The sequence below is a fragment of the Nipponia nippon genome, unplaced genomic scaffold, assembly GCF_047370975.1.
Source record: "Nipponia nippon isolate SJK-2023a ecotype South Korea unplaced genomic scaffold, ASM4737097v1 scaffold_30, whole genome shotgun sequence".
Lineage (NCBI taxonomy): Eukaryota > Metazoa > Chordata > Aves > Pelecaniformes > Threskiornithidae > Nipponia > Nipponia nippon.
In genome coordinates, this window is record NW_028262348.1 from 6,245,778 (window position 1) to 6,384,157 (window position 138,380).

The 138,380-nt window shown below is 54.0% G+C and overlaps 6 protein-coding genes across 11 annotated transcripts in view; 3 read left to right on the forward strand and 3 right to left on the reverse strand.

Moving 5' to 3' along the window:
* The first annotated feature begins 20,167 nt into the window (after positions 1-20,167).
* LOC148054418 (apelin receptor A-like) lies at positions 20,168-21,235 on the forward strand. The gene has a single exon (XM_087768548.1). The coding sequence runs from the start codon at positions 20,168-20,170 to the stop codon at positions 21,233-21,235; it is 1,068 nt and encodes a 355-aa protein (XP_087624674.1).
* Positions 21,236-27,653: 6,418 nt separating this feature from the next.
* Positions 27,654-78,801, reverse strand: MORC2 (MORC family CW-type zinc finger 2). 2 transcript variants are annotated; one of them, XM_087768701.1, is made up of 26 exons: positions 78,558-78,801; positions 73,134-73,187; positions 71,586-71,620; positions 70,531-70,599; positions 64,415-64,505; positions 62,749-62,857; positions 61,277-61,436; positions 61,084-61,195; positions 59,529-59,654; positions 54,153-54,232; positions 49,044-49,126; positions 48,085-48,170; positions 44,816-44,956; positions 44,115-44,269; positions 43,842-43,970; positions 42,380-42,485; positions 36,102-36,234; positions 35,679-35,753; positions 35,178-35,558; positions 34,636-34,779; positions 34,488-34,542; positions 32,964-33,105; positions 32,466-32,657; positions 32,277-32,370; positions 30,798-30,986; positions 27,654-29,870 (listed from the first exon to the last, which is right to left on the reverse strand). In XM_087768701.1, the coding sequence occupies exons 1-26, from the start codon at positions 78,623-78,625 to the stop codon at positions 29,802-29,804; spliced, it is 3,078 nt and encodes a 1,025-aa protein (XP_087624827.1). In that variant the 5' UTR covers positions 78,626-78,801; the 3' UTR covers positions 27,654-29,801. The 2 variants fall into 2 exon arrangements, with proteins under 2 accessions (XP_087624827.1, XP_087624828.1); XM_087768702.1 differs by lacking the exons at positions 71,586-71,620; positions 73,134-73,187; positions 78,558-78,801 and having other exon boundaries at positions 27,655-29,870; positions 64,411-64,505; positions 70,531-70,546.
* An 18,830-nt stretch (positions 78,802-97,631) lies between these two features.
* Positions 97,632-121,406, forward strand: SMTN (smoothelin). Of its 5 annotated transcripts, none has more exons than XM_087768501.1 (21): positions 97,633-97,851; positions 103,203-103,363; positions 103,610-103,703; positions 103,779-103,857; positions 103,951-104,288; positions 106,090-106,192; positions 106,397-106,659; positions 106,810-106,873; positions 108,221-108,319; positions 108,863-109,243; positions 110,383-110,477; positions 113,838-113,996; positions 114,089-114,164; positions 114,410-114,574; positions 115,177-115,239; positions 115,403-115,466; positions 115,800-115,970; positions 116,046-116,169; positions 116,242-116,393; positions 117,732-117,903; positions 120,439-120,577. In XM_087768501.1, the coding sequence occupies exons 1-20, from the start codon at positions 97,801-97,803 to the stop codon at positions 117,874-117,876; spliced, it is 2,847 nt and encodes a 948-aa protein (XP_087624627.1). In that variant the 5' UTR covers positions 97,633-97,800; the 3' UTR covers positions 117,877-117,903; positions 120,439-120,577. The 5 variants fall into 5 exon arrangements, with proteins under 5 accessions (XP_087624625.1, XP_087624626.1, XP_087624627.1 ...); XM_087768503.1 differs by lacking the exon at positions 117,732-117,903 and adding an exon at positions 112,624-112,740 and having other exon boundaries at positions 97,651-97,851; positions 120,439-121,406; XM_087768499.1 differs by lacking the exon at positions 117,732-117,903 and having other exon boundaries at positions 97,632-97,851; positions 120,439-121,406.
* Positions 121,374-124,006, reverse strand: SELENOM (selenoprotein M). The gene is made up of 5 exons (XM_087768505.1): positions 123,842-124,006; positions 123,731-123,766; positions 123,608-123,642; positions 122,902-122,980; positions 121,374-122,809 (listed from the first exon to the last, which is right to left on the reverse strand). The coding sequence occupies exons 1-5, from the start codon at positions 123,956-123,958 to the stop codon at positions 122,597-122,599; spliced, it is 480 nt and encodes a 159-aa protein (XP_087624631.1). The 5' UTR covers positions 123,959-124,006; the 3' UTR covers positions 121,374-122,596.
* Positions 124,007-127,428: 3,422 nt separating this feature from the next.
* Positions 127,429-136,145, forward strand: INPP5J (inositol polyphosphate-5-phosphatase J). Its single transcript, XM_009469183.2, has 12 exons — positions 127,429-128,249; positions 129,225-129,335; positions 130,874-130,982; positions 131,594-131,710; positions 131,781-131,956; positions 132,564-132,675; positions 133,072-133,181; positions 133,543-133,732; positions 133,975-134,112; positions 134,491-134,583; positions 134,821-134,925; positions 135,065-136,145. The coding sequence occupies exons 1-12, from the start codon at positions 127,444-127,446 to the stop codon at positions 135,683-135,685; spliced, it is 2,688 nt and encodes an 895-aa protein (XP_009467458.2). The 5' UTR covers positions 127,429-127,443; the 3' UTR covers positions 135,686-136,145.
* Positions 136,146-136,278: 133 nt separating this feature from the next.
* Positions 136,279-138,380, reverse strand: part of PLA2G3 (phospholipase A2 group III) — a 2,764-nt gene continuing 662 nt past the window's right edge. The window contains exons 3-7 of the mRNA XM_087768609.1: positions 138,185-138,319; positions 137,502-138,007; positions 137,264-137,393; positions 137,048-137,182; positions 136,279-136,861 (exon numbers count right to left, since the gene is read on the reverse strand). Of these exons, the coding sequence (XP_087624735.1) occupies positions 136,654-136,861; positions 137,048-137,182; positions 137,264-137,393; positions 137,502-138,007; positions 138,185-138,319 (1,114 nt within the window). The 3' untranslated portion in view covers positions 136,279-136,653. The remainder of the gene's footprint in view (positions 136,862-137,047; positions 137,183-137,263; positions 137,394-137,501; positions 138,008-138,184; positions 138,320-138,380) is intronic.

Here is a 138,380-nt window from a genome sequence, read left to right on the forward strand (position 1 = left end):
ACCTCTCCTTTAGGGACCTGAGACCCCAGGTAGCAGCCCCAGACTCCTCCAAGGAAGCTACCCGAGAGGATTTTCCGTTGCTGGAGGAAGCTGTCTCCTCCGGGATCCACCCGAGACTCCTCCCAGGCATCTCCCGGAGTGTTTTCACCTCTCCTTTAGGGACCTGAGACCCCAGGTAGCAGCCCCAGACTCCTCCAAGGAAGCTACCCGAGAGGATTTTCCGTTGCTGGAGGAAGCTGTCTCCTCCGGGATCCACCCGAGACTCCTCCCAGGCATCTCCCAGAGTGTTTTCACCTCGGCTTTAGGGACCTGAGACCCCAGGTAGCAGCCCCAGACTCCTCCAAGGAAGCTACCCGAGAGGATTTTCCGTTGCTGGAGGAAGCTGTCTCCTCCGGGATCCACCCGAGACTCCTCCCAGGCATCTCCCGGAGTGTTTTCACCTCTCCTTTAGGGACCTGAGACCCCAGGTAGCAGCCCCAGACTCCTCCAAGGAAGCTACCCGAGAGGATTTTCCGTTGCTGGAGGAAGCTGTCTCCTCCGGGATCCACCCGAGACTCCTCCCAGGCATCTCCCGGAGTGTTTTCACCTCTCCTTTAGGGACCTGAGACCCCAGGTAGCAGCCCCAGACTCCTCCAAGGAAGCTACCCGAGAGGATTTTCCGTTGCTGGAGGAAGCTGTCTCCTCCGGGATCCACCCGAGACTCCTCCCAGGCATCTCCCGGAGTGTTTTCACCTCACCTTTAGGGACCTGAGACCCCAGGTAGCAGCCCCAGACTCCTCCAAGGAAGCTACCCGAGAGGATTTTCCGTTGCTGGAGGAAGCTGTCTCCTCCGGGATCCACCCGAGACTCCTCCCAGGCATCTCCCGGAGTGTTTTCACCTCGGCTTTAGGCACCTGAGACCCCAGGTAGCAGCCCCAGACTCCTCCAAGGAAGCTACCCGAGAGGATTTTCCGTTGCTGGAGGAAGCTGTCTCCTCCGGGATCCACCCGAGACTCCTCCCAGGCATCTCCCGGAGTGTTTTCACCTCTCCTTTAGGGACCTGAGACCCCAGGTAGCAGCCCCAGACTCCTCCAAGGAAGCTACCCGAGAGGATTTTCCGTTGCTGGAGGAAGCTGTCTCCTCCGGGATCCACCCGAGACTCCTCCCAGGCATCTCCCGGAGTGTTTTCACCTCTCCTTTAGGGACCTGAGACCCCAGGTAGCAGCCCCAGACTCCTCCAAGGAAGCTACCCGAGAGGATTTTCCGTTGCTGGAGGAAGCTGTCTCCTCCGGGATCCACCCGAGACTCCTCCCAGGCATCTCCCGGAGTGTTTTCACCTCGGCTTTAGGGACCTGAGACCCCAGGTAGCAGCCCCAGACTCCTCCAAGGAAGCTACCCGAGAGGATTTTCCGTTGCTGGAGGAAGCTGTCTCCTCCGGGATCCACCCGAGACTCCTCCCAGGCATCTCCCGGAGTGTTTTCACCTCAGCTTTAGGGACCTGAGACCCCAGGTAGCAGCCCCAGACTCCTCCAAGGAAGCTACCCGAGAGGATTTTCCGTTGCTGGAGGAAGCTGTCTCCTCCGGGATCCACCCGAGACTCCTCCCAGGCATCTCCCGGAGTGTTTTCACCTCTCCTTTAGGGACCTGAGACCCCAGGTAGCAGCCCCAGACTCCTCCAAGGAAGCTACCCGAGAGGATTTTCCGTTGCTGGAGGAAGCTGTCTCCTCCGGGATCCACCCGAGACTCCTCCCAGGCATCTCCCGGAGTGTTTTCACCTCGGCTTTAGAGACCTGAGACCCCAGGTAGCAGCCCCAGACTCCTCCAAGGAAGCTACCCGAGAGGATTTTCCGTTGCTGGAGGAAGCTGTCTCCTCCGGGATCCACCCGAGACTCCTCCCAGGCATCTCCCGGAGTGTTTTCACCTCGGCTTTAGGCACCTGAGACCCCAGGTAGCAGCCCCAGACTCCTCCAAGGAAGCTACCCGAGAGGATTTTCCGTTGCTGGAGGAAGCTGTCTCCTCCGGGATCCACCCGAGACTCCTCCCAGGCATCTCCCAGAGTGTTTTCACCTCAGCTTTAGGGACCTGAGACCCCAGGTAGCAGCCCCAGACTCCTCCAAGGAAGCTACCCGAGAGGATTTTCCGTTGCTGGAGGAAGCTGTCTCCTCCGGGATCCACCCGAGACTCCTCCCAGGCATCTCCCGGAGTGTTTTCACCTCGGCTTTAGGGACCTGAGACCCCAGGTAGCAGCCCCAGACTCCTCCAAGGAAGCTACCCGAGAGGATTTTCCGTTGCTGGAGGAAGCTGTCTCCTCCGGGATCCACCCGAGACTCCTCCCAGGCATCTCCCGGAGTGTTTTCACCTCGGCTTTAGGGACCTGAGACCCCAGGTAGCAGCCCCAGACTCCTCCAAGGAAGCTACCCGAGAGGATTTTCCGTTGCTGGAGGAAGCTGTCTCCTCCGGGATCCACCCGAGACTCCTCCCAGGCATCTCCCGGAGTGTTTTCACCTCTCCTTTAGGGACCTGAGACCCCAGGTAGCAGCCCCAGACTCCTCCAAGGAAGCTACCCGAGAGGATTTTCCGTTGCTGGAGGAAGCTGTCTCCTCCGGGATCCACCCGAGACTCCTCCCAGGCATCTCCCGGAGTGTTTTCACCTCGGCTTTAGGCACCTGAGACCCCAGGTAGCAGCCCCAGACTCCTCCAAGGAAGCTACCCGAGAGGATTTTCCGTTGCTGGAGGAAGCTGTCTCCTCCGGGATCCACCCGAGACTCCTCCCAGGCATCTCCCGGAGTGTTTTCACCTCAGCTTTAGGGACCTGAGACCCCAGGTAGCAGCCCCAGACTCCTCCAAGGAAGCTACCCGAGAGGATTTTCCGTTGCTGGAGGAAGCTGTCTCCTCCGGGATCCACCCGAGACTCCTCCCAGGCATCTCCCGGAGTGTTTTCACCTCGGCTTTAGGCACCTGAGACCCCAGGTAGCAGCCCCAGACTCCTCCAAGGAAGCTACCCGAGAGGATTTTCCGTTGCTGGAGGAAGCTGTCTCCTCCGGGATCCACCCGAGACTCCTCCCAGGCATCTCCCGGAGTGTTTTCACCTCTCCTTTAGGGACCTGAGACCCCAGGTAGCAGCCCCAGACTCCTCCAAGGAAGCTACCCGAGAGGATTTTCCGTTGCTGGAGGAAGCTGTCTCCTCCGGGATCCACCCGAGACTCCTCCCAGGCATCTCCCAGAGTGTTTTCACCTCAGCTTTAGGGACCTGAGACCCCAGGTAGCAGCCCCAGACTCCTCCAAGGAAGCTACCCGAGAGGATTTTCCGTTGCTGGAGGAAGCTGTCTCCTCCGGGATCCACCCGAGACTCCTCCCAGGCATCTCCCGGAGTGTTTTCACCTCTCCTTTAGGCACCTGAGACCCCAGGTAGCAGCCCCAGACTCCTCCAAGGAAGCTACCCGAGAGGATTTTCCGTTGCTGGAGGAAGCTGTCTCCTCCGGGATCCACCCGAGACTCCTCCCAGGCATCTCCCGGAGTGTTTTCACCTCAGCTTTAGGGACCTGAGACCCCAGGTAGCAGCCCCAGACTCCTCCAAGGAAGCTACCCGAGAGGATTTTCCGTTGCTGGAGGAAGCTGTCTCCTCCGGGATCCACCCGAGACTCCTCCCAGGCATCTCCCAGAGTGTTTTCACCTCAGCTTTAGGGACCTGAGACCCCAGGTAGCAGCCCCAGACTCCTCCAAGGAAGCTACCCGAGAGGATTTTCCGTTGCTGGAGGAAGCTGTCTCCTCCGGGATCCACCCGAGACTCCTCCCAGGCATCTCCCGGAGTGTTTTCACCTCAGCTTTAGGGACCTGAGACCCCAGGTAGCAGCCCCAGACTCCTCCAAGGAAGCTACCCGAGAGGATTTTCCGTTGCTGGAGGAAGCTGTCTCCTCCGGGATCCACCCGAGACTCCTCCCAGGCATCTCCCGGAGTGTTTTCACCTCAGCTTTAGGGACCTGAGACCCCAGGTAGCAGCCCCAGACTCCTCCAAGGAAGCTACCCGAGAGGATTTTCCGTTGCTGGAGGAAGCTGTCTCCTCCGGGATCCACCCGAGACTCCTCCCAGGCATCTCCCGGAGTGTTTTCACCTCTCCTTTAGGGACCTGAGACCCCAGGTAGCAGCCCCAGACTCCTCCAAGGAAGCTACCCGAGAGGATTTTCCGTTGCTGGAGGAAGCTGTCTCCTCCGGGATCCACCCGAGACTCCTCCCAGGCATCTCCCGGAGTGTTTTCACCTCAGCTTTAGGGACCTGAGACCCCAGGTAGCAGCCCCAGACTCCTCCAAGGAAGCTACCCGAGAGGATTTTCCGTTGCTGGAGGAAGCTGTCTCCTCCGGGATCCACCCGAGACTCCTCCCAGGCATCTCCCAGAGTGTTTTCACCTCAGCTTTAGGGACCTGAGACCCCAGGTAGCAGCCCCAGACTCCTCCAAGGAAGCTACCCGAGAGGATTTTCCGTTGCTGGAGGAAGCTGTCTCCTCCGGGATCCACCCGAGACTCCTCCCAGGCATCTCCCAGAGTGTTTTCACCTCAGCTTTAGGGACCTGAGACCCCAGGTAGCAGCCCCAGACTCCTCCAAGGAAGCTACCCGAGAGGATTTTCCGTTGCTGGAGGAAGCTGTCTCCTCCGGGATCCACCCGAGACTCCTCCCAGGCATCTCCCGGAGTGTTTTCACCTCGGCTGAAGGCACCTGAGACCCCAGGTAGCAGCCCCAGACTCCTCCAAGGAAGCTACCCGAGAGGATTTTCCGTTGCTGGAGGAAGCTGTCTCCTCCGGGATCCACCCGAGACTCCTCCCAGGCATCTCCCGGAGTGTTTTCACCTCTCCTTTAGGGACCTGAGACCCCAGGTAGCAGCCCCAGACTCCTCCAAGGAAGCTACCCGAGAGGATTTTCCGTTGCTGGAGGAAGCTGTCTCCTCCGGGATCCACCCGAGACTCCTCCCAGGCATCTCCCGGAGTGTTTTCACCTCGGCTTTAGGGACCTGAGACCCCAGGTAGCAGCCCCAGACTCCTCCAAGGAAGCTACCCGAGAGGATTTTCCGTTGCTGGAGGAAGCTGTCTCCTCCGGGATCCACCCGAGACTCCTCCCAGGCATCTCCCAGAGTGTTTTCACCTCAGCTTTAGGGACCTGAGACCCCAGGTAGCAGCCCCAGACTCCTCCAAGGAAGCTACCCGAGAGGATTTTCCGTTGCTGGAGGAAGCTGTCTCCTCCGGGATCCACCCGAGACTCCTCCCAGGCATCTCCCGGAGTGTTTTCACCTCGGCTGAAGGCACCTGAGACCCCAGGTAGCAGCCCCAGACTCCTCCAAGGAAGCTACCCGAGAGGATTTTCCGTTGCTGGAGGAAGCTGTCTCCTCCGGGATCCACCCGAGACTCCTCCCAGGCATCTCCCGGAGTGTTTTCACCTCAGCTTTAGGGACCTGAGACCCCAGGTAGCAGCCCCAGACTCCTCCAAGGAAGCTACCCGAGAGGATTTTCCGTTGCTGGAGGAAGCTGTCTCCTCCGGGATCCACCCGAGACTCCTCCCAGGCATGTCGCGTAGTCTTACAACTTATGGTTATGTAACAGAGATCACAGGTAGCAGCCCCAGATTCTTCCTAATAAACTTCCTTGGATTTTTTTTGTCCTTTAAAGCAGTCTCTCTCCTCTGGGATCCACGTGAGACTCCTTCCGTGCAGTTACCGGAGTCTTCTGACCTGTGTTTTAGGGACCTCAGATCCTGGGTTGCAGTCCCAGACTTCTCCAAGGAAGCCTCCAGTCATGAGGTTTTTCACCAGGGTTGCAATAGCCGCAGCACGTTTCCCTGGGGCTGGACTAGCCGCAGCTATTTGCCGTGTATTTTCCCTACCTCGTGTTTTGTATATTCTAACTAGGGCCCAGCACAGTGCCATGAGTGGTGTCTCTTTGGAAAAACCACCACATTTCTCTTTCAAGCATTCTATTACTCCTTCAGCATCCTCTAGGTGTTGGGGAGGGAACTTCCAGATCACCCGAGGTGAGAATTTCTCTAAGTACCTGCCCGTACTCTCCCACAGGCCCTGCCACCCATGACTGTCCAGCCTCGGGGCGGGTCTCCGGACAATGGTTTGAAACAGTTGTTTGAACCCACACAAGACCTGAAACACATTCAAGGAGACACAGCAATAGCAGCACGCTGGCTGGAACATCCCAAGGAGATCCAAAATTCTCCAGAGATGGTGTAACTAGCCGGAAGGAGAAAGGGAAGATGAAAGAAGGGGGGAAAGCATCCCCCCTGTCTTCCCCATCGATTGGTTCTCCGAGGAGAGAAGGGGAACAGTGTCATTATTCATAATTTCCGAGAGATGGCGGCCAAGGTACGGAGATGGCAGCAACACCAACTACCCATCCAAAGGAGGGTTTTGACCGGCAATATCATCGTATCGGAAGTCGATGTTACACAGTGCAGTGAAATGATAATCCTGATCCATCTCCCAGAGGTGATAAACAGCACCGCAGGGAATGCATACGGCAAGTGAAGAATTGCGTAATGCAACCATGCAGACAAATACAACAGCATTGTGGGCAGCGACTATTGAACTAATACAAAGAATGCATAGAACAAATGTATTTTAACATGCTCTGGTCAGCTCTGTCGTTATCTCAACCCTTCGTGCCCCACCTTGGGCACCAAAAAGGACTGTCGTGGTTTAACCCCAGCCAGCAACTAAGCACCACCCAGCCGCTCGCTCACCCTCCCCTCCCGGTGGGATGGGGGAGAGAATCGGAAGGGCAAAAGGCAGAAAACCCGTGGGTTGAGAGAAGAACAGTTAAACAATTGAAATAACAATAACAAAAAAGAAAAATGTAGTGAAAAGGAAAACGACAACAACGAAGAGAGGAACAAAACCCAGGAAAAACAAGCCATGCAGCCTCTTGCCACCCACCAACCGACACCAAGCCAGTCCCCGAGCAGCGATCGATGCCCCCTGGCCAACTCCGCCAGTGCATATACTGGCCATGGCGTCACATGGTATGGAATAGCCCTTTGGCCAGTTTGGGTCACCTGTCCCGGCTGTGCTCCCTCCCAGCTTCTTGGGCACCTGGCAGAGCAGGGGAAGCTGAAAAGTCCTTGACCAGTGTAAACACTACTTAGCAACAACTACAACATCAGTGTGTTATCAGCATTAGCATTGCTAGCATTATCAGCATTATCAGCATTATTATCCCATACCAAACCCAAACCACAGCACAATACCAGCTGCTAGGAAGACAAGCAGCTCTACACCAGCGAAGCCAGGACAGCGGCCCAGAGGGGTGGTAGATGCCCCATCCCTGGAAACACTCAAGGTCAGGCTGGACGGGGCTGTCAGCAACCTCCTCCCGTTGAAGATGTCCCTGCGCGTTGCAGGGGCTGGACTAGAGGACCTGTAGCGGTCCCTTCCAACCCAAACGATGATTCGGTGATGTCACTGGTGTTTCCCTCTTGGCCCCTATGACCTCAGGAGCCCTGGCCCATCTCCCCAAGGCTTCCAGCGTGCTGCAGGGTGCCCAGCACGTCTCAGAGCAACAGGCCGAGGGCCCTCGCTAGCACCCTGTCCCTCTGACCTCGGCACGTCAGCCCACAGCTTGCCACGGGCAAGCCCGATATGGTCCCCCTCCCCGGCCAGGTCTCTTCAAAGCTCTGCCAAGGAGCCCCGCCAGCTCCTGAGCACAGACCCCCTTCCCCCTGTGGCAAGGGCCAGTCCCACCCGACGCCAGCAGGCCTGCTGCCGGGGAGGCCAGCCCAGGATCGAAACGCCCCACGCTGCCGCGCTGACACCAGCCACGGAGCCGGGGCTGAACGGGCCGGACGCAGAGGCTCCTTCGCAGAGGGCGACGGCCGCCAACGGAGCTCACCTCTGGAGCCGGGCGGGGGGCGACGCCCTCCCACGCCCGCTGCCGCGCCGCGCTCCCCTTGCCCGCCCTGCTCGCAGCGCTCCCGCTCGCCAGCGCTGCCCAGGCTGCTGGGGAGAGCCGCGGGGGTGGCCGCGGCCCCGGGCGCCGAGACCTGCCGCTCCGCTGCGGCTCGGCCCGGCTCCGGAGCGGCTCCCCTCGGCCACGGACCGCTCCGCGCCGTTACCGCGCCTTTGAACCTCCCGCCGTTGCCCCGGCAACGCCCAGGCCTCCTCGGCGTCTCTCGCCAGAGCTGCCGCCTGCCGGCGGGTCTCTCCGCTGCCCGGGCCTTCCCCGCCTGAGGAGACCCCGCTGCCGCTGAGGCCGCACCTCGCGGCCAGCGGAGGGTCAAGACCAACTGCTCTCTCACGGAAAAGGCAAGGCAGCAGCGGTGGAACACCGGATTGGCCGGGGACAGGTTCATTCTTTGCTTGCATGTGGTGCCCAGGGCGTGAGGTGGAGCCCAGAAGGGGCCCCAAAGCGTCCCAGAGCCAGGGGGGACAAACCGAACCACCCCCAGCAGTGGGCTCAGAGGGGGATCAAGAAAGGAAGGGACAGGGTCTCACCTCTTCCTCCGCTGTGGGTGAGAATGGCGTCATTTGGATACCAGAGAGACCTCGGAGGCCGTAGGACACCACCACTTCCAGCGGCCAGGAGATGCTGGTCATTTCTGGGTTCCACCCGGGACGGATGATGATGTTTTCTCTTCTGTCACACCAGTTTTTATTTTCCAGACTCTTCCTGTTCTTGCAGTGAGCACGGCCAATGACAGTTACTAACCCTTACTTTCTCAGGGTGCCTTCCTCTTTTTCCACACTCTTTTTCACCTTTTCAGGTGATAAGCGGCTGTTACAGTCCCTGGGTTTGCGCTTATCAGTGGTACCTTGGGATGTCTCCTCTTTCTCAGTGCTGTTACTGAAATGGATTTGCAGCATTTTCTGCTCTTCCAGTTCATGCACGAGTACCGGAGAGAGGGCAGCAGAAGTGCACACTAGTTAAAACCCCTTTTTAGTGCCAGCAATAAAGGTGCCTCTTGGTAGGGAGCACAAGAAGGGCACTGTATTGCAACTCTTCATTCATTGTATACAATCTTAAGACTACTCACACATTCCTTTTCACCATTTACACAACCTATTGACTTTGGCTGCAATATTGTCTCTTGCCATTCACTTCTGAGTACCTGTACATGCGACACCCCCCGTCCCCCGCAAGCATGCTTAATGCATATTTCTTAGCTCAGCTTGCAAGATTTTCTTGGAACTTTGCTGCTTTCAGCCCATTTGGTTTGGTTTCTTTAACAGCAGACCCACTTGGAGAGGTGAGGTCGCTGTCAGTCAGGTTCAATTGTACAGGTCTTGGAAGCCATCTTTCCATTGGAGCTTTCTCTTAGGTAACCTTCCCTCCTTTTGTTCTGTGCATACCTGCACACCTTAAATTGGAGCAGAATAGTATTTGTATCCACTAATTTGAGCAAGGCACGTTGGGCATACTTGAGTAAACCAGCAGACCGTAATCCCCCAAATAAATAAAATTCCTGATATCATTAATAGCAAACTGATAAGTTGTTTCAATATTGGGGTAGTAGAAGGAAATAGATTTGACAACCAGTTCCACCTTTCTCTTCCTTTTGGGTCCCGTCTTACATTTTGTACTAAAGCTTTAAATTTTTTCAGTTGGGCTTCTATAGGTTTAGTGTTACCTGTGAGACTGAAACAACCAAGTCCTTCAAAATCTTCACACCCATGGCTGGCCCTAAGTAACAAGTAATCTAGGGCTGTGCTATTTTGTAAGGTTGCTTCCCTGTTCGAGTCTTGTTCCTCCTGTAATAATGCAATCAAAGTGGAGGTGGCATTCAGAGCTTTTGCTAGCGTACAGGCCACCTTTGTCAGTGGGAGGCTGGCACCGAATGCTAGTGCAGGGACTCCCACTAATGAGATGCTTAAGGCTACTGCTTCCGTTTTGCTGAACAGACTACATTTGAGTCACAGCCCGATGGCAGAGCCTGAGGTGGGCTCCTTCTGCTTCTTGTGTTATATTTGACTGAGGTATTTCCTGTTAGTAGGGAGCCTGTGAGTCTTCCAAGTGTGCACGGACCTCTGGTTGCATTTTTGGATACATAATTATAGGCCTGGAGTCAACATAACAGAAACCAACCTTTTGGGAGATAGATATCAGCAGAATAATAGGAAACCTTTGTTGTTGTGTTACAGATTAAATCACTGTTGTTCAAGTGTACTAATGGTGCAGTAGCATTAACCATATACATGCAAGATTCGGCTGGAGTAGCACTGAGAAGCTGGAATTGCATGGCATGTTGATTTGTCCGTGCAGCCAGTGTTGAGACTTTCCCTATACTGGGAAGCTGACTATACATTAGGTTCACCTCAAATCTGGACAAGTTTGACTTTATGTATTAGTGACAGGGATGTGCTCACACCTACAAACATGTAGTTACAACTTTCGCGATATCCGACCCATTCTATACACAGAATTCATCTGAATTATTTAAGGCAGTCTTTGCTAATAATAGCCACTAGTTCGAACTCGGAGTTAATGTGCTGTAATGGAGTTTCTCCGATTGTGTTCAACAGCAGCAAAAGAGGATCACGGCTGGGAGTTCGGTGTGGCTTTCACCTGAGAGTGGTAGATACATGTGTCTTTACCTGCGACTCTGAGAGCAGGATAAGTACATAACAATACTTGCACAGGACCCTCCCACTTGGGTTATAATGCATCTTTAGTCTTATAGACCTTTATCATGACATAATCATGGGGTCGATATGGTTGCAAATAGTCTCCTAAAGGTAAAGTTTGTGTAATTACAGCTTTGTACCATTTCTTTTTAAAACTATCTTGTAGCTATAAGACATATTGGGTCGCTGCTTCATTCCCTGGCAGAAGGCTTGTGTGTGCTGGAAAAAAGGTTCCTGGAATTCTAGCTGGTCTTCCAAACAGAGTCTCAAAAGGAGTTACTTTATTACCTGAGTTTGGGCATTGCCTTAATTCCCATAGTGCTAATGGTAAAGCTTCTGTCCATTTTATCTAAGTTTCTCTACATATTTTTGCCAGTTGACTCTTTAAAATACAGTTCATTCTCTCTACCTGTCCCAAGGATTGGGGGTGGTAAAGTGTATGCAGTCTTTGTCAAATTCCTAAAGCTTTATACAGGTTTTCTAATATTTCAGCTGTAAAATGTGGGATCACATTATTGGAGTCTCCTTCTTCAGGCATTCCAAAACATGGTATGACATCTTGCAGTAAAGCTTTAACCTCCACTTGAGCAGTTGCTTTTTGGGTAGGGAATGCCTCTACCCAACGGGATAATTGATCCATTATAAGCAGTAGGTGTTTTTGTCCATCTTTGGGAGGCATATGAGGGAAGTCAATCTGTAGTTTCTGTAATGGCATCCAGGCCCAAGGCGCGCCCTCCTTTTGGTTTTGCCTTACATTCTGCACATATCAAACATCCTTTTGTGACTTCTAATATTGCTTGGATCAGTCCAGGTGCCACCCATGACTGAGAGCCCTGATTTTCTAGACAAGGTGCTCCTCCATGTGTCCAATGGTGGAGTTATCTGACCAAAGGTATCAACCTAATCCTAGGGAGAAGAGGTTTTCCTTCTAATGTGCAGATTCCATTTACTCGTTTTGCTCCTCAATGTTTCCATTTTCCAGTTTCTTCTGCGGGTAAGGTTGAGATAAGCCTGCTTAGATGCCCCTGGATGACAGTCCTGACCTTGAGTGTATTGACTGCCTCTCCTAACCCCCTACTGGAGGGTCATCTGCAAATTTCGTGAGCACTCAGTCAACTCCCCCATTGATAAAGATGCTAAACAGGATTGGTCCGTTAACCATTGGGTTAAACCCCTATGGTGCTTCAATTGCTCCTGGCCTCTAGGTAGAGTACAACCCTTTAACTGCTCCCTTCTGACCTCCATCATCCAACTGTTTTTTGCCCATCTGGTTGTCCGTGCATCCAGACCTCAATGTCCTAACATGGGCACAAGAATGTTGTAGGAGACAGTGTTGAAAGTTTTGCTAGAGTCAAGATAAGTGACAACCACTGCTCTCTCCCCATATCCAGATTCAGCCATTCCATCAGAGAATACAATCAGGTTGGTCAGGTATGATTCACCCTTGATCACTCCTTCTACTCCATGCACCCAGAAATTTGATCCAAGGGGACTGGCTCCATGATCTTATCATAGAATCATAGAATCATAGAATATCTCAAGTTGGAAAGGACCCATAAGGATCATCGAGTCCAACTCCCTGCTCCTCCCAGGACTACCTAAAACTAAACCATATGACTAAGGACATCGTCCAGATGCTCCTTGAACTCTGACAGGCTTGGTGCCCTGACCACTTCCCTGGGGAGCCTGTTCCAGTGACCAACCATCCTCTCAGTGAAGAACCTTTTCCTGATGTCCAATTTGAACTCCCCCTGATGCAGCTTCGTTCCGTTCCCTCATGTCCTATCACTGGTCACCAGAGAGAGATCAGCACCTCCCCCTCTACTGCCTCCCTTGAGGAAGTTGTAGACTGCGATGAGGTCACCCCTCAGCAATGAGGTCACTCCTCAGCCTTCTCTTCTCCAAGCTGAACAAACCAAGTGACCTCAGCCGCTCCTCATAAATCTTGCCCTCGAGACCTTTCATCATCTTGGTCGCCCTCCTCTAGACACACTCTAATAGTTTGGTGTCCTTATTGTATTGAGGCACCCAAAACTGCACACAATACTCGAGGTGGGGCTGCACCAGTGCAATGCAGAGTGGGACAATCACCTCCCTCAACTGGCTAGTGTCGCTGTGCTTGATGCACCCCAGGACACGATTGGCCCTTTTGGCTGCCAGGGCACACTGTTGACTCATATTCAATTTGACATCAACCCAAACTCCCAGATCTCTTTCCGCAGGGCTACTCTGAACCCTCTTGTCCCCCAATTTGCATGTATAACCAGGATTGCCCCATCCCAGATGGAGAATCTGGCACTTGCTCTTATTAAATTTCATATGGTTGGTGATTGCCCAGCTCTCTAGTTTATCCAGATTTCTCTGTAAGGCCTCTCTACTCTCTACTCTCTACTCTCTACTCTCTACTCTCAAGCGAGTCCACAGCTCCTCCTAGTTTAGTATTGTTGGCAAATAAATAATGTACATTCGATTCCTGCATCCAGATCATTTATAAAAACATTAAAGAGTACTGGCACTAAAATTGAGCCCTGGGGAACCCCACTATGACTGGCCGCCAGCCTGCTGTAACCCCATTTACTATAACCCTTTGAGCCTGACCCATCAGTTAATTGCTCACCCAACGTTATTACGGACTTGTCTAGCTGTGTGCTGGACATTTTGTCCAGAAGGATACTGTGAGAGATCGTATCAAAAGCTTTGCTAAAATCCCAAACCACTACATCTACTGACTTCCCTTGGTCAGCAAGATGGGTGACCTTATCATAACAGGAAATTAAATTGGTTAAACAGGACTTTCCCCTCATGAACCCGTGCTGGCTATGACCAATGACTCCCAAGTGTTTCTCAGTAACTCTCAGAATAACCTTCTCTGTAATTTTACCAGGCACTGAAGTCAGACTGACAGGCCTGTAATTACCAGGGTCTTCCTTCTTTCCCTTCTTGAAAATTGGGACAACATTTGCTAGCTGACAGTTGACTGGGACCTCCCAAAGTGAGGTTGACTGACTGTAGTCCTTTTGGCCTTTCTTGAAGATGGGGCAGTGTTTGATTTCCTCCTGTCATCGAAGATCTCCCTGACCTTCACAACTTTTCAAAAATGGTTTCTTCATGCTGCCCACGCTTCTCCATGCAATGCCCCAAGTATGCCCCATCTGCCACAGCAGAAGCAACCTCAAGCTGGAGCCTCTCTCACTCTGGTCTGGCAGCACCTCACTGTACGGATCACAGCTGATTCAGAAAGCAGCTACTATGCAAATACTGAGAGCATGAAAATCTTTGAATCGGGAATCAGAGAACAACCAAGCACTCGGGGCTACAGTCTTCTCTTGCCACTGATGTTTCAGGCTGTTCTAGACTCTGTATGGTTTGCCTAGCACATAAAGGAAAACTCTCCTTTTCCTAACATTACAACAGCTTTCAGCTTGAAGCTGTGATCAGATGAGATGAATGCGAAGAAGGGGCACTGTGGTCATCTAACCTGAAAGTTGCCTGCTTAATTCTTGTTTGAACTTGAGCTTTCTTTTCAGAAGAATATCCAGTTTTGCTTGAAACTTGTCGCTCCATTCCTTAGCCTAATAGACTTTATTCTAATACTTCATCTGTTTTGCTCTTCGTCAATGACTTGCCTCCAACTTTCTTCACTTATTCTACTCAGTTCTCCACTGCAATAAGAACCTCCCTCATCTAGCTTCTGTTCCTCACATAGCTAAAAATGATAACTATTACATCTCTTCAATTCTCCTTCACTAGGCTGATATCTCTGCATTTCATCATAAGCCAAAGTGGTTTTAAAATCCTTAAAATGCTGAATTCTCTTTCAGTTCTCATCAGTTTTCCAAAACCCATCAGGTTGCTGCCTTAAAACCGCAAACAGTATTCCAGCCATAGCGTCAGGGAGGTCACAACGGTGCCAATGGTAAAGCCAGGGAGAACTGCAGGGTGGAAGAACATCTTTTGGTGGATAAATACCTCTTAGACAGAAAATGGGATCTTACTGTCAGCCCACAGCACAGGCAGCGGGTCCCACGTCTGGACTTGCTGCCCTGTGGGGATTCCTTGAATAACTTGTCATGTACATCCCTCTGCTTTGCTCCTGTGTCACAGGCATATTTGCTTTCCTAGGGGAAATTCGTAGTGACTTGTGGTATATAAATTATTTATTTATATATAGTTTATATATATATATGTATGTATGTATGTATTTGTTTTTACTAGTGGCTGTTTTGCAGCAGTTGGTCATAAAGGGGCAGCAGTCAGAGGCTGGGGCTGCGGGCAGGGGCTGGCTGGGCACAGCCATCAGGTCCTCTGCCCTTGGAGACGGGGCAGGGATGGATGGGGCTGATCTGCTGCCAAGGACAGAGCTGGTGCCCTGAGAGCAGAGGCGGGACGGCTGGGACCCCCCTGCATCTGGCAGGGAGGAGGAAGGGGGAGCCAGGGCGCAGGACCATGCGGGTGGTGGGCAAGCTGGGGGCAGAGCTGGTGTTGGCCAAGCAAGTCCCACAGCGAGAACTGGGCTCCCGTGGGGCAGCGGGAGGAGAGTGGGCCACAGCTCCTGGCTGCCTGGGTGCAGGGACCATGTGGGACTTGCTTCGTGGGAGGCTGTGGAGGCAGCAGCAGGGCCCAAGGGGGAGAAACGCCTGGCCAACAGGGCTGTGAGCAGATCCGCATGGGAGCAGGCAGAGGCGCAGCCCTCGGGCATCCCCAGGCCGAGGCGGCGGGTGCCCCTGGGACTGGGTGCAGGGGGCCAGGCTCGAGCACTCTCCCAGAGAGCAGCAACTCCTGCTGCTGTCAGCACTGAGCAACCCTCCGGGCTGGAGGTCAGCATGGCCGTGGCAGAGCCTGCGGCTCCCTGCGGGCAAGGGCTGGATGCTGGCCAGGCTGGGGGGGACAGAGGTGCTCCCCTCCCTCCCCGCAGCCCCTCCGCAGCCGCTGGGCACGGCCCTGCCCCTGCCCGCTGCTGCTGGGGACAGGGGTCTGGCAGGGCGGCAGGCACTGGGCTGCCCGCTGGGAAGTGGGGATGCGGAGAGGGGCCGGGCTCTGGCAGCAGGCTCCTGACCCATCCCTGCCCGCGGGGACAGGCCCTGGGAAACCCAGGCTGCCGGCAGGGCAGAGGCTGCCAGACTCCCCCGGAGTGGGCAGGGCGTGCAAGTGCAGCCCTGGACCTAGGGACCGGGATCAGGCCCGCGCCTGTGGGGAAGCTCTTGGCTTGCAACCAGGACAAATGAGACAAAACCAGCAACTGTGGCAGAGGAGACCAACGCTCCGCTTTTATTCTGTGCACGACTGCGTGGCAAATGGTGGCTCCTTTCTGACGGAGCATCGCGCCTGCAGCCTTTCCAAGCAGGCCAAGATTTGCACATGCACACCCAGGCGACCTAATGCATGAGAGTCCTTGAGGTGCCCCCACCAACTTGGCACAGGGAAGAGAGGCGGCGCGATGGAGGGCACAGCTGGACTCCTGGTCCTGCAACAGCAGGGAATCGCTGGCCAGAAATGGCCCCGAGGAGCCCTGGCAAGGGGCTGTGCTCAGTGCTGCAGAGGAAGGCCAATCCCCCTGCCATGGGCGGGGACACCTTTCACTAGATCAGGTTGCTCAAAGCCCCATTCAACCTGACCTTGAATGTTTCCAGGCATGGGGCATCCACAACATCTCTGTGCAACCTGTTCCAGTGTCTCACCACCCTCGTCATAAAACATTTTTTCCTTATGTCCAGTCTACATCTACCCTCTTTCAGTTTAAAGCCGTTGCCCCTTGTCTTGTCGCTACCAACCATCATAAAAAGTCTCTCTGCATCTTTCTTATATGTCCCCTTTAAGTATTGAAAGGCCACAATAAGGTCTCCCTGGAGCCTTCTCTTCTCCAGGCTGAACAACCCCAACTCTCTCAGCCTTTCTTCATAGGAGAGGTGTTCCAGCCCATGGATCATTTTTGTGTCCCTCCACTGGACCTGCTCCAACAGGTCCATGTCCGTCTTGTGCTGGGGACCCCAGAGCTGGATGCAGTACTGCAGGTGGGGTCTCACCAAAGCAGAGCAGAGGGGTAGAATCACCTCCCCCGCCTTGCTGGCTGTGCTGCTTTTGATGCAGCCCGAGGTATGGTTGGCCTTCTGGGCTGCAAGCACACATTGCCGGCTCATTTCCGATTTTTTACCCACCAATATCCCCAGGTCCTCCTCCTCAGGGTTGCTCTCAATTCATCCATCCCCCAGCCTGTATTGATACTGGCGAGTGCCCAACCCAGGTGCAGGACCTTGCACTTGGCCTTGTTGAACTTCACGAGGTTCACATGTGCTCACTTCTCCAGCCTGTCCAGGTCATAGTATTGCCCATAACTAGGAAAAGATTAGTAACAAATATCCGAGAAAGAATTAGCTACATACTTGTATTGAAATGCCATCAGTGCGCAGAGTGAACAGCCTCAAGGCTGCAGCAGGGACTGCTGGCAGTATAAAATTTCCCTGCCTCGTCCTAGACCCCTCTGGAGAGGCTGTGCTCCCAGAAAGCGCATGAGCAGGATGGCAAGAGGAATCTCCCACCCCTGCACAGCATAGGCATGGGGAGATTTGCTGCGATCTCCATTCACTCATCCTGAGTCTGAAAGAGGAAGTTGTTCTAGTTTCTTTCCTAGTAAAACCTGGCACTAGACATACAAAACTTCTTCAACCACCGTCTGAACTAGCAAGACTAGACCCTGCCCCCCAAGTCCCCGGCCATTCTGGGGTGCCATCACAGAGGGGTGGTGTTGGTGTGAGGAGGGGGACCAGCCCATGCGACAGGTTCGGGGACAATCTGATTTCTTGTGTTAGAGGAACTCGGAGTCTCTTCCAGCTTGGAGTTTGCACTGAAACCCACTGAACTGCCACCTGTGCAGCAACCCTGCTGAACAGGCACCAGCTGGGTGCTCACCTAGGGGAAGGGTGCAAGGGTACTCTGCCTGGTGGAGCCCACTGGGGCCAGCACCACAGCCTGAATCCTCCCCTGAAGTCTTGTAGCCTCCATCCTGCAGGGACTCACACAGCCACAGCATGGGGCAGCCCCATGGCACGACTCTGGTTACCCCAAGTGCAATCTCAGGCCTCCAGAGAGGATGACACATGGCCACAGGAGTAAGTAGGTGATGCCACCCACCCACTGCATGGATCACCCAGGTTGGCTCTTGGGAACTGCCTGTCATTCTTTGAGCAGGAAAAAGCCACCCCCAGTCAAGGTGGCGCTTTCAGTTCAGCAACAACTAGTGCAAGGGGACACAGAGGGCTCAGCCAAGAGCCTCGGTAGCTCATCAGGGCAGAGTGCTTGCCTGCAACAGAGCTAATGGTAAAACAGCTCCCACCTGCAGTGGGAGAGCTGCCCCCCCCCGCCTCCAGGTGAGACAAGCCCCCCTGCCCAAGCCTGGCCCTATGGGATGCCTCAAGCCCCATATGGGGACCTCACCTGCACCTGGGCTGGGTCGGGGACAGCGGCTAGGGCCTGGAAACAACACAAGCCTGCCCTGGGCCCTGGGGCTGGGGCGGTGCGAAACTCCTTACCTCCTTGGAGCACCACCTCCCCTGCACCCGTCACAGCTCCAGGTGGAGACAAAGACATCTCCATCTTCTCCTAGGGTCCACCTCATCACCCCGCAGCCGCGAGGGCTCAGGGAGCCCTCCCACGTGCATGGGCAGCACAGCTCCAGGATGTCCTCAGTGGCACTGACACGTCCTCACCACCTGCAGCACCCCAGCACTGACACCACTGCCCGCTCACAAGCTGCAGCAGGTGTGGGGCACCCTTCCTGCTCGCCCCACAGCCCCCGTGACCCCGAGCTTCGCACAGCGTGGCAGCTGAGGCTGATGAAAGGCTCTGGGGCGTTGGGCACATAGTACAGAGGATGAGGAAGACCCAGAAATGTCCCTCCTGCCCAGGGAGGTCCTCTTGCCTGGCTCCCAGGTACTTACTGACCATGGTCCAGGGTTCAGTTTGCCCACTTCCCACTGTGGGAGAGGAACCACTCCCCTCCCAGTGAGGCAAAAACCTCTGCTGGGAGCAAGCAGCCCACCACAGCCCAGCACTCCCTCCCTGCTCCTGGCAGTGCTGCAGCTGGCCACCCGCCACCTCGGGACCAACACAGGGGAAGCCTCTTCTGCAAGGCCCTCCTTGAACAAGGATGTTTTTATGGTGTGTCTGAGAGGAGGAAAAGAAAGAAAAGAAAATTTCTCTGAAATACAGAGACTACGATCTGTAGGAAACCAGCCCAATAGAGAGAGAACTTGCTTCCGGAGACCTTGCAGATGCTGCTGGCTCCGGGGCTGCCGACAATCCTGCCTGCTCCCCACCCTCGGCAGGGCTGGGGAAGGGGAGAGTGAGGATGCTTAGTGAGTGCAGTGGGTGCAGTCTCACTGGGGAATGTGTAAACACTTGACAAGGGGCCCTGCTGCTGCTGAATGCTGCGAACCAGGCTGTGGCCCAGCATGTCCAGCTAACCCAGTTGCGATTCCAAAAGGAAGTCCATGCTCTCAGCCGTAGCGTCAGCCTCTCGTTCCCCCTTGTCTGACCTGAGCGGTGCTAAGAGCTCCTTCCCCTGCTCCAGCGCAGGCTCACTCTCCTCCTATGCTCGGCACAGAGAGATTGCTTTGCAGGAGGCGGCCACCTTCTTCTTATCACCAGGTCCAGTGGGAACGAAGACCTGACGGCTCTTACAAAACACTGGCCAGGACAGAACAAATTTGCTTCTGCCTTTGAGAAAACAGTAAATGTGCAGGTCTCTGCAGAAAGCAGTGGGAGGGACACCCTGCCACCTCTCCTCCATTCCTCTGCGTTTGAACAGAGAGGTGAACAGGTTTGGTGCTGGAGGGAGCCGCTGGAGGAAGGCATTAGGTGCTGGTGGGGAGGGGAGGGATGGCGCTTCAGGAGGCCAGGATGCTCTGGGGCTTGCTTCATCTGCTTCCAGCAGACCTCCAAGTCCCACTTGGCCGAGGCTGTGCTCCAGCACGGCAACACCAAGGAGCGCCTGGTGCAAGGACAGAGCGCCAACGTGCCCGGAGCAGGGACCGCACAGGCTCCCCGTGCCGAGTGCTGCTCTGCCTCCCTGCTGCGCTCACCGGGAGGCTTCTGCACCCTTTGCTTTCTGCATCCTCGCCTGCTCATCCTGCACGATGCCTGGCATCCCGCTCCAATCTTCAGCTCCGGCACCGCGCCCAGCGTGCGCTCCCCTTTAAAGGCGGCAGGGATGTGGATTTGGGGTGCGTGGGCACCGCACCCCGTCGGGGGGCACCGCAGGAGGCATCGTGAATTTTACACCAAGATCCCCCCGCGCCCGCCTGCCGTCGCTCCTCGCCCTCGGTGCCCCGCGGGCAGCGAACCGCTCCTGCCGCCGCTCCGCTCCCCGCGCACCCCGGCGGGGATGCCGGCAGCGAGCCGAGCCGCCTGCGGGGGGGCGGCTGGGGCGGGGGCCGAGCGGGGCGGGGGGCTGCCGGGCAGCACCCGACGGGGGGGGGGGGGGGGGGGGCGGAGCGACGGTCCCGGGGCCGCCCCGGGGCGGGGGTGGCGGCGGGGCCCACGGCCGCCTTATAGCGGCGCGGCGGGGCGCGGGGGGCGGCGGTCGCGATGGAGTACGCGGAGGCGGAGGAGTACTACTACGGGGAGGAGACGGCGGGTAACGCGACGGGGGAGGAGTGCGAGTGGCAGCCGGACTGGGAGGCGTCCTTCTCGCTGCTGCCGCTGCTCTACCTGCTGGTCTTCGCCCTGGGGCTGTCGGGCAACGGGCTGGTGCTGCTGACGGTGTGGCGCGGCCCGCGGGCGCGGCGCCGCTCCGCCGACGCCTACATCGGCAACCTGGCGCTGGCCGACCTGGCCTTCGTGGCCACGCTGCCGCTCTGGGCCGCCTACACGGCGCTGCGCTTCCACTGGCCCTTCGGCGCGGCGCTCTGCAAGCTCAGCAGCTTCCTGGTGCTGCTCAGCATGTTCGCCTCCGCCTTCTGCCTGGGCGGCCTCAGCGCCGAGCGCTGCCGCGCCGCCGCCCGCGCCGCCCCGCCGCCCCGCGCCGCCCCCCGCCGCCGCCCCGCCGGGCTGGGCCCGCTGGCCGCGCTCTGGGCGGCGGCGGCGGCCGCGGCGCTGCCGGCGCTGCTGCTGCGGGAGGCGCGGCGGGGGCCGCGGAACCGGACGCTGTGCGAGCTGGCGGCGGGGGGCGCGGGGCGGGCGGCGGCGCTCAGCCTGGGCGCCACGGCGCTGGGCTTCGCCGCCCCGCTGCTGCTGATGGCCGTCTGCTACTGCTGCGTGGGCGCCGCCGTCCGCCGCCACCTGCGCCCGCGGCGCGCCGAGGCGGCGGCGCGGCGGCGGCTGCTGCGGCTGATCGCGGCGCTGGTCGCCGTCTTCGCCGGCTGCTGGCTGCCCTTCCACCTGCTCAAGAGCCTCTTCGCGCTGGCGGCCGCCGGGCTGCTGGAGCTGCCCTGCGCGCTGCTGGGGCTCATCGCCCGCCTGCACCCCTACGCCACCTGCCTGGCCTACCTCAACAGCTGCCTCAACCCGCTGCTCTACGCCTTCCTCGACGGCCGCTTCCGCGCCCGCTGCCGCCTGCTGCTGGGGCCGCGCCGCCCGCCCGCCGCCGCCGCCTCCTCCACGCTCAGCGGCCCCACGCAGCGCTCCGAGCTGCCCTCGGCCGGCACCAAGCTGTAGCGCCCGCGGCCCCGCCGCGCCCCAATAAACGCCCTTTCCGCCGCCGGAGCCCGCTGCCTTCTTCCTCTGGCTGCGCTCGGCGCGGCAGCCCCCGACCCCGGACGGCAGGGAAGGGCAGAGACCGAGGCGGGGGTCGGGGCCGGGCACCCGCGGCCGGGGGGCGCCGCCAGCCCCCGGCCCCTAGCCAAAGCGCCCGCGGGGCTCCGGCCGGCACCACCGGTTTGCCAGCCCGGGGGCAGCCCCTGCGCCACCGGGCCCATGCCCGTCCCTCCCTCACCGCGGCCTGGGGACGTGCCTCCGCTCCACTGGCGGCTCCCTGTGGCGAGGGGGCTCTGGCACGGCCGCTGTCACCTTTCTAAGTCACCGCTCTCATGGTCGTCCAGGCAGTGTCCCCTCTGCCCTGCTTAACTTCAGGGCCCATCCAACCTGTGTACAGCCATGTCTGGAGGATGCTCAGCTTCTTTCCTCGCAGACAGAAGCTCCTTGAGGGTTGTCCAAGACAGCTGGGTGAGGACACAGGTGTGCTGCCATCCTCCGGGCATGGTTGTCCCAGAGGGGCCCAGTAGTCCACTGAATCCAGCATGGTGGAAGCTGGGTGCATTTTCCTTGAGCTCAGGTGAGCCAGCCTTTCTCCAGGCACAATCTGGTGCTGGAGGTGTGCTCTAGGAAAACCCTTACCATGTCCAAGGGGTGAGACCTGCACCCCTGAGTGTCTGCCTGCTGAGCTGACACCAGGCAGGCAGTCCAGGGTCTTTGGAGTGTCGTGCTGGGTAGAAGAGTTAGCCGTCCTGTACTGCTGTCAGCATGAGCCTGTCCTACTTTGGGCTGTGATGGGATCTCATTTCTGGAACGCCACGGACGCATCACCCCTTTCTGGATGGCAATGGGTAGCCTTTTTGTGGAATTTAATGGCCACCTCCGAGGGCTGAGCTTCTCAGAGGGCGCAGCTGCTGATGGTGCCGCTGCAGGAGCTGAGACAGGGCCAGCCAAGCCTTGTGGTGGAGATGCTGCCCCACCAGAGAAGTTGCACTAGAGAAAGCTGGGTCTGAGCTGAGTGGAGGATGCCCCACTTGGCAGCGCTATGCTTGTGGGTGGATGTGCTTTCCTCCTCCCCTGGCTCTGCAAATCCTGCTGGGTTTTTGCTGTCTTGTCTAGGCACCCACACACCTCTGCAGGTGCAGCCTGCCGAGCCGAGACCAAAGTGAGACCTGCACAGTTGCGTAGAGTGACAGGCTGTCCCCTCAGGGCCGTGTATGCGGAGGGACAGAGGAGCGTCATGCAGCACAGACATAGGTAGGAGGTCCTCAGGCCCACTGGTCATGGGACATCTGGACAGGACATCAGGGCAGCATAACACAGGCTGTAAGCACTGTCTCCCCCCTGGCACCTGATAAAGAGTCCCTCCATGTAGCAGTCCCTGCTGCTGCTCTCCCGGGACACCCCTGGGGAAAGCTGCCTTCTCCCTACGCCAGCCCAGGGCACCAGCACCAGACTGGGGCAGGCTCACACTCCGTAGCCTCCTGTTGCTCCTCCTTTCCCCTTCAGCTCAACTAGGCAGCTCTACCTAACCAACAGCATATTAAAAAACCCCAAATCCTGTCCATCCCTCCTTCTGGGCGGTGCCTGCCCCTGCCCAAGTCTTGCTTCCGCAGGGCTGTGGGCTTTTCTTTCCCTGTGAAAAGTTTGTATCAGAACATTGGGGATACCTGGCAGGGCAGCCACGGACATGGCTCCACGTGGCGCGAGGGGAATATGAATTGTGGTAAGAAGAGCCCTTGAGGAAGGGCGGAGGGTGCAGGGGGGGTCTCCCAGGAGGGGCAGGCACCCACCACAGCCCCCTTCCTCCACAGAAGCACAGCAGAGAGGAGATGGTGACAATGGGGCTGGCAGGTGGGAGCCATCCCATCGCAGGCATCACTTTCCCTGGAGGGAAGGCTGGGAAAAAGGGAAGGGTTCACGGCCCCACTGCCCTCGGAGTGGCCTCGCATGCTTGTGTCCATGCCAGTCACCTGCTCTTTCCCCAGACCCTCTGTGGAAGCCCCACTGTCTGTGTCCCACCCCAGCACAAGACGCGCCCGCTGTCCTCCAGCCCTGGCCCTGAGGCACCTGCCCCACACCAGCCCTGTGGGCTGCAGGGCCTTGTCCTGTGCTCCAGGGACAGAGTGGGCTCTGCCATCACCCTCACCACCCTCCAGGGCTGCCCCCGGGGAAAGGTGGCGTGATGCTCAGGGCCAGAGCCTGTGCGGAGGCGACCAGGGCCAGCCCTGCTGCGCTCCTGCAGCCATCGCAGCCCGTGTCCTAGGTGAAGCCATGTGAGACCCATCTGTCCTCCAGCCTGGTGGCCACACAGACCCTGAGCATCGGCTGGCCAGGGGTGAGCTGACCATGGGGACAGGCTGGGGCCATGCAAGGAGTAACCACGCCAGCCAGGGCATATGCCTTCCCTGCTCTGGGATGCAAGCCCCTGCGCAGAGGAGGAGCGGAGACAGCTCTGCGTCCTTTCAGGGTTTCTGCTCCATGTGCATCCACTACTTTGCACTTGGAAGATGCATCCAGAGTATCCATACTCCTGTTGCCCAGGGGCACTGCATCCAGCTTCAAAACCAGCTCAGGCTCTCTGGGCAATGGCTGGTTTGTACCTACAGCACACCGCAGGATGGGTTTGGGGGGAGATGAGAGGTGGGAGGCTGGTCCTGCCCATGCCATGGGGCAGAGCAGCTCTCCACTCCAGCTACTACCGTGCCTGAAGGCAGGCAAGCAGCTCTGAGGAGTGGAGGGCTGCCAGGAGAAGACAGCACTGAGCCCATGGACCCACCTAAGCCAAAGGGCAGCAAGGCAAGAGCAGGATTTGGGAGGAGCAGTTCGGAGCTGGACCCCAAGGCAGCTGGGGGGCCCCAGGGGGGCTGCACGAGTAGGAACAGGCCCCCCCCAGCACAGCTTCATAGGCTGAATGCTCAGTCACATCCTCTCCGTCATCCCACTGCAGCCACCTCCCCCAGCACCCCAGAGGGACATGCCTATGCCATGGCACTCCAGGAGTGAGCTGGGCTGATGGTGGGGACACAGGGGATGTGAGAAACCTCTTGTGGTCACACTGGGGTGCTGCAGGGTGGAAGAGGATTTTTTAAAAAAAACACCAACCCAGCCTGCTCCAACCTTCCCCTGGCTCGTTACCTCAGGGCAGTGGCTTGTGCCAGGCAGGCAGAGCTGTGGGGGCTCTGGAGGGGCAGAGGCAAGAGAGGGGAAACAACGGCATGTGGAAAGCTCAGTGGCCCAGAGCCAGCACCTGCACCCCGGCACCCACAGTGCTGCACCCAGGGCAAAGCAGCACCAGCACCACTGCTGTGCCCCGGTGGCTCCTCCTTCCCAGGCTGGAGCAGCTAGGCTGGGCAGAGTACGCCCAGCTGCCTACAGGGCCCAGGACAAGGAGCTGCCAGCGGCTCCCAGCGCTCTGACAAGGGCCCCACTGTGTGCTGAGCTGCCGGCAGCCCCAGGCGCTGCTGCACCTTGGCCCAGGGCTGGCTCCTGTGCTGAGTGCCTGCCTTCACTCCTCTGGGGAGACGCCAGCTGACCCTTTCAGGGCAAGTGGAGCCACTTCCAGGCAGCTGCAGCAGAAGCTGGCGGCTGGCAGGAAAAGGAAGACTTTATCCCCTTGTCTCCCAACAAAACATGGCAGAGCCAACAAAGGCAGAGTTGGGGTGCCCTGGCAGGGGCCGGGGATGCCTCTCCCGCCGGGGGATGTTTCCCTGGAGACATGACAGCATGAGGGGCTGATGCCTCCACACGTGTCCTGTGTTCCCAGGCGCTGGTGGCTCCTGCACAGACAAAGAGGCACTTGATGAGTTGGTGGCAGTGCCCTTGCTTGTGGGGTCCCGCCATGCAGCCCACCCCTGGCAGCTGAGCCAGCAGCTTCACCTCAGCCTGGCCGAGTGTGGCCCAGGGGAGGCAGAAGGGGAATGGCCCTGGAGCCAGAGCCATGCTGGGCGAGGAAGGCACAAGGCCACCAGACCTGTAGCACCACAGCTGCCTGTGCCTTCCTTGGCGAGCAAAACCAAAGCCACGTACTCTGAGATCAGACAGGGATGCAGGCAGCAGGAGCCAGTGTGGTGGCACTGGCGCCAGCCTGGCCTTCGCTGCAGCTTCTCAGCAGCTGTTTGCAGAGCCCAGCCAGACCAGAGCCCACCCCATCACCTGCGCACACAGCACAGGCTCATATCTGGGCACCCAGCCCCAGGCACGGCAGCCCCACACACAGCAGCGCAGCACCATCGCTGCTTGCTGCGGGCAGCCACAGCTTCTTAGAAAGAAGGGAGAAGGAAAACAAGGGCTGAGGGCTCGGTGCACCATGCAAACACCCTGGACTGCTACCCACCCTCCCTTCTTCCAGGCTAGCCAAGGCTTCTGGGGTTTTTACTGCCAGTCCCAGCTACCTATGACACTAGGAGTCGGGCTCCTCCTTCCCAATGTGAGCGATGTGCTCTGCAGCACCATGCTCCTGCTGTACTTACACGACTCAACACGTCCCTCCCTCCTCAGATGCTTTGCTCAGTATGTTCAAGTAATAACAGAAGCCTTAGGAGGGCCTTAGCATCCCCAGCCCTGTCCCCTGCCCTCTTCTGGGGCAGCCAGAGTGGTGGTACCCCGCAGTGGGGGACTCCCGGCAGGATGAGGACACAGTCGATTTAAGATTTTTTCTGCTCAATGGGCTGCAGCCCAGGGAGAAGAGGGAGCGTTTGAGGGCTGGAGTGGCCCAAAGCACGTAGTTTCTGCACACACTGGAACCACGGGCAGGGACCCCTGGACATGCAGCCTGGGCTCCCAGAGGTCCCCATGAACCTGGTCTCTCATTCCACTAATGTGGCAGGTGCCCAGAGTCCTCCAGGCCTCCCAAGGGGTGCTGAAGAGCTTTCTTGGAGCTTTCCCTCCAGTGCAGGCTTAGAGGAGGGTCTCCTCTGCTCCTGCTAAGCAGCTGCAGCTTTGCTGATGAGAAAGAGTACAGGAAGACCATCCAAGAGTTGCCTGTCTGGTCTCATGCCACACAGCAGGCACTGGTCAAGTTAGGTCATGCATGACCAGGACTCTGAGACCATGAACAAATTCAGATGCTGTTAAGAGGGATTTCAAGATAACTGGTACTCTCCTGAGCAGGTCAAGATACCCTGGGGCCTGGAGACCAAAAAGACTTTCTTGGCAGAGAAGGTGCTGTGCCCTTCAGGTAAGGCAGTGGCAGAAGAGGAGACTGAGTGTGCCCCACTGCATGTGGAAGAATAGCCCTGTAAGGTAGCTGAAAGCGAGCGGCACCCCAAAGCCCAGCCAGTCTTTGCTACAGGCTGCAGGAATGACTTGCAAAAAAAAAAAAAAGGAAATGTTGATCCTGTTGCCATAACATCAAACCCTGGATCCAATGCTGGTGACATGATGTTTCAAACCTCCACTTAAGGAAGAGGAGCAATACACGACCCTTCGAAGACATGCAGGCAGGACCGTGTCCCTCACACTGGGAGAGGAACTGATTGCCACAAGCTCAGGTGTTCTTGTTCCACTCTGCAAGAGAAACTGTGTGAATCCATACGAGGTGGAGGATGACCAACAGAGACCTCAGGTTCCACGGTAAGGCTGGCACTTCAGCGAGGGAAGCAGCAAGGACAACCATGGTCCTGTTGACAGGAGCCCCCCCAAGGCCGTGCACTACAGCAGGCGAGAGGCTGAGGGAAAGCTGGCCTGAAACAATAATCATCACGAGACCCAAAATTTCACATTAAAGAAGTTATTTTCCTGTCTTATTATTAAATACATCAATTAGCAACCTTACCAATAGAAATATGTATGCTACAAAGTATGTAGGTGACAGCAGTGAGAGGAATTCCAAAATGGATAACTGTAACGATGGTCATAAAGGAGGGACTTAAGGTGGTCTTATAAAGAGAGGGGATATTGTACAAAATGCAGCTCCTGTACTTCTTAGTATTTCTGCTGTAAGAAACAGCTGGAAACAGAGAGGAAAACTGAGGGAACTGAGCACAGCCGTGGCATCAACAGGTTTAACTGTAGCATGAAGGTCTAACTGCCAAGGCTGCAGCAGGTGAGGTATTTTCAATAGGCAGCCATAACAGCCTCCAAAGCTGCAACAGGGACACCGTTGTTAGATGCAAGGGAAGAACACACTCACTGGAGAGGTGTGCGATGCAGAAAAGTGGTGCAGTGTCCACCCTTGAAGATTTTCAGAGCTCAACTGGGAAAGGCCCTGAACAATGTGATATAGCTTTTGAGTACACCTTGCTTGGAGCAGCTTATTTAGATGACCTCCAGAGGTCATTTTGTTCCTATATTTTTTAAAGGCATCACTAAACCTAATGTTACACATAGGTCTACTTAACAAAGTTAGGGGGGGAAAAAAAAATCAAATCGAAGCAGCTGCAGAGAAGGACTACCAGGAAGGTTTTGAGAATGAAAAACTTGTTTTATTGGCGCTTAGAAGTTCTTGGCTTGCTTTTCCTAGCAGAATGGAAGTTTAGAGAGGATACATCAATTGTACTGATGAAAATAACTCCAGGGAAGAAACATAACTCAAACAAAAATACTTGGTACAAGATCAAAAAAATATGAAATGCCATAAAAAAAAAAGTTAAAACTGGAAATGAAAAGTTTCCAGAGAACAGAGGAAAAGAACTGAGTAACACCTTTCTAACGGGAGAGCAGGGGATCAAACTGTGTCAGGAAGATCAAGAAACCTGTAAGAGCCATTTGTCCCACATTGGTATACTCTGGGTGTTATGAATTAAAGTTTGCAAGCAGCAGCATCTCTGAACTGTATTTTAATGAAAACTGGTTCTTTCGAATTTCTGCTGGCCACCTGGAAAGGAGAAAGATTTCTTCTTTCACCTTAATATAAAACTCAGCTTCTACAGATGGATCATTTTCATCTGAAGCACCAGTGTGCCCTCACAACTAACAAAACCTCCAATACGCGTATTGAAATTGAGAAGACTGGTGGAGCTTGCTCCTACATTTAAGGAATGCTGCCCCTCCATCCAGGAAGGTGTACGGGGGTGGGGGGAATCCTTCTTACCTTCATTTCTACTAGAATGTCTGTGCCCAGATCCTGAATGAAAGCAGTCAGTCTCACTGTGTGCTGTCACAAGGACCTGGAATTCAGGTAATAAGCAAAAGTCTTCCCTCTCTCCTGCGGTATGTAGAACTTGGGAGTTCTCCAGGACTACAAACCATTAGTGCTTAAGATTTTCTGTGCAACAGATGTTTAATTTGGAATTTTTTTTTTGAGAAACATCTATTACACATTCAGCTGTCAAAAGAACCCCAATGGTCCATTTCATTTGATGTTCCTGAAGGTGGGCACTTCTTGGTCACGCTGTGTTTCTTCAAACCGCCAGGGTGCAGGGGATTTCAGTTTTCTGAGCACCAAGTTCATGGACATCTTGTCCTAGCAGACCTGAGAAGCTGGCTAGCCAGCAAACTCAAACCAATTCACCTTGGCCACAAGTGGTCTGCTAGGAGCTATAGTGCAGCCTCCAGCTGGGAGGACGAGGGAAAGGCATTGTCCTTGCTGCTGACCCAGGGCCAGATGTGACTCAGCGATGCAGGGCTCCAGAGGCTCCAAATTCCAGCACTCTAATAAAATTACCTGGAAGAGCAAGTTGACCAAAGCAATGCAAACCTGAGGGAGTGACAACAGAACAGAGGGTCACTTTATTTTCAGCTGGTCGAGGAGTTCTTCTGCCGTTGCAGTTATGTCTCAAAGAAACAGCAGCAAAAGTGCGCAGTAAGGCGACTGCTAGAAAAGAATCTGAACTCCAGCTTTCTCTCTTTGATGACCACAACCCACTGAGAGCAGCCTAGGAGGCCATCCTCTTCTAAAAGGATCCTCAGGCTCTGACTGTTAGCATGGTGACAACTCCACCTGCTTATGGAGACCTCGTATTTGGAAACCTCACTGCACTGGCAAGTGCCAATCCCCTACCCACAGCCCCCTCAGAACCATGAAGATTTCATCCCCTCCACTCATGCTTACACAGGGACTGTGTTTTGATCTCCTCTGTGTAGCTCATATTCCTGACTTGGTTTTCTTTAGCCCAAGTTCAGTATCTTTGAAGTCTAAGTTCTGACCTCCTCTTCCATAACTCAAGGCTTATTTTTAAGTTGCTGCCAGGTTCTTACTTGAGACAACCTGCCAGGCAGGATGTTCTGGTCTTCCAGGTTTAGCATATGAATATACCCCAGATGCAAAAAGGGTACTCACACTTTTACCTCACTAAAACCACACAGCAACCCTCTCATCAGATCAGGCACAGTTCCTATTTCTTTTAAAAATAAATATTTATAAACAAAAGGAAGAGATTCGGAGAACTACAATGTTAAAATTTTTCCTGCCAACAGCACAAATGTCTTTTTCATGTAAAGTCACAAGAACAAGTTGTACACCAACACAAGTACTGTCTAAAAACCCTCTCTCCTCATCAGCTGCCATAGTCCTCCACTGCAGGAATCCACATCTCCCATCGCAGCAACCAGCTCCTCTGCACTTCTCTAGGACTTGTACTGGGGCTGCTCAATCTCCTTTCGTGATCAAGTCCTCGATATATGCATCCAGTTCATCATCTGTATTAATATCAATGTCCTGAAACCAAAGGCACAAGAAATACCAGTGAAAAGTGAATCTTGAAGAACAGTGCAAGAATGGACAAGACAGCAGCACAGCATCCTCTGCAACATCTGTCCTGGTCAGCCTTTACACCCTGACTTCCAGCACTCTCCAGCTGCTGACATCTGCTGTGAAAGCACCACCAGCTTTCCTTGTCAGAGCCTAATGGACAATGCCTGGAAACCAGTCAGCACTTGATGCTCAAACAGTGCACTCAAGCAATAGATTTACTGTGCTGATCGGGATCAAGTTAGTATTTTTTTTATTTTTTTTTTAGCTTTAATACATATTTTCCTAATAGGGAGCAACTGCTTCTGTCTGCTTTCAGTAGCTTTTCCATTGGGTGGTCTTAATTTTATTTAAAGTAGTTTTTTATTTGAAGTTTATTTATTTAAAGTTTTATGTAAATATATATTTGCTATTTAAATTTAATATTTAATAGTATAATTAATAAATAGATTTCACCATAAAATTTTTTATATTAAGTATTATTTGTTTAAAGGTTTGCATTTCTATAAATGAGGTTCAGAATCTAGCACTGCCTTTCTGCCCAAGAATGGGGCAGAAATTCCCGGCAGAACACTGCCTATGCCCAGGGAAATTGTCCTGCAGCCCCATGTTTCCTAGCAGAAAGCAGAAAACAAATAGAAGCTGTGTACTATGTACAGGCCATGAAAAATTTGTCTGTGAAAATTAACACTCATCAGGACCCCCAAGGCCTGGATCCCAAAAGGTGGGCAGCAACAGCAGCACTCAGCTGCTTCTGATGGTCTAAGCCCAAGTTGCACCCAATTGAGAAAGAGCCAAAGCCCAGTTAAATGCTGGACTAACACATCTCAAGTGCCTGGAGGGGCCTGGGTCTGGGGAAGGTTGCTACTTGTGGGGTACCCCTTCCTCACCCACCTCCTGCACTTTCTGCAGAAGGGCCACAATGTTAGTCCTCAGCTTCTGCAGTTTCTCCTCCGTTTCCTTCAGCTTCCTCTCCGAGTTGCGGAGGTTTTCTTCACAGGCTTTGGCCCGGGCGTCAGCACGTGTCTGATATGAATTGCACAGGTTCTGCAGACCTACCTCATACTGTTTGAAATATTCTTTCTGTAGAAGACAAAACACAACAGATGACACGTTAAGAAGCATCACCGAGCATCAAGAAAACCCCAGAACTCACAGCTTGTAGAAGAGTTCCAGCTACTGGCACCCTGTGACCGAACAGCACCAGCCTAACACCACGCCCCTGCACGCCCTGTCCACGGTCGTTACCATGCTCACATTTACATTTCTGATTTGCCTACTGCAGGCAGCACAGAATTCACATGGGTTTTCACATTCCTCAAAGACCAGAACTGCAACAAAGGCTGCCTGAATTCAGATTAAGGATGCAGCATGTTTTAAAAAGCCTAAAACCACAGTTATGCTGTAGAAAGATCTGACAGCCTCTGTATGCTGTGAGTTTCCTTAGTACAGACCACCCAGACAACACAGCTTATAACTGTGAGGCAGGAACACCTACACTTGCAGAAAACTCCAGACAAGACCAACATGTCCTGTGGAAGCAGCAGGACCGATAACTGAAGTAGATGCATGAATTAATAGAGAGAAAAGAGGAAGAGACAAGAGAGACCACTAATATATACATTGCAAGTGAGGGAGCAAGGCCCTTTGAAGACTACCCAGTAATCAGTGGCTTTTGTCATTTAGTCATCTGTAGGTGGCTTTTGTCACCTACAGATGCCCCCTGAAAACATCTCCTTTTGCAGTATGTCAGAGAAGAGAGGTCAGAGAAGTCAGAGAAGCCAGTACCATTTCTCCGCATTTCAGCCTGCATTGGACCTTCCAATACCAGCACGCAGATACTGGTGCAGGCTCAGCCCCATCTGTTCCTTGCTCAAATAAACGGAGGCCACATCAAAAGCCTTAAGTTGTACAGCTGACTCACACGCCATCAGCCTGCTCATCTGGAGAAGTGTATGGGGGGTGGCGTCTATGTTCTCTCCCATTTTAAGACTGCCTCCACATAAGTTAGATTTATAAGGCTGGGGGCAAAATGAACAGGTATGCCTACATCCTATTTCTACAAACCTCTAACCTGGCCCCTCTTTTTTAAAAGCTTAACAGCAATGGACAAGAAGTTAGGATAGTAGCAGCCAACAGCTTTCCCACACAGATGTATGGTAATTAAAAAAATCCTCAGACAACAACTGTCTAAAGACCTAAGGCACGTTTCAGAGGCTCTCATTCTTTGTCTCAGCTATGTTAGTCTGCTAAGGATCCAAATAACCTTTTGAAGAGTGCAATCTTGCATCAAGAGGATGCTCACTTGCCATAAGAATGGAATGTGTGTGGGAAAAAACCCCAAACTTACTTTTCTAGAAATACTGAACTCACCAAGGGAAATGCCAACAGCCCTTCTGAGCTCATGGAACTCAGCTCCTTCTTGGAGACAGGAAAATTTGGAGGTAAGAAGTACCGCAAACAATTTCTATGCAGGAAAGAAAAACACAAAGCCAGAATTGGGAGTTTAAAAGACTAAAGCAATCAGACTGCAGCAGCTCACAAAAATTGCAGTGAACCTACCGAAGGATCTGGACTAGTAAGTCTACTGTTTCTTGGCTGCTGCTGGGACCAGTCGTGTCTGGCTCAATTCTAACACAGTCTGAGGTAGAAGGTTCAGCCACAACAACCTCCTCTTCTTGCTGCATATCTGGAGCCTGGTATTCGGGAGAGGGAGGCTTCATCAACCTCACATCCTCACTGCCCTTCTCTACCCTGAAAAAAAGTAGTAAGGGGAAGTCAGATACCTTTTTTCTACATTGGCCATACCTGAAACACTGTTAACAGCTTCATCAGAACCTGTACCCAGCTGTCACTCTGAGACCTCTAGATTACACAACAGCTGCCTCCACAGGAACATGTCATGCTCGTTCCTTATGAAGCAGCTGCACAGTCCTGAGCACACACATGCTCCCTGACATGACAGCAACATATTTGTCTTCAGCATCTATGGAAGTAAAATGGAGTCTTCCTCCTGAAAGCAAAACAAGCCTCCAAAATCCAGTAGTTAGAGATAGTTACCAGCGATCCCTTGGTGTGGTGTCTGTAGGAACATAATCAAACTTCACCTTCCAGCGTACTGCATGCTTGCCCATTTCCACAGCTGTGACGCGGCCTGTGAACCACTCCTTGTTCACACGCACTTCGACATGCAACCCTTTATCTGCAAGGAGGACAACAGTAAAGATGTTTGCAGACATTCAGATGCTGGAGAACACATTCTGCATGAGCTCTAGAGAAGACAGCCACCCTCATCAGGGAGTAAACCTAAACCTGTGACAATTCCTTCAAATGGTATGTAAACCATAAAAACACTACTGTCACACAATTCAACTCCTACTTAGAAACATTAAGATGCAAGGAAATTATATGGCATTTTCAGACAGAAGGTTTCTCCTGTACTCCAGGCTGTTTGATATGGGCTTTGTAGGCTTGTGTTGGTGTCCTGGTTTCAGCTGGGATAGAGTTAATTTTCTTCTTAGTAGCCAGTATGGGGCTGTGTTTTGGGTTTAGGGTGAGAACAATGTCGATGATACACTGATGTTTTGTTCTTGCTAACTAGTTGCTAAGCGGCGCTCACAGTGGTCAAGGACTTCTCAGCTGCCCATGCTCTGCCGGGTGCACAAGAAGCTGGGAGGGGGCACAGCCAGGACAGCTGACCCAGGCTGGCCAAGGGGCTATTCCATACCATGTGACGTCATGCTCAGTATATAAACTGGGGGAGTTGGCCGGGGGAGGGGCAACGATCGCTGCTTGGGGGACGGGCTGGACATCGGTCGGCAGGTGGTGAGCCATTGTAGAGTATTATCGCTTGCTTTGTATTACTATTGTACTATTATTACTTCTTCTTCTTCCTGTTCTATTTTTATTTTTTTTTATTTTACTTTAGTTATTAAACTGTTCTTATCTCAACCCACAAGCTTTCCCCTTTTGCTCTTCCGATCCTCTCCCCCGTCCCACTGGTGGGGGAGTGAGCGAGCAGGTATGTGGTGCTTAGTTGCTGGCTGGGGTTAAACCATGACAGTTGGCCACTAGGACAATCTGCCACGTGTCCCTAGTGGGTCACTTTCCAGACAGCTCCTTGGGAACAAGCTGAAGAAATGCTCTGCTCTGGCAGAAGGTGCAATACCATCCTGGCTATCATCTTTCCCAGGGGTCTCTCAGCCCCCCCTTCTCTCACACAGGTCTAGATACAGTCCTCAGCATTTCCTAGCTAACGTAGCACCAGTACCCACTCAGTTAGGAAGGGTGAACACAACATGAGTCTACACCATGCAGCCAAGCATCACACCCATTAACGTGATGCAGCCCTCAGATTACAGAACTTCCCACACCACAATTGCTTCTTTTCTAATCAAGGGATTCCTGGCCAAAATGTTTCACGCGAGTTAGAGGCATCTTGGGGTTTGGGACCCAAATTTACATTAATTCTTATTTTAAAAAGCTCATTAATGAAATTACAAGTTTAACCAGTGAGTCTAGTTCTGCAACAGTTCTTTTCCACTGTGTTAGATACCGGAGGCAGTTTAAGGGTTCATTTCTCACCTTTCTGAGCTTTCTTCAGTTCTGCCAGCTCTTCTTCCCCAGCACTGTCTGTGAGCTGTGAGCAGAGAGAAAGCAGATTAGCTGCCTCCCAACAAGACTCTGAACACTTGACAAATACTTTCTGCTGGGGAAACCAGTGCATTCTCACCTCTACCACCACCTCACTGGAATCCTTCTTCTCTTCTTTCACTGCCACAAATTTGCCCCGTTTTGTCTTCTCCTTCTTGTGCTCCCCCTCCTCCTCAGACCCGTCCTCTGTGGTATTCAAGGTCCTCTTCCGAGTGGTGGAGGCCTGTAGGAAGCAAACAAGCTCTAGCTGTAATTCCAGCGTGCTGCCAACCAAAATCTCCTTTCAGCCAAGCTAAAAAAAAAAACACAAAACGCTTAGCATTCAGTATTTCATTTGATAGCTAATTAGCTTTTCCAGAAGGTTTTAGTAGGTGCTATGTGATCATGCAAATGCTCACACCACCACTCCACATTCTTTTTTTTTTCTGGGGAAACAGTCTGGCCTAACAGGAAAGAGATGAAATGAATCTTCATGAGGGGTGTAGAATGGCACCCTAACCCAAAAGTAAAGTTATCTTGTCCTGCACAGGGACTACAGTGCAAATCCCATGCGACAGAGCAAGACAGGCTATGCAGAACAGTAAGTAAGGAGCTGACAGTTTTCATCCCATTGAGTCTCACCTGTGAGCATTTGACAGTGGCAGATTTCTTTAGTGATGGCACCTTGGCAGCTTTCGAACTGGGTGTCTCATGTGAGCTTTTGGGGTTCTGCAGGACAGCAGAGGGTGCTTTCGTTGCTGTACCTGGTTTGGCGAGAGTTTTTAAAGTGCTGTTAGACTTCCCAGCTGTCACAGTGTGCTGGTGTGTCCTGGAAGTGCTGGCCTCCTCCTTGGAGAGCATGCTTGCCAGTTTGGGAGTGCTGATATTTGTCCAAGCTGAAGTGCTCTTTTTCAGCTGACTGATGGACTTGGGAAGAGATGTAGGTGGTGGTGGTCTGCTGGGAGCATTCTTGATTACATCAGGTAAAGGAGGAGATCGCGGGCGCTGAGGTCGGGTCTGTGACTGGGTATTCCAAAACAGATGAGGGTACAAAGAGAAAGGATGGAAGAGTCAGGCACTGCTTTTCAGAGCAACTAAAGATAGCACAAAAGAGTACAAAGCCTACAGCAGTATCCCATTTACCTCCCCTGCAGGCCGTGTGGTCACTTCCAGAGGCAGTTTCTTTAAGTCAGCTTGAGATCGAATTGGAGTGGTTTTCTATCGCAAAAAAAAAAAAAAAAAATCAGAAAGGCCATCTTTAAAAGCTGTCAGGGCCTGCCTGTACCCAGGCCAGCAGTTTTCCAGTTTAAAATCAACAATTATAAGAAGGCGTGTTCTCTGTCCTTCAAGAGACATCCCTTCATCCGAACACCAGCAGTCACTCCCATTTTGCTAGCAGAAAATGAAATGCAAGCTGAGACGCTTGTTTTGTTATTAAAACAACCCCTACCCCATGAAGGAGCACAGGTGGCATTAGAGGCTGAGACAGACATGACTCAGCATCAGCCATTTGCACTAGGAGGTCCCTCAAACCTGCCGTGCTTAGCTGGAGACCTCCAGATTCACCTGCAGAGCTTCCAGCTTTTCCTGCTGCTGGCGGATTTTCTCTGACAGTTGTTTCTGTTTTTCCTCCTGTGATTTCAAGTCTTTCTTCAGAGTTCCTAGTGGTACCTTCTGCTTCTGCTCTGCAGCTTCACATCTAGCATGAAGGGAATGCAAGACAACCTCAACAACAAAGCAGAACCTGCACTGTCTCACTTACACAGCACTGTCCCCATATCCCATCCCAAATGCAGCAGTAAAACCACTTTCCTTTCCGCAGTAGCCACAATCTCAAAAACAGTGGTTTTCTCTTGGGAAACACATATACAATTTAAGGATCAAAAGTACAGTTGTTAAAAAACAAGCCATTTATGCTGGGAATTACCAATTCAGAGCCCAGGAGCCAAACAAAGCTTAGGAACAGCTGCGACTGGTTTTCTATACTGTTTCTGTACTCCGGACTTTTACAGCAATTTTCCTTCCTATCAACTTAAGTGTTCATATCAATTCCTCTTTTTACAGACTTCTTTCCATTTAGAAAGGAAAGCTTATTACCAGTAACCTGTGATTAAGACGTTGTTTACACGAGCCTTCCAACAGAAGATGCACTTTGCCTTGCCACCCAAGGCCACAAAGCTTTCCTTTGCAATATCCCTTAACTATTTGCTTTTCCCATCCTGTTCGGCTTATGGCCTACAAAACAGAGGTGAGCATCCGGCTCCCTCAGGTCCTCTCAGGTGCAGAATCCAGGAAGAGTCCTTGAGAGAGGAGGAAAATGCAGGTAGGCAATATATGAAAGTGGACTGGCATCACCTTCAAACTTTTGTCCGAGGAGCTGGCTATCAGGAGCATTGCCAGAAGAAGAGAGGACTAAGGGGTTCCCAGGCTCATCTCCTGTCACAGAACTGAGTCATGGACAGCCATACCAGGATCAACCCCTTCAGGGCAAAATCATGCAGGGATGATGTGAGATAGGAACACAGCAGTACCAAGGCAACTCTTGCACAGCGCAAGAGATCCAGGTGACTCCTACACTGCCTTGGAGCCAAGCCATTAAAAACTTCCTGCAAGTGTGAGTCTTACAGATAAAGGGAGGACCCCGCTCTCATTGTGGATCAACAGAGCTCTAAGAGGCTGATGAGAGATGATTTTATTAAGATCTATGATCCTGAACCTGCAAACTGATGGGATATCCCCCAGTCTGCAAGATACATACCGTGATCAGCTTTGTCAGTGGAAAGGAGCACAAGCAGCAGTTTCTCCATCAGCCTGTTCTCAGCTGATGCACTGCAGACGAGTTTTTCATAGAGCAATTACTTCCTCAGCTAAGAAAGTATCTATCATCACTGCAAAATGACTGCCTGACACCAAAGCTGCAATTCCCAAAGATAAAGCTGAACAAGTGGCACCACACACAAGTTTCCCAGCAGAGAAATGCCATCTCCTATGCCACTGCATGGATTGAGGCCAAAAACATTGTTAAGCTGTATCTTCCAGCACAAGAAAGTATAAAAGCGCCTGTTAGTTCTGCTGACAGGAAAAAATTAAGACTGCTCATGACATTCAAAACAACAGATTGCATCACTAGAGGTAGCAAGTCAGAAAAAAGGAATTATCTTTGTAGTCAGAATAGTCTGCAAGTCATCACCAAGTGTCTGGTGATGCTCAAGGAGCTTTGAGCCACAGAGTCATCTTCAGCTGGTGTTTCAGCCACGAGTCCAAACGCCATTTAGGACCCAACTGGATTTTAGGTAGGAAAAGGGAGGAGAGCGAGCCTGACACTGAAGTGTGACACAGATGCACTTCCTTCTCTGTGACAAAGTGAGTGATGGTGCCACTTAATGCTGACCCCAACACAGACCATGGCATTGGAAGGGGTGACGGCTTTACATGACAGTGATGGAACAGGGCATTCAGCTCCTATGATCCACGACAACGTGCCACCAACAGAAACTGAGGGGTAGGTGGACAAATCAGAAGGGTGGGGAACAGCTCAGTGCCAATAGCAGACACAATGCAGGCAGACAATGCTGAGGCAGCCAAAACCACCACCTGGTCTTCTGATGCCAGGAGAGAGTCTGAACATCAACTATGACAGTGCTTCGTCTTCAGCTTGGCTGGATGAGATTCTGCACAGACCCTCACGGCACACAAGCTTGAGGCTCCCCACCCATGGTGGCAACAGCAATGCTTCCCAAATCCTCAGTCCTCCCTCAGACAGTACAAATACCTGGAATGGAACAGCTGGGGCACGTGGTCAAGACACAGAGGTGAAAGTGTCCAAACCCATGGCACAATGACACAGCAAGAAACATCGGGCAGTAGAGCACTTGGAAGGGACATTCAGAAGTGCAGTGACTACAAAGAAGCCCTGCTTTCTACCAGCACCAACCAAGCCAGAGGAGTGCTAGTGCAACTTCTGTAGAAAACGTTCTGCCCCATGTAAAAGGACACAACTGCATTCACTGTTGGAGAGTGCACGTGAGCCTACTCAATCAAAAAATATTCTAGAGTTATTTACCCTCCCAGACTAAGACTCCCAAGATCCCTTTCAAAGAAGGTGAAATGACCAGAAGTTTGGATCACCTGTCCAAAACACCTCACCTGCCCTTTCCCACCTCCCTGCAAGGGGGATGTGGGACGACACCATGCGTGCGCACACTGCAGAGGCACTCTAACTCACTCCAACCAACATCCCAACATGTTCTCACATGAAATGCAGCCAAACCCCTCCAAATTTCAAGGTATTGCAAATACAAAATTTAAATTCTTTCATTAGTAAATCAAGTTCCTGTTAGGTTACATGATAAAAAAGCTCGTCTGCACATACACAGCACAAAGACAACGGCGGGTGGGGGAACCTGAGCAACACCCTTCCCTGGCTACTCCCAGGCCATTCCAGGAGTCACCAGCCCATCCAAGGCTCATTTCCACAAGCCCAGAGGCTCAAAGGCAGCTCAGAGAATCCAAATTGGGTATTTAGAGGAACAGATACCCTGTTTGGGCTCCTGTCAGGGCTGTACCAGGGCAGCCTGAGCCCCAGTGTCCAGTCAATGGGAGCAGCTCTCCAAAACATCTTCTGGACTGATGGGAGGAACCAAAAGCAGGTAAAGGAAGGGACTGAGATGACTTGTGGAGGAACAAACATGGGAAAACAGAAATAAAAAGCTAAAAAGGGCCAGCTGTAGGCCTCAGGGCTCATCTATCCCAGTGCAAGTAACCAGAGGGACGGGATCCAGGGGCCAGATATGGACATGAGTATTTCCACTAGTGGTCCTTCATCCTGATCAGATGAGAGAGAAAAGGATGAGGCTGCTGGTGCAGTTTGTGTGACTGCTGTGCATGTCTGCCTGTGTTGATCTGCGTGGCCAGACGTGCATACATACATGGTCTATCCGTGTTTGTGTGTGTGTCTGCCAGCAACACATTCCCATCATCGTCCTCATTCAAATAAATGCTTAGATTCTACTTAAATTTTATAACTGTGAAACACACTGCTGGTAAATGAATCGATGTGTTGCTCCCTCAAGTGTGCAAAATGTCATTCCCAGGCTCACTGCAACTCAGAGGTGTTGCTGCAGTTTGCGTGTCTAATGGGCTGGAGCTATAGTAGCAATAAGACACCTCCAAAGACCCCACTGAACACATATCGCTCCCAGCCTGTGCCTATGACTATTCTTATAGAATCATAGAATCATTTAGGTTGGAAAAGACCTTTAAGATCATCAAGTCCAACCATTAACCTAGCACTGCCAAGTCCACCCCTAAACCATGTCCCTAAGCACCACATCTACACTCTTTTAAATACCTCCAGGGATGGGGACTCAACCACTTCTCTGGGCAGCCTGTTCCAGTGCCTGACTACCCTTTCGGTGAAGAAGGTTTTGCTAATATCCAACCTAAACCTCCCCTGGTGCAACTTGAGGCCATTTCCCCTTGTCCTATCACTTGTAACTGGGGAGAAGAGATCGACCCCCACCTCGCTGCAACGTCCTTTCAGGGAGCTGTAGAGAGCGATAAGGTCTCCCCTCAGCCTCCTCTTCTCCAGGCTAAACAACCCCAGCTCCCTCAGCCGCTCCTCATAAGACTTGTGCTCCAGACCCTTCACCAGCTTCACTGTCCTTCTCTGGACACACTCCAGCATCTCAATGTCCTTCTTGGAGTGAGGGGCCCAAAACTGAACACAGTACTCAAGGTGTGGCCTCACCAGTGCTGAGTCCAAGAGGACAATCGCTTCCCTAGTCCTGCTGGCCACACTATTTCTGATGCAAGCCAGAATGCTATTGGCTTTCTTGGCCACCTGGGCACACTGCTGGGTCATATTCAGCCAGCTGTCAACCAACACCCCCAGGTCCTTTTCCGCCGGGCAGCTCTCCAGTCACTCTTCCCCAAGCCTGTAGCGTTGCATGGGGTTGTTGTGACCCGAGTGCATGACCTGGCACTTAGCCTTGTTGAACCTGATACAGTTGGGCTCGGCCCATCGATCCAGCCTGTCCAGATCCCTCTGCAGAGCCTTTCTACCCTCCAGCAGATCAACACTCCCGGCCAACTTGGTGTCATCTGCAAACTTACTGAGGGTGCACTCGATCCCCTCATCCAGATTGCTGATAAAGCTATTAAACAGAACTGGCTCCAACACTGAGCCCTGAGGAACACCACTTGCGACTGGCCGCCAACTGGATTTAACTCCATTCACAATTCTTTGGGCCCGGCCATCCAGCCAGTTTTTTGCCCAGCAAAGAGTACACTCATCTGAGCCATGAGCACCCAGTTTCTCCAGGCGAATGCTGAGGGAAACCATGTCAAAGGCCTTACTAAAGTCCAGGTAGACAACATCCACAGCCTTTCCCTCATCCACTAAGCAGGTCACCTTGTCGTAGAAGGAGATCAGGTTAGTCAAGCAGGACCTGCCTTTCATAAACCCATGCTGGCTGGGCCTGATCCCCCGGTTGTCCCGTATGTGCTGCGGGATGGCACTCAGGATTATCAGCTCCATGACCTTCCCCAGCACCAAGGTCAGACTGACAGGCCTGTAGTTCCCCAGATCCTCCTTCCAGCCCTTCTTGTAGATGGGTGTCACATTTGCTAACTTCCAGTCAACTGGGACCTCCCCGGTTAGCCAGGACTGCTGACAGATGATTGAAAATGGCTTGGTGAGCCCTTCCGGCAGCTCCCTCCGTACCCTTGGGTGGATCCCATCTGGCCCCATAGACTTGTGTGTGTTTAAGTGGTGTAACAGGTCACTAACCATTTCCCCTTGGATTATGGGGGCTTCCTTCTGCTCCCTGTCCCTGTCTTCCAGCTCAGGGGGCTGGGTACCCTGAGAACAACTGGTCTGACTACTAAAGACTGAGACAAAGGCGGCATTAAGTACCTCAGCCTTTTCCTTGTCCTCTGTCACTATGCTTCCCCCCACATCCAATAAAGGATGGATATTCTCCTTAGCTCTCCCTTCTTCAACTGCTGTCTATGCTACCTATGTTAAAATTAACACGCATAAACTAAGGCTACACTCATATTTCCAATGCCAGTGCAGAAAAAACATAAAGGAACTTAATTTCACCAAATCACTGGTTGAGGTTGGAGGAGCCTCTGGAGGTCATCTAGTCCAACCCACTGCTCAGGCAGGGCCACTCAGAACTGGTTGCCCAGGACCATGTCCTGGAATATCTCCAAGGATGGAGATTGCACAACCTCCCTGGGCAACCTGTGCCAGTGCTCAGTCACCCTCACAGGGAAGAAGTGTTTCCTGAGGTTCAGGGGGAACCTCCTGTGTTTCGGTTTGTGTCCACGGCCTCTGGTCCTGCCACTGGGCACCACTGAGAAGAGCTGGGCTCCGTCCTCTTTGTAGCCTGCCTTCAGGTATTTATATACACTGATGAGATCCCCTTGAGCCTTCTCTGCTCCAGGCTGGTGCCTGGGGTTGTTCCTCCTCAGGGACAGGACTTTGTGCTTCTCCTGGTTAAACATCATAAGGTTCCTGTTGGCCCATTTCTCCAGCCTGTCCAGGTCCCTCTGAATGGATGCATAACCCTCTGGCATATCAGCCACTCCTCCCCGTTTGGTATCATCTACAAACTTGATGAGGGTGCACTCTGCAATTTGTATATTGCACAAATTCCCACCAACGTGTCAGCTCCCAATACATACTTGACTACTTTTTCGCAGACTGTGAGCACAGCTTAAAGGTATAGAATTACTGCCTATCCCTCCAATTGTTCTCAAAGAACAGATGACCAGAAAAAACAAAACGTGCAGATAAGGCACGCTGCAGAAAAGTCTTTATATTAACTGATTCTTACCTGTCTTGTTCAGGATCAGGGTTCATAGAGCACACCCAGCTATCAGGGTAATTCTTCTCCACTGAACTCAGCTGGAATGGGAGAGTCCGCCATTTCAGACATACATCTGTTAGACAAACACTTTGCAAGTTAGAAATATACAGCCTGAGCCACAAAATCATTTTTTTCCATAGCACGTCTGAAGCCCATTTAACGCCCAAGGACCACACCAATTTCCAAAGTATATCCAACAACAAGAAGACTAGTGACCAAAAAAAAAAAAAAAAAAAAAGTGAGACGGCCACAGGATATACTGAGTCAATTCTTGCTTCATGCTCACAAAATGCTTGGAGGAAGACCTCAAATCTTGTACAAGGCATCCATAACAAGAATCTGATGAAGCCTGTCATCAACCGATACCAGAGGACCTCACACTCACTGCGGCAATGACAGCACGTACAGACCAAACTGAACAGCCAGTCCTGAAATCACTGCTCATCCCAGAAGTCAGGCTGTCTCTTACTGATATCAACACAAAATAAGTCAGAGATTTATCCACTAAAAAAAAAAAATTATAATAATCTAATAAATTTTAGATGAACCAGGAAGACAGATTTGGCTTCCAGAGCATTGCTGGCCTACCAGGAAATCAACAGCTTAAAAAAATCAAGTTTTGCCAAGAACATGCAAACGTTCTTAAATCAGGCTCTGGAAGGATGTCAACAGCAGAGGACAAGAATGACAGGAAAGCCCCTCCTCTTTAGGAGGAACTTGGAAAGGACTGAGAAAACTGTCAAGGCAGGAGAGCCTAACAAAATAATTCCACAAGACTGGCCTCACATTCCTTGCTGCATCCTCATCCCCAAGTCCTGTAGGGAAAATGAGGTCGAGGGAGTTTGGTGTCCCTCTACTAAGAGATAAAGTGGTTGTGTTGAGATCAACCTTGCCCCAGTAAGGGCTCAGCCAGAGCTGTTTAGAGGTGCACAAAAGAGAACTTGCATTAAATTTGAAAGTCAACTGTAAATGGTTCCCTTCTGTGCTCACACCTAGTATCAATTAGCAGGCCAGTGCATCAGAATACAAATTACTGAGCCACTTTCCATTGCCTATGGGGAAGTTTCAGATCTTATTCTAGTGTTGCAATCGGTGCCTTTGGCCAATTCCAGTTCATATGACATTTCTAAGCCCATTCTCAACACTGCTACTGGCCACACCTGCCCCGTTCTGTAAGGGCACCTGAAGAACATCATGGTTAATAAACTGTGCAGGAAAGGAACCTTATGCCAACATATCTAAGTGTACCATCAAGTGCAGACAAAGGCAACTCACAGAAGGAGACACGCCCTAGAAGAGGATAACGATAGCGAAGCTCATCTCGAATCTCCTCCCCATTTAGCTGCTCCCCAGCTGCAACCAGGAGTCTGCCCCCCCGCCACCTTCCCAGGGAGGATCAGCCTCCTAATCACAGCCTGGTCAGACGCACCACACTGAATCGTGGTAGGGATCTCCATGGCTCTCCGGCGTTTGTAGCGCAGTTCACTAGATGGAGGCTGGTTCCAGTTTGCTGACAAATAACCAAATTCATCCCAGAACTTGATGATACCTCTCTGGGCTGGAAAATAAACAAGCTCCTGCTCAGTATGGAGCCATTACCACAAAAATCACCACCTGCACTCTTGGCTGCCCTCCCCCTTAGCTGCCTTCCAGCCATCAAAGTTTCCCCTTCCAGCCCCTGGTAATTGTGAAGCTTCATTACCTATAGCAACATCCTTCCAATACTGAGCCAAATGCTCTCCCATGGCCTTCAGCAAGTGTCGATACTCTTTGGCATCAGCGAAATCTTGTTTATTATGGGTTGGCTCGAGAACCAAATAGGGCACATCCACCACGCCTACCACTCCACCACATGCCCTGGAAGAGGGACACACAGTCACAAACATCACTGAACTACCAGGTCATTGTTCAGACAAACAATATTGAAAATAGCAGGTTAAACACACACACACACTCACTCACTCACCTACCCATTCCTGCAGCAGTACCTGTTTTAATTGATCAGCTTTCTAAATCACACTCGAGCCGGCATGCAGAAAGTGAGGTGGGCTCAAATATTTGTATTTGCTTTCAAGACCTATTCTCACTGTCCCTAGAATAAGGCAGTATTGCTACCAGTATTCATCAGCCCCAAATGCCAGCATTGAGCACAAAAGCCTCATACTGCTGTAGGCATGACCAAAATCTGTGTAGAGAACTCTCTATCAAGAAACCAGGGAAATATTGGGCAATATTAAATATAATTTATTTGTCAGAATCCAAACTAAAGGCTGACAAAATGAGTAAGCCTCATGCTCGTGAAGAATGATTAATGCAGAACAAGGTTATTGCACAGCCTAAGTTATATGTAGGAATATGCCAGGCTTAAGCAAAAAGATTGCTGAAAAATCTCCAAGAACTCACATGCCACCCTCCAGCTGCGGGCCCACCTTCTCATACATCTTTATCAGTCGACTGCAGTTATAAATGAACATGCCATCCAATTCGCGCTGCTCAATATTCACACCAAAGATAAAATTCAGTTCTTTGGGTTCCTTCAGCGCCCTGTAAGAGAATGAAACAGAGCCTCAGATATGTTGAAAATAAAACCTTCTGTCATCAGACAGAGGGTATGGAAATCCAGCACCTTTGAGCGTTATGGGTTTACTAACACCAGTCCTGTAGTCTGCTATTTCTAAAAAACACGAAGCATTTGTTGAATGTGCATTACAAATAAACATAAACAAAATACAAAAACTTTAAAATACAGACAACCGATTTAGGCTGGACAGTATCTGTTCAGATAATCTAATTATTCATTTGGATAGGTTTTCTCATTCAGGAATGGATTGTGTTTTTTATTTCCGATCTGCTTATTCAAAAAAATTACAGTTAACTAGTTTTATGAAAGTACTGTTAGGTACAGACTGGTCCTCTCCAATGCTATTTTGGTTTGTATTTTCCAGATGTAGACCTCTATGCTAGATAAAGCATGGAAATTAAGATTTTGATGCAAAACTACAGTCTTGATATTCAGATTCTGGGAAACTTCTTGTAATTACAAGTTTTACAATGCTATTACTCTAAGTTTGAAAGCTGGAAGATACAACACAGTCCAAGCAGAGCTTTTTTTCTGGAAATGACAGGATAGCAATTTGCATGATTTCTACTTTATCTATGTAGCAGATGACTTCAACAAAAGTTGGCCTGAAGTATGTTTGTGAGCACATATGGATTCTTGAATCTGAATCTTTGATTATCAGAAATTGTATCTCCTGTGATGCAGAAAGCCTCAAGAGATTTAGATCTCTGTGTTATAAATCAAACAAAATCCCCGTGTCTCACAAACAGAACTATTGCTCTTTAACAGACGAAATTAAGTAGGTTCCACAGCTTCCACGAAATCCATGCTGAGGATGTTTCATAGTGAGGATCCTCAGTTTCAAGCTGAAGGTATCACCAAACGTGAGGTCCCAACTTTTAACTCTTGCAAGGCGTAGTCTCTACCACTGTCCTATCCCCTCATTTTTGACATCCCTTATTTTTCCCCCCACATCAATTTTTTAGCACTTATGTGCTTTATCCCAATTAGGAATTTGTCTCAAAATAAATCCCTGAAATAGATTAATTTCATGTTCATTTTCTGTTTAAAGCCATCCTCTTCCCCAGACGGATGTATAGGTACCCTGTAACACACCTTCCTTTAAAACAAATTACTAGGAAAACACCTGGAATAGCAGCTTTCAGTAATTTTAAACCTAAACCTTTGCCAAGAGGTGTTTTGAACACTGCCAACATAGAAGCTGGGCTAGAACACTACCCTTTGGTGTCAGCTCAGCTAGGTGGACAACTGTGATTTGAGAGCATGCATAGGTGTGGCAAAACACCCATCTCAAGGATTAATTTTCTTTTTCTAACTTCTGGAAGAGGATGTGGAGCCTTAAATGTCAAGTAACAACATGCACTCACCTACAAAATAGGAAGGGCATCTCCTCATTTTTTTCAGAGGACAGGAAGTCAAATTATCATCCAAACCATGGAAAATTAAGTGGTGGGCCAAAAGCCCAGGATTTTATTACTACAACTTCAGTATCTGTCCTATCTGCTGGATTTTTAACCTGACCTTACACAGGCTTTGGAAAACAGAAAGTGTTACTTTCACTGATCCACCTAGCACCAGAGAGACAGCAGAAAACTGTCCTAGGACATTCTTTATAACTCAAGAGTTTGCTGAGAGCTACAGAAATTGTTTTGTACAGAAGGTTTCCTATTATACATATTTTTCAGGAATTTCTTCTGTTTTCTGGATAAAGTGCATGATTATGGAAAAGCCTGACCTTCTGAACTGTCTCTGAACACCAGTGATGAATGCAGGGACATAGGGAAAGTCATATGCCTGCCCAGAGCTGGCTGAGCACCCAGCAGCTCTCGCCTGGGAGCACACGCAGCCGAGTCTGTACAGAAACCCAGACAAAAGGCCTTTCCCTCTGCTGTTGGTTAGCTGTCACATACATCTACATTCCTCATCATCACATATTTGAAACCTGACTAGAGATAACCTTTTGATGTTATCTACAATTAGGGTATTCTTCCAAACCAGCTGGTTTACATTTTGTGGATTACAAACCTGCTTAGATTTAAACAGAAAGAACTGCTGAAGCAATTTTGGAATCTCTCATTTCCAACTAGTCAATAAGGGCATAGAGAAGCTATTTTCAAACAAACTTGTATTGTCCAAGTTCTTTGTTTGTTGTTCAGCTTTTTAAAAGGAAAAAGTATTTTGCCCATTGGCAGGAAGGTCAGAAGACCATTCACAAAATTTTACTTTGTCCACTAATGTCATCAAAACTAAGAATTAAAAGACAAGCTGTACATGGAAAAATACATGGAAGCTGAAGAAAACGGCCTTCTCCCATGAGTTTCTGCATTCTTCAGACCACAGCTCTAGCACTTTTAAATTAAAACTGTATTTATTTATTTATTTTTAGCATCTTAAGATGCATTAGATCTATCTCTGGCAACAAGTCTGGGATAGTTCAGACCTAAGCAGCCATGTAAACTAGCATGCAAAACAACTAGGTGGGAATGGAGACTTGGTATGTACAAATCCCTAACTTTCTCAGACTCAGCATTTGTTTTAAGAGCATTTGTTTCTGGTTACAACTTCATTTGTGAAATGCATATGACAAATTTGCAAAAATCTGTATACAAAGAGTGAAGTATTCCTGTGAGTACATCGATAGCGAAGTTAATTGCAACCAGAGCTAAGTTAGAACAATGTCTTGGGATTTCACAGCACTGACTACAACAGAACTCAGAAAGTTTTCTAAAAACTTCTCTACAACTCTAAAAGCTATTTCACTGTAACTTGCTAACATTTGTTTGCCTCCCTGAATCTTACCTGCAGGTGAAAAAGCAAAAGAGTGAAAAAAGCTGACATGAAAACCAGGTAAACATCTGCAGAAAACAAGCCAAATTCAAAGATGTCTTTCAGCAAGTAAGAAGGGAACAGCAGAAGCAACCAAATAGCAAACTCAGGCCCCTTGGTTTAACAGCCAGGGCATACAGGATGCCCACAGATATTTAACCTTTGAGCTGAACTGGTCCCTCTACCACACAAGCAAAGTAGGAGAGACATCCAAGCACGTGGAGTGAACAGCCTGGGAAAATCAGAGCTTTGAACCACCGCTCACCGCTGCTTTGCATCCTTGATCCTTTTCTTGACATCAGCCTCCCGACGCATGGTTATTGCAGAGTTTTGGACTTGACGTAGCGTCACCTGCAAACAGGCATTGCATAGTAAAACTGCTGCTGTGAAATTCATGAAATTAACTCACTTCTATGATTTTTCCCCCTTCAAGAAGATCTCAGAAATGGTGGAGAGTGACCATCAGCATGCCTTTAGATTTAGGGCAGCACTTGTTGCTGGGTTGTTTAAACAGCTACACAGTTGCTTGGAAGAAAATGTATAAATGTAATTAAACGTCTAAGGTACTGAAACCAGAGGGTAATGGAGGCACAGGGAAACAGCCAGGGTACTTGGATACTGTTGTTTCCATTAGATGCTAAGAGGAAGTACAGTGATTTTAAGCTGGTGTCACTTGCTGACCCACCTGGCATCCCCACAAGCCCACCTCCCACCCAGCAGCGGGCTGGGTCTCAGCCTTGCCCGTCAAGAGCCACAGACCCACTAGGAGGAAGCAAACAGCCCCTCTCCAAAAGCCCCTGCACAAATGCTTTGGAGCCAGCTCCGCAGGCAGGGAGGGGTAAGAGCTGAAAAGCACCCAATTTTACTTCTATTCAAATACCTCACGTCGCCCTGGCCTCTTCTGCAGAGGCTGACAGAAAACAAAGTGCCTGGGGGCTAGGGGTCGCCTTCCCGCTCCGTATATACTGGAGGTTGTGGGCAGGGGAACGTCAGCACACTTTCCACTTGGGTGGAAACCACATGTAGATGTTGAAGCACATCCAGTGGTGATGAGACCACAGAGCTGCCTGAACGCTGCTGGCAACCGACTGAAGTCGCGACCTGCTTAACCTACACACCAGGTGCTACCGCTGGGTGCTGACCAGCCAACACTGCTCCAAAGCTGCCACTCTGAACGTCCCTCAATGCCTAAAATGTGATGTGCTGCCAAAGCACAAGGCTCACCCTGGACTCCCGCGCAAGATCCCCTCCTAGGCGCAGCTCAAGGGCACGGGCTTTACTCTCCGCCTCACGAGCCTTCTCCTCCGCTGAAACACACAGGGAAAAGGACGATGTCAACCATTCAGTACAGACAGCGTACCATAAGGCATTCACCTGAGGAGACTGATTTCCAGAAAGCCTTTGCTGGACTGACATGTACAAGGATACAAAGGTAACACAAAAAGGTACAAAATAAAACATTACATATGAGAGGGCTCCACCAACATGCCTTCTTAAACTTGCTTAGAGGTTCCAGTCAACATCGGCATAATAGCAGGGCTAAACTCTGCAAAAGCATGTTTAAAGGAAGGATCCATGAGGAACTTAGCGAGGAACTGGAAAGAGTAAGGACCCAAGTGGCCCTGCCTGCTCTGCCCAGAAGCATGAGGCAGAGAAAGGCTCTCACAAAACAAAGACTGAGTTCAGGCTTGAAACGAAGTTACAAAGAGATAATTTTTTTGCAGAGATGAAGGGAAAGGACTACTCTCAGAAATGCTTTTATCTTGGATAATTGCTAAATTTTACCTGGAAAAAGACATATCTGTGCTACACACAAAATAGGACACACTGTTCTGAAAACCTACCACTACACCTGATCTTTGCGTGCACAAAGTTTACCACTTAGAAGAAACTCCCCATTTCGCTTCTCTCCCAGACTACCAACAAGACCGCCTGGCAACAGGTACACATCACCCTTGTATTGCTTAAGATTCATTCAATAAACTTCGTTTTCAGTGAGGAGATCCCTTCCTAAAATTGAGACACAATGTGCTTTGGTAAATTAGCACCATGTACCTTGCATCTGCATGCTCTCCATCCAAAAGCACATTGGCTACAACCCTCTCACATTCCCTTTCAGGTCAGAAGCCTGTTTTGCTCACAGCTGTACAAGAATCAGTTGAGTGAATAATCTTCCTCCATCCTACAGGCTATGAGGTCCATGGGGGTAAATGTGGACTGGCAAGTAATGCCCTGCTTGGGCAGGGAAAGCCAGAGCTGCAGCTGCCACCTGCAAGCACCCGACTTGGGCACGTGTGCTGTGAATGCAGCACTGGCCTTGCTGCAATGCCCCCTGTGCTCGCTTCTGAGCATGGAAATTTCTGAAAGAGAATGCAGCGACACCACAGCCTTTATGAACTGTAGAGATTTCTCACAGAAATAGACTGGTATAAATAAAGTATGAACGGAAATGTTTACGTGCAAGATGACTAGAAGAAATGATAAAGCACGGGTTAAAAGACTGGCATGTGCTGACAGGCACAGACACGATTTGGAAATACAACTGGTACGTGCTGAGGGATGGTGTGGCTCACATCAAGGTGAGCAGCAGGCCTGCGCACCCATAGTGGGAGGGCAGCAGCGCCGTTGCAGCACACCCTATGAGCCATCTCCCTCCCTGCTCTCCCAACAGGGAGACAAACTGTGGCTGTGAGACACCCAAAACAAGGAAATACAACAGTGGAGGAGAGACCTTGCCTAAGATTTATGGAAGATGAGGTAAGCTAGAAGATGACAGGACAGCAATTGGCTCCTAGAGATTACCAAGCACCTCTCCAAAAAGCAGCACTTGGTCGCCAGCCAGAAGGAATCCAGATGCTGTAACCAGTGTTTGATAACCGGCATCCACTGTCCTCCATGCTATGGTCAGCATTACTTGTGGAAACGCATGTTTTTGGTGTGTGCAGGTATGGGAATGCAAATGGGCACAGTCAACTTACTTAGACCATTACAATAAAAATCACCTTTCCTTTCTATGCAGTGTTACATTTGAGTTTTGTTCCACTAATTCCCACAGAAGCACGCTCTGAGGTTCACAGCAGCTTACCAAGCAAGCCACAGCAGAACTGCACTGTGCGACCGACTTCATTATCAAGAAGCTAAATGTGGCTTGGCTAAATGTGAAAACACAGGAGTTTGGACACTGGTTAAAACACTTGGTCCATTTAAATTAACGCTTGTAAAGTAGAAGCTGGTGGGCTAAATGCAACCGTGTCCAGAGGGAAGAACACAGCAGTGACCTGCAAGGGTACAGGTCAAACCCTCTTCCACTAACACAATGACAACTGAGAAGGCATGGCTGACAGGGAACGATTCAGTTACGAGTTTGAGGGTTGAGGCCCTAGTGGGCAAAAAGGCATGCCCTAAGCAGGATGATGAGCATACAACAGCTAGAATCCGCATTCACGTCCTCCCAGGGGACAACAAGCACGGCATACCCATGGTACTGCCAAGCAAGTCACTGGACACACTAAAATACTCCGGACTAACACCCAGTGCAGAACATAGCTGTTAATGACTTTCATATTGGTCACCCACATAACTCCTCACCTTTTCTGTTTGTTTGCTTTTCAAACTTCGTAAGAGGATTTCTTGAAACTAGGCAATGGCAATACCGAGATGCCTCAGTGCAGTATTCGGTCTTGGTTCAGAAATACACAGAAAGCAGCTGACGGTCTTTCACAGCTACCTTGCCCAGGAATGGTACTTTTTTCCCAGGTTCATCCACTCACTTAGGGATCTGGATGCTACATCTTATCGCATGAGGCAGGAAGTCAGTTCCCAGGGAATGAACAGTGGCTTTTCCTCATCTTAAATATATATATATGTCTTCACTCCTGAACCACGGCTCTTTTTGGATATGCCAAAGCCATGTCACCAATAGTCATAGCTGCCCATACGTCTTTTTTTGGGTTTTTTTTCCCTCCCCCTGCCCCCAGCTGTTTCCTGGTTATCATAAGTTTTGGTTCAACAAGCTCATAAGCTACTTCCAGAGACTCATCCATCAATGATGAATTCCAACACATCCCTGGCAGGCAGCCACAGCATACTGGAACTGCAGTTAGCTCAGCTGAGATCCACCATTTCTTGCAACGCACCCCTAGTTTTAAAAGAGAAAACTGCACATCATTGCCTGGTGAAGATCTCTCCTAAGATCGGTGCGCATCCTCAAGAGAAAACATATGCTGGAGATGACGAGAAATTAATCTTTTCTATCAACAGCAGAACAAGAGAACTTGGTTGTTACAGATTAAATTCATTTTCCTAGAAGCAAAGAAATGAGAGCTGTGCCATTGAAGCTGAGGTTAATGCTACAAGAATGTTTTAGTCCTGGAGGCTTCACGTGGTCAAATCTTGCAGAGAATAGTCTGTCTGTCATGAGTTTTTCCACCACATTCAAAGCCCTTTGCTTAGCACCCACTTCACCACCAGAGGCAGTGGGCTAGCTTTGGTGATGAGTTTACGTTTCGTGCCAATGATACCTGTTCTTAGCACTGGGACACCAAATGGCAGCATTCTTCACGGTCAAGACACTAAAGCTCACCTTTTAAACATCATGAAGGCCTCATGGACTGCTGCAAGAAAGAAGCCTCTCTAAATCATGCTATTTGCACATTCTTGAAGGCAATGCAAGTGTGTGCTGAACATCTGCCTTGGCTATAGGACTGTGCTGGTTTTGGTTGGGATAGAGTTAATTTTCTTCATAGTAGCTACTATGGGGTTATGTTTTGGATTTGTGCTGACAGTGTTGATAACACAGGGATGTTTTCATTACTGCTGAGCAGCGCTTACACAGAGTCAAGGCCTTCTCTGCTCCTCATCCCACCCTATACAGCGAGCAGGCTGGGGGCGCACAAGAAGTTAGGAGGGGACACAGCTGGGACAGCTGACCCCAGCTGACCAAAGGGATATTCCATATCATATGACGTCATGCTCAGCATATACAGCTGGGGGAAGAAGAAGGAGGGGGGGATGTTCGGAGTGATGGCGTTTGTTAAGTAACCGTTACACCTGATGCAGCCCTGCTTTCCTGGAGATGGTTGAACACCTGCCCGCTGATGGGAAGGAGTGAATGAATTCTTTATTTTGCTTTGCTTGCACACACAGCTTTTGCTTTACTTATTAAACTGTCTTTATCTCAACCCACGAGTTTTCTCACTTTTACTCTTCCGTACTCTCCCTCATCGCACAGGGCGAGAGTGAGTGAGCGGCTACGTGGGGCTTAGTTGCCGGCTGAGGTTAAACCATGACAAGGACTCAATCTAAAAAATAAATTAATCTATGAGGACTGAGGCACAGCATAAAATCTACTTAAACTTCATAGTTTCAAGTCTATCTTGTTAGGTAGTACTTTATAAAGGAGGAATAGGGAACATAGCAATTTACACAATTTCATTTTGCTGCTTTGCTTTGGGCAGGGTCAAAATCACGCTGCCCTTAATGACTCTGCACAGGCCAAACGTGGCACCATCACTTGCATATCTGACCTGCACACACACACACGCGCATGTGCCTAGAGCAGCTCTTACACAGGGAGAGAGGACACATGCCTCTGATTTATAAAGTTGATTTATGAAACCTACCAGAAGATATAGGTCAACATGTCTTACAACTTCCAAGACTCCTCCTTCACTATGGCATTTCCCCATCAGGGATTAGGGAGACTGCTTTATATGTTAAATTTGTGCAAAATTTAATGAAGTTATATGCTATATTTATATGCTTACGTAATTTCTATATGCTGAACATCCAATAATGTCAAATTGGGTTTGCCCTGAGGACTCCAGGACTTAATAGGAAGGGAAGACTAGATGGAGAAAAGGTATGTCTCGAAGGGAAAAAAAACCCAAGAAACAAACTAGGACTCCCTTGTACACCCAGATCAATCACTTTACATCAAGTGACAGAATAAAAATATTTTTTGAGCAACTGCCTCAACAGGGAAGGAGTAGGAGAACAGAACCAAAAGCTAATGATATGCAAAAGGTGAGAGCAGAACTGCAGGGTAACAGGGCAGCAGCTTAGCCAGGCTTCAGATGGATCAAGGGCAGGTAGCTGCGACTCCAAGGGTTAATCAGTACATGTATTCCCTAGAGGAAGTAGTCTTAGGGAACAATGTATGTTCCTTCCATTGCATGGAAGTAAGTCTGGGTCATCTGTAGTAACTCATTTCCTGAGCAACCATAATGATCACAGAAGCAAGCAATTTCAGGTCATATCCAGGCAAGGCAGCCTCTTTCAGTCCTTTCCCTCACTACAGCAAAACCAGGATGCATGCATAGCCCGAAGACTCACCTATCCTTGCCATGTGCTCTGCTTTCTTCACCTCTTGCTCTGCACGGGTCTTGAAACGGTTTGAAGTATATTTGTACATCCTGTGATGATCAAAACTTATTAATCAGCAAACTCAGCAGCAACATCAAACCAAGATTTCATCACTGTATGAGAGAATAAGGTCTCCACATGCTACTCTACTTTTCTCAATAAATTCAATAAATGGAGGAGGAGGTTTACATATCAGGAACTGGGCATTTTTGGATGCAGTTAGACAAAAAACTTTTAAAGTCTGAGATACTTTAGTAGTAACTGCAACCACAATACCCCCTTTCTGCATTAGCCGGTGGGGGCGAAATTTATCCGTATTCTTGGATGAAATCCCAAGGTTTAGAGGAATAACTTCTTCAGAAGCAGAAAGGAGGAGTGAATATATACATGGAAAGCTTCTCAAAACCCTATCACTACAGATAAATAACCCTTCCTTTCTCCTGCAAACAGCTGTCCACAGGTACAGTCTGACAGTGCCCATCTCCATGCAGGGCTAGCTCAAAGCCTCTAAGAGCAACTCTCTGAATAGAGCTTCAAGTTGCAGCTCTGAAGTTTCAGGACACTTCTGTATGCTACACATCTGACTCACAACCTTGTAAATTGTGCTTGAGTTGCAGTGGCTTGTTTCACCTTTCCTAAATCATAACATGCCAAATGCAGATCACAATCTGACTACTGCAGAGTGAAAGAGGCAGGCGTGTATAAGAGGCAGAAGCTCATGAGTGTGCGTCACCTCTGTGCAGAGGCACGTAATTGGGGAAGAGGAGATGACACCAAGGATGATCAGAGCCTGCAGGAACTCAAACCACCTTAAGACAGAAGGTTTTGGATGTATCGAGAAGAAAATCCCATCCCAAATAACTTTTTATGAAAAAATAAACCTCTCCAGCATCTAGCCAAAGCAAAAGCCACTAAAAATGCTGTTTTTACAGAGAGGCGAGCACACATAAGGACATAAGGCTTGATTGCCCAACTTATTAATGTAGGAGGACCCACATTTAGATCCCAGTGAGACACAAGATTCCCCCAAATGGCAGATAATCTATCAGGATCCATAAGGAATCACCTTGCACAGATGAAAACTTTCATTTAGATATGTTTCTGTGGATAAGCACACATGGATGTTGATACTGATGTCAGAAATAGTCTCGCCAACAGAAATCCTTTGTTCCCAAATCCTGGAAATTCACACCACAAGCACTGTCCACTTAAACACATTTCTGCATTTACTAAACTCATTTTCTGCTGTTCATAAGGATCTCCTCACTGAGGAAAAAGCAGGCAGGTAGGTGTTAACTCTTCCAGAAATCACCCAATAACCACGTTAGGAGATGCAGCGTCAGGTTTTTGGTGGCGCCATCTCCTCAAATCTACTTAAGGGCAATTAAAGCTACCTGGGGCCGAGAGAAAGACATTCTGAAAACCAGACTGCTTTCAACATGTTGGCATAATTAAATTACCTCATCTACATCCTGCCAGATTTTCCTGAGGCAAAAAAGAGAAGCAGGGTGAAGCTGAATTATCTCAACACACCCAGCTCATCAGGCACGGCAGTACCTGACGGGGACCTTACGGACATCACCCCCTTTGCAACAGGGTGCAGTGCGAGCAATTGCAGGGTGTCCCAGATAGGCACCGTGAGCCACCACTGTGCCCACCCTCCTGTTTCACTTTCTTCTCCAACACCAAATGACTTCAGTCACAGCCAGGAAAGCCCCTATTCAAGTAGTCTGGAACAGCATATCTAGCAAAGACATACGGAAACAGTCAGGCAAGAATTCTGCAGGATGCGATAGTAAAACACACTCTGCCAGCTTCAAGACATTCATTACGACTGCCCTGGAGTGCCCTCATGAAGGGACATCCTTGCACATGGCCTGGCTACTTCTATCTGCACGGTCCGTGCTGCTAAACAAACTCAGTTACTGCAGGAGAGAACAGATGGAAGCAATCCTTCAGGAGACACAAGCCATCCCCAGGGAGGCTGGTTCTGTGGTTTCATACCTGCAAACACTGGCGAAGGATCTGCACAAAACCAGCCTGCCCCTGCCACCAGGACGTTACAGGCTCCAGAAAGGTATGGAGAAGCCTCTACCCACAGAAACACATGGCTTCCAGAAAGGGCAGATGACAAAAGCAAAACAAGTGCCCTGATCAGAAGACAAGCTGTTATTCCTGATGAACAGTGGAACAGCTGTAAAACCTCAGTTTTCAGTAAAGGCACTTAAACACCCTAAAGCCCACAATGGATTTTCATTCTTTGTTCTCTAACACCAACACTGCAGACAAGCCACTGCACAAGCTTTTCCTTCAGAGATGAAGGCAATCTGACTTACAGCCCTACAGTAGGAGGGGAGCCACCACCTCCTGAAGGCAATCCTCCTGAGCAGATCTTGAAAGCAGACCAGAAGGCAGAGGCACAAGCTGATGGCTGTACCTACCATGTCCAACATAAGGCATAAAAGTGTCACTTCAAACAAAAAGACACCTGGCCCAAAGTTCGCCAAGAAGTATGAAAAAGACTGCAATCAGGAGTCATTTGTCAGCTCACCACCAGGTAATGACCTGCCCTTTGCATGCCACACTGGTTTGTAACAGACTTTCTTATAAAACTAACGATATGGATGCACAGAGGTGTCTCCATACTGACAGATGAATGGCATTCCCTTACAGTAGTTCACTGGCCTTTATCAGGAGGATATGAGTAAAATTAACACCTGTTTAGGCTCAGGCATCATGACACTTCCCCAAAGACTAGCAAAAAGCCCTTAAGTATGTACCACACACAGCACACCATCTACTTGGGCTGTAAAACAGGAGAACCGTCACTGCCTGTTACCCATCCCTTTGCTGGACCAGGAAAGTTCAACAGTAGCCTAGGCTACTGAGGCTCTGCAAAAAACAGCTATCCTAAAGAGCTAAGCATCACTGCTGCATCAACTGTCCTTGAAAGGAACACCTTAACGGTGGTACACTTCCCCTGTGCACACCCATACAAACTGGATTCCCTGTACAAGTGCAGGGGAGTAGTATTAACCGTCAGAGCACTCAAAGTCCAGTAGCTAAATGGGGATGCATGAGCTCTGGCTCCAACTCTAAAAGGAGAATCCAGGGCATAAGCAACCCTTTCCAGCAGGTTCAGGGAGAAAAAAATAAAAAAAATCATCTATAGCTGTAAAAGCAGAGTAACTCCACTCTCAGAATGGACTGATTTAGTCATCTTCCCTCGGGAAAGAGACACCTAGGGCAGACTAAGCTCTGCTCAGGTGTCTGCAGGTAAAAGATTGAGTCTTCACATGCTGTCCAGGGCACAGTGTGGGCACCTATCCCAAGGGCTGTGCTGGCTCCCAGAATCCATGGTGAAAGCTTTGATGGCTCGTCCTGATAGCCACACAGCTTCTAGAGCCCAAAGGAGTCTGAGACCAGAAGGAAGCAGTCTAGACACTCTCCAGAAAGACCTGGTAAGGCTAAAATAATTGCCCAAGTCCAATAAGATCTACACTGTGCTCTACAGAAGGGCCTTGTTTGCACAGTCCTTACTACTCTGCTGCAGGAGCGGGGATTTTAAATGTAAGTGTCTTTACAGTGTTGGGGAATTTTTATTGGCCTGCCACCATAAGCAGATCTACAAGGAGTCTGCAAAGATGCGGCACAGGCAGATTTGTCAGATACACCTGCATCAGCACTGATCCCGTGAGCGTCAGAATGGGGCACCCTAGCCCAGCACTGGATTCATCCCCCAGCACCAGCTCCGTTTACCACAATTGGCCCCTGAGCACTTGGCATTACATGATTGTTATGAGACAATACTGCAGCATTTCTTATCTCGTCAGGCCTTCTTGCCCTCCATGCCAGATCATTCCTTGGTCATGAATTACCGTTGCTGAGCTGTTACAATTTCCTTCTCCTTCTACAGCTGCAACTATTCCCCAAAACCAATGAAAAGCAGATACAGAATTGGTGATAGGGACCCAGAAGAGCTGCCCCCTAAATTGTCTAAAAACACAGTCTCTTTTCAACAGAAAACAGTCCTATGGTATAGGACAAAATTCTCATATCCCTCCCCAGGCATCGACTACTGACCACTTGAAAAAGAAGATACTGAGGCAGATGAACATCTGGGGTGACCTGGTCCATGGTATATTATCATGACAATGCTAGCACCATCCCATAGCGATAGCATCCTGTCTTTGAGTCTCGCAGTAAGCTGGTCTCTGATGAGATAAAAACCTGTGCCCTCCTCCTCTGCTTTCTCTCCACAGTACTTTGTGTTCGACTGTGGCACAAGAGGAAGCAGCACATGGCACTCACATGTAGGTAAAACGCAGTCAGAAAATCAGGATTTACAGCAGCAAGTCAAGCTGCACCTACCGACTGGCTTGGTCAACAAGGGGAGAGCAGTGCATGACTCCCTTGACTTCGGTCAAGTTTCTGATACCGTTTCACACGTTTTCATTTAAGAAGCTGAGGAAGTACGAGCTTGACAGACAGACCATGCTCTAAGTTGAAAACTGGCCAGGCTCTTAAGCAGCAATCAGTGGCATGACATCGGATTGCAGTTAGTAAAAGTACCTGATGGGTTGATAGCAGGCCCATGCTATTGAAACACTACTGCAATCCAAAATGCTATATTGAAAAAATCCACAAATAGTGTATAAAATTGCTCCTATTTTATAAGACAAATCATGTTAAGGTATCTAGAATGCAGCCTCTGTGCTCCCAGGGACAGAAGAACACTATTGCCTCAAGCAGACTTAAATACGTGTTTTCCTTTCCCCTCCCATCCTTATAACCTTTTCCAGTCCCTGTTAAGCCAACTGGCAGCACACACCTCAGCTCTCTTTCAAATTTTTTGTTTAAGGGAATTTAAAAGGAAGATAGGGAGAGGTATTTCCCAATCTCTATTCAAACCAGATCAGCTACATATAGAAGTTTATTTTCAAAGCAACCGTTTCAGAGTGTTCAGTCTAGTTTCTTTTCAGTAATAATTCTAACACCCACTATATGTATTTCCTTGTCCTATTTAAAAAAAACCCAAAACACAGTTACCCAACAGTTTTGTAGGGATATGGCATTTTGAACAACTAGTATCTTCATTTCTTTGTTTGCTCTGAAAGGGAGCCAAATTGCACAAATTACTCATGCGATTTTCAAAGGCATTAGATTTTCCACTCTCTCCCTCTTTTTCCATGATGTCAATACCACATCCCATTCTCTTACAATCTGTTTCTGTGGCTTTAACATGGAATTATGCAGCATACACCTGGAGACCAAAATGCTAAACCTCTTCTGTAAGGAAACTCCAAAAGGTCCCACATGTCTGCAGTCTTTGGGTCCACCACTTACCTTGGCTTGTACAGGCAGCATGAAAGTCGTTTGGTTTGTACTTTGTGTCCATTTATGAAGATCCTCATTCTGGGATCAATATAAAGCACAGCAGCATAGGCACGGAAGGAGCGACGCTCAGGCTTTCTGCAAGAGAGGGATGCTTACAGAGACCGAGCAGTTTCTTCAGCATTTCCTTGTATTTTAAGCACCTACGGCAGGATTCACACCTCCTGCAACTTCAACTGTTATCATCTCAGATCATAGCCATCTACTTCAAAACATGACAAACAGACAACCTTCAACAAGAAAGCTAGGTAAAAGAAAAGGCCTTTCTATTTTAATAGAATATTAATATGCAGCTACATTAAGTGAGGCTTTTAATTTTTTTCTACCTATGTCTTCTACAGAGATTTTCTATTGAGCTGTACATTTTAAATACTGTTATGAAACACTGATGCCTATATTACTGTAGCTTGAAAAGGATGTTTTGAATACAGCTGGATAATAAAGGTCAAACCTATAAACTGGACCATTTAACACCAAGTGTGTGCTTCACTTGCTAGTGCTTTCTCTTACCCTTCGGTTAGTCAGGAGTATACTCTGACAGAAATTGCACTGATCACACAGAAGTGGTACCATAAGGTCAGGAGGAAGAAGCAGCTCCTTCCAATGATCAGTGGTAATCATGAAAGCTCACCAGCAGGTATTAAAGAAACTGAGAAGCAGATTATATCCCTGGAGGTCCCCAGGGAGTTTGCTGCACCTGTGTAGTCAATAACATCAAGCTAACACATATAGAAATAGCTAGGTTTACAGTGTTTGAAACTGTTTCTACAGGAAATTCAAGCACTTCAGGGAAGAAGCGGGTAATCTCATAAAAAGGGTAAAGCTAGCTAGGTGTGCCCATAGAAGCTCTGGGATTTAATCAAGCATTTGGCTCAGTTCAGCTCAGTTTTCCCTTTTCAGGCTACAAGTGAACAACTCAGCAAACACTCAGCTCTCCCTGAATAGGGCCCTCTGCTCCTCCAGCTGCCCTCTGAGCATATACTTCTTCCTCTGCAGGGAAGTCCAGGAGCTGTCCCTGCTCCCAGAAAGACGTGGTCATACGCCCCACCTGCACCCACATGTACCATTCGCTTGTGGAGGCTGATCTGTGCAGTGTATCATGTTTTGCCAGAGTTCATTTAATCACAAAACTGAATATCAGTTTGAAAGCAGCACAGACTCACGACCAGCTGTCATTCTGACGCAAACATCTTTGATGAGTGTAGAAAATTAAACCTATAGCTTAGGGCTCCTTGGTTTTAAAGTGCCTAAAGAAGGGCATCGAGTTTGCTGCTTTGACTAAGCTGAGACAAGCAAATGCAGGCATTCACACCAAACACACAACCATAACACCTGCGGGCCATTTACACACGAACTCCAAACTGCTGAAGAACAAACTAAAGATCTTCTAAATTCTCCAATTCACCATAGAAAGAGAAGCTTTTAAACATCACATGCACATAGTATATAGCCACACCCTACACATAATTTGATCAGAGCCCAAGGGCCTGTAACACCCAGAACTTACGTTCCCTCTGGGGGTGTTTCTGCCATCTGAATGTCTCGGGGGTCAGAAGTCACATCCAGCTCTGGCTCTCCGTTATCCATTAGTTTGAGGTTAAAGATGATCACCAGGGTGCCTGAGCAAGTAACAAGTTGACCAGGTGAATCCCAGCCAAACCCCAAATACTTTGCCCATGATCGGCACTGTCCATACGTACCTTTCTCACCACGGATCTTATTAAACTGCTCCATCACTTCCTGTTCTGATTTGAAAGGGGAATACTTGTAAATTAGCTCTGTCTCAATAGCAAACTTCTCCATGTTGTCAGTCACAGGCTCCCGGCTTCGTGCATTCCAGGTGGGCAGGGGAACAATGACCTGCAAATTGTATCATACCAAGAGTGACTCAGGCTCACCCACTCCAGTCAGCCCCTTCTGCGGATCACAGCCGAGTGACTTACCCCTTCCAACAGCCCCCTAAGTCACTGCAAGAGTCCTTCCTAGCTTTTCAGTCATTTGCACATCTGTCAAATGCTCGAGGACCCCTCTTTGCCAGCTCCTGAGTTGCCTTTGTACAGTATCTAGTCTTAGACCAAACCATTCCCAAGTAACCTGTATGGTACTGGCTACTCACACACTCAATGCCTTTTTTCCCCTCCTCTTGTAACAACTTTCATAACACTAAAAAACCACCCAAACTTTGCTTCTTTAAAAATGTCAACTTCTGTGCTTAACCTCTCTCTTGAACTCAAACATCCTTCACTCATATTTATCCCGATCTCACTCTTGATTATTTTTATAGGATTCTAGCAAGGTTATTGGTGTCATCTGTCATTTAGAACAAAAACACAGGTAGAATTGTAGACTGCAGCTGCCTACTAAGGACAGCGAATCCCATCCTCACTTTAGAATTTAGGTCAAGCCAAAATTTCTGGCTCCAGCGCTGCTGTGGGAACTACATCACTGTTCCCAACTTGCTTCAGCCATCAGCTGGCCACTAGCAAGCATTGCTCCCTTAACAGCTTCTTTGTAGAGCCCCCTCCACTCTCACAATGGAAAATGTTTTCTTAGATATTATCCCAGTGCAAATTTAAAACTTACATTATCGGCCTTGCCTGGAAAGTAATTGTGCTTGAGCACAAAAATACTCCCATGTTAAGAGTCTGGATACAGAACAACAATGCCTGAATTGAATAAGATATACAAGTTTTCAATAGGTAGAACCACACTGATTTTTTATTTAAAAAAAAAAAAAAAGATCCAAAAGAAGAGACATATCTGGAGTTTATGACCTGCAGGTAGCAACTTCAATCACACCTTTAATTCTCTACAGAAAATCAAATCAGAGCAATAAATTTAAATACATCTCAAACTCAAATTTTGCGGGAAAAGGAAAATGCAAGAAGTCTGGGCGTGTCTTGTACTCAGCATAAGCAACTTTAAGTGATTGAAACAACCCCTTCAAACTTGCTGTAGTTTAGAGAGACCTCTCAAATGGGATTAAAACCAAAAGGAAAAAATCTTTGATGACTTTGCAGAACCCCTACAAGTGTATCACCAAGAAAAAACCATACACTGATCCAACCAGAGTGGCAACCAACACTGACACAGACTCTTCTGTGAGAGGTGGGGAAGTTCAGATGAGACAGCATTCACCGTATTAGTTCATTACAACAAAGTACATGCAAACCTCATCGATGCCTTCTTCCTCATGGAACGTTCGTGACAAGAGGAGGCAAGTCATGGTGTTGTCTTTCTTTGTGAACAGGATAAAATCCTTCCCAATCCGCATGGAACCCCTGGAGACAAATTTCAGGCTGCATATTACACCTGATGCACAACACTTTCTAGACTGAGTTTTCTTCCCATTATGTTCAATTATGAGATGCCAAAACCAGGTAAGGCAGACGAAGGGCTTAAACAGCAACTACCATTTCTCTCTAAACATCTCATTCCTTTCAAAAGGCATCTCAATGCAGACATTTTCATAACGTTTCAAAACATTTAAAACTAGTCACAATTGAAAGCTGCAGAAGTATAATGTGGCTTTCCAGGCTCTTACTATGTAGAAAGTTTAAAAAAAAAAAAATTTTTTTTTAAATCTAAAAAGGATGACTAAGGTGAGCTGTGACAATAACCTTCAAATATATGAGCAGAAAGGTAAGTGAGAAAGTGAATGCACACTTCATTTCATTGTACACAGAATGAATAGCAACAGACAATTTTCTGGGAGACAATTTATTTCCTAATGTCTAACTCAAAAGATCCACTGACACTTCAGCTAATGCAACTTAGCAGCTAGTTGTCATGAAAAGGGACAGTCCCATCTTCCTCCCCACTCTCCTATCCCCAATAGTGCCTTCCCCATCTTCTCTTTTACCCTATTACCCAACTCGTCCAAAAAACCTTAACAGAGAAAAATTAACATTGCATCAAAAGAAGGATTAGCGTTCTGTCAGTTCAGTTCTCTTTAGATTGGCTTAATGAGATACCAAAGCTCACCTTTCCCATGTTTAGGCTTCAGTCAACATTTCTCAGCTGTAATATAGTATGCCTCTTGCTCAAGGTTAAGAACAGGACAGAGATCTGTCCTGGAAGTGCACAGGCAGGATCTGGGATCTGTCCTGCACTGCAGCTGGATCAACAGTATCTCAAGATCCCTTATATCCCCTTTCTTTCTTTCCCCCCAGATTATAGAGTCCCACAGATTTCCCCAGTAGGATGCACGTAAATAATCAAGCCACAGGGAACAGCGTAAAGCAGAAGAGTCAATCAGGGTAAGCCATAAAAGCCCTCTAACTTCTCCAAAGACATCACAAACACCTTTCTAGCAAAATCCCCTCCAACCAGTAAGATTTCCTTCCCGCCTCTGTTCCTCTGCCACTTAATCCCACTCCTCCCCTTATTCCTTCCATCATTCCCCTTCTTCTCCATGCATTTGTTTGATTTAAGAAAAAAAGAAAAGGTTTAAGTCCATCTGACTTGCAACAGACAACTTTCCTAGTGAGAGGTGCAGCACTATTTTGCTCCAATTTTACTATCTGTCTGCCACAGGCATATTAAGGTTTTGTTTCCTGCTCTTTCATTTTTTTTCCCAGCTCTGATCTGTATCCCCTGCATCATGCAAACATAATGGCAAAACACTGTTATCAGCTTTGGACAGACTTCTTTGCCACTGAAGAGCTACAACAGATGTTCATAGAGCTGTCTACCAAACCATGGTGTCTTTATTTAGATTTTGTCTGCTTTTTTTTTTTTTCCTGGGAAAAAAGATATAGACCTCCAAGCAAAAAATACATTTACTATCTCAACTCTAACCTCCATAATCTCAGGAGGATGGCTTTTGTTATACCTACGATTTCAAGCCGTTCCCATACTGCCCAATTTGAGTTGACTCAGGTGATCGCTTGGCTGATTTACCAAATTGAATAACACTGGCAGCTTCATCTGGAACAGGAGACAGGGAACAAAAAAAGTTTATTTTAATACACACACCCACCCCTTTTAGATAAACTTATTCACCACTGTAAGTAGCACAGAAAAACTATAGCATGGAAGAGTCCAGAAGCCCAAGCCAAAGTCTCATCCTGAAGATCTACCATACAGCCCTGTAAGATACACATGGCTCAATGGCATTTACATTATCAAAAGCTTTGTACAGATGCCATTATGGTGACAAAAAGAGTTTCAGAATGGCCCAGTGCCCCATCTGAACTGCACAAAGACGTTTCTTTTTACAAAAAAATGTCCACAAGATGATCTGTTCTGTCCACCACAATTATCAATATGCTCATAAACCAAAACATACCCTGGGACACCGTAGCTCTGCTGTACTGCGCGTACTGCTGACATCACAGACTTTAAAACACTGGCATTAGAGCATAAGTTAGTACTATAAAGAAAGGTCTTGAATTCAGGATGAATATTTTTTCTTCATGGTGTTGAACTGAATACTATGATTAATTAATGCACTAGTAAGACAAAAGCTAATTTTCACAACAGATTGCTGGACTACTGACAGCAGGACAGCTATGGGTGAAAAGGCAGTACTAGCAAGTACCACAGCAATTAATGGAGTATTTTATTAGCATGGGACAAAATGAAAGGATGTGATGGCTTTACAGCTGAGAGGGTCTGTCATTTTTTAGTTCAAGCCCTTCTATTGTTCAAGGGATAAAGCCTTTTAACATCATCTGTAGGACAGAACAATTCCTCTCCCTTCCCCCAAGAGATAGCAATCATTTCACCATAGAGTTCACGGGGAGAAATGAAACGCAATTCCAGAGACAAGGAACACGAAGTGCCTTAACAGGAAGGCTAACAACAATTACAGACCTCAAATGCATACACAAGCTGTGAGGGAGCACGGGACATCGCTCACCCCGCCACCCAGCTATGTGGAGGCTGAGCCTGTGGAGAAGCTGGATTTAAGCATACAGGAGACCTACCCAGGTCCACTAGTACTGACAGTGAGTATTTACAATAAGATGTTTAGTACTAACACCATTGGTCTAACACGAAATCACTGAGCTGGGTGTCAGAATGCCATTTTCCATTGAAACGACATTCAGATTTAAAGCCAGAAATTACCAGGTGAAAATACAGGGGAACAACTGTGCAAGCACCTTGCTGCCTCAATTCAGTATGTTTATAATGGAGGTCCACAACTATTTCAAAACTAACTTTTGACTGGATGAAAGTACCTCTTCTTTTCCTTCAGCTTACTATAGTACTCTCTAGCCAAACAAAGAAAACGTTAGATTATCTTGTATTTGAGATCTGGGTAAGGATATTGATGATGATGATGACATGATTATTATTACTATTACTGTGTCAGTATTAAAGCCTGGTCAGAAAAGGGGATAGGGGATATTCTAGAGAAGAGAAGGCTACTGGAACCTTTTTGCTATACAAAGAGTTGTATCAAGAACTATTTTTAAGAAAACTTTGCAAAGCCTGAAAAGGGTTAAAGAGTAATTGTCTGAAGCATTTCCTCTCTCAGAAAAGGTGACCATATGGTTTATCACTCAATATCAGATGTCCAAAACCACCCTATAAAGACTCTTCTTTCTGGGCAGAGGAACGAAGATGATGCCAAAGCAGAGGGGACTACTCAGGAGCAAGGGAGCATCTCTCTCTACTTCAGGCTTGCTGTCATTGGGAGAGATTTAATCTTTACCTTCTCCCAAGAATCAAGGTACAGATGGTTTTTTTCCCAGCTTTTTTGAGTTAAGGCTCCAGAGGGAGTTTCGCTTAAGGCTATTTTAGTCATACTGTTTTTGTTTTGTCGTGTCTCAGAGTTACTGGATTTAAAAAAAAACAAACTCCTTGGCAACAAAAAGGAGAGTGATGTGATCTATGCCAAACAGACAAGAGAAAAAACGATCCGAAGGAATTTGCTCAAGATGGCAGACTGATCTTCAGAGCCCAAGAAAAGGAATCAAGGGCAGAGATAAAATTTCCTAATAAGAAACATTAGATGCCTGGGATGAAGAATTGGGGGCCAGAGCTGTTTAGTTCTTGACTGTTGGTCCTCCAGAACAGCAACGGAGCATCCTCCTGAACAACATACAGGCAGTCACAGCACACATGCTGGCTGACACACAACACACCGCTGACATCCCTGCAGGCAGCTGCCTGCTCCCCTGCTATGGATCACAAGGCAGCCACTGAAGTTAGACCTGGCTTCACCCTTTGAGGAGAGTCCTCTCTTATTTCCAAGTTCTCCTGTTGAGAATACACTAAACAAGGTTCCAATCTGAGCACAGAAAATTATCCTTCCTCCCTTCTCCATAAATTCATCTGCTATATTCGCATTAGGTAGAGTACTTGCAGTGGACTCGACAGCATCCTCAAAAAATATCCCAGAGCCAAAGTATCTAATTTACTACTTGGGGGCAATCAGCCTAAACCAAGATTACCTCCACTCAAGCCTTCCCTGGGACAGACAACAGGGGAGGTCTTTCATCACCATAACAAACACAAGACACTCAGCCACCTGGGGGAAATGGCTGAACACAGCTAGTGACTGACAAATCAGTTTGATATACGTTCCTGTGATTTATTTCAAAAATGTGTTAACTTAAGAGGAAACATCAATGTGCTACAAGGTTAAAGAGACATTTTCCCCTGAGAAATATGTAGACCCCTCCCCCTGAGAGTGGTCCCGTGAGTGTCACTGCCTACACACAAAAGCATCTACCCACACTTAAAAATAAGTGCTAGAATCTCAGTTACATTTAAACATCATTCCTCACCGTTGTGAGCCTTGGATAAACAGTATTTTAAAAATACAAAGTCTAATAAAGTAACCAAGACATTAGTACTTAATTAATTGCATCCAGTAAAACAAAAGCTCTTTTGAGCTTCCAAACTTCAAAAATACAGTTTAAAGGAGCAAGAACTGATATATTTACTTCAATCCCTGGGGAAGCAATGGAACAAGTCCTCTTAAAAAGTATTACAAGCCAAATGAAGCAGGTGATTGGGATAAGCCAGCGTAGATTTACCAAAGGTAAGTCACACCTGACCTGGTCACCTACAAGGCAGCACTATTCTGCCCACATGGGGAGAGCAGTGGATGTTGTTTAGCTGGGCTTCAGCAAAGAGTTGGACAGTTTCCCACAACCTTCTCCTGGACAAACTGGCAAGACATAGACTGGATGGGTGGTATGCAAGACGGGTAGGGAACTGGCTCACAGGTTGCGCTCAGAAGGTGATCATCGAAATGGTTTTTACTCTGGCTCGCAGCCAGAGTGACAAGTGGGGTCCCCTAGGGATTGATGCTGTGCCCCATGCTGTTCAACATCTTAAGGGATCTGGATGATGGGATTGAAAGCACCCTCCCCAGGTTTGCTGATGGTGGTGAGCTGGATACATCAGAAGGGAAAACCATTTTAGAGAGAGACCCGGACAGGCTGGAAGAGTGGGCAAGCAAGAACTGTATGAAGTTCAAGGGAAGGGCAAGGTCCTGCACCTGGGATGAAATAACCAAAGAGCCCAGTACAGGCTGGGATCTGTGTGGCTGGGGAGCAGCCTTGCTGAAAGGGACCTGGGGGTCCTGGTGGACAACAAGCTGAACATAAGCCAGCAGTGCGCTGCTGCAGCAGCAAAGGCAAATGGGATCCTGGGCTGCATCCACAGGGGCATTACTACAGAAACAGAGATGTGATCATCCCACTCCACTCAGTGCTTCTCAGGCCACACCTGGAGTACTGTGTCCAGTTCTGGTCTCCTCAATTCAAGAAAGACACGGACAGACTGGACAGGGTCCAAAGGAGATGATGATCAAAGGGCTGGAGAACCTGCCCTATGAGAAAAGACTGAAGGAGCTAGGTCTCTTCTTCCTGGAGAAGAGAGGCCTCAGGAGGAATCTCATCACAGTATTCCAGTAATTAAAGGATGGCGGCTCTCTCTTCACGAGGAGCCACATGGAAAAGACGAGGGGCAACAGGTACAAGTTGCACTAGGAGAGGTTTCATCTCAATATAAGAAAGAATTTTTTTAGAGTGAGAACAATCAATCACTGGAACAACCTCCCCAGGGATGCAGCGGAGTCCCCATCGCTGCAGGTTTTCAAGACGTGATGGGACAGGGTGCTAAATCATCTCATCTAGGCTTCCTTTCCCACGGAAGGTTGGACTAGCTGATCTTTGAGGTCCCTTCCAACCTGGGCTGTTCTATGGCTCTATGATTCTAAAATGCAAGTTAAAGACTTATTTTCTTCAATCCTTTAAGAATACAATTACAGATCACTTCCTAACTTAGTTATACTTTTTCAACCTACAAGTTGATTCACTGAATCATTCAACCTACATTTTGATTCATTAAATTCATGTAGCACCTTCAGAGTCCAAGCAGTAGGTAAAATTCTCAAGCCTAAGTATCCTCAGTAGCGATGCCATTGACGATATGGGAAAACCCAACCTAAGATGTGCTGCATGAGATCTACTGCTGGTTTTCTAATTGACTCCTATTTAGTCCCTTATGAAAAAGCCAAACTTCTCGACCAGTACTATTATACTAATATCTCTCTGTAGGGCACAATGCTTTTTTAGAAAATATCTGTGCTGTGGCATGACTGAATCCTCAGATCTTTTGATAACTTATGACTCTACAGCATAAGATGTTTGCAGCTTGAGTACAAATCTATTTTGATCTTCAGACCACACAATCCAGTGTGATCTTTAAGAGAGCCAATGCAGCAAGTTCTGAATGCAATTGTAGTAGGAGTCATTTGACAAACACACCTTAGCCAATACTTAAATCCCACTTTGTCACAAAATCAGCAATACGGGAGCAAAAACAGTGTAAAAGCTGCTATTAGACTCTGCAGCATTAAAACAGATATTTGTCACCTTCTACTCTCAATCCAGAGACAAATGTAACTTTCAAGACATGCAGAAAAGGTTGTATTTCTTCTCCCTGATCCAAAGGCTTGTGAGAAGGCTACAGTTAAGTCTCTGAACTTGTTTTATGGATGGGGCTTAATTGCTTCCTTCAGTTCCATTGGTGACAGAAAAGTACTCTCAGAAGACCTGTTTAGCATCCTTAACTGTATTCCAGAGAATGCACAGAAGGTATCTAGACTTCAAACTAAATTCCTTCATGCAGGTCACAAATCTGCGTATCAAAGATGTTAATGTATTTTTATAAGCAGTAATAAATAGAACTAAACGCTTCATATCACAAGAGAATCTTAAAGTACTAAGGGATCAGAACAAAAATGTTAGTCGATGCTTATTTACCCATCTCCCCCGCCTTCTCCAAAACCTTCCAATTTAGCCCAACTTTTCTGCCAGTAGAGAGCTCCTCACAGGAGGATTTACCTGTCTTCAAAACACAAAGAAGATGGTATGGGTTGACAGCACTGTTCACTGATGCTAAAGCAAAGCAAGAAGGCTTTGCTCCCGCTAGATACAACACTGATTCACATCAATTCTTACGATGAGGCAGAAGTACCTTTGTTACATTTTTCTCATACTCCTAATTGTCAAGTATTGATCTCAATCACAATGCCAATGATGAAACAATGGCAAAATGCTTTCAAAGCTAAGCTTTCAATTTCTGCCATGGCACACTTTCTTATTAGAGCTGAGATCCACTAACGGCTTGGCAGCCTCTACTGGGGAAAAGGCTTATGCCCATCAAAGCTTGTGCTTGTTCTTTTTTCTGGCTACACTATTCTCCCTCCAGCCCCAAGGTCAACTTTGGTGTGCTGGAAAACCACAGGCCAGGCTGACTCAACTCTATAATGCAGCAAAACAATTTTCTTTTGGCCAGATTAGTTTTCTGCAACTGAAGAGGTGAATAGTTTGACATATGATACAGTGCGAAAGAGACAGTGCAGAGGCAGGAACATGTATCCAGGCATGGAACATGCCCCTTTCAACATAACCAAGCTGTTAATTCAGCTTAAGCCGTAACATGAAACCTCAGCTTGAAAATGCAAGTGTAACTTCCTGTCACTTACTTGAATCCATTCCCGTTCCATCATCCAAAAAACACAGTATGAATCCGCCTCGTAGGTCTTCCCGTCGCTCTACAAGAGAACAGTTATTCACTACTCCCACAAGCAAAAGTTCAAAGTTCCATAAAATAGCATCAGTGTTCACGACAGAAGTAACACAAGAAACAGGACTTTCACAACCCCAATATGGCTAAGCTGTAAGAAAGGGCACCAGATTTTTGTTACAGAATTCCTAAGAACTTCTTCTGCACTTTAAACTGTATGTAAATATATGCTACAAGGGTATATTGTAAAAGCAGGTTTCTTAAGCATCCGGTATAAACAGTTACTCACTTTACCTGACCTCAGCTGAGGGCTGATCTAAGTTCTTGCCCAAGTTACCTGTAAAGGTATTACTTTTTGAAAGACAACAGGCACTGGGGCACAGGACAAACAGTAGAATCATAGAATTATTTAGGTTGGAAGAGACCCTTAAGATCATTAAGTCCAACCATAAACCTAACACTGCCAAGTCCACCCCTAAACCATGTCCCTAAGCACCACATCTACATGTCTTTTAAATACGTATAGATGGTGACTCAACCACTTCCCTGGGCAGCCTGTTGCAATGCTTGATAACCCCTTCACTGAAGACATTTTTCCTAATATCTAATCTAAACCTCCCCTGTTGCAACTTGAGGCCATTTCCTCCTATCCTATCACTTGTTACTTGGGAAAAGAGACTGATACCCACCTCGTTACAACCTCCTTTCAGGTAGTTGGAGAGAGCAAAGGTCTCCCCTGAGCCTCCTCTTCTCCAGGCTAAACAACCTCAGTTCCCTCAGCTGCTCCTCATAAGACTTGTTCTCCAGATCCTTCACCAGCTTTGTTGCTCTTCCTTGGACATGCTCTAGCACCTCAATGTCTTTCTTGTAGTGAGGGGCCCTAAACTCTACACAGTATTGGGCATAAACACCCTCACTCTTATTCTACCAGGTACAACACACATTTGCAGCCTAAATCCAAGTTAACTACTGACTTAACTGGTGACGTGTAAGGAAGCAGCAGGAGTGACTTACCAGTATAAATGTCTATTCTCGTGGCATCTGCATCTCTACAAAGCAATAAAAACACAATCAGTATTCAAATGTCAGACAGAAATGAAAATAAAATCCAGGCACATGCAATAATTTCCAAAATGAACTGGCTGCACAGAGTCCACAAAGGCCCCACAGTCAACACTAACAGATGAGTTAAAAGACACATTGTTCTACTTTTTGCCTACTTGAACCCAAACTCCAGCACAAGACATTGCTGCCACACAGCTAAACCTAGTTACAGTGAGTATCACTGGCTTTTTAACAAAAGTCATGGGGGGGGGGGCATCAAATAAGCACACGCTTGGGAGCTCCCTCCTGTATGAAACAAACAATACCTACATTTTTTCTGTCGAGCTGTATATAAAAAGTGTAGTAATTCCACATAAAACTCCATCCAAATACATTCAAGGTTGTCATAGGAAACTGTGTCATTACAAGATCATTTAAGTAAAGCCCTTCATACACTGTGCGTCCTCCTCTGTATTTGAAAAAGCAGCATATGCAGTACTACTGCCCTCTTCTCAAAACCGATTTTAATTTTTTTTTTCCATGTAGACCATCAGGTACCCTTGGTTTGCTGATCAGAAGAGTGAAGTTGTAGTGCTATAATAAAACCCTGCTTTCCAAATGCCAAAGTCACTTTGTCTTGTCTTTGTATATCCAGCCAAGTACAGCTACCTCCTTCCCAGAAGGCCAACCTGTCTTTTGCCAGAGGAACCAAGAGATTGAAGAGAAAACCACCCATTAATCCCAAAGACACTACATTTAACTATGTTGTAGCAAAAGTGAAAACAGCAACAGTGCGTGCACACGGCTGATTCCCTACACAGAATTTTTCCTACACAGAAATCTTCCAGTTTCAGCTCCTTACATTACGAACTGCATAGTGTGACAATTCATGCTTGACAGAAAATGATCTCAAAATATTTCCATAATGCCATATCAGAATATTTTGTGAAGCTCTAGAGATAAGTATGCAAGGCTTGGGATGCAGCTACAGCCTGGATTCCCAAATGCAAACATGAGAAACGTGGCCTCAAACCTGCAATTTCCAAATACCACCTCTCCTCTGAAGTGTCACAATTGCTCTAACGGTTCTTGCCCTATTTTTCAGCATCCCACTTCTCATTTCAGTTTCATCCTGGCACCATGCTCGATACTAAAAGTCAAGGATTATCTAAGTATCTTAGAAGTCCCAGCTCCAGTAATTATTATTTTACCAATTTCTTTAAACAAAAAGCCAGACTTATTTTTTCCTTAAATCTACTTCCCTTCCAATCTGACTTCTTCTATGATTCATTCAAACTTACCTTTTCAGGAGTAATACTTTTTTTTTTCTTAAGGGCGTAGATGTGGCAGTATAAGAGGACCAAGGGAAATATTCATACTAAACTACAGTAAAGTCTTCTATTTTGTATTTTTTGTGAAGTCTACTAGAAGTGAAAATTGCTCAAGATCAACAAATAGACAGGCTAATTAAATCTTAACTGAATTTACCTTGGGAATTAGGCACTCTCAGGTACATACCTGGCATTATCTACAAGTTCAGCAAGGGCACCAAACAAGAACTCATGGGTAGTTCTGCAACGAAACACAGAATCAGCAGGGTTACACTGACACTTAAAAAGAGAGACCTTTAAATAAACACGAATCTCAACCACATTTTAAACAAATTCAATTGTATGTCTACAATACTAACATCTGCCACTGACCGGAGACTAGAAACGAGTGTTTTACTGTCTACCAGAGGCAGACACACAGCAGACAGGCTGCCCCGGGGAGAGTCTGATTCAACAAACTGCTGCTCACTATGGTCTAAAAAACATCGCATGGTAAACAGACACAACAGAGAAAATTATTGACCTAATGAACCAGCCTATGAACCAGTCAATAATTCATACAAATCCTGAATTATTCACCACGTTGACAGATCTCTTCATGGCAACCAAATGCTGCCTATATGTAAAACATGGACAGACGAGGATTATGCATAAGTCCATCTCCCCCATGCACATATTCACTTTGCAGAAGTTATTTCTGACAGGAAGAAGCTTCCAGATCCTGGGAGACTTCCAATACCTGCAACTGCTCCTAATTCAGAGAAAGACAGTCTTCTGCCACCACTGTACCACATCACCTTCCAAACTCAACACTCAAATTATCTAGCCAGGTGCCACTTCAGTACAATCTCAAAAGCCATGTTTAGTTTCCAGTCTCTTAACTGCCACCTTTTAGAAGCAGCACCCATTTGAAAGCCATTAGTTATGTGCCTCAACCCTGAAAGAAGACACATGGTGAGAAAACCTTGAAGAGCTAATAAAATCATTACAATACATTGTCTGCCAACATTTTGGCAGTGCTAGGTTAACGGTTGGACTTGATGATCTTAAAGGTCTTTTCCAACCTTAACAATTCTATGATTCTATAATTAACGTACTATCTCCACTGAACGCCCAACTTGGTGACCTATCTTCAAAATCTAACAATTATTTCAAATGTAGATGAGCCACATTAATATTAACAGCAGCTACAAGACCTGGAGAAACAGTTGCTGGAATTTGTTCCTCCTCTAGGATATTCGATGAAGAGACTGAGTCCTCAGAAACTGTTTTTATCAAAATGTTTCAGTTCGCATGAAACCTCTTCACATACAACCTGCTTTCACTATTACACAAAAAGGCCAACGAGTGACCAAACAGAAAATGATACTTATTCGTATTTTCAGCTTTTGAAGAACAGATACATAGGTACTTCCCACACAAAAATATATAGCTGTCCATAACGCTAATAATCACAAAATGAACTTTCATATCTATCTTCAATGTCATGACACCTAACTCATCAACGCATCTCCAATCAGAGGTAAAACACATCAGCTTTCAAAGTTATCACTAGAACCATGAGAATGGAGACTTCCATCTCTGCAAGCTCCCACTTGCCCACGCAGAGACAAGAGACAGAAGAGAACAGTGTTTTGAAGACCATCTTCCCAATGAGAAAGCTTCCACAGAAGCTCAAACCTGGTGCTCTTTCCTTTGAGCAGGATTTCCTGTGCACAGATTTCAAGTGCTCCCTCGAGTTTATGATCACCTATTTGGCTCCACAAATCAACATCCCAGAAGTTTATTCAGGAAGTAACCTATGTCAGGAAAAACCCATAAGCAAATGGATGCTTTAGCACTCGTAACTATGCTTCGTTAGCAGTTTTTACTCTACAATTTAAAGAATGCCTCAAACTAAGGTAAAGGTGCAAATAACATATAAATAGGGATTCCCAAAGAAAGACATTGGAACAAAATAGTTGAAAATGTAGTTGTAGGTGATAAGAAGCAAGAGAAAACATGATTTCCACCTAGCCTGACACCATACTCAATTTGAACATCTACCAAAACTGGAACCTCTTGTGCTGACACAGGCAAAGTAAAAACTTGCTACAAGCAAGTGAAATCCACTCCAGCTATTTATCACTAACAAAAATTCATACACACTATAAATACCTTCTATTCGGTATATTAATCTCAACACTTACACTTATCTTGTCAATATCTAATTAAAGTCACATGAAGTGCTTTGGCCTTATTCAATCAAGTCAGCTTTAACAAAAACCATGGTCTTGCCTTACGGTCAAAAGTGCCTGAAATACTTAACATCCACCATTATCAACTGGTGACAATTTTCCCCCACCTCCAAAAAAAAGCTTGGGATTCTTTTACTTGCAATATAAGTTTAAAAAACAGAAGGCAAGATGTTGGGAAAATGAAGTCTATCAGAACTTCCACATAACCTGGAAACACTTAAGCGTGAGACAGATGGACATCATCAGAGGCAACAGTAACCCCCATCAGCCAGAGCACTTGAAATACAACTATTACTGGTCATACAATGGATAAAGTGACACATGGAAGGGCAGGAAGTGTTATCAAAATCTGTAGTCTCAGTGACAACTCATCTTGGCGGAAGTAGACTGGCTTGCACCTTCCTACAACTTCCAACTTTCATTCGAGACGGCTCCATGCAGGAGTGCAGGCTTGCCAAGGAACAGAACAGGGAAGTCCAATGCTACCAATTTATTGAAATTTGGGCTACAAAAGGTCAAGTCAGATGACTCTGTAGAACATGACCGATTTCAAACACCTCTACAAACAACCATTTGGAGTAACATTCCAAGGGAAGAAAAGCTTATTTTGTGAGCAGTTCTTAGAGGACCACCCCTGTTTGAACCCAGCTGGACTCCTGATCCTGCATAGTGACAAGGACCTAATTACTGATGAAAGACATAAGACTTCATATTTGTTCTGAAGGAGGCGACATCTGGGATAATGTTTAAGTTTGACATCTGCATCAGGAACAAGAGCTATCATCTCAGTACTGCATTCCATTTCAGGCCAGAACAGAAAACATACACAAGAAGAAATGGGAGAGCTTGGGGCGTGGGTAGATGTTGTTGGTCTGTTACTACTAGTATTCCTCAAGTCCACCATTCAGTCATTTTGAAGTCTTTCTATTTGAGGGACCTTGTTCCACTCCAGCTGTATTCAACAGGACAATTCTAGTTACAGAAAAAACCTCAAGTTCAATCATAAGCTAAATCCTACCTACTATTAGAAGACAATGTCAGCTGTTCAACTTTTAACAAACTCCTTCAATTTTGCATTACAAATATTCAAAATATGCAAAACCAAGTTGGTTGGGCTCAGGTGTGTTTTTGTGATCATCTCAATGAACAGCTTTAGAAGTATCTTAAAGTAGCAGCATTTAATTTTTAAGGAAAACCAACATGAAGGCAAGCAGGTGGCTCTGGGAAGTCATAAAAACAACACATGGGTAATTTTCACATTGTCCTGGTTTCAGCTGTGATAGAGTTAATTTTCTTCCTAGTAGCTGGTATAGTGCTGTGTTTTGGATTTAGTACGAGAATAATGTTGATAACAAACTGATGTTTTAGTTGTTGCTAAGTAGCGCTTACACTAAGTCAAGGACTTTTCAGCTTTACCAACTGAGAAAGCTGGAGATGCACAAGAAGCTGGGAGGGGGCACAGTCAGGACAGCTCCATTATCAAAAGCTCTATGCTGTTCTTGGGTTGGTTTTGGGTTTGGTTGATGATTGTGGTTTGTTTCCCCCCCCCCCCCCCATTTTTTTCTTGGGGGAGCAGCGGTTGTTTATTTGTCATGAGTTGGTTTGGGGGGTTTTTTGCTTTTAAAAATTACTTCTCTCATTTCCATTCCCATTCTTAGGGAAGCATTTGGCTTATACACTGATCCCCATAATCTCAAAAGGCTCTTTGCTCATGATGGACGAAAAGCCCTGGCTTTGGCTTATTCATACACACTAGCATCCAGGTCCTCCTAACAATTTTGTAATGCAGTTATACATTGCAGATATGTAGCACACCAGAAGTAGACCAGCAGCATAAGCAGAACAGAAAGTATGGTGGCAACATGAAGTAGTTTTAATATTTAATACTTCAGGGCAGCAACAACACATCAGCCTCTTCTGCAGCACAGACGTTATCTTCTTATGAAGGTGGCCAGAGTTCTGGTGTTCTGCAGGCAAATACAAGCTGCTCACAGAGCTCTGCCATACCGTCTTCAATCCATAAAAATGTTTGTTTTCTGCAGCTGGACATGAGAATTTCACAAATCAGCAACAGCATCAGGAACGTGACTCAGTATTGTCCATCATCTTCAGACACCAGACTGTTCACTCCACATGCAAACACTACCAGCCAAGCCAGAGAGTGAAGCCACAGGACATGGACCCAAGGGTGACACCAGGCTGTTACTAGGTTTCTTCTACTGTGCAAAACCCATTACTTTCCTGATCCTGAAAAGAAATGGATCATAATGCTCTTAGCATATGTAAGTGAGGTTCACCTTAGTTGCTCTTGCAGACATATCTTGTGTTACCAACAAAACCAGTCAGATCTACTTTGAAATCATCGCCCGCATTTGCATGCATCAGAAGTCTTTAGACTGCTGCAGACCACGGTGGTCCTTCACACGTTGAAAAGGGGAAGTGAGAAGATAAGCCTGCGCTTTATTTCTTCTTCTGTTGATGGTAACATAAAAGAGTCAACTCTTCCACAAAACGTTAGAAGATAATCTTACGCCAGTGACCAGCTGATCAAAACGAAGACATGCCAAGTGTGATTCATATTGTTCTTCCAGGGCAGTTCAGCCAGAACGAGCACTTTCTGTAAACTCTTCTGTACATGGTACTGCAAGGCTTATAAGCAATATGCAGGCCTCAGATGGGTGCTTAACCCTGCTAAGCACTGTTTCCTGGTGGCGCTTCCCATTTTCTAGATGAACTCAGAAGTAAGCCATTTTAAAGAACTTTGCCTCTTCTCAGAAGATTTTATTTTGAGGGATTCATCAGTGACATGCAAAAGCCACAGCAGCTTCAAAAAGCTGATCAGAAGAAGAATGTCATATTCCTGCTTGAAATATACCTGCACAAAATATTCAGGCACGAATGAAATGAGATGCCATGGAGGGATGACAGCCGCTACGGTGAGCGCACACCTCTCCAGAAAGGTGTGGCCGTAAGGCTACGGCTGAGCTAGCGGCTACACCCGCCTCCTCCTGCGAGCCCCCCCGGAGGCCTGTCCTCTCCACGCACCGTTATAGTCTATAAACCGCAGGCCCGCCCACAGCACGACAGCCCCGCCCGGGCGTGCCCGGCCTCCGGAGCCAGTAGGAGCTCACGAGGCGCGCAGGACGTGCGGGCCGGAGCGCTGGGGCCGCGGGGGGCGGCTCTGGCCCGCCAGGCCGGCGCGGCCTCGGCCGGGCGCACCCATACTCACCTGCCGCCCCAGGCGCCGCGGCCTGGGGGGGGCGGCGCGGCCGCTGCCGCGGCCACAGAGGGCTCGCCCCGGGGGGCACGGGCCACAGCACCGCCCCGCCGCAGCCCTACCCGGCGGCCGCGGCCCGTCGCGGCCCGGTACTCACGAGTTCGTGTGCAGGTACTCGAAGGTGAGCTGGGCCCGGTTCAGGCTGCTGTAATTGGCCAAGGCCATGGCGGCGGCCGGGCCCGGACCGCGCTCCGCGTGCGCCGGCGGCCCCGCGCGCCTCGAGGCCTCCCCGCCCGCCGCCGGTCACTGCCCCCGCCGGGAAGCCAGCGCCGCGCGCGGGGCCCCCGCCGGGCCGCAGCTGCGGCTGCTCCTGCCGGGCCGGGCGCCCCGCCCGCCCACCGGCCCCGCTTTGTCTCCGCCGCGATCGCGATCGCGCCCCGCCGCAGCCCCCAGCCGCCCCCGCCCGGCGGGGCGTGGCCGAACCGCTCACCGGCCATTGGGCGGGCCGCGGCACGTGACGGGAGAGCCATGGCGCGGGCCGCTGCAGCTTCTCTGCAGCCGCGTGACGGGCGCGCTCGGCCGGCGAGAGGCGGGTGGGAGCGGGTGAGTGCGGCGCGCGCAAGCACCAGACCAACCGCGCCACAGCGCGCGGAGGCCCCGCGGCCGCCCACGAGACCCCCCCCCATGACCCCCTCCTCCCTTCCCTGGGCTTCCGGCCCTCCCCGCCCGGAGCCGAGCGCCTCAGCGCCGCGGGAGCGGGAGCAGCTGCGGCGGCCTCCCCAAGGGCGGGCGGGAGGGAGGGGAGGGCCGCGCCGGGAGGGCCGGCCGGTAGCGGGAGCAGCGTCCGGCCCGCGCGTGCTGAGGAAGCCCCGCTGGAACGGTGGGGCCCGACCGCCGCAGGGGCTGGCGGGGAGCAGGGCGGGCACCGGGGCCTGGCCCTGCGCCGCCCGGCCCGGCGCCTCTGGAACGGGGGAGGCGGCTGTGGCGAGCGGGGCTCGGCGGATCCAGCTGACGGTAAATCTCGGGCGCCGGGGCGCAGCGGGAGAAGCCTCCCCGTCCCCCGGAGTCGCGGGAGCGGCTCTGGGCGCCGTGTGCAAGGGCCGCGGCTCCATCGGAGGGACGCAGCTGGATGGAGAGACCCCGCCGCTGAAATCTGTCTGGAGACTGTCGGCCTCTGGCCTGCGAGAGAGTGTGTGGACTTCAACGGCTGCGTGGTTCCTGCAGCTGGCAGCACGTACAGTTGGTGAAGGCTCTGGGAAGTCATTAAGGAGAAGCGGCTGAATGTGCCTGTACATATTAAAATATAGTGATAGAGAGGGTGTACAAAACCAGAAATATTCTTGCTTCAATCCTGTGCTTTTGATTCATCTTGAAATCTGAAGGGATTGAGCAAACCAGGGCTGTCCTCCTTGTGTCCTGCGCACACCTTGTCCCCCTCTAAACTACGGGCTGAACCCTGGAATCCTGAAGGCCAGAAATTCTTTGCTGAACACACGAGTTGCCCAGCGGAAAAACATACCAAATTCTCCTTCTGAAATGGACTCTAAAACAGGATGGCTGCATCTCCTGTGTCTCGGATAATAGGAATCTGAATAAAAATCCAAAATCTGAAGGAATTCAGCCTGTGCCGAAACTGATGTGATATATCTGAGCTATGCAGCGAAAAGTTAAATTTAATGATCTATTAATCGCAATTGGTGAATGGCTAAAATAGGAGCTTCATATTTGAGTTGCTTGCCTCCCATTTTGTTTGCAGTACGTTCTGGTCTGCGTGTTTGTGTGAAATGGGTCCCCGGTGGTACACAAGCCAGAGCTGACAACTCTGCAGCTTTGACCTGAGAACTTCGCTTCCCAGCACAGCATTTAGTTCTGTTCATCTTCTGTTCAACCTGTTCAGGTCTAAAGATTCCTTCAAGCCAGCAAGTCATGTCATTCCTGCCGATGGGGATTGCTCCGTGTGTACATGTATAGTCATCAAAAAGTCGCTGCATATGTGTGTGCAGTGACTCTTTTAGGCCTTATCTCTGAAAAGCTATGCACAGCAGAATATCAAAGCTGCATGAAAGAATTAGGAAAATTACTGGTAACAACTGTGTTGAGGTGTCGTTAAGTTTATGACAGAATATAACGTATCTACTCGAGTCTTTTAAAGATTGTAGCATCAGTATTGTGCTCAGCTTTTATTTCATCATATTGCAGTCAATATCAGAAGCAGATGTTCAAAAGCAGTGTAAATCCCATCCATGTAAGAGCAAAGTAACTACCCAGATACATGTTCCTAAGGAACACGACCCTGAACTCGTGCATCTCGTCAGCCTTGCCCTCTTTGGTACTCTGGGTACTTCCTCTTTTCCTAACAGGACTTTGTCTCATTGTCTTACCTTCAGGGAGGAACCAGTGTTCCTTTCCTGACATTAGAGAGGTTGACAACATCAACAGAGTACTGCAGCGCTCTGGAACAGAGCAGTTGGACACCTTCCTGCTGCTCCTGTGGGATCTGACCTGCTCCTAGGACTGGCTGGCTTGATGCCAGTCCTTTCCATCTGGTCCTTGGGAGAAGACCAGTACATTGCACTTCCATTTTTATTTGGCCAGTCCCATGCAGGAAATAACTCTTTTCCATCCCTCCATTTGGTGTTGAATTCCATGTCTTTTTAATTTTTTTTGACAAAAGTGGAATGAAAATTTAATTCTTACACTTTCCGTAGCTGTTCTGAAGTAGGTTTCAGACATGTTTCTGACTTCTGCTCTTTGGTCTCTCTTGCCCAAGTCTTGAAAGGATTGTATCATTGTTCACTAGCCCTCTGAGCTGCCAGACATTATCCCAAGGAGTAATGAAATGAATTTACCTTTTGCAAAACAGCATTTGGATCCCACTACAGCTCTATCTTGGCCACAGCAGACCTGTTCTTTGGTGGGAGCCTGTCTGTCAGTGGATGGAGATATGATACGCTCTTTTTGCCCGTATGCCGCTGCTGCAAATTGCTGAGTTCCTCAGTGCTTTTGAGATGGAAGTCTTCCCACTGCAAATTCACATTTATCCTCTTTTGGGGCAACTGTTCTATCTTGGAAACTTACTCTCCAAACTTTGTTTAAATAGTTCTAGATCTCTCTGTTATACTGATTATGACAGGCAACTTCCCTTTTTTTTCCATCTGCTACCAGCACCGTTTCCCTGAGTTCCTGTTCAGCACGAGGGTGTCTGCAGCCATCTTATGTGAATGGGCAGAACAAGTCTGGCTTCTTAAGTGTCACAGGCAATACCCTCTCACCCTTGAGGAGGCTCTTGTTGCAGTAGAAAGCAGCAGTTTGCTCTGGTGCACATAACTTTCCTGATAAATGACCTGTGGATTGATGGTTTGTCCAGCCTGTACATGTGGAGCTTGAGGCAAACTCTACTGCTCTTCTTTAACCCGTGGCTGAGTTTGTTACTCTGAAATAATCCCCAAATCCCCTTGTAAAACTAGTATTTTGATTCCACACTGGTCAAATTTTGTGTTTCTAGGTTGGGGCGTGAGAGTTCCCATGCAGTCCTGTATAGTGTTTGCTGAGTTCTTAGTGTGGCATAGTATTTTGCTAAGCCTCTTTCCACTGGCATCTGGGCCATAGCCTGAGGTTGTTGAACAGTTTATTTATGTGGCTCTTGTTCTGAAAATTGGAGATAACTGCTTCTAACACCTGTGTGGACCTTGAATCAACAGTTATTCTTTGTCTCCCCTAATTTTTAAGAAACTAGACTTCCAAGCCAGTACTTAATGGGTGAGTTGCCATAGTGGTACGTACTATATTCTGCACCAGATGAGTGCTATGAGTGTAGCAAAGTGTCTTTTCCACACTCCTGTGAGGTTTCCTGAGTTAACTGTTAGTGGCTTTATTCTGTGTTTATGCACGTGAAGAAACATAAACCTTTGCATTGTATAAATGAGGTTTTCACTGTCAGAGTGAAATAATCACTGCAGGCGTGGAAAATAAATCTGAGCACATCACCAGTAATCCTCAGGGACTTACTGGTCTTTCCTTTATCCTTCCTTTTTTCTGGAAGGAAAAAATAGCATCAAACACTGTCTCTGGGTACAAGGTCCTCTGTATACATTGTGACAAAAGTTGCTGAAGTCCTAGGTCTGTGCTGTTTTTCTGCTGAGTGTTCACTTTGAAGATACTTCTCTTAAGAAGTTTGGGTGCAGTTACAGGCCCCAGTAACCTAAGTGGCATGGATCTCTCTTCCATTGCCCTGAATTTATAGAAGGAATTTCAAAGTAACTTCCCTTAATGGGCTGTGAAATCATCATGTTGGCTTGCAGCTTTTTGGTTCATTCCTTTGTGTTGTGCCACACGCTGGCTGTGCTGTGTGATTTGCTCTGATTATCTGCCTGTACATAACGAAACTTCCTGCCATGAAATACGCTACTCCCTCAAAACAGCATAAGGTGGTATTCTTTAAATGGAGCGTGCCTCACTCACAGAGAAGAGCTGTATTATTCATCAAAGCATTCTGCCTTTTCTTGGGCATGAGTTGAATCTCAGGGTCAACTCAATACAATACAAGAATACAAGCCATAAAGTCAAGAATTTAGAAGAAGGACGTGTTTTCCCCCTGGCTTTTCCTAGTAAGGAGTTCTGCCTTATGCGACCTGGGGTAGACCTTTTTCTTGTGTTCATAGTCACATCTGTCCAGCCTCTCCATTACTCATGTCAAGTAGCAGAGCAATTTGCTGACTAAATGCAAAGGAGTCATGAAGTGAGACCTGTCTTTATGGAAGTATCTTTCTCTCCTGTGTTGGGAGACCTAAATCCTGCCTTTCTTCTCTCTGGAACAGTTACTTAACGAGCAATCAATGAGTCAATCCTTACAAGAAATGCAGACCAAGATGTTCAAATGCGACTACCTAAACATGTATGGGAGGCACTGGCATAAAAGTTCAGAGACCTTTTCCATAGTGCCAAGTGTCAGCCTCTCGCTTCTTTGTCTCCAGGGAAAGTCACATCATGGATTTAAATTCATTATTTTGGTCTTGGTACCATTCTCAGTGAGACACTGGCTGTCGGAAATGACTTTGTAAATGAGTTTGCAGGAGAATGGAAAGGGTAAGAATAGATGAGAGCAGGGAGACATCTTGAAGTGAGAACCAGGAAATTTGTCAGCGGAATGGTGGATGGTGAGGATGCTCCACTACCAGTCAGGCTCCTCCTGTCCTGAGTCCATCTTTGATTAATGAACTAAGGAAAGAATGGAATTAACAGACATGAAAAAAATGTAAAATGTCAGTATAGCATTACTTTACCACCTCGGGCCTACGACAGAAAATACTCTGTGTCTTTGTGAGAATGACTGCAGAAGAGCCCACGAGAAGCTAGTAGAAGAGGAGTGATGGTGGCATCTGAAAAGAATTTAGCTGACAAACTTGGAAGAGTTATGAATGGCATGAACTGACCATCTGTCAGAGATTTACAGTTTGGCCTAGGTTCGATCGTTTTCCACAGCGATGCTGAAAAGGACCCAAGCCTGGAGGCTTCCTTCTTTCTAAACTGTGATTGCATGACATCTTTAGTGGCCTCTACCATCATGAGAAGGTCTGCAGGCTTCTTAACAAAGTGACTAACTAGCAGAATTTATTTTTTTCAGGAGTAAATGGTTTTCCCTGTCTCATTATTTGAAATGTGTGGACTATGTTACCTGTGGGGTTTTGTTCAGTTCAGAGTGTATTTTTAAACCAGCCTAATAGATGTGCCTAACATGGGCAGCTCAAGAAATTTCAGTTTGGCAAACTTGCAAGCAACTGAAAACATGATCGTGTAGTGAAAAGCTTGTGGAAATCTCATGTGTGGGTGCCACTTAGAAGTAGCATCCGAGTAGATTGAGTTGTGATACAAATGAAGAGATGAACAGTCACATGACCACATCTGGTACAGAACACACTTGGGGAGTGCTAGGGAGGGAGTAAGGTTCTCCAGGTTCTTCCCATTAAAACGTCTCAGTGATGACTGACAATAGATAACTGCTCCTCTAGTGTGTGCTGTGAACGCTACCATGTGTTACATGTCTATTGTCATCTCCAGAGGTGTTCATCTCCCCTGACTTCAGATGTAGACAGGTACAAGGTACACCAGAACCCCAGACTGCCCTTCTGCTTTATGTGAAGTTGATATCAAAGAAGACAGGCTTGGCTGCCCTGGTGGGAGAGAATGAGGGGAACTTTACAGATGCATAGCATCTTCTCTGGCATGTGATGGTTTGCAGGGAGCTGATCAGTCTGACAATTGCAACATGAATGCAAGAGGTGGTGTGAGGAACAAAAGTACCGTAGCAGCAGACCATAGTGAAAAGCTGCCAGTCAGCACTGGTCAGTATACAATTCCAGAGACTGTCCCTAGCCTGAGCAGGGACTGTCAGGAAGCCTGGAGGTTCTCAGGAGGCAAAAAAAAAAAAAAAGAGGCTGTGAGGCAATGGCATTATTTTCAGCAACTTCACCCTGAAGTTATTTGTTCTTGTCACTCAGATCTTTCTTCCAGACATGGTTATTTTCATTAAGAGAAAGTAACTCAGAAAAGGTTTTATCGGCACAGTTGGATCATCTCATGTGATGGTTTGACCAGTCCTCAGCAATCCTGTAATCCCATCAGCGTCCAATTTAGAGCATGTGTGGAGATGTCCCATGCTTGTTCAGTACATCCTGAGCTCCCGTTCTTCATGGGGTCTGGCTTTGTCCTGTGCTAATCATCTGGATAGTACGTGTTCTTTTCTCACATGAGCCTAAATATTTTAAAAAGAAAAAGACCTTTTCTCTGTAACAGTGGTTTTGCCTGTCTGCCTCCCAAACTATTTCTCTCCCCCCTCTCCACCTAACCTGACCTGACAAGGGAGAGCAAAGTATCTGTAGGCTCACAAGGAGTGTGATAGTGGCACGTTTCCTACAGGCATGTGGGATAGTGGGTATGTGAAAGCCAGTGAAAAGAGACTGTTTCCAACCTGCGCTGAAAGTCAGCTTAGATGTTGCAGCAGCAGCCATGGTGGTAGTTGAAACGTAGGAAAATACCAGCATTAATGATATTAGTGCAAAGTTGCAGGCAGATGGCTGGCCCTGGCCTGAGGTTAAATGGAGGGGTGACTGCCAGGCCCTGCAGAGAGTGGAGAGGCTAAAGCGGGGTCAGCCTTCACCTGGGGTTAAGCAAACAGAGCAAGAAACAACCAGACAAAGGGGTGAGAGGTAGTGTCAGGCCTGCCCTGGATGGAGGGTGCCTAAGGGCAGTGCTGCCTGACTGGGATCACTCACCAAGGCTGTTATTAACTGAACAAGGGTGCAAAATCAGAAAATCTTGAGCCTGCAGGGGAGCAGGTGGGAGGGGGAAAGAACTAGGGTGGCTCTTTCATATTGCAGGGGGAAATGGGGGCAAAGCAAAGCATATGGTTGAGGCTGTTCAGGACCGGGGTGGGCATCAGAACAGATGCAGTCAGGAGCAGGACATCAAATCTGCTGTGGCCATACAGGTGGGTTTGCCTTGCTTCTGCAGCCAGGGAGATTGGATGCGGCCCCCAGTGCCACTGAATGAGTTCCCTGATGATGTCCGCAGGAAGTGTGGCTCAAATTAACATCTCGGTTCATCTCAGTCTCAAAAAAGACCTTCTGAGGAATCTCATTTGTATCCACATCTGTCTGCCGAGTCCTCCATACAAAAGGACTGGAGGAAGGAGGAATGTCACAAAGTGCCCGCACCTCCCAAGGACAGATGCCCACAGGCCCTTCCCCAAGCTACTGCTGGCAGTGTCTTTTTGAATTCAAGGCAGTACATCTCCTCACAGATCCCGCCACAGACTCCGCAGCACACACAGGCATTTGGCTCAAAACTGGGAGGTGACCCTTGCCAGGAGGAGCTCCGCCATTTCCAGGCAGCAGGGACACGTGCCACCGGACCTGTCAGTGCACCTCAGTGCCACCAGAAGCTACCCTGACTCCAAACTGTAAATGGGGAAGCTGCCTGAAAAATGAGGGAAAATTTTTGCATGAATGCTGAGGAATGACTCAAGGCTTTGGTATATTGTATTCTCAAATATTTATTTCAGTGTTCTTATAAATGTTTTATTTGAAGAAAAATATTGTAATTGGCCAATATTCCACAGAATCTAAATATTTTGCTCTAAGACAGTACTTCCTTCCCCCACTTGCAGAGATTTGATTCTTTGCTGATTACGCGGTTCAAGCTCTGGGCATGGCGAGGGCTTCTCCCCCACTCTGCCGTCTGTTTACATGTGACTAAGGCCTTAATCCAACCACTGTCATAGCAAGGGGGAGAAAAGACAATTTATCTTTGGTTAATCCTGAAAAATAGCTTTTCATCCAACAGACTTTTCCGCTGAGAACAAGGAAGATGGGAAGAATACACATGGGAAGAGGATGGGACAATTGGGGCGCAAAAGCTGAGCCTTCCTCTCCCACCTGTGCTGGCTGTGCGGGGAAGGGAGCACTTGCCGGGAACAAAGTTCCCTTGCAAGAGAGGCTACATGATCTCAGAGCTCATGCAATACAAGAAGCCCACGGAGTGGTGGGAAGCAGGCAGTGTGGAGTGTGTGTAACACCTGAGGCTTGTCTGTGCGAGCTCCTCCTTGAGGCTCTCCAAAGCTGAACAGCCTGTCCAGGGGCTTGCCTTCCCTCTAGTTTGGCAAAGGTGTCGCTGGTTTTATAGTGCTGGAAGGATTTCAGGCACACCACATGGTTCCTGCTGTGGAGAAATGTCTTACCCTACACCCAGGGCACCCGTGTGCTGATTTCATGGTCCAGAGATCCACCAGGCAGAGAGGGGTGCAAGGCTGTGCTGAGGACGCTGAGGGCCCCACCTTTGCAGGACTCCTGTCGGAGCACACAAGGGGCTGGCCCTGCTCTCTCCTCACCCAAGCCCATGGCAGACCTGAGGTCGGGCTGCCAGGCTGTGGCTGTTGGAATGAGCACCAGCTCGCAGGCGTGCAGACAAGTGAAGGACACCTTGCTTTTAGGAGTACCAGTAACTGATAAGAGCTGGACATCTTTTGAGCAAGCGCTTCCCTGAAACAAGGAGAAAGGTGCAGGGACTGGAGGCCCGAAGATTCAGGGATAGGAGCAACAGCATGCAGCATGTTGGTGCAGCCTCTGCCCAGCATGGAGTAGCACACTCAGCTGCAAGTCCACCACCCCAGCCTGCTGTTGAGTTGTAGCTAGTGAGTTTTGGATCAGCTGGAGGTCCCTGCGGCCGCTGAGAGGTCATGTCATTCACAGGGCCACCAGGCTAGGCATGATGTGTGGTTGTTAAGGTGAGCTGGAGTGATGGTGTCCTTAATCACATGACGTAGTTGGTGGGACTAGCTGCCTACTTTTTTTGCTTCCAGCAGGACCTAAAGTATAGGACGGTATTTGTTCTGTGGTGCCTTCTAAGTGACTGGTCTGGAAGTAGCCACTCTATTTACGTGGGGTGAGTAGGAAAGTCCGTAGCATGAGCATCTTAAGAATTGTGAGGGTTTTTTTGTAACATCAGCTGGAGACTTTGATTCATTGTATGGTCTCAGTGAATGTTGCTGATATCCTTCATCATTCTGCTAGGTTCACTTTATCATGCGTACCTGGGACCAGGAAACATCTTAAAAGGTACTGGGAGAAGAGAAAGAAGCTTGTAACAACAACCTTCTGATTTGCAGGATGGCAAAGGCATTTACATGTGTAACAATGAAAGGTAAACACTGCGAGTGGATCAGGAGAAGCGTCGCTTTGTGACAGCTGATTTTTGTGTCCTGCATCACAGCTGCTGGAGTGGGGACAGGAATGGGGCACATTTTGGGTGGCTGGCAGAGCAGCTTCCCCAAGGGACCAGACACAGCACAAGGTGCCTCCAAATGTGGGCACAACTTGTGAGAAATGTCAGAGTTTTTGTGAAAGGTTATTGTAAGATTTCTGCATGTGCCATCGTACCAATGATCAGAGAGAAGAAATTGTGTAGTGGCGGGTGATAGCTGTCGGTCACATATTTCTAGCTGGGTTATACAGCGTGTTTTGCTGTGAAACATGGCTGGTGTTCAAGAGGTGTCTGTGGGGATGTCAAGATAGCAAAACTCCTCAAGAGAGAGCAAACTGCAGCATTCAAAACGATGAACGTAAAATCCCCTGTAGCTTTTACAAGTAGAACTGGGAATACACCTAGGAAAAGTCCATCGGCCTTGGAGGGTGCTGTGAGGCATCTAATGCTGGGAAGGCTGGCATTCCTGCAGTGAGGTTCGTCACTCCTCTACCCAGTGGCAGAGAAACCCTTCTTGCTCCTATGCTTTGAATGGAAGATAAATTTAAAAATTACTTCAAAGTCACCTCCAGTAACTTCTTTAAAGGAGGTCTGTTGTAGTCTTTGTTGCAGGTAACAATGTCTCCCTTCACTAAGGCACTCAGTACTGGATTCTTGGGAGGTGATGGTGGCAGAGGCAGGAAGCCAGAGAGACTGCAGAGCACCACAAACAGGAGGCAGCTGCTCTTCTGTCCTCATGGTATGGTGAAAAAGGATGGAAAAATGGTGCCCTTCTGGACAGAACCTTTATTCTGAGAGAGAGTGAAGAGCCCCTGCGACATAGAAAATATTAGCTCAAGAGGAGGAAGGCCAGGGGGGTCTGGCCAGGACGGGTCCAAGGCCCCGCAGCACAGCCAGGCTCAGGGCCACTGGATGCACTCTGCAGCATGTCGGAGATGTCCATATCACTGGCTCAGCTGGAGGCTACGCAGCAGGCTGCGATGCTGGGGGGGCACTGGCAGCCAGGTGCAGCCACACTCAGTGTAGTGGCAGTGAAGAACTCTGTGAAGATGCTCGTCTGCATCTGAGTTGTTTGCAGCCCAGGTAACTGAAGCAGGAGCTTGGCAATCACTGAAGTGCAGGATCTCCTGTTGGATTGGGGTGCAACAGTCAGCTGTAACTGAGTCACAAGGAGTACAATGCTGGTTTGTGACCTCCATGCACACTGGAGCTGCAGATGACCCCAGTGTAGTGACTGAAGTTGGGACTTGGAAGAATGACCTCCAGAAAAGGAAGGGGTAGGAAGGCACATCATAGGGAGCCAGGGAGCCAGCAGAGCAACATGGGGTGCTGGTGGGAGCATTTGCTGTGGGATAAGGACCTGTTCGTACCAGCTTAGCAGTGGATAAATTAATCTTCTGTCTCCAAAGTGAATTTGAGACCACATATGAAATGCCAAATGGTGTGCTAGCAATCTTTTTGTGTGTGGATAGGGCATTTTAATGCAACATAGCTCAGCCTGCCTGCAGCAGACTAGACATACCGACAAGGATTAAGAGTCCAGTGCAAGACTTGGCAGAGTCACAGCTGGGCAGGGAAGACTCCTGACCAGGCAGCTGTTCGGTTCTTTCTTATGTAAGCTGTCTAGACCAGACAAGAAGAAATGAAGCCAACCCTGGCATAAGACTATCGCTCCCTGCACAGATGGTCTCCAATCTACAGCTCTCATATTTGAGCTTGTGCAAAGCAAGGGAGGGAAAGGAAGAAGGATGTTAGTAGTCAAGCCAGCTATGCGTCAGAGAAAAGTCTATGAACAACTATAAAAATAATGGAAAAGAACAGTAACTAGTGAGATTTATTACAACTAGGAAAACATTTCATATTTTGCACGCAGAAGGTACAGCGTTGCCAAGAAATGTCTCCTCACATTGAGCCTGTGAGACTCAGGTAGTGCAAGAAGACACAGCACCGAGCTGCGGGAGACGGGAAGGATGGTCCTGGGGAGGAGTGGCCCCGAAGAGCATGCGCACACTCAGAAATATTTTGCCAAGTTTTCTTAATTCCTTGTGACTGTCCCAGTGGAGAATCAAGTTAATGTAAGGAGAAAATATCATCAGAAAAGAGCCTGGTCTTGAAATAGTTCACATGGCGAATGAGACAGAAGGGCATGTGGCTGGGACAGGTGCTGAAGCAACCAGAGCTGTCACCAGAGAGCAGCAGAGCAAGGCTCATCCTCTTGGTCCGTAAGGACATGGTAGTCCTGGAGTGTGGGTCAGACATCATCAACTGGCAGGCTGAGGGAAGCCCGGAGATGTGACACACAGCCAAGCCTTGCATCGAGTGGCAGGACATGACCCACTGGGTGCAGCACACCCGACAGCCATTTGTCAGCACATGATTTGGCTCATTAGCAAATACCAGGACTGGTCTCTTACAGGTTTGCCATAACATTAGAGCTTCCAGATTTCTTGCAGCAATGTGGCACTGATGCCTGTGATGCTGTTTCCTCGCTGCCAGGGGCCCACGAGAGAGCAGCCACTGAGCAACAAGGCACAAGGGGCCATGCCTGGGCTTCGCACCTGTCCACAGCCCCTCTGGGGCTGTTCTCAGGAGCAGGTTTGTCCCCAGCTCCCCAGTCCTGGAGAAGCTGTGCCCCTCATTGAGGCTGCCTGCAGCCTGCCTGTGAGAGTGGGTTGTGCAGGACCCCTGGGGTAGCCCTAGGCTTGATGCTGCGTCTTCCTCTGCACCGGCAGTTTTGTTGCTCTGGGACAAGTGGTCTGTTTGCCTTGGCACGAGGCTGCAGCGAGGATGTGGGGAGTCCAGGGGGTTTGGCCACCTCTGCCCAGGACTGTTTGGCCTAGCTTGTGGCACAGCGGTGCCACTTTTGTGTCTCTCCTCTAGTCCCAGTGACCCTGAAGACTTTTTCTGAACCCATTCCTGCAAGAAGAGTCGTCCTGTTCTCAACACAGAGCTTGTGAATGAAGCCAGTTTTTAGGGCAACCTGAAAAACTGATTCCTTGGCTCCTCTTCAGCATCTTGATGGCCAAAAACGGTAACTGACAGGCAAGGTCCTCGGAGATGCAGGTGGCTGCTGTGAGGTCTTCTGGGAAGCCCCTGGAAGGGCTGGCATGTCTGGGGGTGTCTGGAGCCTGGGTTTTGGAGGTAAGTTACCAGGAGTAGCATTTTTCCTGAACCCCCATCCTTTTTCCAAACCCTTCCTTTCTTGGCCACAGTAGATCTCAGCATTGTGATTTATGGGCTCTAGAGGTGTCCCAAAAAGGGAAAAAATAGCTGTGTTCACTCAGTGTGACAAAGAAATTGGAAAGGCAGCAGGGGGGGCTGGGTGCTGGGGAGGGACGGGTCACCTCTTAGGAATGTCCTGCCTGTGGAAATACTGAAGCAGCCTCCTTCCTCGTCACACACAACCCGGGCCTCGTGCAAGCTCCCAGAGCTGAGGCCGAGCTGGAGCCTCTGGTCTGAAAGCACCGAGGTCTTTCTTTCCAGCTCCAAGTGAGGCTTTTGAGATGGCCAGGAGCTATGGTCTCCCTGGGCCTTGGTTCCCACAGCTGCTCTAGGTGCAAAGCACAGCAGGGCGAGACCCTGTGGGTCAGTGCCCCCGTACTTTGTGAGGGTTACAACCCCTCAGAGGAAGGAGGAAAGGCAGACAAGTGACATTTGGGGGTCTGGACAGGCTGGAGGGGGAAGCTCTGCAGCCCAGCACCACTGGCTGTGCAGTGTCACAACTCCACAGCAAGCTCAGATGGCAGCGCTGCAGGGAGTGGGGCCACAGAGTGCCTCTGTGGGCACCCAGCAGCGGCAGCTGTGCAGCCAGAACAGGGACCACGTGCTCAGCCTGGGCACACATGTTTCCATGGGCAGATCCATCTGGAAATGCCAACGTGCAGCAGGGAAAGGAGGTGCCCACTCTTCCTCACAGGCTGGCAGCCCTGTCGGGAGATGCTGACACCAAAGCCCTGACCGTTCTCAAGCACTCCAGTCCCCCAGGCCTACTGCTATGGAGTAGGTTACAACCTCAGGGGCCATGTCCTGAGCAGGTACCACCGCCACTCCAGCCTCTGCCTCCGAGCTCCTTCTGCTCCCAGTGGACACAGGGTCCTGCCTGTGGCCACGTCCTGCGCTGCAGGGTGTTGTGCAGTGCTGTGGTCCATCCCTAGTTTGCTGGGCTCCTGCAGCACTGGGGACTGATGGTGTTTCCCTCTCCTCTTCTTCCTGGGGGCATAGGAAAGGTGGATTCGTGGCCAAGAGGTCCCCAGGGAGGAGCAGGCAGTGTCAGAGGCACTACAGCAGGAGCAGATCCAGGCTCCCATGATGGATGTGGTGCCACAGGACAGACCCTGGCAGAGGGGTCCGTACAGTCCTCCTGGGCCCTTTGCTGGCTCCTTTGGCAGGGCAGGGAGCAGGACAGGCTGTGCTTGCTTCACAGGATCCTCAGGGGACTCTGGGCAGGACAAGGGCCAAAGGTGAGGAGAGGGAAAAATCCAGGCAATGGATTCGCTCATCTGCGTTTAACTCCTGCTAGCCAAGGCTGTGGCGGGGCAGGAGCTCGGTGCCCTGGCATTGCAGCCCCCGCAGCAGGACGTGAGCTGGACCAGGGTGGGCATAGTGCAGGCAGAGAGGGCATGCTGGCTGACCCAGCAAGTGCATGTGCAGCGCAGGATCCTCCCTCTGCAAGAGACTCCCACTAAGAAGTGCAAGTGTGTGCCTGTGCAGGCTGAGCCCTCAGGCACTCACCAGCAATTGCTCCTGTTTGCAGCGTGGCACCAGTGCAGAGTCAGGCCCCTGGCACAGCAAGATGTGTGACGTGCACTGATGCTCAGCATGCCCTCACTCTGCAGCACGCCGCAGCCGTCTGCCATGCACACCCAGCCTTAGGCTGGTGAGCCCACACCTCTGTGGGCAGCAGACAGGCCAGTCTGGAGACAGATGGACAAACCTGCCCATTCTCTTCCTTGTGTGCAGGTAGAGATCGAGCCCTGGAGATCCACACTTTGGGCAAATTGCTTCTAGCTCATAGAGAAGTGGTGTATTTTCGCAGGTACTTTCTGCATGCTGGTTCCCATATGTGCCAGCCAGGCATGACAAATGGAGTCCTCAGTGCCCGCAACAGCATTGCTCCTCCTCGAGCAGTGTGGCACCCCAAAAGTGGGACCTTCCTTGTCACATGGCTCCTTCCCATTCTGAGTGATGCAGCACCCCCAGGGTGGGCAGGAGGCTGCCTGATGCCTGTGCCAGCAGCAGGATGTGAGGAACCCATCACACCTGATCCTGCCCTGGCTCCCAGCAGGATGTGAGTCATGCCTGAGAAACGGGGACATGTGCTTAGGCACCAGCGCCCTGTCCTAAGCAAACGGGACCAGTTCACCAGTTCTGTGCAGGCAGATGGTCCCTGTGGCTGGTCTGGCCACAGGAGAGCTGCCATGCTGCTGCCCTCTCCCACCTCCGGCTGCACTGCTTGTCTCACTGCTTCACGGACACTCTCCGATGCATCCCCCCTGGCCACCCATCCTGCCCACACCCCAGGGGGAGAGCTGAGGGGCAGCCCTTCACCCATCCCTTGTCCTGCCACGTCTCTGTGGGGTGCACCCACCCCCAGGTCCTGCCACCTTGCCGAGGGGGACAGCCCTACAGCCACCCACAGGTGGCTGCTCTGGCCTGTCTTCATGCCAGTCTCAGCACTAACCCAGCTACATGGTGCCCAGGGACCTGCTGTCCAGGAAGATCTTGGCACATCCTCACACCCAAGGGTGCAAGCTCCAGGAGGGACAGGAGGAGGAGGAGGCACAGAGAGCCCTGCTGCTCCCACAGCCCCAGGGAGTCGGAGGAGCTTCTCCCCTGCCTGGGAGCTGGGTACCACTGGGCTCTCTGCCATGGGGTGCCGTGGGAAGTGTCTGAGAACCCCAAAACTTGGCCAGCATGATTTCACTGTTTATAATAGCACAGTGCTCCATGGGAGCTGCCCTGGTGTCAGCACGCAGAGGAGTGGCAGTGTCAGGCTACATGTGTGCTTGCCATGGGCAAGCAGCGTGGTGCAGTGAAGCCAAGAGCTATCCTCCTGCTCCTCCCTCTCCTCCCTGAGCACGTCCAGCTGCTTTTGTCAGCCAGAGGTGGGTGCCTGGCTCAAGCATCCCCCTGGGGTGGCACGTCCCCCCTCCCTGGCTTCCTCAGGGAGACGAGGCCAGCCAGGTCCAGCCCATTTGTGACCTTGGGAGTGGTCACAAAGTGTTGGGTGTGGGGAGAGTGGGAGCGACACACGTCTGTGGGTGTCAGGTGTTCCCAGGGGAGGAGGGACAAGGCTGGGAAAGCTCCCGCGTGCTGCTGAAGCAGGCGGAAGGAGGGAGGAGAGAGGAGTCCTGGGACCCTCCTCTCCTCGTTGCGAGGGCTCCGGCAGCCTGTGCAGCCTTGTGCTGCCTGCAGGTCTGTGCTGCCAGGGTGGCACTGGCAGGACAGCAGCGTAATGCCTCCTCCTGTACTCTGCTGCCATGCCTAGGGAAAAGGCCACAGGCTCGAAAGACTGAATTCTCCTTGCCTGGCACTGCAGCCAGGTCCCTACCCTGGCCTGCATCATCCCACCCTTCAGTCAGGCAGGTGTCCCCAGCCCCTGGGCCAGACCAGTCCCAGACACATGCTGGCACAATAAAATTCCATCACTGGTATTTAACATTACCTTTAGCATCTACAAAGGGAACCGAAAGGACTCCTGACCCTCCTCCCCTTGCTGCACTTGTCCCCTGGCTGGGGGAACCCCCAGGGACCAACCCCCCTGCGCCTGCCCAGGCCCCTGCTCCCTGGTGCAGGTTTGTCCCATCTGCTGGGCAATCTGCCCACCTGCGCCGGCACAAGACAGCTGCCCTGTGATTTCTGCAAGTGGGTGAGATCACACCCTCACCTGCCCGGTGCCGACGTGCTAGGCAGCAGCCCATGGCCCTCCCTGCTCTCCCCAGAGCCAGGCCTGGAGCTGGAGCCCTCGTGCTCCCCGAGGGGTTTGCTCCAGTTTCACAGGAATAAGGAGGTCTGCTTCTCTGAGGCTGCATTCGGCTGGATGTGTGCACACCTCGCTGCCCTGGGAAGCCCTGGGGAGATCCTGTGTGGAGTGGAGCAGGGCTGTGGGTCTGTGAGGATGTGGTTGGGTCATTACCTGGGGTGAATGAAACCAGGAGAGGTGCAGACCTGCAGGAGCAGAGGCAGGATAAATACTGCTGCACGTGCTGAGAGCTGTGCATCCAAGGCTGCTTTATCAGCATAGCTCAGCATGCTTCTGCAGCTGAGAGCTCTGTGCAGGAAGCCCAGTGTCAATGCTGCCAGCCGTGCACCGGTATCCAGTCCTGCTGCCCCAGTGCTGCTGCTGGCAGAGGGGCTGGGGAACAAAGCATGTGCGCCCCCACCAGCTCAAGGTTGCCAGCGGGCTCCCACACACACCCCGAAGGCAGGAGAGCTGCTGCCAGCTGTGACGCTGGACAGCTTGGAGCTGGATGTGCACCGAGTGCCTGCTCCCCAGGCACAACCTCAGCCAAGGGGCTGTGTAATGAGCAGAGCTGCAGGCAGTGGAGACCCCTGCGTGGCATGCATGGCAGCCCAGCAGCACAGGGCTCATCCAGCAAGTGAAGATCATGTTGCTTCTGAGGCCGGCAGAGGGATAGGAAGGTCCTGTTGGGTGGCACAGTGCTTAGAGGGGTTGGCTTTAGCACAGTTGCTTGGGAAGGGGCCATCAGGCTCTACTGGAGCCCGATGCTGCTCAGGGCTGGAGAGCAGAGCGCTGCCAGGGAGCCAAGGGGAACAGGGAGCAGAAGGCTCTGGGATGCCAGCCCGGCTGGAGACCCACACTGTCAAACAGGCCTGGCGTGGGACCTCTGAACCAACAACACTCCTAGCATGGAAACTGCTGGACCCTCTAGGCACCTCCACCACACCCCGCTTTTCTGGCCTGCAGTGGTCTTCCCCTGTGGCAGAGGAGGCTGCAGTCCTGCTCCATCCCACACACCTCCCCAGAGAGCTGCAGACTCACAGAGGAGCAGTGAACTGGATCTCAGTGACCAGCTCTGGGGAAGCCCTTTGGTCTCTGGGCACAGGGGCAGCACCTCTCCCCCTCTCCCAGGAGCTGGAAGCAGGGGCAGCTGCCTGCTCTGCAGGGCCCACAGCACCTCTGGGCGATTGCAGGAGCGGGCCAGGCTTGGTCCTCTCCAGGGAGTACTTCTGGCCTTTACCCAGAAAAAGGATTGAGCCCCACCAAGTCCGTCATCTACTGAGCAGGGCTGCAGCCTCACAGGTGGGGAGCTCGGGGTCTCCACAGGATCCTCCCTCCACCCTGACACCCAGGCTTGGCTGTCCTTCTGGCACTGCCATCTGGGACAGGAGCCTGGAGAAACATATACTTCCCTAGACTGGTATATCCCCCGTTGCTCCGACCCCTGGCTGAGAGAGGGGGCCTGCTGTGAGTGGCATAGGAGTATTTATACCCTGTCCTGGGGCAGCGTCGGATTGGGAGAGGTATGGGCCAAACCAGAGTCCCGTGGGATGGTGTAGGGCCAGGAAAGGCTGAGGACACCACAAGCAGCTCCTGAGTGTGAGTGAGCACTGGGACCATGCTGGGCAACACACCCATGGTCCACAGGAAACCCTTGTGGGGTGGGGGGCTCTGGCGGTGCCCTGGGTAATAATCTTGTGGAGGTGTCAGGAAGAGGCTAAAACGAGCCCCACAGAGCATGCAGGGGTGCCCCCCGTGGTGTGATCTCCCCCCAGGCACGGTGGGGAGGGACCCCCGTGCGGGAGGTGCTGGGCAACTCTGCACCCCGCGAGCTGGAGGTGCAGCAGCTTCTCCTGCGGGCAGGAGCAGCCCCCGGCCCGGGCAGGGGCACGCTGGGCGGTCCCCGGGCGGAGCCGGCCTGGACCGCAGGCTGCTCTGGGCTGACCGAGGCGGGCATCGCCCGCTCGCACCCCGACCCCTCTGCGCCAGCGGGAAGGGTTGGGGGCGCAGGGCCGCTCTGCGGGCAGCCCCACACCCACATTTGGGGGTTTGCTAAAAGCTGTCGCGAAAGGCTGCGCCGGGACGCCTCCACGGAGAAGCGGCCGGGTGCACCGTGACCGCTCGGGAGGTCCGACCCCCCGCCGGGCCAGGCCCGAGCTCCGCGGCACGGCACCGGCTCGGGCGGGCGGGACACCCGCAGCAGCGCCGCGGGGCTCCGTGTGGGGCAGGTGGGAGCCCGGACCCCTGCGACGCGGCGCGGCTCCAAGGTGCCGGGGCCGGGGCAGGCACCGGGACCCCTCCACCCTCTGGCGGCGGCGGTGGTGGCGGCGGCCACGGGGATGGCGGCCACGGGGTGGGCGGGGCCGGGCGGGGCGGGGCGGAGCCAGGCGGGGCGGGGCGGGCCCGGACCGTCCCGCCCGGCGCGAAGAGCCAATGGCGGCGGCGGGCGCGTGTGGTGGGCGGGGCCGGCGGGGCCGGCGGGGCGGCAGGGATCAGCGGGCGGCCGTGGCGGTGCTGGGAGCGTGGGGAGGTGCGGGCGGGCCGGGCCGGAGCGGAGCGGGGCCGAGCCGAGCCGAGCGCGGGGCCGCGCCGCGCCGCCCCAGCCGCCCTTTGTTGTCTCGGTCGCCGCCGAGCCCTCGGCCGACAGCAGCGGCGGCCCCCGGCGGCGGGGCGGGCGGGCAGGATGTCCCAGGAGAACCTCCTCGGCATGGACGAGGGAGCGCTGCGGAAGCTGGTGAGTCCCCGCGGCGGGCAGGGCCGGGGCACGGCGCGCGCTGCCCGCAACCTTTGCTGGCTTGTGGCGGCTCCCGGGGGAACGGGTCGGTGTGTGCCCGGCGGTGCCCCGGCTCCCTGCGCCCCGCCGAGGGAGGGGAGGCGGTGGCTGTGCGAGGCGCGGGCAGAGCGGGCAGCCGGGCTGGCTCCAGGGGCTGAGCGGTAGCACGGGCCCGTCTGCGGCTCCGCAGATGCTGGAGCTGCCGCTGCCCCCAGCCAGGGGGGTGAGCGGGCCCGCTGGCAAGGAGCTGCTACAGTGCTTGGGGGGTCCGGGGTAGCAGCACCTGGAGGGGCCCGAGCTGGCCTGGGTCATAGCGCTGGGCACGGGTGAGGTCTAGCACAAGTCCCTGTCCTGCCCCGGTGACTCCAGAGACTCTGGCCCTGCTGCTTTGGCCACACTTGGTCCTTTGCTCGCACCCGTGCCCCGGCTGTAACGTCTGTCCGTTGGCTTCATCTCCTTGGCCGGCAGCTCCCGCCTGAGATGTTTCCTGCTGCCGGCTCAGTTACATGCTCACCGTGCTCCCGGTGCTGGCTGCCATCTGGCCTGGGTCTCTGCTCCTGTACTGCCCGGGGCTGGCTTGGTGCCAGGGGCTGCTCCCCCGGCTCTGTGCCCGCATTGCTGGGCATCCCATCCTGCGCGGCAGCTGCTGAAGCAACATCCGAGCCACTTCCCTGCTCTATTTGTTCCCCTGGGAAAAAGAGCTGGAGCCAAGCCCTCGCCTTGTGGCTGCCAGGGCTGGGTGGGCTTGTGGGGGATGAGCACCTGTGTGTCCCAAAGGTGGGATTCTGGGTGCTGGGCTCTGACTTGCTCAGCCAGGGCTGTTGTGCCAGGAAGCCCTACAAAGTGCTGCCCAGCTTTGGGCAGCCCTGCCACCTCCTCTCCAGCCCCGGGGCACCACAGGCTTGGGGCTGGGGATTTGCTGGATGCTGTGGGGGCTAAGCGCAGGGTGGCCTGGGATGGCACTGGGGAATGATTACAGCAGGAAGCTGAGTCAGCCGGGAAGGCACGTCTGCAGGAACAGGAAAGAGTCGGGGTGCCGCGGCACCGGCGGGAAGCGGGAGCTGCGCTGTGCCATGGGTGGGGGGTCAGCACACGGGCTGCGCTGTCCTGCCAGAGCCTCCTGACGTGCCATCCTCAGCCTGCTCTGGGTGACGTTGTGCTGACTTGCCCGTTGTTTGTGGGCTGAGGAGCCCGCCACTCTCCGTGGGGTGACATCTGGGCCAACGGGGGGCTCTGGAGGTGTGGGGATGGGTGGTCTGGGTTTCTCCCTGTCCTGCCAGTGCTCTGGCTCTGCCATGCTGGCTGAGGTCTCTGGGCTGAGACGGAGCCCAGGGAGTGGTGATGGGGTAGGTGTTGGGTCTGTGGTGTGGCTGGGCCTCCAGCCAGCCTGGGGAGGTGGATCTTACCCGCACACCAAGCGCCGCTTCTCCCCAGACTTTGACCCGCTGGGGCTCTGCATCCCCAGAGCACCCTGCTCACAGCTCGGGTATCCCAGTGCCTGTGTGGTGTGGGCTGGGGAAAGCCTGCCCCAAGCTGACGTGAGGCGGGGAAGGAATTATTTTTCTTTCTGGTTAGGTTTTGGCTCTGCTCAGCTGGAAGAGGATTAGCCCATATAAGGGAAAACTGCCTGTCCCACTGCTTCTTCCCTGCTCCTCTGCTCTCCCCAGCCCTCGGCTCTGGGCTGCTTCTCCTCCTCCTTTCTCCCAGCAAGTGAGACCTCGGCAGCAGCGTGTGATATCCCTGGGAGTCCTGGAAGGAGGAGGCTGGGGGACGTGAGCAGGTCCCTGCAGGCCCCTGACAGGGAGCGTAGCTGTGCTGGCTGGGCTGGGAGCTGCCAGGGAGCATCTGCCCCCCATCTCCCTCCCATAGGCATCCACGTGGTTCCCTCCCCAGCTGCCTGCTGGTATCCCAGTCCAGGGACGCCAGTTGGGATGAACCTGTGGTGCAGCATGAAGGTGATCAAGGGCTTGGAGGAGCCTGGGGAGGGAGCTGTGGGGAACGGGGTGGGTGCTGCTGCAGGGTGGCCCTTAGCTGGGTGTCTGGAAACAGTGGGTTATTTGAGTGCTTGGGGCTATACTGAGCTCCAGACTGTGGCCTGCTGGCCCCGGGCTGGGGAATGCTCCCCTCAACTGGCCCCTCCAGATCTCAGCCTGGTTAATTAGACAGGCAGGATGCAAATCCCCTTGCAGGCAGAGGCAGGGCAGGCTTGAGCTAGGAAAGTCATGGCCATGAGGTCCCCTTCTTCTTACAACTGGTGGCCTTTGGGAAAGGCTTCAGTGGCCCTGAGGAGTGTTGCATCCCTGCCATGTTCCCATCACCCAGCTGTTCTTCTTGCTTTCCTCTGACCAGGAGGCAGCCACATTCTCCGTGGCTCCTTCCAAAGGTGATAGTGAAGCTTGGGGCTGCAGGAGGTGCTTGATGTGCCTGGCTCTTGTCCCCAGAGCAGTATCCCTGTGGCTGGGCTCCAGCCTCCCAAGTGCTCTGTGCTCAGCCACTCTGTGAAGCCGGATGGATGCGGGGCTAATTACAGCTCTCCCGGAGGAGCTGCCAGCCATGCTGGGGCTCTGAACACCACTGTACTCGGGCATCATCAGGAAAGCAGCCCACGGGTGCCTTGCCAGCACCCTTTTCACAAAGCCACTTTGTGTGTGTGCTGGGGCGGGCGTTTGCTCGTAACCATTAATTTGCTGCTGGCTGGGCAGGGCTGGTGGGGCCCTGGCATGTGCCGATCGCTGGGCCTGCCTGTGCAGGCAGGGTTGGGCCCCTCGGCCCCTTCCCACCCCCTGGCTCCAGCTGTGGTTTCCGGCACGCTCCCCCTTGCTGCTGGCCACGGAGCCTCCAAAGCCACTCATTTGCCTCATCCCAGCTCCCTGCTGACGTGGGCTTGGGACGAGGCTCTTTCGCCTGTCCTGCTGACGTTTCTCCCATGGGGAGAAGCCTTCCAGGACCTGGGTGCAGGTCAGGTCCCAGCTGGAGCCTCCCGGGCAGGGCAGACCCTGGAACTGGTGGGTGGGTGTCATGCAGCACACGGGTGCCGGGGTGTCCCCTGCTCCAGGGTGCATAGGGCCAGTGTCCCATTGTGTCCTCCCCTTCCTGGCACTCCTGGCTCCTGCAGCTGCTGCCCCCTGCATCGCCCTGACCTGGCTGCTGGGGCCGAGCCGTGCACCGCCAGCAGCTTATTTAGGGAAGGGCCAGGGCCATGGCCTACCAGTGTGTGGCAGAGAAGTGTTTTTCTGTCTTCAAGGCCTTTGCATGGCTGCGGGGAGAGCCGTGCTTGCCACGGAGCCTCCGCCTCCAGCCCTTTGTTGTGGGCTGGACCAGGCTCCATTGCTCCCCCAGCCCCTTGCTGCCACCCCATATGCAGCAGAGCTGGGCCTCCCAGCCAGCCAGGGTGGCTGCCGTCTCTGCTGGAGCAGCAGAGGAAAAAGCCCCATCTCGGTGCCTTTGTCCTGGCAGCCAGTGTCCCCGCCTGCAGCAGCATCCCCAGGGTGCAGGCAGCTGCCTGGGGCAGGCAGGCCTAGCGCAAACGGGAAATGGGAGGCCCTTGTGGATGCAGGGGCTGGCTTCCTCCCCAACATCCCCCTGCCCTGGCAGCGCAGTGGCTCCTAGTCTTCCCAGCCGCTTCCCTGCCCTTGCACCAGCAGAGGTGCCAGCTCCAGATAAGAGCCAGGGGGGCTGCAGGCCCCAGCTCCAGCCAGGAGACAGACGCTCATGCTGTTGCGGCATTCAATAAGCAGCTGCAGCGTGCTGGGAGGGATGGCACTGCCAGCCGGTGTGGTGGGGGCTGCCAGGGTGGGAGGGAGCGCCCTGGCTTCAAGCGGCTGCCCCCGAGGTTGCATGCGTTTTCAGCGCTGGCCTGGCCAGGGGATGCTGCCCTGGGGGTTGGTGGTCCTGGTTGCTGAGCATCCTGCCAGGGTCTTCCCAGCTGGGGAAGGATGCTGCTCCAAGCTGGGCCTCATGGCTGTCGGGGGCTGGAGGACCACAATTTTGTCTGCCACTGGGGCGGCACGTGGCGTCTCTGTGCCTGCTGGTTTCACTGGGATGGAAATATCCCCCCATGGCCAACAAACCCTAAGCAAGGAGAGCAAAGGGAGATCGCTTTGCTAGGGGGTCTGTGCAGAGGGGTTTCTGCATGTGGGCAGTGGTTTGGGGCCCTCGGTGCTGCTCAGCCTGGGTCTAGCTGAGGGACCAACCCTGGATTCCTGCTGCAGTGGAACCTGAAGAGCCCGGATGGGTGGCCTGGCAGTGGCCTGTGGGACTGGAAGGGAGGGGACTGATGCTCTTGTCCTCTGGCGCGGCCGTGACTGCTCCCAGCATGCCAGGGCTTGATGCTGACAGCAGCTGCTGTGGCTCACGGGGTTTATTTTTAACGAGCTCCATGGGAAATCACCTCCTGGGTTCCCAGTGCCGGGTTGGTCCCGATGTCCCACAGCAGGACAGTGGGGCCGTGCCTGCCCTGGCTGGCCTTTCACCACAGATCTGGTTGCCTTCTGCCCCCCTTCAGCATTGGGGGGGCCTGTGCATGGCCCCCTTGAAGCACTTGGGCCGGTTGCAGGGCTGGGGCTGTGAACCTGATCTGGAAGAGGGGAAGCAGCTCTGGGTGCCCATGCCAGGTCCTGGTGGGTGGCTTTGGGTGGGCTGAGGAGCACCCGTGAGATACTCGTTGGGGAGGGGGGGTGTCGTTGTCATGCTGCCCACATACAGAGGGTTGGACTTCAATTTAGGACAGATCCTGCTCATGGATTTGGCTCAGAGAGCCGCCTGCCATCCCCTAGTGCTGGGGGATCCCCTAGGGTGGGGGACACCCCTCCTCAGTGGGGTGCTGGGACCCTCCCAACCAGCACCACCTGGGGGCTGTGGGGGTGGGAGAGGAACCAGATCCTCTGCTGTCCCCCGCTGCTGCTGAAGGGGCTGGCATCAGCGGGAGGGCTCGTCCTTGTGCCAGTGGCATGGGGGGGCAGGGCTGCAGATAATTGACCCTTGGTGGCTGCACAGACCACCGATGGGCATTTGTGCCACGTGCCCCTGTCTCCTTGCCCCTCACATGCCTGGAGGTCTTGATGCCACCGTGGCAGCCCCTCCTTGCCATGGCTGGTCCCAGCATCCTGTCCCTAGGGGGGCCATGCCCGCTCCCTGCGGGGCCAAGCCGTGCCAGGCAGCATGCGCCATGCGCGTGGGCCCTGCCAGACAGACAGTCCCATTGTGCAGCGCGTGGGCAGCCCATGGCAGCCCCGCGGAGGGCGGCACCGGGGCCAAGCTGGGGGGGCCGCAGTGGCCAGAGCCAGTGCTGAGCCCTGCCCTGTCACACCCAGCTGGAGGCAACGCTGGACCTGGCTGAGCGGCGCCGCATCCGCTCGGCCATCAGGGAGCTGCAGCGGCAGGAGCTGGAGCGGGACGAGGAGGCGCTGGCATCCAAGCGCTTCCGCCCAGAGCGTGGCAGCCACCGGCAGGACAACAAGGAGAACTGGCCGCGGTGAGTCCTGTGTGGGGCTGGGGTCCTGCTCACCCCCTGCCTCTGCCCCAGGGGGCAGTGGCTTGGTCTGGCCCCACTGTGTCTTGGACTGATTTGGGTGGGCAGGAGGGTGGGAGCAGCCCTGCGCTGAGCAGCTTAGCACGTGGGGGGGGGCCCCATTGCCTGAATTTAGCGGCTGCCCACAAGAGGACTTTGCTCCCGAGCACCCATGGCAGCTTCTGGCCGGCCGCTCTTGCCCCCACACAGGTCCCAGCGCCTGGAGGAGGAGCAGCAGACAGCTCTGGCCACCTTGTCCCGGCAGCTCGAAGCCATCACTGACGTGGAGGAGCTGACAAAACTGGTGAGTGACCGTGTGCCGGGGCTGACCGTGTGCCGGGGTGACCCTGCTTCTCTCCTGGATCTTTTCCTCTTGCAGCTGCGGGCAGCGGGTGAGTACGAGGAGCGCAAGCTGATCCGAGCTGCTATCCGCAAACTGCGGGCTGAGGAGATCGAAGGTGAGGCACCATCCCCATGTCAGGGGACTGCTACCCCGGAGAGCCTGGGACGTGGGCAGCTCCTTCCTAAACACCGCCTTTGCTCCCATCCAGCAGCAACCCTGGCTGGGAATACGCAGAGCAGCCGGAGGGACAGCAGTGAGCCCCCCGCTGTACCTGGGGATGTGAAAAGCAGCCAGAGGGACGATGCTGAAACGCCAGCCCTGGCTAGGAGTGGGAAGAGCGGCCAGAGGGGCGATACCGAGCTGCCAGCACTGGCTGGGAGTGGGGAGAGCCATGGTGAGGGCAGCGCCGAGCCCCTGGCCACAGCCCGGAATGGGGAGAGCAGCCAGCAGGACGATGCAGAGCAGCCGGCACTGGCTGGGCTGGAGGAGAGCAGCCGCAGGGGGGCTGCAGAGCAGCCCCCTGACCAGGAGCCTGAAGGGTCAGCGGTGAGTGCGCAGGGTGCTGCTGGGGGGACAGGACCACCAAAGACCTCCTTGCCCTTTCCTTGGGCTCCTGTGCCAGCCTGCGTGGGGCACAAACCCCCGGGCACACTGGGATTGCCCACCCGAAGGGACTGGGGCAGGTGGAGCTGGGGTCTCTAGAGACATGGGAGACGCAGCTGGGCTGTGCCAGCATGGCCCTAGCAGTGGTGAGCTGGGGTGGGGGGCTCAGGCCTGGGTGCCCCTGGGCTTGTCCCTGAGGACTCAGCCTGGGCATGAGTGCTGTGGGTGAGGAGTCTACAGGGCCCCTCAGTGCGCTTGGTGCACCCCTCCCTGCTGCAGCTCTGCAGAGATGGTGCTCTTTGGACGCAACGGCCACTTGTCCTGCCTGTGGCAGCTACCTGCATCAGTCTCCTTGAACAGGCAGAAATCTTGATCCCTCCTGACCCTTCCCCATGCTGGTCATTCCTGCTGGTCCTCAAGGGGCTGGGGCTTACTCTGGAGCGAGGCTGGTGCCCACCAGCCATGGAGGGGGCTGTCTGGCTGGGGGAAGGATGAGCTAGTGGGCAGGGCTGGAAGTAACAGGCGCAAGCCTGGGTTTCTTGCCCAGTGGCGGTGACCCCTTAGGGGACTATGGCTGTCCTGGCGGTAGGCGGTCCCTGCAGAGACACCATGCGGAGTTGCGCTTTGGGGGAGGGGGTGGGGAAGGGAGAAGCAGTGGTTATAACCACCTGGAAAGGCTTGGATGCCCACATCTGCCTCTGTTCAGGCCAGCTTCCCCCTCCCCCGGGGCTGTGGCAAGAGGCTGTGGGGTGCATGTGGCCCTGTGCCACCTTTCAGCACTGTCTGCCTTCCCCATCCGGATGTGCTGGCATGCTGCCCCCGGTCTTGGCCATGCCGGGACATCTGCGCAGCCGGTGGGGCTGTCCCACTCTGTCCGGTTGATTACTCCAAACCCAAGGCCATTTCCCTTAAATGGCAGCTGCAGTGGCACCTGGGTTTGGGTCCTGGTTCCCCTGTGCCCCCTCGGGGTACAGGCCCCTCTCTGTCTCCCCCCACCCTTGAGTAACATCAGCACCTGGAGCCAATGGTGCTCCTAGAGGCACTGGCACAGCCAGGACTGGCACCCTGTGCCCTGGCTGGTGACACCAGGACACCCTGGCCCTACTCAGGTGTGTATCAGGGATGCAGCTGTCACCTGCATGTCCTTGCCACTCCAATGTGAGCATGTGGTCCTGTGCCCAGAGTGTTCCATCATTTGCTGAGCAGAGCTGCCGGTGCCGTGGACAGGGACAGGGTGATGCAAAACTTTGGGTGCTCCCTGCCTCATGGAGCCCTGAGGTGCCTGGGCTGGGGGGCAAGAGGGGGCAGGGGCACTAGGCAGGGGCTGTCCTCTCCCACCTCCTGGCATCCATGCTAGACAAGGCTGGTGTACACGTGGCAGAGGCCACAGAGGGACCCAAGAGCCAGCTCCTTGCTGCGTGCCCTGGTGCTTATCAGCCCCATGTAGAGGAGTGCCAGGAACCCCAAGGGTATGCAGGGCTTGGGCCCCTCCTTCAGTAGACACAGCATCCCCCTCCCTGCCTGGTGGAGGCAGCGGGGTGTGGGGACACTTGTCCCCCTGCCAGCCTCCTGCAGTGACCCCTGTGCAGGGGGTAGCTTGTCCATCCCCGGCAGGGACCTGGGTGGCATGGGAGGAGGCCACAGCCTGTGGCATATCCCTGGCTGGGTGGCAGGGATGGGACAGGGTGACCCAGTCAGAAACTGGAGTGGGGCTCACTCTGCTTTCACTCCCTGCTCTCCCCAGGCCCATGAGCGAGATGACACGGTGGAGCAGGAGCGTGTCCCAGCTGGGATGCAGGAGCTATGCAGCCAGCAGGCAGGAGACCCCCAGAAACCCAGTGCCCAGGGTGAGTCCCCATGAATACTGGTGACAAAGACCCATCCAGGTGCGTACCCGGGGTGGCAGCAGCACCAGGGCCAGCTGCAGGCAGGGGCAGGAGGATGGAGAGGGCAGCACGGCATCTCCCAAAGGTGCGGACAGGGGAGCCGGGTGCCTTGTGGGGCCGCAGGAGCAGGCTTCCCCCATGTGGAGCCTCTTGTCTCTCCTACAGCCGTAGTCTCGGGGACCCTCGTGCTCCTGGAGCCGCAGCCGGCCCCAGAGCCCAGTCCAGAGCCCGAAGATGGTAGCAAGGAGCCGGAGCGGGACCAGCCATGTTCCCTGGGTGCTTCCCAGCCCAAGGGGCAGCACCAGGCAGCCTGGAAGGAAGAGAGCCTGGGCAGCCCTGCCACCACCCAGGAGCCCGGTGGGAGGCAAACCTGCCAGGTGGAACAGCACCCCCTGGGGCAGCCCAGTGCTGGCAGCCGGGGCAGCCAGGTACAGAACTGGCGGGACAGGCTGAGGCTGCCACTGCTCTCTTTGCCAGGGGCTGACGGTCCCATAGGTGAAGGCAGCTTGATGGCATTGGGGTGAGGGGGTGTGCGTGGCCCCCCCAGCTGACTGCTTTGCCCCTTTCCCTCACTGCAGCTTGGTGTCAGGGTGCATGGTCAGGTGTCAGGGCCGGCCGGGAGGCGTGGGGAGCCGCCAGCGGGTAAGTGCAGCCCCATGGGGAGGGAGTGTGGGGCTGTGCCCCCCCATCAGCTGGGCAGTGCTGCCCCACAGGGCCCCCATTGCCCCCCTGCCCTGCAGCATGCACATCCCGGCTGCACAGGGAAGGGCGTCAGCCCTGGGGACCTGACTTAAGCCCAGGAGGCCTGGGGCAGGAATGCAAGGGCAGGACGTGGCCAGGCCAAAGGCCATCCCCAGCCAGTGGCCATTTGCCGCCTGGCCATGCAGTGGTGGTGCCTGCTCCAGCTGGGGGCCGAGGGAATGGGGTGCCAGGCGGGCTGTTTACCAGTCCCCCAGCTCCAGGCTGGGTGGCAGCAGGGCCATGAAAGGGAATTGGTGCCGGCAGCAAACCCTGGCCTTTTGCATTCTTTGTCCCAATAAGGCCGGGAGCCGTGTGCCGGCTGGCCTTGACACCCCCCCCCCCCCCGCCCCCGCCCAGGGCCGTGCTTGCTGGCCCAGCCAGGTCCCAGCACCCTCTGGATCCTCCCTCCCTTGAGGGATCACAGTGGCCAGCAGCTGCCCTCTTCCTACTGCTGGGAAAACTGTCCCCATGGCTGTGCAGGGAGGAAATGGGGTGGGGGGGTGTGGAACAGAAAGCAGCTCTCTGCCCCCAGGGTCAGGATTCCCACTTGGAGCCACCCTTGCAGGTGGAGGTCCCCTCCTTCCTAGAAGCCCCAGGAGGCTGCTGGCTCCTGGGAAGGCAGAAACCCTGGGGAGATGCTGGGGGGTGGTGGGCTGCAGTGTGGCACATTCCTGGGGTGGAGGCAAGTGTGCAGGACCTGACCTCCCTTGCCTCATCTGGGGGCTCAAACCTGGGTGCTGGGGAAAAGCTGAGCCCCCTCACTTGGGCATCAGTCACTCTGGCCCCACACCAGAGCGCTGCCTGTTTGGTGCCTGCCTGCCCCCTGGGTGCTCCCTGAGTGGGGGCTGAGCCACTGGGCCCCCTTGCCCTCCTCTCCAGAGGCAATGCTGGGCTGGCCCTGCTATGCCAGGGCCTGGTGGGTGCAGGGGTGATCCCGATCTCTTTGCGCAGACCCCTAGTACCATTCACTGCCCTGCCAGGGCGCAGGTACCCCAATCTCTGCCTTGCCCTCCTCTGCGGCATGGTTTGGCACTGCAGGGTAGAGCCAGCTGCCCGGGGTGCAGGGCAGCCTGTGAGTGCTGGCAGATTTTGGCACTACACTCTGGGGAGTGTGGGGTGACAGGGATGGGGACCCCGCGGTGCTGTGCTTGGGCAGGGGGAGCAGGGATGGCAACAGCACCCTGTGCTGTGCTCACCCTCTGTTCCCCTTTTCCTGTTCCTTGCATATCTGGCCTGTCCCTTCCCAAGTGGCAGTGCCCACCCAGGACATAGCAGGGACCCCGGCTCGTCTGAACACTCACCGATGGGAGCAAGCGCCCTTCTCCCCACGCCCGGCTGGCCGCATGGGTAAGGTCCCAGCAGTGGCTGCCTCCACTCTCTCTGCTTCCCAGTGGCAGGAGGTCCCCGGCGGAGCCTGGGCAGGCGCGGAGCTCTGCAGTGGCAGGATGGTGCAGGATGCTGCTGGCTGAGCGGGGCTGGCTGCCCACCTGCTTTCTTGCCCCCCCCGCCCCCCCCCCCCCCCCAGCATCCATCCCTCCCCACCCATGTGCATGAGCAGCCAGGTCCCGGCAGAAGCAGGGGGGCAGAAGCTTTGAAGGGCTGCAGGCACCCCGGGGGGGCAGCATGTGTGGCAGGACATCCGCAGGGGGGTGGGTGGCATCATGCATCCGGTGGACACCCTGGGGGGCAGCATGCATGCCGGGGCACCCTGGGGCGGGGGGGCAGCATGCATTGTAGACGGCACCCCAGGGGGCTGCATGCATGTGTGGCGGGGCGCCCCTGGGGGCTGCATGCATCGTGTGGAGCCGGGGAGGGGAGTGCAGCATGCATGGCGGGCACACCCGTGGGTCGCTGCAGCCCCGGTGACCCCACCGCGCCTGTCCCCCGCAGAGCCGAGCCCCGCCGCGCCGCCGCCGCGGGCCGCCTCGGTGCGGGAGCGCGCCCAGCGCTTCACCCCGGCGGGCCCGGGGCCGGCCCCCAGCGCGGCGGCGGCGGGCGGCCCGGCGGGGGCGGGCGGCGCGGGGGGGCGGGCCGGGCCCGGCCAATGGCAGCGGGGGCCCCGCACGGCCCCGCCGGGGCCCGCTCAAAACGCGCGGGGCGGCGGCGGCGGAGGCGCAGAGCAGCGTCCGGCCCCGGTCCCCGCCGGCCCCCGCCCCGGTCCCGGACCCGGCCTCGACGGCATGAAGACCTACTTCACAATCGAGATCAAGGATGGGCGCGTGCAGCCCCTCGCGCCCCGCGTCGTGGCCGCCCCCGGCAGCCAGCGGGCAGGTGGGCACCAGCCAGGGAAGACGGGCAGCGCAGGCGGGGGCACCCATCGCGGGGACGGGGTGAGGAAAATGGGTAGTGCAGGCAGGTGGCATCTGTTGGGAGTCTGGGTGGGGAAGACGGGCAGCGTGGGCAGAGGGCACCTATTGTGAAGACCGGATGGGGAAGACGGGCAGCGCGGCAGCTGGGCACTGTAGGGATGATGGGCATGAGTGGGCATCACTCAAGGAGGTGGGACTGGGAAAGGTGGGCAGATGGGCACCCGTCGGGGAGGTGGGCACCGTGGGGGTAATGGGCGCCAGCAAGCAGGTAGGTCCTGGTAGGGCCATAAGCGCCCTGGGACAGTGCTCTTGACAGGATGATGTGCACAGTCAGGCAGTTGAGCTAATGGGTGCCACTGGGCTGTTGGGCACTGACAGGGTGGTGGGCACCAGTCAACAGGTGGAAACCAGCAGGCAGGTGGGCAGCAATGGCCAGGTGGGTAGTGACAGGCCAGGCAGGCACTGATGGGACATGTCAGCAGCAGCAGTGGCATTTGGGTGCTGGCGGCCCAGAGGCTGAGCATGGGCTCTGCCAGAAGAGCAGAGGCCATGGGCAGGAGCGTGCTTGGCAGCCTTCACCCTTTGGCAGGGACGCACAGCCTGCTATGGGCATCTCCATACTGGGAGGCCATCTGGCCCTGCAGCCTGTCCCTATCCCCACCATCCTGCCACATTCATGCCTGGGGTCCTTCCCCACTCTCCTGGCCTGTCCCCACAGCCCTGCCCCATCCTTTGTCCCACATTCATGCTCTGACCCCACTGACCTGATGGTCCAGGGGAGTCCACACTGTTCTGCTCTGTCCCATCCCTCTGCTGTGCAGTGTCTGATCCAGCCCTGCCCCTGATGCAGCCCTGCCTGCCCGCAGACGCGGCTGGCTTGGGATGCTCCTGGGGCTGTCCCTCACGATGGGGGGTCTTGGCTCCAGCTGGAGTGCTGCGGAAAGTGCCCTTCCTTGGGGAGGAGAGTGAGCTGGGGTGGTGAGGGGGGCATGGCTTGCCCATCCCTTGGCTGTCCCCAGAGCCCTTCCCCTGTGCCAGAGCTCAGTGCCCGCTGGGGCTGGGGCTGGGGCAAACCACTTGTGCCTCTTGCTCCCCTTGCAGAGGTGACCGTGGGGCTGCGGAGCACCCCAATCCGCATCACCACCGTCCCCAGCAGCAGGAGCAGTGGAAGCAGCGGCAGCAGCAATGTCACCAAGGTGAGTGCCCCACTTGGGCATGGCCTGGGGGGTCCTGGGCTTGGGGTGGGGAGCAGTGACCAGGGCGGGCGGGTTGGTGCTGGCAGCGTGGTCCAGAAGCTCTGGCTGGTTTGTTTTTTGGTGTGGTTTTTGGTTTTGTTTTAACAAAGAAATCCTGGGGTCTACACATGGACCCACAGTCCCAGCCATGTGAGCCCCCTGCGCCCTGGACTGTGCCACTGTGTATGCAGACACTCGGGGAGGGGGTGTGAGGGAGGTGGGCTGGGAGCATTTTGTGGGTCTTCCTCTGTTTTAAACACCTTTTAGGGTGGCAGCAGCTCAGGGAAAAGCCCATCATCACCCACTCCTCTGTTTTCCCTCCTGGGAATGGACCTGGGCTGTGGCGCTGGGGAGCCTGCCCGGGGGGGGCTCCCTGAGGGTCTCTGACCCACCCTCGAGCCGTGGGCTGGTGTCCTGCCTCCTCCTGCTTTGCAATCCCAAGCTGACAGCGGAGCGGCAGCCCTAGCTCGCCGGGCCCAGGAGGGATTCTTGGGTGTTACTGGGGAAAAAAAAATATATATATCCCTCTGCTCTGTTTTGGGGGGTGAGTGGGACATGGTGTTCCCCCCCGCCCCGGGATGCTGGGGGTGGCGGGGCTGGGTACACACAGGAGGCAGCCCTGCCTGTGCAGCCCTTCGAGTGCTTTTATCTGCTTCTGGCCATCTAAGGTAATACAAGGCGCTTGTGCAAGTGGCCTTGGCAGGACCTGGGATGTCAAGTGCAGCACTGCCTTGCTCCTGGCCCTGTGCTTGCCCAATTGCCTCTGCAGGCATGGTACTGCTGGTGGCCATGGCACCATTGGTGGCCGTGGCACTGCTGGCTCATTCCGTCCTCGGCTCAGCCCTCACCAGCATAAAGCAGGCAGTGCCCACAGCCTGGCAGGGCTGCCCTCAAGTGCTGCCTGCACTAGCTGGCAGGTCCCACTGCCCACAGGCAGCTCACTGCCTGCAGAGGGGTGCCTGCCCTGTGCTAATGCGCTTGGGCAGGCTTGGTCTGAGCAGCTCGTCAGCTCTCATTAAGGTATTAGCAGCGCTGCTTGGTGGGGTGGGGAGCTTGGGACCCATCGGCTGCTAAGCAGGAGACACAGCCTCCAGGTGTGCTCCCAGCCAGCAGGGAGGAGGAGGCGGCAGCGGCAGCGGTGCTGGCAGCCCTGCCAGGTAGGGCTCGGTCGGAGGGACTGGTAGGGTATGGGGATCTGGGGACAGTGGCTGCTGCAGCATGTCTTCTTGTGTGTTGGGTGCCGCCTGTGCCCATTGTGCAGGGACCTGCTCCCCCTGGGGCATTTGTCAGGCAGCATGGGGGGACAGGGGCCCCCAAAAATCACAGCTGGTGATTGAGTCCCTCACACCGGCACCAGCCTCAGGCTGGAGATGTCGGTGTGTTGTGGGTGATGTCAGCCAGGAGCAGGAGGGCACTCGGGTAAAAGGGCCTGTGGGTGGTCCCTGGCCCTGGAGCACACCCAGCACAGGGGTGGTCTGAGGTTGATCCCGCATGGGGCCTCTACCCCACCTGCTGTGCCCCACAGCCCCCCCAGGCTGGCGTCGAGGGCAGTGGCAGCCGCCCAGGGTTGGGGAGGTGACTCGGCAGTGCTCCCCCTCACCGAGCCACCTGGTCCCGGGGCTGGAAATGCTGCCAAGTGTTGGCGCCTGCCTCGGCACCCCTGTGCGGGACCCCCGGCCGCTGCGACAAGAATAGCCCAGCAGGCGAGGAGCTGTGCCGGGCCGGCCTCCAGCCGGGGGTGGTGCCCCTGGCGCCCCTATAAAGGGCAGAGGACAGCTGAGCGGGGCTCACCGCAGCGCCTGCCGGCACCAGCACTGCCGCCATGCCAGGGGTCAGCCTGGAGGGGCTGGCGCAGGCCGGGATGGCTGAGCTGGCGGAGCTGCGGCAGGAGTTGGGGGCTTTCCGGGGAGCAGTGGAGGGGCAGCTGGAGCAGGCGCTGCAGCAGGTGCACCCCCTGGCACGGGCGCTGCGGGCGTTGGAGGAGGAGCACCTGGAGCTGCGGGCTGAGCTGGCACGCCTGGGCCGCCGCCTCGACCTGCTGGCACTGCGGCTGGGGCCACAGGAGCCCCCCGGGGAGGACCTCAGCACCCTCTTTCTGGAAGCACAGGACCCTTGCGCCCACTTTGAGGGCACTGAGGAGCCCAGCGGCCCTGTGGCCCATCCGCCCGCTTTCTCCAGCACGCGCCAGCAATCGGCCATACATCTCTCCCGGAGCAACAGTGGTGTGAGTGTGGGCAGCCCTGCCCCACGGCAGCGCCTGGGGGGGGGGGGGGCAGGAGGGTGGCACCAGCCCACGGGGCTCCTGGCTGCCCCAGGGGTGTCTGGAGCCAAGGCAAAGTCCCTGGCACGAGGTGGGACTATGGCTGTGGTGCACAGGCGACTCAGCGTCACTGGGATCTGCCACCATTTGGGCTCACTGCTGCGTGGGGCAAACAGCGCCTGCCTGCTCTGCATTACTGCCATGCCGGCCAGGCAGGCAGGCTGCAGGCAGCTGTGCTGCCACCGCCTGCACACAGCAGTGGCGAGGCGCAGGTGGTGGCACAGGCGCACGTGGCTGGCGTCACCTCCCACCAGTGATTTTGCCATGGGCCAGGTGCCGGGCCGGGGCAGCGGGACGCAGGATGGGGCCAGGTGTGCAGCAGGGCTGCTCTGGCCCCCACGCTGGCACCTCCTCTCTGCTGCCTCCCTGCCCTATTCCTGGCCTGGCCCGCTGCCTGCTACACATTGCTGGGGGGTCGTGCTGAAAGGGACTTGGCGTCCTGGCTTTGCTCCGGCGGGGGCCGAGCTGGCCTAGATCCTGAGCAGGGATGCAGGGGAGGCTCTTGATCTCCTGCACAAGCTCTTCTCTCCGCTAAGTCCCTTAATTCCCTGGAAATCCCTTGTGCTGCTAATGGTGCTCACTGGCCTTGCCAGCACCTTGACCACTGCTGGGCACCAGGCACTGCCCAGCCTGGACTGCCCAGGCAGCCCCTGCCTGCTGGAGGGCCCTGGCAGCCTGTGGTGATGGGGGGTGGGGAATATTTGGGGGACATTTTGGCAGCCAGACTGGGAGCAGGTCAGAGACTGCTGGGCCCTCCCGGGGCAGGGGGTGCCACGGAGGGGATGTCGTGCTCCCCTGCCTGCCTTGGTTGCCGCAGATGCCTGCGGCGTCCCACCAGCTGTGAGCTCTTACGTCGCATGTGGCACGTCTTCTTCAGGATCACCGCTGCCTGTGGCACTGGGCAAGTGTCAGGGCGATGGGGGACTTGGATCCTGAGCAGTGGTGGCAGGGGGGACATGGCCGAGCTGGCAGGGGTCAGTCACAAGGTGCTGTCCTTGTAGATGGAGCCGGAGGTGGTGGAGCAGCCCCAGGCGCCACGGCTGGAGCCGGAGCTGCCCAACGGCATGGAGAAGGTCCAAGTGAGGGAGCTAGAGAGAAGGAGCAAGCTGAACATCGAGGAACTGAACAGGATCGAGGATGAGGATGTTCTGGATAAGATGGTATCTCCTCTGCTGCCAGGCTCCTGGGGGAAGGCAAGGGGACTCCGACCTGGTGGCAGAGGGCTGATGCTGACCTCTACCTCCTCCTGCAGCTGGATCGGACGACGGACTTTGAGGAGCGGCGACTGATCCGAAACGCCATGCGGGAGCTGCGCCAGCGCAAGCGAGGTACTTGAGGACGGTGACCTCCACAGGGGTCAGGGCTCTGACAGTGGTATTGCAGGTGGAGCCAGCAGGGTGCTGGAGCGGGGCTGTCCAGCTGTGGTGAAGCAGGAGGGTGCATTGGGTCTCCTGCTGCACCCCTGGCTGTGCCAGGCTGAAGGACATCGTCCTTCCTGTGAGCTGGTTCTGGACTTGTGTGCCTGCTGCCCCTGCCTCTCACTGCTGATGCTGTCTCCCACCTGCATTTGCAGACCAGCGGGAGAGAGAGCGGGACCAGCGGCTGCAGGACACAAGGAGCCAAGCTACGGCAGGGAGGGCCGGCCACGCCACGGAGACCACCACCACGCAGAGCACCCAGTCAGCCGATGGCTCAGCACGCAGCACCGTCACCAAGACCGAGCGTCTCGTCCAGTCTAGTACGGGGTGGGCTGGGGGGGTGCAGGGCTCGCTTGCCCAGCATGGCTGGTGTGCCAGCCTTTTGGGAGGCAATGCAGAGTCTTTCCTGGTGCTCTGCCACCACAGCTTCTCTTTGCGACTCTCACCACTTTTCCTGGGTCTGGCTTGATCATGCTGGGAGCAGAACCGTGGTTCAGGGCTGTTTTGCTGCATCTTTTCTGGCTTGCCCAGAGCCTCCCTGGGGATCTTTAAGGGATCTGCTCTGGTGACTTCCCACCCAATCCTCTGCCCCATTGGGGTCGCGGGGGCCTTGTCTGCATGTCAGGCCTGTCTCCTGTCCACTACACCTCTGCTTTTCTAGTCCCTGGATGGCTCAAGCCAAGAGTCGCTGCAGGGGGCTGAGGGATGCTCCAGCTCGCCGCTCCTTCGCGCTGGCCTCTTTGCTGTGCCTCGGAGGCATGTGCTGTCTGTCCCCCCTCTGCATGCCCTGGCCATGGCTCTGTCACCTGGGACTTCTCCCTGTTGTGCTACATGGATGTGAGGGTGCTTGGCAGCAGTGGGTGTCTGTGGGTGCCACTGCCCCCAGCCCCACCTGATCCCCCATTGCCTTGCCCCCTTGCAGGTGATGGCAGCAAGACCTCCTGTACCACAACCATGGAGTCGAGTTACATGAAGAGATCGGACAGTAAGAGCTTTTGCTGCCCTTTCCTTGCAGCATCCTCTGGGCGTAACCCCAGGGGCATTGCTGCTGCTGAGCTATCCCTGCCTGTGGTGCGGGCAGAGCCCCCCACCTGCCTGCCACTGCTTCCCTCAGCTCCTGCCCAAGGCCTCTCTTTCTCTCTCTGCAGATGGGAACAGTACATTCGTTCAAACCAAATCATCCTACAGCTCCTCTTCCAAGAAGATGGGCAGGTGAGCGGTAGTGCTTCCCTGGGGCCAGCCCCAAGCAGTCCCTGTCAGCCATCTGCTTGCACAAACCCTCTCTGCTTAGCTTCCAGTGTCCCCATGCAGGGATGTCCCCAAAGCCTCCTGGTCCTTGGGGCATGCTTGCTGTCTCTAGCAGTCCCCATGGGTCCCTCCATGGGCACAGAGACGTGTCTGCCAGCCGGGGACCTTGAGACCCCCTCTGCTGTCCCAGGGACATGGAGGTCTCCAAAGCTCTAGGGCTGCCAGTGGGCTGAGGCCACCACGTGCCCTTCCCCAGGCTGCATGCAGCCCCCTTAGTTTCATCTGTCTCTCTCCCAGCATCTTCGACCGTGAAGATGAGAGTGCCTCCAGGCAGAGCAGCCTGGCCGCGCTGGAGCGGCGCCAGGCTGAGAAGAAGAAGGAGCTGATGAAAGCTCAGAGCCTGCCCAAGACATCGGCCTCGCAGGCTCGCAAGGCCATGATGGAGAAGCTGCAGAAGGAGGGAGGGAGGTGAGGCTGGGCCAGGGGCACGTTGGCCAGAGTGGTGAGTGCCACATGGGTAACACTCTGTGTCTTCTGCCACAGCTCACCTAACCCCGTGGCGACACGCACTGCCGTTCAGCGCTCCTCCAGCTTCGGCGTGCCCAATGCCAACAGCGTCAAGCAGATGTTGCTGGACTGGTGTAGAGCCAAGACCCGGGGCTACGAGGTGAGTGCCACCTCCTCTCCTCATCCCCAGGGCTGGTCGTTCTACCCCTTGGTAACTCTCCTGCCCTCGCAGCACGTGGACATCCAGAACTTCTCGTCCAGCTGGAGTGATGGCATGGCCTTCTGTGCCTTGGTCCACAACTTCTTCCCCGAGGCGTTTGACTACAGCCAGCTGACGCCCCAGAACCGCCGCCACAACTTCGAGGTGGCCTTCTCCTCCGCAGAGTACGTAGCTCTTGTGCCATCACATGGGCTTGGGGTGGCTCAAGGCAGCTCTCCTGCTCACTGCCTGGGGTGAGGGGGGACATGGGCAGGGGTGATGGTGCTGGAGGTGAGTGCCTGTCAGCATCGCTCCCCTCGTGCTGTGCAACAAGGTTTGGACACTGGGAGGGGAAAGCAGTGGCTGTGTGGACAGAGCCACGAGAGGCCAGCACAGCCCAGTCTGGCGTGGCGAGGGTGGGTGTAGGGGTCTGGGCTTTCCTGGGTGTGGGGCAGAGCACCCAAAGTCAGGGCAGCAGCCCCCCAAGCCTGCCTGGCTGCAGGTAGTAAGTACATCGTATCCTGGGGTGCCGGGTGTGGGACCAGAGCCCCTGGGAAGAGGGGTTTGTCTGTGCCAGGTGCCTCCTTTCACGGTCGTAGGGGCTCAAACACCGTCGCAGCTTCTCCAGTCTCTTCCCTTCCCCTTTTGCTTCTGGTTTTCCTGGGTGCTGAGAGACGGGAGCGCGTCCAGCTGGAGGGCTGGCAGCCAGCCCCTCTCTCCTTCCTTCTGTCTCTCTCCCACCCTCTCCTCCTCCCCTCCAGCACCCTGCCCAGGGGCAGGGCCAGGTGTGTGGGGGTCCAATCCCGGCTGTTGCCTGGGGCGGTGGCGTGAGCTGGGAGCTCCCGCAAGCTCCCTGGGTGCCGTGGTGCTGTTCGGTGGAGTGAGAAAGGGGCCGTGTGCCTGGCTCTTGGCGCTCCTGGTAATGGACTTTTTGCCTTAATTGGAGAACCGGTGCGTGGACTTGAGAGAGCCATCGATCTCTCCAGCCTGGAAGCCAGGTGGCCTCTCGTCCTTCTTCCTCCTCCTCCTCCAGCTCTTGTGAGCGTCTTCTCCCGAGCTTCCTGCACCAGGGCTGTGCCGTGCAGTTCCAAGCGGAGCTGGGCAGGAGGGCTGGGCTCGCCCCCCCATCCTCCCGGCGGGTCTATATAGGGGCTATATAGAGCGCCACTCCGCTCTGGAACTTGCTCCCCGAGCACCTGGCGTGCCAGACCACCTCACTCCTCCTCCTCCTCCTCTGCCTCCATCTGTCCTTCCCTCTGGACCTCACGCCTCTCCACGCCACTCACCTGCCCTCCCCCTCCCTTGCTTGTGCCCCCCTAAATTTCACTGAATGGCCTTGGCGCGGCAGTGCCCAGAGCCCTCCTGCCCCTGCATCGTGCACCCCCAGAGCATGTGAGAGCAGAGCAGCATCTGCTGGGGGAGGGACGGGAACTGCACTGATCCGTGTCTCTTGTTTTCTCTCTTTCTCCCCTCCCCGACTGGGCTGCGGTCACTGGCTTGCCCCTCTCTCTCCCTGCCCCCAGGAAGCACGCGGACTGTCCGCAGTTGCTGGACGTGGAGGACATGGTCCGGATGCGCGAGCCGGATTGGAAGTGTGTGTACACATACATTCAGGAATTCTATCGCTGCCTGGTCCAGAAGGGGCTGGTAAAAACCAAAAAGTCGTAGCCCATTTTCACCCCCCCGGGAGCGATGGTGAGAATCTTCCCCTCCAAATACCTGCCCGTGCCCCACTGCCACCACTTGGCCAAGGGGCCAGGGAGCGGCCGCCACGGCTCGGGAGGAGGCTGGGGGATGCTGGTGGGCGAGGGGCGAGTCCTGGTGGTGTCGGCCAGCGGGGCCAAGCTGTGGCCAGGAGAGGGGTGGAGGCAGCAGGCTGGCCTCTGGCCTTCCAGAATAGCACCTATGGGGATTTGGGGAGGGGGGAACTGTGTCACCCTGGGTGGCTGTTTGCTTTCCAGCCATGGGGATGGTGCTAGTGGGAACGGAGCTGCCGCAGCTCTTCCCTCCCTGCTGGCTGAGCCCAACCCAGGGGATTAGCTGCTGGGGGCACAGCTCTAGGTGCTCTGCAGCAGCATGATCCTGAGCGGTGCTGCCTGGGTGTGGGTGAGCCCCCCCCGGGATGCCCCAGCATCACTGCTTTATACTTGTTGCCTCCTTCCTCCCAGCCCTGGGGTGTGTGGGGGCTGCCTGCCCTGGCTGGGGGGGGGGGGGGGAGCTGCAGCCGCTGCTGCAGGGCCAGGCGTGGGCGATGTTGCCCTGCCTGCGAGGTGCTGCCTGCTCATATATGGGCAAGAGTGGGGAGCTTGGATTGGAAAGTGTGAGTCAAGGCTTAGGTCCTGCCTCGTCTTGCAATGTTTGTGCCTGTCTTCAGGGGCATCCCAGCTGGCGCTGGAGCCGATGCTCACCCAGGCTCCGTGCAGCACCAGCACACCGGGGCCCAAACAATGGCTTTATAAGGGCAGAGCCACTCTCCTTGCACTGCTGTTGTTTTGCCATCGCCCCCTGAGCAGTAGTGGGGGGCCTCTGGAGCTCAGGCAGGGGCTTTCCCAAGGCCCTGAGCATGGCCCCCCCTCCCCACGGCAGCCGAATCACGAGGTGGGGCCAGTGTCGGCCAGGCCATGGGCTCAGGGCCCATCGCCTCCACGGCTGCATCGACTCCAGCGCAGCAGAGGCCCCGTGGGAGAGCTGGGGTAGTGAGCTGCAGGAGCTGGGTCCCAGCAGAGCCCTGGGCTGGGTGGCTCTCCTTGGCTCTGCTGTTCCCCAGGGCACTGGCACCAGCTGGGGGTCCCTCCTTGGCTGTGCCAGTGCCAGCCCAGGGGCTGGGGTGCGGTGGGCTGTGCTGGGGGGCTGAGGCATGCAGGGGGGGTTACTGCAGCGTGGGGAGAGGGCTTGGGGCGTTGTGGTGGTGGTGGGTGGCAGCTTGGGATTCAGAGCCTCCTTGTGCTTGGAGCTGCCCAGGGCACCCTGTTGTTGGGGCAAAGCCCCTGCCAGAGGGTGGCACCAGGGCTAGAGCAGCCAGGCCGGCCATGGCATCAGCCAGGGCTGCCATTTCATGCCAAGCGGCTCCCAGGTGCTGGCACAGCCCCCGTGCCAGGCGCTCATGGCTACATTGGCCATTATTGGCAGCAGCAGCCTGGGGTGCTCCGGCACTGTCTGCCCCATGGTGGGTGTTGGCACCTGCTGCACTGCCTGGCAGGGGTGCAGGTACCTGGGCAGGGCTGGCGGGGGGGGGGTGGTGGCAGCAGTGGCAGGGTTGCTTCTGTGCCCCCCAGCAGAAAGGCGAGAGGCTAGAGGTGGCCAGTTCCCCTCCATGCCCTGCCTGGCTGTCACAGTGACTGCCCCAACTGTGCTGGCAGCCCCCTCAAGCTGGAGCTCCCTGGCTGTCCAGGGAGCCCCAGCTTGGGGAGAGAGATAGCGCCTGCAGCCCAGGGAGCTGGGTGGGTGGTGCAGGCAGAGTGAGGGCAAGGCTGCCACCCCAGTGAAGGGGCAGTGGCAGAGGCCAGAGGCTGCAGTGATGGCGGGGACAGCCATGGCTGCTCTGCCAGGACCCCCCAAGGTTGGCACCTACTAGACCAGGGCCCTGCATGGACCCCAGCATGGCGCTGGGGCCTGGGCTAGGAGGTGGTAGGCACAGGCCAGCGCTGAGCTGCTTGAAGCTGGGCAGTGCCCACCTCACCAGTGGTGCTGTGCTGTGCCTGGGGCAGGCAGCCCCCCAGGTTCCAGTCCAGGACAAGGGTGGGAACCGGGCTGGCACACCTGACCAGAGAGCAGGGCCAGGGATTGCAGCAGGAGTGATGGGCAGCATGTGACCAGGACCCCCCCTGCTTTCTCTGGACTAGCTGGTGGCGTTTGGGGCAGGGGCACAGCACAGACACGTGGGCAGGCAGGTCTCTCCCTACAACACACCAGCATCAGCTGGAGGAAGAGGAGGAGAGTTGGCACAGCCTGAGCGGGGGTTGACTGCCAGCACCAAAAGCTGGGGCAGAGAGCACCAGGGTGGCAAGGGGTGCAGGCAGACAGGCAGCCAGCCCCTGTTGCAGGCAGCGTGCACTCTTCCCAGTGCCAGGAAAGGCAGGACTGTGGGTACTGAGGGCTAGGCAGGAGCTGAGTGGGGCTGAGGGCAGCAGTGTCCAGTGCCAGCCAGCCCTGGGCAGCATGGGTCCCCTGTCCCAGCCCCCATGGCGGGGCAGCCCACCTGGGGCTGCGCTGAGGGCTGCGTCTCCACAGGACGCTGGTGGACTGCGTGCCCCTGGTGGAGGTGGAAGACATGATGATCATGGGGAAGAAGCCGGACTCCAAGTGCGTCTTCACCTATGTCCAGTCCCTCTACAACCACCTGCGTCGCCACGAGTTGCGCATGCGGCAGAAAGAGTGCTAGAGCCTGCCCTGCCTGCCACCCCACTGCCCCCTGCCCTCAGGGCTGCCGGCGGGCAGGGGAGCTGCCTGCCCCAGGAGGGTCCGGGGGGCCACGGGACCAGCGCTGGGGACGGGGGGGCTCTGCCACTGGGGCAGCCTTGCACCTCTGCCTCACTGGAGCTCCCTCTGCCCCGGCCAGCTGCAGGCTGACCCCATGGGCAGGGCAAGGCAGGGCCAGGCAGGTGCTGCCAGGGATGCTCCCCAGCTTGGCTCGCCTCCCGCGCTCCAGCGTGTTAAGTTATTTGTTCTCCAGGAGTTGTTTGTCCTGCGGGCAGCACCCCTGCATCCCCGGGGAGGCCTGGGCATGGCTGCGCCCTTGGGCCCAGAGCTGATGTGGGTTGGTGGCTGAGCGGGGTTGTGCAGCCCAGCCCAGGTTGTGGTGCATTGCACAGGCAGTGCACCCGTGAGTGGTTCTCCTTGCCCCCCTGCGAGGAAGCCCCTCTGCCCACTGCAGGCCCTGCTTGGTGCCACCTCCCTGGGGATGGCTCCACAGCCCCGTGCTGACACCCTGCTTCCCACTGCACATATGCACCCTGGGGCGCTTCCACATGGGGGGGGCTGCAGCACCCGTGTGCTGGGGAGCGGGCAGGGAGGCGAGGGGTCCCAGGTGAGTGAGGGGCCCAAGGAGTGAGCTGGGAAAGCAGCCCCTGCTCTCCTCCTCAGCCCAGCTCGGGGCACCATGTGCTCAGCGCCGCTCACCCCTCCATCACTGTCTCTACACCCGCGTTGACACGTGTACCAACACCAGCCGGACAATAAAGGTTTATTCTATAGGGTGATGCCTCTGCCTTGGGTCGTTCTCCCTGGCCGCACCACTGCTTCATGCCACCAGTACAGTGCACGCCGACCCCCTTCCCGGGCAGAGTGCTGGCAGCCCTGCCCGTTCCAGGACTCCTCTGCCTGCAGACCCACTGCTCACCTGTCCCGGGGGGAGACGTGGGGCACGTGATGCTCCTCCTGCTCAGGGATGATGCTCGGAGCCCAGGGGCACCATCAGCATCCCCTGACCAAGGGCTGTTGGTTCACTGCCCCCTGCCAGGCCCAGGCCTGGTATGGGGAGAAGACCCCATGCTGCCACCGAGGCTGCATAGAGCCAGGTCTGCAGATGGCACAGCTGTGTCCTGCTCCCTTCCACAGCTGAGGACCAGACGTCCCTGCCAGGCCAGTGCAGCCATTGAGCTTCAGCTCAGCAATGCAGGACCGACTCATGGGCTCGCACCCATCCCCCTGTGCCCCATGAGAGCAGCTCATCCCAAGCCATGGTGCTCCATCCATCGTGCTGGGGAGGGGGTGGCACAGGAACAGGTTGGTCCATGAGATGGTTTGGCAGCTTGGCAGCGGTGGCTGTGACTTTGCCATCCCCTCCCACCTCCGTGAGTGGCTCTGGGGCACCCACCTCCTCCCGGCACCCAGTGCAGAGCGGTGCGGGACATGCCCCACCAAGTCCTCCCTGGAAAGACGACACAGTTTTTGTATACAAGGGCTTTACTGGGGGCTCGATAAGAGACAACCCTGCTGGGGTGTAAAGCCATACCTCCCTGGGGGCAGCTCTCCCACCTCCGGGACTCAGCACATCTACTCTCAGCACCTGGGGCTTTCTGCTGAGGGCTTCATCCTGTCCCATGCAGGTAGGATACCGCTGCCCAGTGCTGGGAATCAGCTAGACCTCGGCGCATGGTGAGGGAGCAGAAAGAACACTGCTCCTCCCAACCAGCTAGGGATGCCAGGCTGCGGGGGAGGGAGGGCAACGACAGGCACATGGGACCCCTGGGATGTCCACAATGCCCAGGAAGCCCCTGCTCCAGGCTGGAGCTGCTCAGAGCATCCTCAGAGCAGAGGCTACACAGCACGAAGCAACAGCGGGGGCACCTTCACCACCCTGTGGCACCGTCCCTAGCTGCTGTCATGCCCTCGTCCCTGTGCACTGGGAACTGGCTGCAGGACCCTCTCCCGAGTGCAGCACCCCTTGCTAGAGGTCTGGGTGTTCTCCCTTGTCGCGTTTGGGTAGGGTCTGGCCATCAGCGGTGGGACCTTGGCGGGGTGGCAGGGTGGGCAGAGGCCTGGCAGGGGCAAACTGGAACTCCTCAGGCACGGGGGCATCAGGTGTCTCCTTGCGGTAGAAGCCCAGCTCCTGCACCAGCTGGTTGATCTCCTCCCGGGTCATGTCGCTCAGGGGGATTCTCTGCACGCAAACAGGGATTGCAGCCTGGTGCCTGTGGGGCACCGACCATCCCAGACCCTGCTGCGGTGGCGGCTGCTGCGCTGCCTGCTCACCTCCAGCTCCTCGTATCGGTGGCTGAGGAGCACGAGCTCGGGGTCAGCACCGGGCAGGTGCTTCATCTCCAGGTTATGGCTAGGTGGTGCGTTAAGGAGTGGACAGTACTGGGCAGGCCCATGAAGCCCCCATCCTATTCCATCCTCCATCATATCCCATTCCCTCCTATACCATCCTGTCCTCCATCCCTTCCTGTTCTGTCCTCCATCCCAACCCATCTCATCCTCCATTGCATCCCATCCCATCCTGTCCCATCCCATCCTGTCCCATCCCATCCTGTCCCATCCCATCCTCCATCGCATCCCATCCTGCCGTGTCCCATCCCATCCCTCACCCATCTTGTCCTCCACCCCTCATCCAATCCCATCCTCCATCTCCCTCATCCCATCCCATCCTCCATCCCATCCTTCAGCCCCTCCCACCCCTCATCCTGTCCCATCCTCCGTCCCATCCCTCAGCCCATCCGATCCTCCGTCCCATCCCCACCCATCCCTCACCCTGTCTCACCCTGTCCTCCACTGCATCCTGTCCCATCCTCCATCCCATCCCATCCCTCTATCCCTACCCATCCCGTCCCGCCCCCATCCCGTCCCGTCCTGTCCCAAGCCACGTCCCGCCGCCCATCCCGGCAGGGGCCTGAGCCCGCGGCGCAGCCGCACCGAGCACCGCCTGCCGAGCGGGGCTGCCGCGGCGGCCGGCGGGTACTAGAGCGGGATGTCCTGCGTGACGAAGGCCTTCACCTGCGGGCAGAGCGGGCGGCCCAGCCCGGCTCAGCGGCGGGGCGGCCACGGCCCCCCCCGGCCCCGGCCCCCGCCCGGCGGCACCTACCTCCCTCAGGCGGTTCAGCCGTCACCCGCCGCAGGTCTGCGGGAGGAGACATCCCGTCACCCCCGGCGCCGCCGCCGGTGTCCCCGCACACCCCGCCCGCCCCGCGCTCACCTCCACCTTGCCCCGGGCCAGGTCCCGCAGCTCGGCCCCGCGGAGCCGGGGGGGTCCCAGGCCGCCCCCCGCCGCCAGCGCCGCCACCAGCAGCGACAGCGGCAGCGCCCGCAGCATCCCGCCGCCGCCGCCACGTCACGTCACGGCCCGCGCGCGCGGGGTGCCCCGCCCCGGCGGGCACGGGCACGCGCACGCACACGGCGAGCGGCCGCGGCCCGAGCACGAACACGCTGTGCACGCGCAGGGCAAACACACACCGCGCAGGCGCACCGCGGGCACACGCCGTGAGCACGGGCAGGCCGTAAAGGCACCACGAACGCACTGCGAAGACGCCGTGCACGCCCGCCCCCCGCGCGCACACACATCCTGCACACCCACGCTGTGCTCACACACACACCTACACCGCACACACACGCACCCCACACATACACCACGATCACCCACACCACAAACACACCCACACTGCAAACGTGCATATGCACGCTGCAAGCACGCACTTGTATGCACATGTGCACACCATGCACTGCAAACACGCACCCATGACAAACAATGCACACACAAACTGCACCCCCCCCACACTGCAAACGCACCATCCCTGCACACACACACACACACTGCAAACACAAACACACATACACAGACAGTGACATTCCGGACAGGGTGTGTGCATGCACAGCTGTCTGTTGTGCATGCACACAATGGCACACAGCTGCGCACACACACAGTTGTGCACGCACACAGCTGTGCACACTCATGCACCCTCCTGCACATACAGCTGCATGCACACATGCACAGCTGCACACACAGAGCTCTACATGCGCACAGCTACATGCAGTCCACACACCAGTGCAGAGATGCAACTGCACGCACACACAGCCGCAAACAGGCAGGCAGAGCTGTGCACAGCTGCCCCCCCGCACAACTGCTCACAGCATGCCTACACCCAGACACATCAGCGTACACTGCAGTGCACGGAAACACACATAGGCCAGTGCATGCAGCCACACATACAACAGTGTGTGCACGCTCACAAAGCTCTACACATACACCCAGCTGCATGCACACACACATACTGCACACCCTGACTGCACACACACACAACTGAACGCACACACAGCTATGTGTGCACTCCTGCACGCACACACACAAACCACCCATGCAGCTGCACACAAACAGCTGCACACACGCACGTCCCCTGGTCGCAGAATCACAGGATCCCAGGCTGGTTGAGGTTGGAGGCAGCTCTGGGGTCCGTCTGGTCCAAGCCCCTGCTCAAGCGGGGCCACCCAGAACCAGCTGCCCAGGACCGTGTCCAGTCGGGTGTTGAGTATCTCCAAAGATGGAAACTCCACAACCTCCCTGGGCAACCTGTGCCAGTGCTCAGTCACCCTCACAGGGAAGAAGTGTTTCCTGAGGTTCAGGGGGAACCTCCTGTGTTTCGGTTTGTGTCCATGGCCTCTGGTCCTGCCACTGGGCACCACTGAGAAGAGCTGGGCTCCGTCCTCTTTGTAGCCTGCCTTCAGGTATTTATATACACTGATGAGATCCCCCTGAGCTTCCTCTGCTCCAGGCTGGACAGTCCCAGCTCTCGCAGCCTCTCCTCATGTGAAAGATGCTCCAGTCCATCATCTTTGTGGTCCTTCATTGGACTCCCTCTAGCATGTCCATGTCTATTGGACTTGCTCTTGCGAGCCCAGCACTGGACACAGCACTCCAGGGGTGGCCTCACTGGTGCCTCCTCAACATCCCTTGACCTGCTGACAGCACTCCTGATGCAGCCCAGGACACCATTAATCTTCTTTGCCCCAAGGACGCACTGAACTCATGGTCAACGTGGTGTCTACCAGGACACCCAGGGCCTTTTCTGCAGAGCTGCTTTCCAGCCAGGTGGCCCCCAGCATGTCCTGGTGCCTGGGGTTGTTCCACCTCCCCTGGTTGAACTTCATAAGGTTCCTGCCAGTCCATTTCTCCAGCCTGTCGGAGTTCTTCTGGATGGATGCACAACCCCCTTGTTTATCAGCCACTCCTCTGTTTGGTGTCATCCACAAACTTGCTGAGGGTGCACTCTGTCCCATCATCCAGGTCAGTAATGAAGATGTTAAACAGGACGGGACCCAGTATTGACCCCTGGAGCACACTGCTAGTTTCTGGCCTCCAACTAGACCTTGTGCCACTGACCACCACCCTCTGGATCCAGCCATTCACCCAGTTTTCAATCCACCTCAACGTCTGCTCATCCAGCCCATACATCAACAGCTTCTCTAGGAGGATCTGATGGGAGACAGTGTCAAAGGCCTTCCTGTAGTCCAGGTAGACAACGTCCACTGCTCTCCCCTCATCTGCCAGGCCGGTCACTTCTTCAGAGAAGGTGGTCAGGTGGGCCAAGCAGAACATCTCCTTGGTGAAGCTGTGCTGACTCCTCCTGATGACTTTCTTGTTATTCATGTGCCTGGCAAGGGTTCCCAGGACCAGCTGCTCCATCACCTTCCCAGGGATGGAGATGAGGCTGACTGGCCTCTAGTTCCCTGGGTCCTCCTTTGTGTCCTTCCTGAAGACAGGAGTGACATTTGCTCTCCTCCAGTCCCCTCCCAGTTGCCATGATTGATCACAGATTATTGAGAGTGGCCTCGTGATGACAGGAGCCTGCTCCCTCAGCACTGCTAGGTCCATCCCATCAGGGCCCAGGGATCTGGTCCTCTTCCACCAAGATCCTCTTCCACGCTGCGCTCCAGCCTTCCCCAGGTGCTGGGGCTCCTGAAGGTTGGTCTTGCTGGTACAGACTGAGGTGTAGGAGTGACAGCCCCCTCCACGCTGTGTCAGCAGGTCCCCAGTCTCCTTCAGGCACACACACGTGTTTATGCACCCAAAGCACACACCCGCGTGCTTTCACACCCGCCTGTACAAAGAGCTGCCCGTGAGCACGCCAGCACCGCTGCACACAGGCGTGGTGCTACGCATGGGTACACGCGCAGCTGCAGCTGCATACACACAGCTGCACACGCAGCCCCACAACCAGCTGCACGCGCAGCTCCTCACGCAGCTGCCCCGAGTGTGTGTGCGTGCGCTGACAGCTACAAATGCACCCACAGCAGCGCACATACACACGCAGGTGCACGATGACACAACAGTCACAGCGGTGTGCACAGTCGCACACATAAAAATGCACACGTGCACACATGCTCACATGCACAAGGGCAGACGTGCATCTGCAAGGGCACGTGTGCACGCGCAAGGACGGTCGTGCACGCGCAGCGGCGGTCCCGCACGTCCCGGCGCCCGCTGCGGGCGCGCGCTCCGCTACTCGCGCCGCCGGGGGGGTGGGGTGGGGGAGTGGGGGGACAGGAGAGGAGGCGGGGCACAGGCTGTGACGTGAGCGGGGCGGTGGCAGGTGCGCGCGGGGCGGGGCGGGGCGGTGGCGGTGTCGCTCCTGCCGCGCCTGCGCCTTTAAGGCGCCGCGCAGGTGGTGGGGGGCGCTGACATCACGGGGCGCGCGGCGCCGCTGGGCGGGGCCGCAAGGTGAGCGCGGGCCGGGCCGGGCCGGGCCGTGAGGGGAGCGGCGGGGCCGGGCCCGGTGCCGGGGCGATCGCTCGGGTCTCCCGCCGATGGAGCCGGCCCGGCGCGGCAGCGCGGACCAGGGTTCGGCCGCCGCTCCGGGGCCCCGGCCCGGCCCCCCGCGGGGCCCCGCGCCCGCCGCCTCTCCCGCGCGGCCGGTGCCCTTCGGCCCCGGGGGCGCGGCCCGGCCCCAGCCCGACGGCGGGGCCCCGGCGGTGCCTTTCCTCGGGGGTGGCGGCGTCGGCGTCCCGGGCGCTCGCAGGAGCTCCCGGCCAGACTCCGCCTGCGACCCCTTCCCCTACGGCTGCCCGCGGCCCGGGGGGGCGCAGCGCGGCGGGCCCGAGGAGCGGGCCCCGGGCCGTGCCGCTCAGCCCCTGCCGCTGGAGGTCGGCCGGGCCCAGCCTGAGGGGGCCGGCGGGCCCCACGCCTTCCCGCTGCCGGCCCTGCTGCCCCCCAGCCCGGGCGCCCCCCCGCCGCGCCCCGCCGTGCCGTCCCCGGCCGCGCCCGGCCCGCCGTCGGGCCGGCCCGCCTTCCCCGAGCTCGGTTCCCTGGAGCACGCTGCTCCCGGGAAGCCGCCGCCCGCCGAGCGGAGGGAGATGCTCCCCAAGGCGGAGTCCAGCGACCACATCTCGGCCTGGGCAGGCTCCTCGCCCAGGGCCGCCGGCCTGCCCAAAGCCGTCTCCAGCGAGTTCATCGCCAGCGGGCGGGTGGGCCTGTCCAAGCCTGCGGCCCTCTCCAAGCCGGAGCCAGACGAGCTCTCCCTGTTCGGGAGGTCCCTCGGCCTGACGAGCTCCAGCGACTCCTGCGATGCGCTCCTCAACTGCTCGGGAAGGGCCCCGGAGGATGGCGCGTTTCGGTGAGTGGGTGCTGCTGTGGGGGGAGAGCACGGGGAAGCGATGCCAGGCCGAAGCTGCCCTTGCTGTGAAGCGAGTGAAGCCTCTTGTGGGCTGGCATTGCCCCTTTTCTCCTGTTGTGAATGGTGTTCAGCTGGAGGAGGTTTGGGGTGAGGGGCTATGGATGAGGAGGGTTCACGGGGTGGGGAAGGATGCCCAGTGCCGCTGCCCGCGCAGGCAGTGTTCAGGGGAGCGGGCGTTGTGTGGGGTGGCATGTCAGAGGCACGGGCTGTGGAGCGGGTGCCGTCTGCCCCCACTGTCCCTGAGCTCTGGAGATGATGTGGCACTACCCTCCCTTGCTGTTGAAATGTGTTCTGTGTGACTGAGGCTTGTCCTAGCGCTGCCGAAAGAGCCCGCGGGCTGCTGGCGCATGCTGCGTAACAGCATTAACGTGTTGTGACTGATGGTGGCTTTGCACTGGTGAAGGACACTCCTGTGGGGCTTGCAGCACTGCTGTCACATGCGATGCCCTGGCCTTTGGGACTGGCTGTGCTCTGGGGCAGACTCTAGGGGATGAGATTTGGCTCCTTTTCCCCCAGGAGCCTGAGGGACGTGTGATTCCTGGGGAAGGGAGGGGGGAAGCGGTTTTTCAGGGACACCCTGTCTCTCAGGCTGCCTGCTGTGCCAGCCTGCCTGTGTCAGTCGGCGGTGATGAAAATGAGGGCTGTTTGTGCTGGTTTCTAGAATTTCACTGGGGCTTGGGTTACAGCGGGGCTTGCCATGCACTGAGGTGCAGACCCTGGGGGAATTTAGAGGCAAGGACCCATCTCCCTCAAACGGGAGTTAAGGACCTGGTGTACGTGCCCTGGCTAGGCTTAGCTGTGGTCACTTCTGTTGCAGGCAGAGAGCTTCCTTGGTGGAGCTGGGGGCTGAACGGGGAGGGACAGGGAACATCTCTGAGCCCCAGTGTTAGCCTGTTCTTCCTTTGTCCTCCCAAGCATCACAGTGGTCACCTGGAATGTGGGCACAGCCATGCCCCCGCACGATGTGACATCCCTGCTGCACCTGAACACAGGCGAGACAAATGATGCGGATGTGATTGCCATTGGGTAAGAGGGTGAGGTGCAGGGCCCCCTCCCCTGCCCTGCCATGTCCCTTTTTGGGGGATCCCCATAGCCCTGGGGGTTGAGAAAAGGAAGACCTGCAGCCCCAGCCTCCCTGGGGCATGGTGAACAGCGGGGTATGCATCACAAGTGGTAAAATATCAGAAAAGGTGATGGAGAATCAGCTCATAGTAAAATGGGAGTGCTAAGAGGAACTGAAACCCTTGAATCCTGAGTAGCCTTAAACCCTTGAAGAGCCTGTAGCTGGCTATGCTGTGCAGAGCCGGGCCTTGGCGAGCGCTGCTCTTGCTGTGGGCCCTGGCAGTCCTGGGGTCAGGTCTGTAGAGGCATTTAACTCGCCTGCCAGAGTCCTCTGGGAGCGTTTTCCTCATCTCAGCTTTTGCCCATGGTATGCAGGCCTCAAGGGTACAAATCTGCTGTTCTCTCACAGCTGGATTGGCTCTGTGCCCCTGGCAACACTTAACTGCTGGCAAGGCAGCACCGTGTTGGTGTGGTAAAGCTTAATTGGCGTGGCTAGCGAGGCAAGCTCTGCCAGAGTCTAAAGGAAAACTGGTCCCTCGAGGTTTGCCGTGGTGCGTGTGGATTCCTGCTAAGACCAGGGACATGCTGCCTATGCACAGGGAGTGAGAAACAGCCTCTGCCTGTGGGTGGAAGAGCTGGATCTGCCTCCAGGAGGCTCCCAGGGACACCCCGAGTGCTCCTTGCCCCAGGAAGGGAGCAGTGTAAAGCTGAGGCTGCTGGAGCTACGATGCTGTGTTGGAGCCAGCCTCCTGGTCCCCTTGGCCTTGTGGACCAGCAGGATGGGGCTGCATGGGGCTGTGGAGGTAGACCTGAGCCTGGATGGATGGGGCAGGGGGTGTAGCTGACAGCAAGGGACTTCCTGGGACTGCGTGTCCTGGCTAAGGCAGGGTGTCCTGCTGCTCCCCACCTCCAGGGTGTCTCTGTGTCGCTGCGTCCTTCCTCTGACCTGTGTCTTTGTGCCCTGAGCACTTGATATTTTTGGGCAAGATATTTCCTGATTCTGCCATTCTCTGCGGATGTTCTCCTTCCCTCTCTTCACTAATTGCTGAGCCGAGAGGAGCACTATTAACCTTCTGTTTGCTGCTGCTCTGAGCTTGGTGGCTGGGATGCATCTGGACACCCTGTGCTGAAGTACTGGTGAGACTTGGCTTCTCTGTAGAGACTAATGCAGCTGAAATGTCACATAAGCCCCTCTTGCACCTAGAGATAGGCTTTAGACTGCTGCCCAATCCTGTACTGCTGAACTGCTCCCGTTTTAAAAAGGTCCAAGACCTCGTGGGTTCAGGGTCACTTGTGCCTTCTGCTAGCACATGGCCCAGCATCGCTGGAGCAAGGATATGGTTGGTTTGTGCTTTAAACCCAGGGTCTTCCCTTGAACTGCCCTTCCCACCCTGGCCCCACTTCCCAGCACTGCACTTTGTTACCTCTCCCAAGGAGCTCTCGCTAGCTGGGACACAGACACCTTCCTGGTGTGGCTGAGGGACCTGTCCCTTTCCTCCCAGGCTGCAAGAGGTGAACTCTAAGATAAACAAGCGCCTGAAGGATGCCCTCTTCACAGATCAGTGGAGTGAGCTCTTCATGGATGTGCTGAGTCCCTTCCACTTCATCCTGGTAAGGAGGTCCCAAAGGGGCTGGGCAGCTGGTGTTCCCTCTCTGCCTGCTGGGCAGGTGGACCATGGGGAGGGAGAGTTGGACTGCAGGGATGGAGGGAGGAGGTGCTGGAGGGACAGACTGCTGGAGGGACGGACTGCAGCCATCCAAGCAGCATGTGGGGGCTGACCTGAGGGCTAGTGGTGCATCTTGCCAGTGTGCTGTCTAGCTTGTGCCACCCTGCTCCCTTTCCTGCACCTTAGGCTACCCCTGTGGTGCTTTGGGGACACTTCTTCTGGCCTGCTGCATTGTACCAGGGCAAGGAGGTGAATGTGGAAACAAGCTTGTGCTGCTGGCAGCAGCCTGCAGGTCCCAGGGCAGGTTCAGCTCCCCAGGGCACTTGCCCCAGCGCGTACATGAGCCTTAGCATCACTGAGCTTATCTCAGCTGTCAGTATTCAGGAGGGTGTGTGTAGATCTCTGAACTAAATATGCTGTTGGTCATCTGCAAGGTGGGGGGCATGCAGAGGTTGGAGGTGCTGCCCCTGTGGCCTGGAGGTGGGGGAAGCTGTCCCTGCCCCTATGGGCTCTGCTGTGACTACCACTCTGGTTCAGCCCCTGCTCCCATTCCAGGTCAGCACGGTGCGGATGCAAGGTGTGATCCTACTGGTATTTGCCAAGTACTACCACCTCCCATTCCTGCAAGACATCCAGACAGACTGCACCAGGACGGGGCTGGGAGGTTACTGGGTGAGTGTGGCCCTGGGGGAGGTGGCAAGGGACTGGCTTCCCGAGGAGTCATGGGATCCTCTTGGTGCAGGGCAACAAGGGTGGGGTGAGCGTTCGTCTCTCCATCTTCGGCCACATGGTCTGCTTCCTGAACTGCCACCTGCCAGCACACCTGGAGAAGGCGGAGCAGCGCAAAGAGGACTTTGCCACCATACTGCACATGCAGCAGTTTGAGGGGCGTGCAGCCAGCGGCATCCTGGACCATGAGTGCGTACCCCACCACTTTGTTTCCCGATCTGGACCAGGGCTCTAGTGCCAGCCCCTGTCCTTGACCACCTCCAGGTAGGATTTAGGGGTCTGTCCCCTGAATCCCAGCACAGCTTGGAGATGGGGTCTTGCCTGCAGAGCTGCAAAATTGTCCTGTGGCCTAGTGGGGACCCAGCATGGTGGGGTAGGTGTTTAAGAGGGGTCCTTGGTCTCCCCTGGAGCACATCCAGGCCTGGTGCAGCTCCTGCTGTACTGGTGCTGTTGGGGTTTGGGACTGGTGAGGTGGAGGGCCTGGCTCTGCCCCAGTGTCTTGGCTGTGCGGTCTGACTCCAGTAAGTGCCTCATGGTGGAAATTTCCACCCTCAATTTCTGCCCAGGGAAGTCAGGCTCATGTGGTTAATGGCGCTTGGTCCTACCTGAGGAATCCTGGCAGGACTGGCAGCTGGCCAAGCTGTCAGCTGAGTGCTGACCTGCTCTGGTGCTCCTGAGAGTGCCTGTGCTGCAGGCTGAGGCTGCCCCCAGGCTGAGGACGTTTTTCCCCCTGCTGTGCTGCCTGGCTCTGGTAGCCTTGTCCCTTCCAGCCCGTTGCCCTCCCTCCCACCCACAGCCTCGTGTTCTGGTTTGGGGACCTCAACTTCCGCATCGAGAGCCTCGACATCCGCTTTGTGAAGTATGCCATCGACAGCAACATCCTGAGCCAGCTCTGGGAGAAGGACCAGGTGAGAGGGATGGGCATGCTGCTGAGCCTCAGCCAGGCTCTGAGTGGCATTTGGCTCTTGCCAAAACTGCCTGTGCAGCTGTGGGACAGGGCATGTCCCCTTGCTGCCCATGGCACACAAAGGACCCTGGCTCTGTGGGGAAGGGGCAGCACCATCCCAGGATGGTCTTTATGGGAGCTGGGCACGTTTCCTTTATCAGTGTGCTAGGAAGAGCTGGGGGTATTGGGTCTATGGACTTGCTGCTTGCATGGCATTGACAAATCCTGAGAGCTGTGGGGCTGGCAGCAATGGGGCAGGGATTAATTGTGTGCTGGGGGTGGAGAGGTCTTGGGGGGCTTGCAGAGGGGTATGGCCATGGGGGCTGGTGTGCTCCCCTACCTGCTCTCTTTCCCACAGCTGAACATTGCCAAGAGCACCTGGCCTGTCCTCAGTGGCTTTCAGGAGGGACCCCTGAACTTCCCACCCACGTTCAAGTTCGATGTGGGCACCAATAAGTATGACAGCAGGTAGGAGAGCAGAGCTCAAGTGTGTACTGGGCCTGGGAGGAGGTGGTATGGCTGAGGGATGTAGGAGTGGTGGGGCTCAGAGCCAGGGCAGGTGCTGGTGCCAGTGGGGCAGGGGTTGATGCCAGTGCGAATGGATGGGAGGAGCCATGCTGGGGTGGGCATGGGCTGGGCTGGCGTTGGCAGGCTGGGACACAACTGTTGTGCTGGTGCCAGTGCAGGTCTGTCCCTGCAGCTGCACTGAGCTGTGTGCCAAGGTGAGCTGCATCCCCTGCCTGCACGTGCTGTAGTGCCAGGGGGAGGCAGTTTGGGGTGGAGCCCACTGCCCCCTGCCAGGCAAGGGATGCCCCTCTGTGCCCTGCAGTGCCAAGAAGCGAAAACCTGCCTGGACTGACCGCATCCTCTGGAAGATAAAATCTCCCAGTGTTGGGCTTGGTGCGGGTGGGCGCCAGCCCAGCCAGGGCATCCTGTCGGTGAGCCAGCTCTGCTACTGCAGCCACATGGAGTACACCGTCAGCGACCACAAGCCAGTAGCTGCCATCTTTGCAGTGCAGGTGAGCACCATCCAGGGCCACGGGGCACAGAGGCAGGAGCTACAGGAGTGAGATGCCCAGCTAGCGTGTGCAGTGTATGATGGGGTGTGCAGGGCTTATTTTATTTTTGTTTGGCAAGCTCAGCTATCTCACCACTGTGGCTGGGAGCTGCTGTTGGTGTATGCGTGAGGGCCCAGCCCTAGATGGGTGCCCTGGGCAGCAGGGGCAGCTCTCTTTGGTCACCATGTATGTGTCTCTGACAGTTTGCTTCCAAGGCAGACAAGCCCCCGGTCGAGATTTATGTGGCTGATGAATGGAACAGGCCTGAGCAAGCAGTTGTCAGGTACAAGATGGCTGCTGGCTTCCACCGGAGCTCCTGGGACTGGATAGGACTCTACCGGGTAGGGGCTTGGGGGCTGCTGGGGCTGGAGGGAGTGGGGAGCACTGCACAGCACCGCAGGGTCTGTTCTGAGCTACCCCCCACTAATGGACACAGGTGCATGGCATGGACCTGTGCTCTGCTCTCTCTCTTCCCCTGGGAGGCCCTGGCAGTTAGCAGCAGGATTTGGCCTTGCTTCAGGAGGCCCAGATCCAGCAGTTCTCTCTACCTTTTGCTCTGTGGGCCTGACAGGGGCCAAAGCCTGGCGCTCCCAGGGGGCTGGGGGCCAGGGCACTGCTGGGTGTGTGCAAGGCAACTCTTGGTGCCCCTGTGCAAGGAGAGAGGGCTGAGAGAGGAGAGCTAAAGCAGGGCTGATGTTCTCCCATGTACATGCACACAGGTGGGCTTTCGGCATCCTAAAGACTATGTGTCCTATGTCTGGGCTAGGAGTGATGATGGAGAGCGCTGCTGGGAGAAGCAACTGTGTGCACAGGTGAGCTGGGGCCAGCCCTTCTGTCATGCTGGGCACATGTGCCCCATTGTGGGGGGGGTGATAGCCCCTTTGTGCTTTTGATGGGGCAGGAGGGCACATCCTTATTGCTTTGTGTTGAGCCTTGGGCAGGCACACTGTGCTGGTATTGGGGATTTCTGCTCTCAGCTGGGGCTTGAGGTGGGAGCGGGCACCCCTGTGCCCAGCCCTGGTTGCCCATCAGCTGTCTCTGGGCTGCAGGTGATGTTCTCGGAGGAGGCCCTGCCCAAGGGGAAGGGCGAGTACATCCTCGGATACTACAGCAACACCTCCAGCAGCATTGTTGGTGTGACTGAACCCTTTCAGGTCAGCATAGCCAAGGGGTGAGGGGCTGAGGGAGGCAAGGGGGATGTGTGTAGGGGTGCTTGGCTGGAGGAGGCCAGCTGCTGTGGTGCACCACAGCACCCTGTGAGGATCAGCCAGCAGTGCTGATGCAGGGGTGCAGATCTCCCTGCCCAGATCGGAGGAGGGCAGCAGCCCCACGGACAGCTCAGGCAGCAGCTCAGAAGAGGAGGATGACAGCACGCTTGTTTTGCTGGCCCCCAAATCCCGTAGCCCCAGCCCAGGCAAAATGAAACGGCACCGGAGCCGAAGCCCCAGCCTGGCCAAGTTCCAGGGCCTCATCCTGCGGCCGTCGAGCCGGGACAGGGGTACGAGCCGCAGCCCTTCACCCCAGAGCCGCCGAGGCCTCCCTGGGGACATCCCCACCATTCACCTGCCGCAGGAGGAGCCAGGGTGCCGTGGAGCCAAAGCCAAGGAGCCAGGGCGGGCAGCCGACAACCAGGAGAGCAGCTCCTTCTACCAGACTGTGCGGGAGCAGGGCGGCCCCCGGCGCATCTCTACTGACAACCCCCTGGCCAGGGCTGACCCCAGGAACCTGGGCCTGCTGCCTGCGCTCCGCCTGGAGATGATTGACCAGGCCATGGGCCGGCGGAGGGAGAGTGTGGACCAGGGCTACCCCTGCCGGAGGATGAGCCCTACCAGCCCCCCAGGCTGTGGCACCTCTCCAAAGGAGGGGAGCAGTCCCCAGGAGCTGGACAGCCATAGCTGTGCCATGGGCCGCTGATGCAGTGGCCCCCTCCCTCCTCCCTGTAGTGTGCTTGCTGTGTGCTTTCCTCTGCCACTTCCCTGCTGAGACACCCCACTCCCTTATTTATTGCAGTGACTCCTCACCCCTGTTGTGTGCCTGGCAGGTAGGGGCCTCCCTGTGTTCCCCCCAGCCTGAGCTGCTACCCTGGCCCTGGTAGGGCTGGGCAGTGGCACAGGGGAGGGCAGGGCTGGTCTAGTGAAGTGAGGGGGAGTCTCTTGTGAAATTCAAAGTACAAGACTTTGGGCAGGGCTCTGGTGGCAATAGTGATGGGCATAGAGCGAGGACCACCCCAGGGTACCCTTGAGATTGAAGCGTGCTCCTTCCCTGCTGCTACCACTGTCCCTCAGCCTTGGACATAGTGCAAGCAACAAAATAAACCATCCTGCCCACGCCAGCTGCACTGTGCTTACTGCAGGTGGGCAGGATCAGCACCACACACCATGCTCGGACTACCCTTTATTTGTTTTCTGCTGCACACGGACTGACTCTTCCCCAGGGCAGAGCCCTGGGCCTATCCCTGGCTGCAACACACACCCCCTGGGGCTGGGAGCCAGCACAGACCCCAGCCAGCCCTCCCTGCACCCCCCCCCGCCCCCCGGAAGGGAGCCAGGATCACACCACACTGAAGGGGCACAAATCGGGGGTGGGGGGCCCTGCTTGGGGGATCCAGTGCCCAGAACATCCCCCCCTGCCCCAGGGGGCAACAGGGAAGGAAGATGGTGTTTCCCCTTGCTTTGATGCTCATAGCTATCAGCCACAGCTTCTTGAGAGGCTTCACAGTCCCTCTGCCTGCTCCAGCTGTGGCCCCCCCAGCTCCATGCAGTCATGCCAGCAGCCATGCTCAGTGCCATCCTTTGTCACGAGGACCGGAAATCAAGCAGCTCTGCTCTGTGGCTGCTGCACAGCACATCTTCCTCCCCATGCAAGGCAGTGCTTCTTGGGCATCATTGGGTCACTGTGTGGTACTGAGCACCTGGCTTCAGCTCAAAGGCCAGCTGCAAGCATCGCTCATAGAGGGTGCCACCACTGTCCTCTGTCTTCCAGTCTGGATGCTCGGCCTTGGAGGTCACATGCAGGGGACCCCAGCGCTTCAGGGTCTTTTTGAGATGCCGTGCAGGTACTAGCACAGCCCGGGTCACTGTGATACAGCTGCTGGAGAAGCAAAGCTGTGAGCATCAATGTAACAGTGTAGCACTGACATCCATTGCTTTCCAGCACAGCAGAGCAGGGGATAACACTTGCAATGCCAGGTTCATGCCAAGCCTGCAGGACAGCACCCAACCCCACCACAGTAGGAAGCCCCACACAGGCCACGTTCCCTTGACCCTCTGCACTTACTTGTTCTGTGGCCCCTCATCCAGGCTGCAGTCAGTGAACAGCTCCAGAACAAAGCAGTCTGTGGTGATGTGGTTGGCCAGGATAGCCACCTCCACATCACTGAGGTCCCTCGCCCTGCGCAGGAACCGTGCCAGCCTGCAGGCACAGGAGGGCACTGGTCAGCAGCTGCTGGCCAGGGTGGGCGTCCCGCTGGGTCTGTTCCTCCTGGACACGTACCTGCGAGTGCAGTTGCAGTGGAAGAGCGTCCGAGTGTCCGTGTTGTGCAGCTGGTACTTCACTTTGTGGGGTGCAATCTGGTGCTCACACTTATCCAGGTGCTTGTAGCATCTGCACACCCTGCCCGCACCTGAGGACAGCAGAGCAGTGAGGGGCAACCCTGGCACACGACCCCAATAGGCTGAGGCCTCCAGATCCCCCAGCTGTGGTGCACGCTTTGCCCTCAGCACAGACTCACCCTGCTGCCTGCGTACCTCTGCAGCACGCACAGGGGTGGCTCCGCACCGCTCCGCGGCTGGGCTGCATCTGATGCTGCCATCTTCAGGGTGGGCTGCGCAGGCAGGATGTGCTGAGCACCCAGACCCTTGCTGTGCTCCTCCTCGCGCTTGCCTTCCTCCAGCAAGGTCCTGTTCCAACATGGTTATTGCTGTTGGGGGGCTTGGCTCCAGCCCCCACTGTGCTGCTGGGTGCCTGGTTGTGGGCTCAGCCTTGTCCCTGGCAGATGCAGGGGACAAGGTACCTGGGCCCCGCGGCTGCTGGGCTGTCGCAGGTCTCCGTGCCTGGTGGAGCCCAGGGTTTTGCCCCAGTCCCTGTCGGAGCCGCTTGTGCCCTGCTCTAGAGGACTTCCTTCCTTTGCCCGGGGGCTTCACAGCAGGGCTGCCTGTCTCTTCCGCAGGCAGGCTGTAGTGGTACTGACTCTGCTGCACCATCCTGGCCAGGGGTACTACACCATAACGCTCACACCTGAGGACACCACATGCCATGAGACCCCGCACACCAGCCCTGCCCCAGCCAAGCTGTGCCCCCCAGCAGCCGGTGGGGCAGCCAGGCAGGGCGCGCTCGGGGCCGCAGCAGCGAATGCGCCCAGCCACAGGGCTGCAGCAGCCAGCCGAGGTGTGGGACAACCCCTGGGGCACTCACCCTCCCCACCAGTGCCACTGGACGCACTCCTCGCTCTCCTCCAGCACGAAGCACGGCACCTCCAGCAGGTTGAAGAAGGTGACGCCGATGATGTTGGAGATGGTGTCGTTGAGGGCCAGCAGGCACTGCCGGAACCTGCGGGGCGGACGGGGGTGGTGAGCGGCCCGGCGGCTCGCCAGTGTCTGCCGTGCCCCCC

What these genes read in the sequence shown, in the direction of transcription:
- MORC2 (XM_087768701.1), bottom strand. Translation starts at nt 78,625, where the DNA reads ATGGCCTTGGCCAATTACAGCAGCCTGAACCGGGCCCAGCTCACCTTC. An exon ending in GAAACACCCCCAGAGGGAAC is followed by an intron (nt 59,655 to 61,083) that starts GTAAGTTCTGGG and finishes CCTCTCTTGCAG; the next exon opens with AAAGCCTGAGCGTCGCTCCT. An exon ending in TTACTAGTCCAGATCCTTCG is followed by an intron (nt 32,371 to 32,465) that starts GTAGGTTCACTG and finishes TTTCCTGCATAG; the next exon opens with AAATTGTTTGCGGTACTTCT.
- INPP5J (XM_009469183.2), top strand. Translation starts at nt 127,444, where the DNA reads ATGGAGCCGGCCCGGCGCGGCAGCGCGGACCAGGGTTCGGCCGCCGCT. An exon ending in ACCAATAAGTATGACAGCAG is followed by an intron (nt 133,182 to 133,542) that starts GTAGGAGAGCAG and finishes TGTGCCCTGCAG; the next exon opens with TGCCAAGAAGCGAAAACCTG. An exon ending in CTGCCATCTTTGCAGTGCAG is followed by an intron (nt 133,733 to 133,974) that starts GTGAGCACCATC and finishes TGTCTCTGACAG; the next exon opens with TTTGCTTCCAAGGCAGACAA.
- LOC148054418 (XM_087768548.1), top strand. Translation starts at nt 20,168, where the DNA reads ATGGAGTACGCGGAGGCGGAGGAGTACTACTACGGGGAGGAGACGGCG.
- SMTN (XM_087768503.1), top strand. Translation starts at nt 97,801, where the DNA reads ATGTCCCAGGAGAACCTCCTCGGCATGGACGAGGGAGCGCTGCGGAAG. An exon ending in AGGATGTTCTGGATAAGATG is followed by an intron (nt 113,997 to 114,088) that starts GTATCTCCTCTG and finishes CTCCTCCTGCAG; the next exon opens with CTGGATCGGACGACGGACTT. An exon ending in CTGCAGAAGGAGGGAGGGAG is followed by an intron (nt 115,971 to 116,045) that starts GTGAGGCTGGGC and finishes CTTCTGCCACAG; the next exon opens with CTCACCTAACCCCGTGGCGA.